Source organism: Ixodes scapularis, unplaced genomic scaffold (genome assembly GCF_016920785.2).
Source record: "Ixodes scapularis isolate PalLabHiFi unplaced genomic scaffold, ASM1692078v2 PGA_scaffold1__304_contigs__length_218370807, whole genome shotgun sequence".
Classification (NCBI taxonomy): Eukaryota; Metazoa; Arthropoda; class Arachnida; order Ixodida; family Ixodidae; genus Ixodes; species Ixodes scapularis.
Window position 1 is genome coordinate 130,071,046 of NW_024609846.1, and position 144,179 is coordinate 130,215,224.

The window sequence follows — 144,179 nt, forward strand, 5'->3', positions numbered from 1 at the left end:
TCAAGGTGACCACAGTACAGACAAATGATAAAGAGTGGCGCTGTTGTCGTATTTAGCTCGGTCTCGGTGGACCCCAGTGGCCCAAGTTTCGACGGCGAGTTTCCCAACTGAGTGTTCTAGTAACATTGCAGACCTGTAAGTGACAATGATCCCATTTGCTATGGTTTATCCTCTTCATCTTTCATACCATTATGTCTGCAAACACTGACGGTAGAGATACCTTGGGGTGCGAGTAAAATAGCGTTGTGAACACACTGGTCACGCGAAGAGTCAACAACACATAAAGAAGTGGTTGATTTAAAATCCTTACTCAAGAAAACCAACTCCCTCTACCGATACTGCGTTTGTCAGTGTGCATTTCGCCCAGGGAGTTAAACACGAAAGCCGTGTCATCCGACACTGCTTGTTTGTCTATTTCATAGTCTTGTTGCCAGCTTAGGTCCCTCTAGAGAAACAAATATGCATTCAGTGTGCTCTACGTCGTGTGCGCCAGATGGGTTGGTGAGCTCCGACAAACAGGTAATCTATCCAGTGTACTCTTTTGCTTGTTTTCGTTGGTTGCTGTTTGTTGCACTAGTGGAACGGCTGCTGTTTTGTTGCACTAGTGGAACAATTGTTTATTGCCCTAGTGAAATGAGGCTATACTACTTTTGGTGCAAAACCCCAGTGCAGATGATGATTAGATGCGCTCAGTAGCGGCTCCGGGAGTCAACGAGCTTGCGCTCTTTCCACTAGACAGCAAAAAGAGACTTTCTGTGCACGCTGCTCCAGAGTAAAAGAGTCATACTCTCGTTCACAGAGTCCTGAGATGGTGCGCAAAGAGTGAAAGGAGCGCGGCATTACGTTTTTCCGGATCGCTGACAAGTAGCACAAGAAAGACGGGACACAGAAGAAGCAGAACGCAAAACGAGCGCTAACTTCCAACTAAAAGGTTTACTGAAAAATTCTGCCGAGCAAACATATCTAGTGCACACACACGTGGCACAATGCCATAGCTATCTTGATGAATAACAACAACACAGCCCATTCGGAAAAAAAAAAAAGAAATAAACAACAACAAAGTTATCTTCGTGATTCAAGGTGGCAATAGAAACAATTGTCGTGATCCATGTATGTGCACTAAATACAGCGTCATGATGTAACAGGAAGGGCGCAAAATGAGCATTAAAAAGACCAGAACAAGGAAACTGCCTGTACTCGACGCAACCAAAACAGAAAAAAGCCTAATCCCTCTTGATAAAATCACACTCTTTCCATTAAATGAACAAATGCGGCGGCTACACAACACAATTTGCGGCTCGAAATTCGTTTTCTTTCCGCTCGAAAACTGGACGGTTTGAGTCGCACTCACCCTCTTCTCCATGGTCACGTGCCGATTTCTATGGTTGAGACACAATCACCAAAGATAATCAAAGTCGTGGGTAATCGAAGGCACACACCCGATGCTAATATAGACAAAAAATATGATGCCCATTTTTCGTGGCTTGTAAAAAGCTGCAACTATGTTGAATGGAAAAAAAAAAAGTTGCGAAACCATGTGGTTTTTGGTAACTTTCTCTATATTTCTTCTTCCCCAGTCCAGTTTCGGTTTCAAGCAGTTGCATTTTTTTACTTTATAAAAAATATATGTGACGCTGTCGCAAAATATTGATAGGGTAGTCTTCCGACACCATAATGTATTGCCTGGCAAAAAATAAAAGCAATTTTTGGGGGGTGTCACTGTCCCTTTCAGAACTTAAAAGCCATAATACTGTACTCAAGAAACATCACAAAAAAATTGAAGTCATGCCTTATGTACATAAAATATTGCACAGCTTGAAAAGAGTAGCAGCCAAATTCTGTGTGGTTGTCATCATTACGACCCTTTGCAAGTTCTCCAATATCTGCAATGCTCGGGACCAAAGGTTAAGTTGCTGGTTTGTGGTAAGAGGCATGGTAATCAGTGCGGCCTCACTTATCAGTGGTTATGGATCACACCTGCCAATGCACTGCAAAGCTTATGGATGTTCATCTGCATTGAACGGTGTGCAAGTGGCAAGGCGTAGGAAAGGAAGTGGAAAGGGAGATGCTAGAAGCGGCTCCGATACATGACTGACCAAGACTCGTGTATTCGCATCGCATCTGTTCTTTTGATAGAAAATAGTATTTTATTTTATTTTAAAATAGTATGATTTTATTGGTAGGAATTAGGCTTTCTTCTTTTTTTTTGGTTGCATAGAGTGCAAGGTTTCCTTATTGCGATTTGTTTTTAATGCACTTTTTGTGCCCTTCCTGTTGTCACGACGCTGTTTACTGTGTAGTGCACATACATGAATCACGACAACCTTGTTTCTATTGCCGTCTTCAATAATGAGATAACCATTATTTTTTCGTTATGCTTCATATTTTTTGTTGGGCATATTTGCGCGCCTTGTGTTGCACTGCCAGTGCTCGTGATGTAAACTTGCTTTCGTGCTTGCCTGCTCGCAAGTGCAATGTGCCTGAAATAAATGGATGGATTTCTAAAGTTGTGAGCAGGGAGTTTTGTTGTCGGGTCTGCTGCATATATAGTCGGCCATGCTGATCATCTGAGAATGTCTTGCCTCGTATATTTTCCCTACTGGTTTCAGAAAAATTAGGCATTCCATGATTTGACTGCACATGGCCCAGTGGAGGTCATGCAGCCAGAAGTGTCAGTATTCTGTAGTGGAAATTTGGGTTGATGGAACCTCGCAAGTGGTTAACATCACCAAGTTTGGAAAAGAGGACAAACTGAGATGAGAGTGCTTATTTTTGTAGCTGCTGGAAACAGAAACGTCAATGGCAATGTGCCCAACATGTAGTGCATCTTTTTGCAGCTGCATTTTGAAACCCTGTTGCTGAAGCAAAGTTCACGCTGGCTGACCTCGGTTTCCCTTTATGTCTAGACTACCTATTCACCAATGCCAGGTGCCAGTTTGGCCAGCTTTTTGTAGTCGCAAAGAAAGATGGAGGTCAGGCAGGCAAAGCCAGCCCTCGCACCGGGGGGCTATGTTGCACGTTTTGGACTCCCAGGAGACTAGGGAGAAGGAAGTGACGTCAACGATGCTCGCTGGATGTTGATTGGTGTAGTCGCTGATGACAGTATCTGCAGAAGTTGCCAAGACACGTTCATTCACACCTACGTCACTTCCTTCTCCCTAGTCTTCTGGGAGTCCAAAACGTGCAACATAGCCCCCCTGTGTCGAGCACAGGCTCCAAGTCACTCGGGCAAAACTATCCGAGGCTTGCGGCCATGTGTGAATACAATCCTTTGAAGATATTCTGAGGTAAGCATAGCTAGGACAAATCTGACACCTGCTGTCTGCAGCATGCGTACGCATAACAGTGGGCATGTGGGCATATCACATTGCAGAGGCTAATTGGTAAGCACAGCGAGGACGACCCTTGACATCAACCAATTCGTTCACACACGTGCCCAGTCGTCGCTGCAGGTGAGGACGATGACAGTAGATGGCCAGTCGGCTTGTGGAATATTTTCTCACTGCCCGCTTCCTTCGCTAAATTTGTAACAATCGCTACGTCACTTCGCGTCACTCCACTGTGGGTGTACGAGTGCGTGCACGCTGCCCGCGGACATGCTTCAGCCCCTCGAGTGATCGCGCAAAAAAAAAAAAAGCACTGGTCGAAGCAGCTGCGTTCACGCTTTAGTACCGTTTCCAGTGGAGCACAAAAAAGCTGACATCGGGTATAGATCAATTTCGCCGCAGGGTTACAGGCTTGACAATGCACTTCTCCATTTCGACTAGCTGCGGGGAGCGCGATTGATTCTTGCAGAGGCGTGACAGTGTATATGCAAAGCACAATTCAGACGTGCACTCGCGGTCCAGATCACCGCTTGTGCTCCGTTGGCGTCTCATACGTACCTGGCGCGATTCCTGTTGAGGCCAGCAACGGGCGAATGATGTTACACCCGTGAATAATGCTGCCAAGCGGCGAGTTGGGCATCGCTGTAGGGCAGACTACACAACACCGCAGCGGCGCGTCGTTCGAATGAAATAAAACATTAGCTACACTGGACGTTTTAGCGAAAGCCAAACGAGCTGGGTTTATTTCCAGGCCGTAAATGACTTCGGAAAGCTGGCAGCGGTCACGGGTCCTTAGGCCTAAACACACCCTTCCGCCCTGGAGTACGCGAACGTTACGGCAGAAAGCATAAAACGGCCGTAGCGTAGCTGCCCAGTCAGCATTGAGACCTGTGCGCGTATGTTATCCAGTTTCACACTAACGATACCTTCCAATATCTAGGACTGCACCAATGCACTTTTTCGACTGGGGCGTGGAGCACTCCAAAACAAAACGGCAGGGCGTCTGCTCGCGTCGGCGGTAGCGGGGGGGAGGGGGGCTGCACGCAGCTTAGAACAGCCCGTAGCGCGCGCGTACCACGTGACTGCGCCAGCCAATCGCGGTATTCTTCCCTCCTCCCTTTCCTCCTCTCTCTCCTTCTTTTCTCTCTCGCGGGGCTTTGCCGTGGGGGGTCTCACAATACGCCTCCGGCCAACCCGAAAGGCCCATCTCTGCTGCGAGCAAAAATCGTCTGCTTCAAACGCCATTGCCTTGGAAATTGCCTTCTCAAAATTTGCACATGTATCCGATATTATTAAAACTTTGATAAATGGTTTAGTGCTTTACTAACTTCACGACAGACTAGTTTTGAAAAGTGTGAACTCGCCGTTCATTTTTTAATCAGCCGTGTTGTGTCGATCTCCATGTATTCTCCCATAGGGCAGGCCGCCTCCTGGAACCCTGAGTACCACGTGACTCACGCCGAGCCGCTCTGTCGGCCATGTTGTCGGCAAAACACGGGGTTCAAAGGATTGCGCTACTCTGCTCCGTAGGAGCTATATAGTGCTCTAGTTACACTCACAGAGATCAGTGGTTACACTACCCCCTTTAAGCCACTGTACACGTACGAAGCGATTTTAACACCGTTTTTCATATGGAAAAAAGAAAAAAACATTTTTTGTCAGAAAAAACGAAATATCAACGTTAAGTCTGCTACCAATGTATCTTTGCCGAATCTTTAGAAACGTTCGGCAAAAGTTCGGCTTCGCCGAATCCAACGATTCGGCGCATGGTGGTAAAACTTTTGCTAAAAACCCCGAGACTGGGACGAGAAGGGACGGACAAACACAAAGTCTCAATCATGGAAGTGGTCAAAATATCAAAAGCGCCCTGCCAAACTGGGCCGACTGGGCCGCGAGATCTACAAAAATTTAGGGGTGTCGCGAACCGGCCGCGGTTCGAGTTCGACCAGGTTCGACTTTTTCGAACTTTTAGTGGAAAGTTCGTCGAACCTTGTATTGAGGTTCGACTCGTGTGCGCATGCGCGACAGGCTGGCCAGTTGGCTTCGGATTGAATGGTAATGGCTAAGAGATGAATTAAGTGCAGCGCTGATCCGTTATTTTAGTCAATACAGTACTAAAATCTAAGTTATTAACTTCTTCAGTGAATAGATTTAGTTTCTTTCAATTGCAGCTGTTCACAAAATAAAATAACCCTTTGCATAAAAAAAAAAATTCTCCAAACCTAGACATACTTGTATCAAGGTCTGGCCACACTGTCCGCGAAGTCGAACCGTGGAATATGGTGGCTAGAGAGTTGGGTGTGTCGAGCGCGCCGGTTCGCCCATGCATTGCCGCGGCCGCTTTAGAAAATCTGCCGCCAGGGGCGCTACCTCCACCCTGTATGCCAGGCGCGCGCGACAATTTGCAGGCGGGGAACTGGTTTTAAACCGAAACCAGATGTGCGCGTTGCTTTTATCCATCTTCTTTCGCTTCCGTCGGTTTTTTCCAATCACTTTTTGCGTTCCTTGTACTTAGTGCACACCAAAAGCCATGAACGTCCAACCTTTTACCTCTGTGGCAAAGAAGAAACAGCGAGCGAAGCATTGCTTCGTACCGGGGTGCTCGACCGGCTACAGATCTGCGGAAGGCAAGCACACGCTGTTCGCTGTTCCGAAGGATCCTGTCCTGTTTTCGCAGTGGGGTAAAAATATTCCAAGAGCCGACATATCTCTGCAGTCGCACTCCGCGGTATGCGAACTCCACTTTGATGAGCGGAACATCGAGAGATATTATCCCGAAGTCCGCGTCGAAGGGGATGTCGTCAGAATGAAACGCAGCGTTCCGCTCCTCGCACCAGATGCCGTTCCGACGGTGTTCCCAAACCTACCGAAGTACCTGACCAAAAAGACGCCCCAAAAACGCAAAGATCGCTCCGGAGGGGAAAGCCAACTTGCGAAATGCGCCCGCAGACGTAACCCCATCCACGCAAAGTCAGCTTCAGTGCCCGATTTTTCATCCGCACCAGCCGAACCAGTCTCCAACCTGCGCAAAGACTGCTGTGACGGAGTCGTCGTTCCGTCGTCCAAGTGGATCAAACATCCATTCCCGGAGTGCACAGTATTTGCCGATGTGCACCTGGGTCCTACCAAAAGTGCCCTGCTTGCCGACAAGTTGATGTTGGTCACAGAAGCATCACCAGCTACTGGGGAGGAAAAGCTCGTCTGCACGCTTCTCTTGAAAGGGAGCACGCACAAGGAGGTGCAGCTGACAACTGCAACTGAGCTCCAGCAGTTTCTCGACGACACAGACCGTTCAGAACTTTGCATTGGTGCTGGAGTTTCCGAGGAATTCCTTCCTCTGCAAGTAGGCGACACCGCAACGGTGAGAATACGAGAAGGTGCAGCCATCAGCCGAAAGTGTGCACGGACGGTGGACACACAGGGTAATTAATTTTACTTTACATCTGAATGCTAACATATTGAATTTATATTTAAAAAAAAGAAGAAACTAAGACGCACAATATATTTTCCGAATCTTGGAAGGAGAAAAATTGAGGAATTGTCAAGAAGACAAAGATTAACTTCTTCATTTGATTGTTTACTGAAATCGACAGAAATGTTTGGAGACAATTGCCCCCCCCCCCCCCCCCTTCTTTTTTGCGAATGCCACTGGACAAGCAGAGGGTCTAAACAAGGCGATCACAATAGTATTCATTCTGCTCGACTCTCTAGCCGAGAAGTTATGCAGGTGGCACATACCATTAGTTAATATTGTTAAGCTATAGGACAAGTAAATATCAAGTGCTAGCAACTGAGAGTATGAACATGTTTCTCCTTTTAGGCACTGCCTGCCTGCAATGCAAGTATGCGAGGAAGCTACTCATTTCAAGGCGATGGAGGGCAATGCACCCAAAAGCAACTGCCCGCCTTAACGTCAGGAACATAAGGAAGCAACTGAAGCGTGGAGAAAAAAAGTTACGATTCCTGGCGGACAGTGTGAAGGAACTCAAAAAACAAACCGCTACCATCGAACTCTCCGTGCTTGAAGAAAAGGTATTTTGTGGTATGATAAGCTATACATAGTAATAAGTTAGACTGATGTTTTGATATATTACAGATCAAGACACTGCCACCAAAACAGCAGTTGAGTGTGAAGCACTGCTTCGAGGCTGCGAAAAGAAAATCCTCAAAAGGGATGGGCTACAAACAGGAGTGGATGCTCGAGTGCATTCTCATGAGGTATTGTCATAGCAAAGCTAGCAAACTCAATTATCTCTAACCATGAAAATAGTGAGGTTAAGTTCAAAATGGCAAACTTCAGCCAAATTTGTTTAAAAAAAAAAAAAAAGACGTCTTATGTTTCCATGGAAATAAAAAAGGCCAGAGGTAAGGGGAACAATACGAGATTTAACAATAGAGCCAGATACATAGAAGTACTCAACACTAAGACAAGGGCTGTTTCAGTAACATGCATCTCAAACTTGATACTAAGAAATGTCGAGAGCTGGGCTGTCCAGTTTCGACTTGGGTTTTTGCCCTAACGAACACTCGCCCATCACTGATATAGCCACATTAAGATATGAACACAGTAGCATCATGTTAATGGAGTTTCTGACATTAAATATTGCCTCCTCATTTGCTTAGTTTGCATATTCTATAGTTTCACTTGCTGCTAAGCTTAACACATCTTTTTTCTATACTTTAGTTCTTGTATTTTTCTTGTTACAGAATGAAGAGCCCACGGCTATACAGCCACCTTCGACAGAACAACATCCTCGCTCTCCCTGGGCGGACCACACTAAAAACGTATCTGAGGCGGTACAAAAGTGGGTTTGGGTTTAATCCGACAACATTCACTGCACTGAAGGAAAAGACAGCCGACATGAGCGAACTTCAATGCCATGGGGGTCTGGTGCTGGACGAGATGAAGTTGTCCGAGAATGTCGTTGTCCAGGCATCCGGTAAAGCAGAAGGCTTTGTCGATTTGGGTCAGTTCACGTCTGAGGAGCACAAAGGAGTACTTGCAGACCATGGTATGGTTCTACTCTTCCAGCCTTTCTGTGGAAAATGGACACAAATATTAGGTAAACGACAAAAGGATATCGGCAGAAATCCATACATATTACTGATATTTCTGAAATCATAGTAATGTGAAAAAATATTCCCAGGCGTTTTTGCATCACGTGGAAATGTCAAGGCCGGTCTCCTCTCCAAGATCATTGTAGACACCGTGCTTCTGGCCGAACAGGCTGGACTGTTCATCGACTACATCTGCTGTGATGCAGCTTCATGGAACAGAAGCATGTGGAGGCAATTTGGTATCAAGGTATTTCTAAGTCTGCGCTGTGTCAAGCCTAGCCTGCATACGTTGAAATCACCTGTTTTGTAATGTACCTATAAAATTTCAGGCATCGCTCAAGAAAACGACGTGCAAGAGCCAACACCCATCTGGCCCAGGGAGGTATCTCCACTTCATCTCCAATTTCCCACACCTCATTAAGTGTCTACGCAACATGTTCTTGAAGACTGGATTTCGCACACCACAAGGCCACGTAAGAACTAGTCTTTCATTAGTGTAAAGTGTTTCAGAAAAGTGTAGAAGTTTCATTACTAAAGCTTTCACACTTTCAGAAATTAACAAATGTTTTGTTATAGTCGATCACTAGTCAGAGAGTTATATTTTAGAAAGGGGCCATACTTTGGCGCTGAATTTCATTCTTTCAACAGGCTGGAAGAGAGCACATCGTTGAAGCCTGGAAGTGCGACTCCAGCTCTCTGAAGCTCAGGGCAATGCCACGCATTACCCACACTCACCTGTTCCCAAACGCATTTGAGAAGATGAGGGTCAACCTGGCCTTCCACCTCTTCAGCGAGGAGGTTGAAAGGGGTCTTCACCTCTACCAGGAGCAGATCCAAAAGGCACGTGGGAACCACCAGGGGACGCTCCAGCTGCACAAGCACATATCAACCTTAATCAGAGTGATGACTTCCCGCTGCCCCTACGATGCCCTGAGGTAATAGCACTATGTTTTTTTACAGCTAGCCATAACCCACACCCCTTATACAGTCCACATGTTCCTATTTAGGCTGAAAAGATAATTTTCTTCAACGTTTCATCTAGTGTATACTTCATAGCGGAAAATTTAGATAGCAAACAACTGCCTTTCCTTAGACGGTCTGCACCTAATGCATAGCCCAGACATACAAAATGTGCGAACGGAAGCCAGGGGCTATTTGTTGCCTCTTCGTCAAGAGATCGCACAGCGTCTCCTCAAGATTAAGCGTGACCCATATTTGCTGGCAGGGGCAGCTAACTTGTGCATTACCCATGAGGGCATCCAGACCGAGTACACCACACTGAAAGAAAGATGTTGTGTTACTGGCTATACACCATTCCATGTAAACGCTTCAGGACACATTCATTGCTTGTATGTTCATTTCGCACAAGTCTGCGAAATGAACTGGACTGCGATTTTTTTAAACAGTAAAATCGTCTATAGTACCCAGCTGTAAACAGGGTGATCTAGAGAAGAGGTGCACAGTCTGCACCCCAAGATAGTTTACACAGCATAAAAAATAAACTTTTCAGCATATATAGTCTGCAAACTGCAGCCCGGAAATTACCATACTTCAGTTCCCCAGGGCACCCTTAGAGCTTCTGAACTTTCTCGGTAGTCCCTACCCTCAAAAAAGCATTTTTTTTTCTTAATTGGAACACTATTTAGCATATCTAAACTACCCATTGATGCATACCTGGGTGCAAAATGTTCCCCAGTGTCTGTATTATTGTCACAAGGTCTCTAAGACTCTGTGCTGCTTCAGTGCCAGAACGCAGAAAGCGAGAGGAGTCTCCTGGCTGTCAATCAGGAGGGAGTCGGGTGCCTCAATGTCCTTCTGTTTAGGGTGATTCCACCCTTTGTAGTACCCGATTCCGACAGCACATGCTCACGGGCAAAATTAAAAAAAATCGACAAAAACAAAATTCAGAATGTCGCCATAGCACACTCAGTGTCACAAATGCATGCACGGACACGCTCCTCTGAAAATAAATCAAAATGAAAGCGTGGCACAAAATGGCCAGATGTCTCCGCCCTAAGCAGAGCGCACATGAAGGCACCCTAGGAGAGAGGGGTGTTTCTTGGGATTTAAAGATTAAGAACCTGTACTAAAGCATTTTATTTTGCCTGTGACATGAGCCCAAGATGCTAATTTTTGTCCAGGCCCGGATCCGAACAGGCAAAGCATATTGACGACTTCCTTGCCTACCTGGACGAGTGGGAACGTGGAGCAAAAGACGGAGGCTTTGTGAGCCAAAGCACGGCTGAAGGCCTCCGGGTGACTCTCCAGAGCACCAAGAGCCTCCTTCGGTACCTGGTGACTCTTGGGTATCGCTACATGATGACAGCAAGACTCAGTCAAGACTGTATTGAAAGGCTCTTCGGAATAATCCGACAGAGCCTAGGGCCAAACGACCATCCTACCCCAGCGCAGTTCCTGATTTTAGTGAACTGCCTAAGTTTTTACAACCTGGCAAAGTCACCGTCTGGAGGGAGCGTCTCTAAGGGAGTGCTGAATTCCTTGCTATCTGCAGAGGATGCCGGAAAGACGGCAAGGGACCAACTCGACGCTTTGCTCGAAGCTGGCAAGCTGGACGACGTGGAAGAAGTCCTCATAGAAGATGACCATGCTAGCTGTTTTGAGGAGACCAGCGACTCTCGGCTGGTTTACTACATGGCTGGTTACGCAGCTCGCAAGTGCATCACCAAGAAAGGGGGATGTGGAGACTGCAAGGTCGCCTGTCTCAGAGAGTCCACACCGACAGCTGCAGACCACGCTGCCTCATACATGTGCTCGTTTGACAGGGGTGGACTCCTCTATGCAACAGACGGGCTCTTTGGGCTTATCAGCCACCTCGAAAATGTGTTCACAAGGTGCTTTAGCAAGCGCAAGCTACATGCAAATAGCATTGTTGACATTCTTAGCTGCGTTGGGGGCAACGTTCCTGGTGTTGGTTGTGATGAGCACAAAATGGAGTTGACGAACAGCATCACACGTTTCTACCTTATCACACGCCTGCACTTCTATGTGAAGCAAAAGAACAAGCTGCGAAATGAGCGAAAGCAAAAACAGCAGCTCTCAAAGAGGGGCAGGTTGCTCTGAAATGTTTGCATCAAGGTGCATCATTTTTCTGACTACAGTTCACCACAGCCCATTTCAACTATCTTTTTTGTCCCTGGAGCTGACCTTTGTTATGACCTTCGGGGTTACAGTCATTATTTTACAGGGTTTCAGCTCATTACCTTAATTTGCATGTGGTAAAAGCGCAAAAAGAACGGCAGAGACTGGAAAGGTAACAATGTTTGCAAGTGATTGAGAAATGCGATATGTAAGTGCAATGATTTTAGACTTCAAACTTTATGTGATATGTAAGTGCAATGATTTTGAGACTTCAAACTTTAAGTGAAAAAAATAAGCGTTACTTTTGACCAAACATTGGTATGCTATGTATTAGTTTTGACTTGTAAATATGTTCATTTTTTTTTCAATCAATTTCGTACTTCGTCACCAAGTTTGTACTTGGAATAAAAATGCGCAGTACCGCGAACCTGTTCTCCGCTCTAAGCCATGGCAAATTTTCGCGTTGTTTTCCGCCGTCCAAGTCTGCGCTTTCTTTAACCGCAGAAAGATCGCACCACGATTCACCAATTCCTTTCATATATATTATCATGTTGAAGTGCACATGCGGTTCAGCGTTGATCCATTTGAGAGACGATACTGATACGCTTTACTGGGGACAGCGGCTTGAAACGCGAAATTTCCTCACGGCCCCCTATAACCTCTAAAACGTTTAGCATGTCTAAAAAAATGTAACACACGACGGCAACTAAAATATACTCCAAGCTTTTTACAATACCTTGTCATCGTCATCTCGGGGACTTCTTCCTCGGGAAAAAACGTCACCGCCGTGGTGAGGCAAGAAAGGCTTCAAATCCGCATTTTCCCGCTGTGACGTTCCGAAATGAGGTCGACTGTGGGATCTAAGTACATCAAACTAATAATACGCCACAATTATTAGTTCCGTAACGACAGAGAACCGAAAACTTCGCGAAAAACAATCCCTACACGGCCTACGTCGACGCTCGTCGCAGCCATTTGTAGCAATCGGCTAGCATACAGGGCTACTGAAGCGCCTCCTGGCGACAGATTTCCATTTCGGTGCCGCGCGCCCGCCGCCGCTCGACACACCCAACTCTCTAGCCACCCTACCGTGGAATCTGGTGAAAAGGTCGAAGGTTCGTCGAACCGGTTCGACACAGTCGAACCCCCAAAGTTCGACCAAAAAATCTGGTTCGACAAAAGTTCACGACACCCCTACAAAAATTTCCTCACACCCACTACGCCAACTACATCCTACCACCGACTTCACCGGAAGCCGTTGTCTTTGGTAGTGTGCAGCTTTGGCGCAGCACGGCGCGCACTCAAGTGAACGTCACATACGTCATATCCGTTGAAAAGTTCGGCGGATTTTGAACGAAGGAACCACAGAAGCGCGGGCGCGCTTCAACCCTTCAACTTCTTTCACCGGGCTAGGAACATGCCTCTGCTGCTGAGAGTTTTACTTTGATTTCAATCGTTTTTAGTTTGATTTTATTCGTTCGACGACGTCTCCTTTCATCGTATCTGTGGTAGCGTCCAAGGGGCCACCTAAACGAGAATGGCACCTAGAAAGGTGGGTGTATTTCTTTCTGTTTCATTGTTCTTTGCTACGGGTTATTCGTTGTGTCGTGTTCTCCCGTTTCTTGAATGTCGGTTTTTGTGCTGCACATCATTCCAGATGGCCCTTAATCTCAAGACCGGCCGCGTCAGGGGAAGGTCCAGGCGGGTCTTGTCAGATGCCGACAAATTCGGTTCGTGCTCAATTCATTTCTCTTCAACATCTAAAAAGGCGTCGGTGGTATTGAACTTGGGGCATTCAACTGAAGCGCCTCCAATACCCAGGCCTAGCCTGCTACGTGCCTTCTGTAGTCTCGTTTTCTTTTTTTCTTTTTTTTTTTTTCTTTTTAGCTGTCGCACAAAGCTCCATATATAGACGCTTTGCAGCAGCTGTGCACGGGCACCGCCATAACTGACCTTCAGTTTTTGTTTCCCCTTATTACGTTTACTTCACTTCATTATTACCATAGCAGGCTAGGTTATTGCCATCTTAGATTTTATTCTCTCTTTCTCTCCAGCATTGGCTTTTGTGGAGGCTCGTCCACACGAGTAGTGCGGAATGGACACCCCCATTTCATTCCAATTCCATTCCGGGGAATTGGAGTTTGCGATAATTCAATTCCTTTCAACTCCTAGGAATGGGGACATTGGGCCCATTCCCACTCCTGGAATGGCTGAATCGTTCCACTCCGTTCCTCTAATTCCTAAACGTAAAAATTGGCTCTTGACAGCTACATTGTGTTGCCGGCATAAGCACCATAAAGCTGACATTATCAAACGCATAGACACTTGCAACAAAATACAAAATGCCTAAAAAAAGCACTGATTTTACTACACGGAGCGCTGGTGGCTCAAAGTGTTTGTTTACATAATACTGCAAACATCGAGAAAGCCCCTTGATATGTCGATGCTTGTTCAAAACATTGGTCTTTCAACGACGTGGCTCGCAACAATCACCAAAACGTAAATCCACTAATTTTTTGGGGCAAACTTTTTTTTGCATTTGTCTTCTAGGACATATGTATGCGGCCAGCGTATTTGTTTGATAAGATCATAAAAATATCCAGTTTGTGCATGGCACAGAAATAAGCTATATTAAGTTCTGTATTCTTTAAAAACCTGCACAGCAATACGGCTAGTACACTGCTGGAAGCGACTCTATGCACAGTGGCAGGAACATATCCTCTGACAAAGTGCAACCTCTACGGCACAGCAGGAGAGACCATGTCACGAAACAGTCTTTCTGCAGGTCTAGTCAGTTCGGTCACGCGACAAGAGCTGTGACGACTATCTACTTCACTTTACGATGAACCGCAACAGACAGCACGAGAGCCATCGAAACCAATTCAGTGCCTTCTGAGTGTTGCGTGACCCTGGGGCGCAGCAACGCACCGTGCGTGTAGTCCCCCTCAAAGTGCTGGATTGCCTGGGGTGACTCGTAGCGTCCGCAGCGGTCCATCACAAGGTGAAACAAAGTAGGCAGTCTAAAACGAAGGAAATGAGCGGGAATCCGCTAGCTTGGCTGTAACCCTAACCCACTTGAATGTAAAACATGTAACACAGAAAACAAGCATCGGAACTAAGACCAAGTAACAGGCGGAATTACACAAATGCAAAATAATAAAACAAGTGTTGGAGAAGAAAAAAAAAACGCAAGAGGAGAAGAGAGAAGTGAATCTTGCTTTGTTTTATTACCGAAGCAAACCCACAGTTTGCACTTCAAAGGAGTGCGCGCGAATGAACGTAGAAGGCAGCAGGTTTGGCCACCTGCTAAACAACGCTCCCCGAACTGTAAAGCCAGTCACCTGCGCGAAAGGCGCCACTGCCACCCCCACCCCCCTTTCCCTCCCCCCTCTGCCCTCTACTCTTTGCTTTGACATTCTTTTTTGTGTTGCATTTTTTGCGTACAACTCTGTTAGAGCTCCACGCGGGTACGCTGTTTCTTGCCCGCTCATTTTATTTCTGAGCAACTGGTTCGCTGACTGGCTCAAATTCGCTGACCATGAACACTAAAAAAAAAAAATAGAAGAACTGAGCCCCATTCTATTCCCATTCCATTCCGGGCAAAAGGCATCTAATTCCATTCCCATTCCATTCCCCTCAACGCTGCCATCATTCCATTCCGGGGTCGCGAAAATGCGGAATGATTCCGAAATCATTCCAACTCCGCAACACTGGTCCACACCAATTTCAGTGCCTTGGTATCTGAATAAAACAAGAGATCAGCAATGGTGGCTGTATTCTGGCGCGTGTGTAAAGCGTCTATAGACCTTTCCAAAAAGAGTGCTCTGGCCGCCGCCATTTTGCGAATCGAACGACCCCTATCACCCAGAAATTTCTGGCACCCGCCTGAGCTGTGGAAACCCGGTCAGCGTGACTCTCCACCTGAATTGTGCATTTGGAGTTCGCTGGCTTTTCTTGAAAGTTTTTACTTTATTTGCCTGTTTAGGATGCTTACCCTTTGTGTGTTATCTTCCACTGTGAGAACCAGGGAATACCAGGGCTCGTAGCCTACTCGGCCTTCGCAGGAAACGAAAAAGAGAACGAACGTCAAGCAGCCCGCAATGCAGGCAGTTCGACATTCTTGGGGGATTATTGGGGTATACATAGCCGGGAAGGCCAAAAAGCCTTCCCAGCTATGTTCCGGGTCTTCGCGAAAAATAGCTGATAGGGTCGGGTCCGGGTTGTGGCTACGGAATAGACACCTTCGTACAGTTGCTTTGAAGCTGTGCGAAAAAGCAGCTCTCTTCTAGATGTTCCCCAAAACACACCGGATTCCGTCCGAATGTCGTGAAGTGACTATCGCGATTGTCGGCACTGTATATTGGATGTGCTGTGTTATTTGAGACCTTTCTCAAGTCCTGTTTGGATAACGTGGCACCGTGGGGTACGTACAATATATCTATATGTTGTTCGATTGATGATACTCTTTGAATTTCATGTTGTGGGCGGGGAATATCCATGCAGTTCGGATATCCTGTGTGGTCGAATATTTTCGACGGCTAAGACCTTTCTAGGTTGACACAGATGAGTGTACGGTGCCGAAAAAAGATCAGCATAAAAGGAAACAAATTTTCCAGTTGCATTTGTTCTGTCGCGCACGGACTCGACAAAACAGCTTTCATTTCTTCGTTTTTGTTCCCAAAAAAGAGTACAATGCAGTGATGTGATTGCTGCGCCAAACTGCGCCTAGGGGCTAACCCTGCTACATCCTGCTACATTTTGCCGAAATATGGGTAATCTGCGCCAAGTCTGCGCCAAAAGACTAATTTTGGTCGTCTTTCAGAACCGAAACTAAACCGAGTACCGTAATTGAGCATGCGTGAGGTAGATGGCGCAAGGGGCCGCCCAACAAAAAATATACCCTGTATCAATCATCCATCTGGTTTTAGTTTTTCCCGCCACCTCTTGTTTCACGCTCTCGTCGTTCATGTGTCTCGTCTCGCGTCTTTAAAAAAAAAAAAATTTCAACGATAGACGCGGGGCGTGTGTTGACGCTTCAGTGCTTCAGTCATTTTACAAAGCGCTTCAAGTACTTTTTTGACCCTGACTCGCGATGTCTTGATTCGACCTGACTCGCTGAGGTTCTTTTTTTCTGTGTGTTTAGCTTGTACCTCGTCTGCCGGCCTGACAAGCAGGTGCCGCTGGACTGTTTTTTGTTTTTTTTTTGTCATATTTTGCATAAAATTTTGGGAACCAGTTGGCGACGAAGCGGAGTGGCATGGTGTCTGTTTCGATTGAACAGCCATCTCCACTCGCGCGACGAAGCACGTTCAAATGCAAGCCTGCCAAAGTTGCCCTCATGTGCATGCGGACATGACTGCACGACAGAGGCACCAGCCGGGACGCTTGCAACCCATTATTTTACGTTTGCTTACTTTTGACGAAAATCTGGCACGTCGGGAACCAGTAAAACGGTGGCAAGCGGTTTTTCGGAATTGCTCGCAGTGATGTGATTGCTGCGCCAATTATGCCAAACTGCGCCAAGGAGCTAACCCTGCTATATCCTGCTACATTTTGCCAAAATGTAGGTAATCGGCGCCAAGCCTGCGCCAAAGCAGCAATTTCGGTCGCCTTTCAAAACCGAAACTAAACTGAGAACCGTAAGTGCGCATGCATCAGCTAGGTGGCGCAAGCGGCCGCCCGACACTAGAGTTCCTGTATAGGCTCCCTACGGGAGCCAGAGTTGTGTGTTCATCCCCTGCATGGCATGTTGATCCAGCGTCTGACGTGACTCAATTCGGCAAGTAGCAGCGCCGCGCGTTCGAGGCGCGCGGCGCGCTCAAAAGCAGTGGAACGGTGGAACGTTCGGCGGGGCGCGTGCAACATCTACTTTCCTGCACGGCACTTGATCCGGCTCCTCACGTGATCGGATCTTGGCGAATAGCGGCGCAGCGGCACGTGGAAAACAGACGCGCAACTCTGGCTCCTGCGGAACTCTACCCAAAACAAAGTACCCTGCATCAATCGTCCATCCGGTATTGCATGTTTTTCCCTTCGTCCTAACCTCCTTGCCGCCGTCTCGCGTTTCGCGCCCTCATGCCCAACGTTGCCCGTGCTCTTGTAACTCGTCGTCTCGAAAATCTCGTTTTGCGTCTTTTTAATATTTTTTTCAACGATAGAAGCGGGCGTGTGCGGGCGCTCCGACGCTATTGTGCCGGGTGCCAGCCATGCCATCATGCTGTGAAACAAAACCACGTTTTTTGGGCGGCGAGAGTTACTTTGTGAACTGAAACATTGTTTCAGTTCACAAAGTAACAGTTTCAGTTGTGAACTGAAACGTTGTCGTTCCCACGTCACTGCAGATATGGCGCTTTCTAAACTTGTTCATCGACATTCCCGGCCTTTTTTAAATCATACTCTACTACAAAAAAACTCTCTCTAACTCAACGACTGCTTGTCGAAATATTAATTACCTCGATTTCTCTCGGTGGACTTTCTTTCGAGAGGGAGCCCGGTACGTGACAAATCTGCCGCGAAAGTAAGTTGGTGAAGAGAAGTGAGCTAAAGCAGAGAAGGCAATGGTGTGAACCCGCACATCGCGCTTGTTTGTCTCGAGTTTGGTCGTTGCACAAAGCGCTCCAAGAACGTTTTGACCCTGGCTTGCGATGTCATGCATCGATGCGCTCAGGTTCTTCTTTTCAGTGTGTTTAGCTTGTACATCGCTTGCCGGCCTACCAAGCACAAACCGCTCAACTGTTTTTTTTTTGTATGCTAGACAGTTACATTTTGCTTACTATTTTGGGAACCACTTGGTTTTGGGAACCAGTGCCCTTCGTTTGTCCATCAATTAAAACAAATATTTTTATTTTTCTAAGAATATCTGCTCCAAAAGCCAGTTTTCCTGCTCCGAAACACTGTTTGGGCTGCTCCAAAAGCCACTTTTGCTGCTCCAAAACACTGTTCCGGCTGCTCCAAAAGCCACTTTTGCTGCTCCAAAACACTGTTCCGGCTGCTCCAAAATGTGCTCCAAAATGGCTTAGGCCAATCACATCACTGTGCTCGGCAACGCCCACAGCACTGTTCATTTGTGGCATGTCTCTGTCTCTTTGGAGACATTGAAAGTGGGAAGTCATTACTAGCCAAAGGCAAAGCGAGGCTTGCAGCAGCCTTGTAGGAAGTTTTGAAAAGCAAAAAGAACCCGCTAGTCTTAATGCACCTTTGTCCTGTATACAATTTCGCATTGCACTGCAGTAGTTACGTGTTTTATCAGTCGGAGACAGCTTCCATTTATTATATTATATAACTATACAGGTCAATCTAATGCTGTGATATGTACTATAATAAACTGGTCATTTTCAAATAAATAGTTTGGTTCTTATTTATCTATAACTGTAGATATATATGTATAATTTAACTGAACCATTGCAAAATGTGTCATGTCATTGGCATTTCAGTTACATGTTGAAAGGCTCCCAGGTGGTGCGGCGAGCGAAGTGGCCTTCGTTCGTGCAGCAGTTAAAATGAATAGGTTTATTTTTCTAAGAATATCTGCTCCAAAAGCCGCTTTTGCTGCTCCAAAACACTGTTTCGGCTGCTCCAAAAGCAACTTTTGCTGCTCCAAAACACTGTTTTGCCTGCTCCAAATGCCACTTTTGCTGCTCCAAAACACCGTTTTGGCTGCTCCAAATGGTGCTCCAAAGCGGCTTAGGCCAGTCACATCACTGACAATGCATTCTTAAAAACCCAGAGAAATTCTATTTGCCATAGAACACAAAATAAAAAATAAAACTCTGCAATTTAGCCTCCACCAGCGCTTGGAAGTGCGCCTACGCAGGCTGCCACAGCCCACTGACTTACCCTTTCAAAACCAGGGACGCCCACTGTAAATCGCTTCGTTCGAGATTGCCGCTGGAAAGGTCTATATTAGGGGTGGCCAAACCGCGGCTCGCGAGCCGCATGCGGCTCTTTGCTGGCCACGGTGCGGCTCGCAGATCCTCGTAAGGGGACCCCCCCCCCCCCTTCCCCCCCACGTCCCTTTCCGTGTTTTTTTTATTCTGAAATAATAGAAATTATTTCAGAATAAAGAACAGCTTGCGGTTCGGAAGCGTTGTGCCCCCATACGTATATTCGAATCGCTTTTCACTCGTATGTTTCCACAGATCCTGTTTCTTTCATTGTCCAAGGGAGTTTTACCGCGAAGTCATGCGGTTTAGAGAAGCTCGTTTTAACGAGCGCCGTTTTACCGACTCCAGTTTATCGAATTGCTTTATAGAGAAACCCAGTTTAGAGAAAATGGCGATGAGCCTCCTTTTAGCCAATTCGGCCGCCGCGAAGCGGCGTGTGCGGATAAGTCAGGCGAGTTAACATTTTTGTAATGAGTTGCCGCAGACTGCCGCCGCCAAGCGGCGAGAGCGCAGCGGGGGCTTGGGTTAACAAGCGCACCAGTGATACACGCGTGAAGTAGAAAACCTTTTTTTTTAAATCGCGTCCCCTTTTCGATAAACGGCATTTCTCTAAACTGAGGCTCTGCTTTCTCTAAACTGTGCTTCGATAAAACGTGCCCATTCTCTAAAACGTGCTTCGACGAAATGGCATTCTATCAACCGTAGTAAACCCGTTTGCCGGACCTGAGGGGGAAAGGCATCAAGGACAGGGACTGTCAAATCATGCATGCGCTTTGGCTCGAGGTTGACGAAATGTTCGTTCTCGCGGCCTTTGTCAATCGCCGGTGATACTTGTCCCCTTTAGGTAACGGATGTTCCCTCCATATCGTTTCTTGTTGAAGGTCGGGGAAGCCCGGGCTGACCTCATTCATAGCTTCCACTAGTCACAAAAGTTATGCTCAAGTTCACAAAGGATCAGGTACATTCTCATTGTTGATTTTACCGGCTTTCAGTTGTGACCCACAGGCCGCTTTTTCATGTTTTTTTTTTGGGGGGGGGGATAACCAGGTGGCAGCAATGTTTGTTTCGCCTTCCCCCCCCCCCCCCCCCCCTTTTCGGCGGCTCTCAGAAGTTTCGTGGCCTATTTTGCGGCTCTTAGGCCCGATCAGCTTGGCCACCCCTGGTCTATACACACGGCATCAAGCACCTAGACTGGAAATGGCCATACGGACGATGCGAAATTAATAGCGCAGCTTACAGATTCCATTTTCGAACGCCGAGGTGCGGCTTCAGCGGCCCTCAGGAGCCACGGTATCAGGTCTGAGAAAGTCGCAGGATTAATTCATTATGCGGTCATCACTAACCGGATCGGTCGTTTTAAATACTGTCTTTCTGCATGCTGACGGGAAGGCGAGGCCATATCGCGTCGAGGATTTTTAAGACGTACTGCGTCGCCAGTTTCTGCTGGCCGATGTCATTACCCCAAGAGCAAATCAAATGAATCAGTTATGGGGGTGAACTTCAAGAATGCCGAGGCAAAGAAGAAAATACCCTTCGACGCCCGAGCTGACAGTCAAGGGCCGACGATGCATTGTTGTCGACCCGGGCAACCAGGATGTCGGGGTCAAGCTCCAGTGGCTGCTATTCAACGTCGTAGACGATGACGTCAAAGCGGCCCTGGTGCCATACTGGACTGTCACTGAAGTGGCTAGGGAAAAGTGGCGTGTCGACAGTCGCACCAGCATTGGCACCATGGCGCGAACAGCGGTCCTGGGGCGCCACCATAGACGGCATCTCGCACTAGTTGAGAATTGCAGGTGAGATGGCCCTCGTGGTGTCTGGCTCCCTGTTTATGCTGCAATTGGACAGGTCGCATTCGGAAGGTGCGTCGAGCGCCGAAAGCGTTACGATGTACAGTGCACCGCAATATGAAAGACCCGCTCGGAGCGTGTTGCCGAGCACTCCGAGTGGGTCTTTCATATTGCGGCACACTGTACGCACTGGCCGCGGCCCCTGTATGCAACAATGAGAAAGTAGAGCTCCTCATGGACGAGGCGGAAGCCGAGGAGGCCGCGGGGGGTTCGAACGTCAATGCCAGTCGTGCGGAGACCACCACCGGTGTGCCGGGAGGCGCTGCGGTGTCGAGCTCAGGTGTTGAGGCGCCAAAGGCAGATTAGGTGCAGATCGCAGATGTGCAGAATCTTCACCAGTAGAAAGTCCTGCGCCGAGCACCACGGAAACCAAGTTCCACGTTAACGTTCCCGAGGAGGACGAAGACGTGCTTATGGGTGGTTCTTGCGGATGGCCCTGCCTCAAAGAGGTGTAGAGATGACGCCAGTGCAGACTCTGCTGTGGAGGGCCGAGAGGAGCCGCCTTTTAAAGCGGTGCCTGGATGAAGGCGTGCTGGAAAAAAACATTTTGGGGGACGACAAGGAGGGCAACCCACCACCGTGAATGTAGGACAAATGCCTGACTGGGCCACCTGTGCCTGTGCGAAGAACGGTAGGGAGCCTTTCGACGCAAAACAGACGGTCATGTGACCCAAGATAAACACCGTGCAGCTTTCCTTTTCCAATATGGCTATAACACTAGAAGCAGCCTTACGTGTTGCCACGATTAATCTACTTGAGCTAACGGGGAGACACCGGCAATACCAACTTAGTCGGTCGTTCCCAGACAATGAGCTTGATAATATTGCCGTACAGGAAACCAAAGTTCAGTAAGAAGAGGCGGACCGCATGGTGTATTCTTTTCGAACTCTATTTACTATTTTTGTTTCTCACTCTGATGGGATGTCGGCGAGCTGTTGCTTGTTTAACTGCCAATCAGTGGTTATCGTCGAGAGCGCCGTCCGTTTTTGGGCCGCTGGTCGCTTTGTAATTTGAGATTTTTCATTTTCTAATGTTAACTTGTGTGCGACTTGTATATATGCGCCAAACTGCGAGAGAGAACGCAGAGAGTATTCTGAAAGTTTGAGTACCTCGTAACTGAAAGAGCAATTATTCTCCTTGGAGACTTTAATTGTGTTTGCTCTCCAGAGGATCGTTCAGGTCAAGCTTGTTTTCATAATCAAAGTTTCTTTTGTTTAAAAGATCTTGGAGCTCAGAACGCGCTAGAAGATGTGACTTGCACATGATAGGGTGTACATTTTACTTGACCTTGTCCCATTATGCTGTCACTATGCAGTGCAGCATGTGTATTTCAGTGACTATGCCTTAGTCTTGTTCACCCTTGACAAGGTCAAAACACAAAAGTGTAACTGGTCTTTATGGAAACTGAACAGTAGCATAGTTAAGGACGAAGTTTTAGAGCGCCGCTCTAAGGCACCCGTTTCCGGGTTGAGCGATGTCTCTGTCAGCGTAACCTTGCGTTGCATTATGGAACATTTTCCCGCTAAAGGTAGCGGGGAAATTGGTCACGTGACCTCAACACCAATTCAGTTCCCCCGCTAAATTTAGCGAGGAAAATGATGCCACGATTTCATGTTGCCCGTGAACAAATTCAGTAGCAGGAGGAAAGGAGGGGGAGGGGCATACCCTCCCCTCCTGCTCAAGAGCTGCGCTCTAGTTTCGCATTAGAGATTTGTAAAAGTCTAATTTTTTCAAGCGTTAGTTAGTGATTCTGTTAGAATATTTTATGAAAACTAACAAGAAATGTGGGGAGCAAGATGGGAACTTTTCAAAGAACAGCTGAAGATGAACTCGATAGAAAGAAGTAGCATTTATAAGCCATCAGAAACAGATGAAAGAGAAGTACTTACGGCACCAATTGAGCAGTATTTTAACTGAAGAAAGCCTAAGACCCGGCGAGTTCAAGGAGGAAATAAGAGACATTAAGGACCAATTAGAAATGCTGGATGCAGAAAGATACAGAGGGGCCATTATACGGTTGCGAGCGGAAAAACTTTGGATGAGCGAAATGCCAACGAAGCACGCGCTTGGCGATGAAAAGATATGCTCAACGAAATGAGATAAAGGAGATGTATTACAAAAGCATTGTGATGAGTGATAAGAGAACAATCGAGCATTCCTTTTTAGAGTATTTATTTATTTATTTAAATACCATAAGGACCCCCATAAGGGGTATTACATAAGGGGTGGCATACAACAAAACATCAACAAAAGAAGGTTACAATGTCCCAAAAGCAAATTTGCACGTAAAAATAAAACAAAAATCGTCAAAAAGATTAGTATGCAAACACAAAAAAAAAAAGCAACAAATATACCTAGAACGTGATTGCACGTATTATTTCTTTAAATTCTAATGAGTCATCAGTAGTTACAATGTTCTGAGAGAGCCTGTTCCAATCAAGGGCTGTACGCGAAAAAATGATTTTTGAACTGTGGGGGTTCTTGCCTTTGGACACTCTACATCGAGATTGTGACCCGTGCGACGGTTCCGGCTTACAGAAAGAACGATGTATGATAATCGGAGGCACGGGCTGTAAAAGAATTTGTGAAAAAGAGATAACCTAGCTAAATGGTGGCCTTCAGAGAGGAGGGGGAGGTTGGCACGGGTCTGAAGAGATGTGACGCTAGTGAAAGAAGAATAATCTGAGTAAATAAAACGTAATGATCGACGCTGAACTGATTCAATGTTATTGATGAGGTAGGCTTGGTGCGGATCCCAGATAGCAAATGCGTATTCCAGTTTAGGGCGGATAAGGGATGAGTAAGCAAGTTGTTTTATGTGGGGAGGGGCCAGTTTCAACTTGGGCCTCAAAAAACCTAAAGAGCGATTAGCAGAGGATACAGTGCGACTGATATGAGTGGCCCAGGAAAGATCACATGTAAGATGAACTCTGAGATACTTGTAGGAATTAGTTTTTTTTCCAAAAGAACGCTGTTAAGGGACTAGGAAAAGATAGAGGGTTTAGTGCGACGTGTAAACGACACAAGCTTGCACTTATGGACGTTGAGACACATCTGCCATGTATTGCACCGTGCTTGGATGTGGTTGAGGTCATCTTGGATGAGTAGGTGATCTGATGGGTTAGTCACTTGGCGATTGATGACACAGTCGTCAGCGAAAAGGCGAACATGCAATGTTATTGACATAGGCATGTCATTAATGTAAATTAAAAATAGAAGGGGTCCGAGGACCGATCCTTGAGGAACACCTGAAGTGACTGGAGCAAGAGAAGATCATGACTGGTTAGCGGTAACAAGTTGCTGTCTGTTAGTTAAAAAGGGAATGATCCAGTTCAGAATTGAGGAATCTAAGTTGAGTTCAGAAAGCTTGTAAATGAGTCGTCTACGAGGAACCTTATCAAATGCTTTGGCAAAGTCCAGGAAGATAGCGTCAGTTTGAATGTTTGAATCAAGGTTAACATGTATGTCATGAGTAAACGATGCAAGTTGAGTTTCACATGAAAAATCTTTTCGAAAGTCGTGCTGGGATGGGTTCATGAAACAGTTGTCTGACAGAAATTGAATGATGTTGGTGTAGATAATCTGCTTCATTAGTGTTCATGAGACGCTTGTTAGGGAAATGGGTCGATAGTTAAATGGGGAGTATTTGTCGCCATTTTTAAAAATCGGGACAATCTTTGCCACTTTCCAGTCATCAGGCAGAAGACTACTTGAAAGAGATTGTTAAAATATTTTAGATAATATCACGCTAACCAAGTCTTTCGTGTTTTTTAGAATTTTTGCATTTACATTATCTGTGCCTGCTGATGAAGACATTTTAAGGTTTTCAATGAGTTTAGCAATGCCTGCGGGTTCAAATACAAATCCAGACATGGGTGTAGGAATAGCGACAAGAGGGGAAAAAAAGGCCTTGCTATTCTCTTGTGTAAATATGGAACAAAAAGTATCATTCAGTAATTCGGCACATTCGTCATCCTGAACAAATGTTTCACCGTGATTTCTAAGTGTGATTGCTGTATCAGATTTAGGGGTCATAACTTTCCAGAACTTTTTAAAGTCATTCTTGAGCATACATGCAAGATCGATGTTATAAAATGATTGTTTTTGCTTCTTGATTTCAACTCTGTGCTGCCTATCGAAGGAATAAAATTTGTCCCAGCTTAAGCTGCACCCAGTGGTCGTAGCCTTCCAAAACAGTCTGTTCTGTTTTTTAAATTTAGGCGTTTTAAAGAGCAGTTAAACCAAGGAGCAGACGAGTTTTCACAAGAGGTGACAGTAGGAATGAACATGGCCCCAAGTTCTTGCACTTTCAGTTTGAAAAGTAACCAATTATCAGAAACAGAGCAAACATCAAAGTCAACCAGAAAGGAAAATAAACATTTTCCTAGTTCAGCATTCCATACCATACTTCTTCAATCCCCTTTATCGTATAGTGATACGGTTTTGATTTGCTTGGATTTAGACTGAAGATGCAAAGAAAAAGTACAGTCAATTACTTTATGGTCACTTATTGATCAATTTCAATGTCTCAGGCCTTGAACAAAGAATGAGGTCAAGAATATTAGAAGAATGGGAAGTTGATCGCGTGGGTCGAGTTATAACTTGCGAAAGATTGAAATTAAAGCAGAAATTAATGAATTCTGTTGCTTCACTCTTATCAAGGGCAGTTGAAACTGCTAGCGCCGACCAGTTTACTGAGGGGTAGTTAAAATCACCAAAAAGCAGAATGCTGGACAGGGGATGTCCGAGGCACAAAACACCGAGTGCATCATTGAGATGAATAAGAAAAGTTGGATCTTTGTGAGGTGGTCGGTAGGTAGCATACACCAATAAGAAGTGTAGCATGCGAAGATGAACAGGAGAGCCACAACATTTCGAGTGGCGAGGAAATATCCACAAGTTTGCACACGAGACTATTAATCTTTATTGCGATCAGGACCCCACCCCCTCGGCCACATGTCCTATCCCTGCAAAATATGTTAAAACGAGATACGTCGGGGAAAATTTCGATATCAATGATAGATTGATAGCCATGTTTCAGTAAGAACAATGACGTCAGAATAAGTGGATACTATGAGGCTGCATGGCTCATCTTTCTTTGACATAACACTTCTTATATTGGTACGGTGTAGACTGCATATAATGTATGTTGCGGGAGTCGCGAAAGTCTGCACTATAAGCGGTACCATGCTATAGCCAAAACATCAATTTTTCAGACCAAAATACATGCCATGAGACAACTTACTTTTGTAAAACAATTTATTTTATGTTAGATGAAAAATAAAGCTTAGTTTGAGGAAAGTCTTTATTTCACCAGACTAGTACACTTCTCTCTCAAGTGTGTCACACTTGAGAGAGGACTTTGAAAGGAATAAGCTACTTTTGCCTGGCGCAGCCTTTTAACGGCGTCGCGGGTTGCGGAGGGACGTTGCAAGCGTTCAGGATTGCTAACCCTAATCACTTTTCTCCGGCGATGAACACTCGTGAAAATTCGCATCCCTTCTACGGTACGCACCAGTAATACCTTCAACTTGAGCACAGGCATGAAATGCTCCAAATAAGAAATCCGGGCGATGTTCGAAAACGCAAATGCTTAGAAAGCACCACTGTAGTCGAAGTAAACAAACACGACGACACGGGCGTTTCTGCCGTCTTGAGAGTGCCGCCGACATCGCCGCACGAATAGTTGGATTTTTCCTCCTAGTACGTGCTGGGTTATCATAGCGAAATACAACGAAAATTCACAGTCAAAGTGGCGCTTTTACGGGGAACAATGAGCGTCCACCGCACCGTCTACATCGACGATCACAACCGACGCCATGTTTGCGGATAGAAGCAGCCGGCCCGCGACCGGCATGCAACGTGTGCGAACACTTCTCCTCGACCTGTGATTGGTCTGTCGTTGCGGTTGTTTCCAACGCACAGAGCGGAGGCACGCACAGCACGCACGTGAACGACACGTGCGTGCGTCCCTCCGTCGCTATGGCAACTGAAGCCTCTACTCGCTTCTCCCCGCTTCTTCGAGCAACCTCAGTGCCCCGCAAGTGCGGCTTGCGGTCAGCGCCGTTATGTAGTGTCGCACAGGGAAGCGTGCTCGCTGCGTCAGTTGGTCGCTGCGGTCGGCGGGCTGTTCCAGAAACTGCACTATAACCGGTATTTCCCTTCGCGCGCCTGCATTTTAAGCAGTATGTAATTACATGGAGTTCTATGGGAGGCGAACCGGTAGTTTAAAAAAGCCGCGTTATACCCGGTCCTGCACTACAAGCGGTTACGTTGTAAGTGGTCTATAATGTATAGAGAAAGGGCAGGGGTCTGTTGGGAAGCTTCACAGTAGAAAGGTTACGATGAGGATGTGCACTGGATTCAACTTGAACTGCACGTGGTGACCGGACAGCGGTGCTCCCGGGTTGCTCTCTCTTTATTTCAACAACACTGTCTGACACCTCATCAAAACTAAAGCACTTTTCATTAATGTACACTTTGTCTACGTGTAGTTTATAGCGAATGTTCTGTGTTCTAGCCAATTCCAACAGTTTACGACGGGCCAACAGCACAGGTGGAGGAAAATCCTCGCTGACTACGAATCCAGTATCTTTAAGTTTCGTACCTGCAGTTGATATTGCTTCTTTTTGCTTAAAGAAGCAAAATTTGGCAATGATTGGCCTGTTTTTTTTTTTTTTTCTTTCAGTTTTAGAAGGATGGTGTGCTCTTTCTATGTTATCAGGGTTGATGTCTATGTTTAGTTTGCTCATTCACAGGTTGACCACGAGTGATCAGTCTGTAGCGATCTGCTAGGGCAAAGCATTCCTTTGAGTATTGATTTTGAAAGAGTGTACCGTTGATGCCCACGCTAGAGGAGGATGTCCGAGAAGGGCTAGGAGCACCAATTACTCTCAACAAAATAAAAAGAACTATCGATAAATTGAGCCCAGGCAAGATGCCGGGACCAGATTTCTATAAAACGTTCAAAAGGGAGGCAGCCGACGCCCTAAACAAGGTGCTCGTCGAAATGTATAAGCATGGTAGGTTTCCATTGTCCTTCCTAAAGAACCATTGTTCTTATTCCGAAGCCTGTTGATCAAGCACATTTGAGTCCGTTACTAACTACAGACCCATATGTTGACTATAGACCAACACGCGGTCCTGACGTCATGCAGCTGCGGTGGCGCTGTCGGCGGCACAGCGCATGCGCAGACGCTTCACTCCTCCCAAATTCGGTTTCTGCGCACGCGCAGTGCCCACACCTGGTGTGGGCAAAGGCGGGCTTGTTTGTAAACAGCGTGTTGGTCTATAGACCGTTCCATTAGGGTCATAGCAGAAAGGGTAATGGAGAGAAAAAATGCCCTCTCCGCTCTCACCCCGCGTGTCGTCTGCTCTCCCGAGTGGGCAGTACCTGGCATCCGGTTGGCGTGCAAACTCCGTTTAAAATCGCGTCATTTTGGAAATTTCAAGCGCTGATGCGCATATTTTGGTATGCCAGTTATCGTGTAATACTATGCTAGATAAAACAAGACTAACAGGGTTCAATTGCGCTGTTACCTGCATGCAAATAAAAAAGAAATGGGGAAAACTGTGTCAGATTGGCTGGTCTCTCCGGCGAAAAGTAAATCCAGTTGCTGCACCTTTTTTACTATACAAAGTTCGTACTGGTGTAGGCCTTTAGCGACCATGAGTGGATGTCTGAAATAATAAATAAAAACGTGCTCTCCTGCCGGAATACACGCAGTAGTTGAGGGTAGTACTGCCGGCTGACTCAACGGCTATTTAAGTAACAGAAAAACGATATATCAGTTGATCATTTACCGAACTAGAACAACAGAGAGCTATAGGCTGATTCTGGAGTAGCCACAACTATTCTAAGAACGCGAACCACTTCACAACGGCAGCCATGAGCGAGAGTTCTATGTTCCGTACAGCCCGCCGCTACAGCCCAAAGATGGAGAATGGCAACCTCCCGGTTTGTCGTCTGCTAGCGGAGTCGGGCGCGTGCCCTCTCTCTCGTTTTACCCCGCCGAACCCGCTGAATTTCCCGGATGTATGGAGAAGGCGCTGCTGTCGAACAAAATGGTGCCGCCCAGAGAGCGCTAAATGGAATGGTCTATAGACCGACACGCGGAGCGGCTCTGTTTACCAACACGTCCGGGAGGCCGCGCATATGCGGTAGCTATGTGGGCAAAAGCGATCTGGCTTTCCGCGTTTTCGCCATTGTGTTGTGTGGCGTGCGCTCGTTGCTGACGTTGTAGGGACGCTTCTAGCTTTATTTGTGAGTCGTATTTCCTGGCAACATATGTCGTATGCTATGCCCGACTATTTGAGCTCGCTACCCGAGCCTGAACGGCAGCGGTATCGAAACAAACTGTGCGTGGACGGCGTTGCCTACGAGGATCCGTACGCCGTAAACAAGGCCTGCTGGACTTCCGACGTGAAGTTGCTGCCACCGAAGTCGACGGCTCACGTCGTCGTTTATTTAGTTTTTTCGCCAAGCCAGTTCATGGCCGACACGGAGCAGGCGTACAAATCTCTCAAGGCCTACGATTACTTCGAGTCGGTTTCCGCACTGCCGGCGCGGGATCAGCAGACTGTGGGTCTGCGGAAGTGCTTTTATTATTTCAATAAATACACACAGCGTCTTCAAGTCAAGGTATGCTATTTTTCCTACTCTCACGACCACAAGGCATGACAAGCAGTAACGCTTTGTCCGTTCTGCAGTCTGGGTGGTAACACGTTACAAGTAACGGCATTACCAGGAACGCGTTACTTTTTTCAGTATAACGTAGTAACCTACTCATTACTTTTTCGTCACAGTAACGAGTAGCATACTTACGTTACTATTTCAAGTAACATAGTTACGTTACTCGTAACTACAATTGCACTTAAATTTTTTCCTTACTTTTAGGCTTCAAGCCATGTTTTTCTTTGCGTTTTTTCTCGTGAGTATTTAGGTGAAACCGTAAAAAGAGATAAAGTAATTATGTTCAGTTTCTGCATGAACATAACGTTTCTTGATATATGGGCTTATGCATACCTGTATCGTCAAAACTGTAAAACCTGTTATATCATAATTTAAAAAGTAACGCAGAAGTAATGTGCGTTACTTTTTATCGGTAGCAGTAACGCGTTCCTTTTATTTTTAGGCAACGTAGCTCAGTAACGCGCGTACCTTTGATTTGCAAGTAACGAATGACGTATTTCGTTACTCTTTTTCGGTAACGCCAACAACACTGCCATTCTTTCGCCGACCCCCTTCTGCTGGGTAGCACGGGCGTAGCGAGCCTCGGATGGGCACTTGGCCGGTGCTTTGTGCGCGAACACCGTGGGAACAAAATCCGAGTGGTCTCGATCAGACGACGGTTTCCTTGCACATAAGCAAACCTCGGGACGGAGATTGAAATGGAAGCCGCACCTGCCTCCAAGAAAGTGCTTGCCGCACAAACAGTCGTTCGCGCGAGGCGACCATAATTTTCAATCCACGGATATTATCCACCTTCTATGCCTTTCAGAGTCTGCCGGGAACTTGTAGAAGCTCACTCTGCTACTTTTCTTGTACATTTCGGTGAGATTAACGGCCACACAGCTTTGCGGCATGCTGAAATGTTATGACGCCCATGCGAAACGTGCGGCCTTTTGCCCACACCCCCGGCTCCGGCGCAATCGCAGCGTTGCCGCAGCACCGTGACGTCAAGCCCACGTGTCGGTCTATAAAATTTTCATGAAGGTTTTGGCTAGGTGTTTGCAAAATGTCATTCAACCTCTAGTATGGCCGCATCAAACATGCGGTATAAAGGGGCATTCTATTTGTACCAATATACATGTCGCCAGAAGTATTCTTGATTGCTGTGACACCTTCACAGGTCGAGTTGCAGTGTTGCAGTTAGACCTCGCGAAGGTTTTTGACCGTGTGTCACATTAGGTTCTTTTCAGTATTTTGAATCGCACGAATGTTGGATTTGTCATTATTGATGGTTTGAGAATGGCCTATACCGAGTGTTCAAGTGTGGTTGCAAATAGGAGTCTCGGTGAAAGTGTTAAGTCCGCTCATCTGTGAGTCAAGGCTGTCCGCTGTCCCCCCTGCTTTTCGCCATTTACTTGTAGCCATTTTGCTTGAAACTGATTGATAATTAAGAAATTTGTGGCTTCAAACTGCCGTCGTCTGAAGTTAAGGTCCTATATTGTGCGGGCAATGTTGCTGTTTTTTGCGGGGATCAAGGAAGTGTGCGCGAAGTGGTAAATGTGGCCTCGTCCTTTTGCGAAAAGTCTGGAAGTCTGATTAAGTGGGACAACTCTGCAGGTTTCTGGCATGGGCACTGGGGTATACTACACAAAGTATTTATGAACATTCGGTGGCCAGCCTTGCCAGCAAAGTATCTTGGCATACCAGTTGAACACTCTCGTGACAGCAAGCAATACTGGAATGAAGGGACAGAGGGTGTGAACGAAATCTGAAGGTTGGAAAGAATGGGATTTCTCAATGTTTATGTGTGCTACCATGTGCAATTTGTTTTTAACAGTAAAAGTGTAGTATGTTTTCTAAGTTCTGGCTATGTCCTGTATCAAAGTGCAGAAACTGCAGAGCGTTTTCTTTACAGTATATGGAGTTTGACCTGGGAGCGCTCATAACGCACAAACTTGTTTTGCTCGGTTCATAGTGGTGGGTTGGGCTAGTCCCACCTTTTTATGCGCCAAATTGTGTCGAGGTTCAAATTTCTTTGTGATCAAAGAGATTTATTTTTTGCATACTCTAATTCAGGTCAGACTGCAGGATATGTTGCCCGAGTTTGAAGTCTCGTCAAGTGGTAGCATTTGTATGAGTGTTCAGGGCAGTCTTGTGCACTAGCTAGTTATTAGTAATGTGTTAGCAGTAACTAGTTACTTTTTTAGGCAAACTGGTATTCTAAAGTTAACTAATTAAAAGATTATGCAAATAAAAAAGAAAATGACAAACTTGGCTTTTTGAGATAACTCTGATTTTGAGGAGTTTTTCTGAATTTTTAAGGTGTTTTCAAATTGAATTTTTGAGCTGAAACTTTTCGCGTAAAGTGTTCCATGCTTCGTGTACTTTTAAAAGAAATATTTAGCATTCTACCGTGGCAAGTGTTATTTTAAATTGTGACTGGAATTCGACAAACGGGCCGTGTCCCTTTTAGGTTCAGTTGCATATAACAGGGGTGGAACGGCTGCGCCATTTTGCGCCAGAAGCGTTTGTCTGCGCCGTCCTGTGCCATATCGCGGAAACTGTGCCACAGTCAATTACTTGCGCCATTGTGCGCCAGACCTGCAAAACGTGCGCCAAAAAAGTCGTACTTTGTTTCGGTTTCGATTTAATATAAGTTAGTCGGTTGGCAACACTGAGCAGGTTTAGCTAGCTTGGCCGGCTTTGGCTTGGCTACCGTCGTTTGTCTGTTTCTCTTTTGTTCTCTTCTGTTGATTCTCCCTCCGCAATGCATCGCGAGACGGAAGGACGGAAGCAACCTCTGGACACAGAGCGAGTTGCGCGGCCGGAACACGGATGACGCCACCATAGAACTGTACAGCAGCGCTCGCGTGGTCGGAGGCGCTCATTACTAAAAACTAAACAAAACAATAATGAATTAAACTTCATTAAACTGTAGTTATGACTGCATATTATTTCACTAAATACAAATTACGTATTCCTAAAAATATAACATATTTTTTTAAAAGTTCATGTCAACATCACACTCTCGAAATTTTGCTTCTTTCTGTTTTTTGCATTTCTAAAACTAGACCGCTGCCTGTGCACATGCGAGCTTGCGCTCTGCGCGTTCTGAAACCGGTGGACCGTTGTGGAGGCGTCCGTGGGTCTGCCCGGTGCTTTCGCTTGCCTTCAGAGCGTCAAGTTTCGGCGCCTCGATCATCGCATTGCGCGAGCCTCGCACTTTCGGGCAAGTGGAAAGCTTTTCGTGTCTTTGAACTACCTCATTCGTGTGGTTATGCAAAGTCGTGCCCAAGCAGCGTCGGGGACAAGAAGCACCCATTTGTTCGGATCCCAACTGACGACGGTGAGTTTGAAAGTTTTCACCCCAATTGAAACTTTTCCTAAAATGATCCTCCATCCACAAATTGCACCATTTGAGGGTTTTGTACTCTTTTAGGTAATTGAATATATCGTTTCATTTTTGAAATTTACAAAATGACACCGTGATTTCATTGCCACGCACACATTCCGGCGAGCGTTTGCACATGTTTTTTGTGGATGAAGACCATCCTGCAAATATTTTATGATCTGTTTATGATCTAGACTTCAGTTGGTGAAATATCACCTCCTCTACCTCTCGTCAATTTCGTGCACAGCAGTGTAGAACCCCGTCGAGTAAATTGTAGTCTATATACAAATATTCTTCTCCCACTTTTATAATATTTCAGAGTTCATCTTATAATATCTGCCCATTTTTATTAATGTATTTCGTGTAGATTCTTTTACAGCCCTGCGACTAGTTTTGTCACATTTTATTTCCTTCAGAAATAAATAGAAAGCTGGATAGTAAAATAATTTAATTTTTAATGACACTTGTAAAATCTTGAAAGATCTATGCCTAGAAGGGCGGAATGCAGACAGCAGAGCTTGATCGTGAGATGTGCTATCCGTCCTTCCATGTGTAATTCTTTCTAAAGTTTTTACTCCTCCCAACGCACTCCACTCAAAACAATTACAACTCGCATTAGGCTTTTCTTTTTTTTTTTTTTTTTTTTTTCCCATAAAATAGCATCATTTGCATTATGTGTTCTTTTTTTGTGTATCCATACAGATTCTCAAGGCATGAAAATCACTCCAACAAGCCTCAGGGACAGGGAACCCCAATAGACAAAAGGTAATGTCCGTGGTAACTTTTTTGTGAAGTACACTTGATTGCTGGCCAACCTATCAAGCTGAATATGTAACCATCAGCATGCTAGGTTCCGCCGTAGTGACCTATGCAGTTTGATCTACTATCAACTGTAATGTAAAACGAGAGTGGCTGAGGCAAAGAGGATTATGACAAAAACAAAAGGATAGTAGGAGCAGCCCTATGCAATGTTTCATAGCCCTCTTTCTCTTCTGCAAGTGTATGTGTTGTGACAAAATAAACTAATATATTCTTACTTTGTCCTGTGCAGATCCTGAGAGGATTGAGAACAGACATACAACAAAAATGAGACGGAACAATGAAGTGGCTGGTCCATCCCATGGGCTTCATAGGATCTCGGTGGCCACACCAAGAAAACCTGGATCAGCTTGTGGTTCAACTGGATGGCGCAAGCGACAGGTATCGGAAGCTCATCAAGAGGCCAAGAGAAATGATCAATACCAAAGTGGTCTATAGTGAGCTAGGTCTACAGATTATTAAGTCTCTAAAGATTTTGGTTCAGGTCTGTAAGTAAGCAATGAATAAGTTTTCCCGAATTACGATTCATTGTGTTAACTGTTTATTTGCATGGACCAGTCAGAATTACACGAGCTTTCAACTAGGCATGAAATCTTTTGGCTGTGCTTCTTGAGACCCTCGAGAGACAATGTTGTCCACTGCGTCAGCAGGTTGCTCCTTGCACGATTTCATATCAGAAATCATGATTATTGTGTTTTCATGCCATGGAAGAATTATAATGTTGGTCATTCATAATCCTGAATCACTGCCAAGATCACAAAGATTAAACAATGAAGGTGTTATGTTGTTTATTTTTGTCATCTGCAACTGGGAAAGGGAAAGAACTGCAAGTGATTCAGGCTGGAAACCCCTGAAAATTGTAACCATTGAGTCACCATTGTCGTATCTGACAATGGTGCAGCTCTGGGTAAATTCTGTGACCGAAGAGCTTTACCTTTCTTTTTTGCCTCGATCACTAAATATTTCCCCCCCCCCCCGTTTTTTTTTTTTGCGTTTGTCTTTACAGAGACCACAATAAAAAGATAAAAACATGTATTTATCCATTTCGTTCCCAAGCTAGCTGTCTGTAGTACGTACTTCGGGTTTCTTTATTTAACGTGACGAGTTGGAATTGTATGGGGACACATAGAGCCACTAAATAAGCTGCGCTTAGAGTATCGGCACTCCGTTCCCCGACATTGTTGTGGGCGCCGCCATTTTGGCTTGTATGCAGAACAGATGCAACTGCCGATCGTCATGATTCAAATGTGCGACTTCCTCAGCATTAGATTCGGTGTTAAGAAGGTCATGTAATATTGCTTTGCTCTGTTGCGAACGGTTTAAACATTTGTGGAGGGCGAAAAAGCATTTCCTGTGATTTCAGATAAAGCTTCAGATAACTGGCAACCATGATTTTAAGACACAATATGGCCAAGTGTCGTTACTCTGAAGCGTAGCTTATTTAGTGGCACTAGGGACACATATCGGTCCCCGAAAATATGACCTATATACCGGCGCGACCGCAACGATCGACGGCGAGGTCAAGGAGCAAGACACCGGGACACCCCACCCCCCTCCCTCGCAACCCTCTCCTCATGCATTCTATTAAAAAAAACAAAAAAAAAACTTGCTGTTGGCTTTTTGTGGCAATGCAGTCAATGCTAGGGGAGAGGGCGCACGGACCGCTGTACACGCGCTTTTCTTCTCTCTTGGAGTTGCCACTGCACGTCGTGTTTGCAGCCTTGGAATGCAGGCGAAACGCACGCATTTCAGCGCGCACGCTGGAAATGGCATCGGCCATGAGCTCGGCTTGCGCCCGAGTTAAAAAAGCACCCAGTACGAGCTCGTAATTTGACTGCTGTAACGGCGGGCGTGCTCTCGCAATTCTCGATGTTCCTGCAGGCATGTGTTCGCGCTACCTTCGCCGCGTCTTGAAATGAAGTGAAACGGACTCTAGAAGTACATTCTTTCATGCGGTCGCGTCTTCTGCGAGAGAGATTCGAGCTGAATAAAAAAAATTGAGGCAAAAAAGATGGACAAAGTTTTAAAGTTCTGTCAAAGATATCGGCTCACCAACGTCGCGCGTTTACGTAAAAAAAAAAAAAAAAAAAAGTTAGTATCAGCGCACTTAAAATATAAATACAATTACTTGCATTACGCGGACGATCTGAAATCAATGAACCAGCGCTCCCAGCCTTCCGGAAACATTGGCTGCCACGGCTCAAACAGCTAGGCGTGCCCAGGCCGCCGATCTGTACGTTCAGTATAAACGGACTCCCGAGAGCCGTTCGATTAAACCTGTACAGTTTGACGGTCACCGGTCACCCGCATGTGCAACATGTTCACCGGTTTGAGCAAACGTGCGACAACTTTTCCCAAACGAGTCGCCCATTTGCCCCAACGAGTGACCCCTTTTGCCAAAGAAGTGACCTGTTTGCCCAAATAGGTGACTGTTATGGCTCATACGGGGGACCCCTTTGAGTCATACCGGCGGCCCCTTTGGCAAACTGGTGACCGGTAAGGCTAAACTGTTACCGGTATGGACCCGTTTATTTTCATACAGGCGCCAAATGGTTTTTTTCAGTAGGGATGTCATGTTCGCGCTAACAGTGTCACACATTGTATCTTGACTGTAGCACCTCTTGCGAACGTAGATACTGCCGCACATTATTAATTTTCTTCTGCATAGCAACGTTTGTTTAAAGTGACAGTGTAAATTGTTTTTCCCTGTCATGCAAATGACTGAATAAATGCGTCAACGAGTGCAAAAAAATACTGCATCTGTTCTGATTCCCTGGAAGACGCCGACGACAAGTAACGGACTGTCAACTGCTGGACACCAGGTAGACGAGCAGAACTTACAATTTTTTGCCATAACAAGTGGCATGGCACGCGTGAACCGTAAATTTCTAAAAAAAACCTACCGCGGTACCGGCGTGACCGCAGTAGGGAGCAGCGGCAGGGTACGGCGGAAGGGCTGCGCCATGTTGGATTTTGAGCGGCTTCGTCTTCGCAAACGGCTAGGAAGCCGCTCAAGCTAGCTCAACGGCGTCAAAAGTAATTATTAAAGGGGCCCTGCAATCATATTGAAGCGTCTACCTTTTTTTGCGGTTTCTACGTCTGTTGGGGTTCGGGCAAGCCAGCGGGCACGGAGAGAGTAACTAAATATCAGTGCGTCATATTTTAACCGGACGACGCGGAAACCTCCTCCACCAACGAGGGCGACCCGCGGTACCGAAAGCGCGCAAAATATGACGTCTTTGGTCCTGGGCTTACTAGTGGTCAGAGCCGCTAAAGGCTTCTTTTTGGTCGAAATACAAAATACAAGTGGCGCGAACTTTTAAAAAAAATTGGGTTGTGTGTGTGTTTATACAGCCTAGAACTTGGTCTGCCTCACAGGGGCGACAAGTCTCCCAGCTGTAGATGAGAAATTTAGCCAGTGTGGTACAACCGCTAGCCTGGGGTTTTTTAACGTGCACCACGCAGTAGTGATACACGACCGCACGCCGGTACGATGCTCATCCAGATCAAAACGGGCAGGTGTGGGGCTCGAACCCAGGATCGCTGGGTTCTGCAGCGCAAGCTTTCGCTCCACGTGCTCCGAGCTGGTGTGCGCTAGACCACTCGGCCACTTATTTAGAAAAATAGTTTTGGTTCAGTATTTTAGATAAAAAAAGAAACGAATGCAGTTCATAAAGTACGGAAACAAAAAATGACTCAATGACATACCTGCCACCAAGCGGTGGAAAAGGCGGCGCATACTAGAAAGGAATAGTTGGACCAGGCGCGGACACGGAAAAGTCCCGGATGTACGCGGCGGCGCTGCGGTTGTATGGGCAGGAGGATCCAACCGGCTCCGAGCATTCTGAAGGCCTTCGGCGAGAAGCTTTGTCTTGCGGTTTGGCCGTTTCGCGGTATGGCAGCGCAAAGTAGCTCTTATTCTGAACTGATCTTTACCCCGTGTTTGCTGTCGTTTGTGGCCGATGAAGTGTCATGTTGAATTAGTATTCAATCGCGCAGCAAATGCAGTGAGAACCGCTCTGGCTGCCCGCTGCATACAGCCTATCCAGAACACGCTTTAATGGCGCCCTCTCGTGCCGTCGACACGGAGTGCGGCAGCCGTGAGCGCTCGATGAGCTCACTACATCTCTAGTTCACGCCTCCCAATGACGCCAGAGTGCGTCATTGGGAGAATGTTACGTCTTTGTTGGCGATTTGAGTCACGAAAATGGGGGTGAAATATTTCATGCTTCAAGGGGTCCTTGCTTGAGTCCTGAAGTTACCAAATGCAGGCAGACAAAAGCTACCGAAGCGTCAAAGGGTCAATACTGTCTTACCACTTCTTTCTGTTCGAAGTAGGAGAGGTGATTTGATTTGGCGATTTCAGATATTCTGCAGAGATGCATTTAAAATGTTTACATATTTTAAAGGGCCCATGAAACGGATTTTGGGTTGCGATAAATCATTTTCGATTGGGATTTTACTAATAGCACATCGTTCAGTGCGCCAAAAGAAAAAAGGTAGAAAGACAAAAGCCTGACTTTCAGTGCGAAAATTTGAAAACACAGCAGACTATTTCGTACCTCCTCCCCTTCATAAGCTCTCTGCCTTTTCACGGTGATACATCCGCGGTCCCAAAAGCGTGTCATCGGGTCCAAACTGACGTCACACAAAACCGGACCTCACTTAGTCCCTTCACCCCTAAGCCGACATTGTGGTGGAAGCTACGTGCTTGCCGAACCAATCAGCCGCCTCCCTTTCATCACCTGACCTCAATCTCTGCGCGTGGTATGCGCGGAGGAGCGTGATCATGTGGCAAGTGTGGCTGGCCCAACGAGCACGTAGCTTCCACAGCACTGTCAGCTTTGGGGTGAACAGGGTGGGGAAAGCAACTTTTGTATGAATTTCGAGCGACGGGATAATCTTCTAGGGGGACAACGGCTCTGTCCGGGTACACAAACCAGATTCCGAGCAAGAGGGGCCTCCCCTCTTTTTGTCTTCTTGAACTGTTTGGTGGAATGCGCGATTTATGAGTTGGGGAGGAAAGCTAAACGGAAAAAAGTTGAAAAAGCGTTTCATGGCCCCTTTAAATGCAGAAGAAACATGCGTCAGTTCATCGACTTTGTTTTAATTCCGACATTCGCTTTGCATATCAAGTTGTGGAGGCTGATTTATACCATAATAAAGCAAACATTGCAAAAATTTCTTCAGTGAAGCTAAAAACAGAACCAACTTTTTGTTAGTAGCGCGTCACACGTTTCCATTTGGAAGTTGTGAAAGTCTCGCAATGAAGATTCTTTGTTTGACGCAAACCAACACATTCTTGATTCAGTATTTTATGAAATAGAAGCGAATGTATTAGTCAAAAACCCGCACGCCTTTTACTATGGTGTTCGTCGATTGCACGTCTTGGCTGCGATGAGCCCTTGGTCGGCTCTTACTGTTGTGCGGCGAAGAAAATCTCACTAAAGAAAAGCTTGCTGGTGAAATGCTCACCGCAAAGCCGACAAATGCAAAGAAAAGCTGAGTTATGAAATTATTTATTCAACATTTAAATTTTAATATTCTCGGCATCGTTCGCACTGCGGTGTTCATATTTAAAACTCGCGTCCGTACTTTGCTCACCACTCATGCTGCGCTTTTTGCGTGTTCGTATAGTTGTAAAACCAAGTGTTCTTGTTCAGTCCCAGAAGAATAGCTTATTTTTTAAGAAAAATGGGGAAGGGGCAGACGAATCCTCAGTTTTGTCGAATGCGAACAATAAAGAAAGTGGGGAACTAGTTTTTTTTTTGTCATTTAAAAGAGACAGTACATTGTCTCAAAGTTGAGTATTACGAACAGCAACAATGTGACCTCCGTCTCAGCACCCGACGACTCCAGACCTCCCAGAGAGTATCAAGTCCGTCTTAGGCCACATCACCGAAGTGGTCAATGTTTACTACGAAGCAAAAGAAAGACGGAACATAATATTACCGCGTGCGCAGTTGGCCAGGTAGGCAGCGCGCCCGTGGCCTAACGGTTACCGTGCTCGCCTTCCACGCAAATGGGCAATGTTCAATGCCTGGCGACAGATACACTTTGTTATTGTGTCTGTAAGGTTGCGTTCTGGTAAGTTCTAGAACCTTGTTGCTTATTCGAGATTAGCTGGTTCTACTGCCGAACCTTCTACACCGATTTTTCAGAAGCCCATGCATGTACATAAGGGGCTCCGGGGGCTCCGCGTGTCGAGCCGCAATCAGTCTCGATCCTGCTGTTTTGCCGACATTGACGCCTGCGACGCTAACCTTCTATTTTGCTCACCCGATTAAACTTTTAGTTTCTAAAGTTATTCACCGCCTCATCAGTTGTCATTCGTGGCAATATATTTATCCTTTGGATGCAAAGAAAAGCACTATTTACAAAAACGAGAAACGATCTGGCCAGAAACCATGATGTTTGATAAAACGGCGTGCTATTTAACGGCTTTGATGGAATTGGGTTCAAATAAATGGCGTTGAAATAAATATCTTCAAAAGAACAGAGTTCGATAAAATATCGAGAGCTGCGAAGAAATAATGTTAGATTGGTTTGTAAAGGTGAGCTTTTCTTTGCATGTACCGAAAGTTTAGTGAGCTCTTCACCGCGTTCGCCGGATTTCTGTGAGCTTTTCTCCACCGGAGAACAGCGCAACACCGAGAAGCTCACGGGAGAAAAGCTCACCGCAAAACTGACAAGTGCTGAGATATATCCATGCAAGAATTATATGGTCAAGCTTTTAAATTTAGTATTTGCGGCTCTACTCTGGGGGCCCTGCGGGGAACACAAACGGAGATATATACAAAATTCGTATATCACAGACACCAATAGAAACAAAGAAGCAGAAGTCCACAGTTATGCAGGATGGGAAAAATTAACAAAGTGATAGACACATATTTTTTCTATGAAGACATTGCCTCAACGTTGAGTTCCATAACGAAGTGACCTCGTCATTGCATCTGACGACCACAGAGAGCCCCCAAATTGTGTCAGGACCCATCCGCACCAGAAACCATAAGTTACTACAAAAAAAGCATACGGAAAAGATTGTTGCTATTATCTATATACCAAAAAAAAAATGAAAGCCGTTTACAACTCCCTGTAACACCGAATTGGAGCGCAGCTCTTGAGGAGGAGGAGGGAAGGGTACTGAGGGTTACCTGTTCGCAAGGGGGGGGGGGGGGTCTGTGACCTTGGGGGAATCTAGCGGAATAATTTTTCCGCTACATTTAGCAGGAAAATTTTTCCGCTACATTTAGCGGGGAATTTTTCCCGCTAGATTTAGCGGGGAAATTTTTCGCTACATTTAGCGGGGAATTTTTTCCGCTACATTTAGCGGGGAATTTTTTCCGCTAAATCTAGCGGGGAAATTTTTCCGCTAGATTTAGCAGGGAAATTTACCCATAATGCACCGCGCGGTTACGGCGACGGCGACGCCGACGTCGCTCAAGCCGGACACGGGCCCCTAAGAGCTGCGCTCTAAAATTCCATTTCCGAAAACGAAAATCGTAGGTGAGTTTCCACCGCATTCATCAAGAGGCCGGTGGGATTTTCTCCGCGTCAGTCGGTTTTGCGGTGGGATTTTCTTCTATTAGCTTTTTTTTCGAGATTCGTGACTTTGGCATCGACCTGCACCTTTTGTTTTATATCAGAACCGCAAAAAGATGGCACGGTGCCGGTTTTCAGTCATCATATTTTCGCAGAGCGAGGCATCTGAGGTTCTGTTGCGCACTAGAAGATCAACCGCACCTGGGACTGGACATTTCACCGAACGCCGTTTCATTGAATGTATCAGAAGTTTCTGCCAGTAATATTTGAAAATTTATACTTTCTTTGAAATCATTGAATCTTGCAAACTATGAAGTAATTTCTCATTGTCCTCTCGTACGACTGACGCTTAGATGGCACGACGGAGGACACGCCTGGAGTTGTGACCAAGCAGATGGATTCGGGGTCTCCAACACCTCCCCCCTCCACCAGCCCCAAATATTTTTTTTTTCTTTTTGATTAGCAACATTTTTTTTTTTTTTTGCTATTAGGATTTTTTGTTTAAAAATACCGGCCAATTATTGCAATTGCAAGTTTCGGTATGGGATGACCACTTTTTCGATGAAACGGCGTTCAATTAAATGTATTGAACCCCACGCGTTTTCCGTTTTTCTATTTTTTTTTTTTTTTTTACTTTGGGGTTTTTTTTTTGGTTATTGCTTTGCTCGGCGACAACTCAGGCGCAAATTTGGAGCTCCCCCCCCCCCCCTTTTTATTTTCTCCCTAAGGACTAATTGGCAAAACATAAAAGAGTTCCAGACTCCTCGGAATGCAATACAACGACGCCAACCCCAGCCGCAAGCCAGTGGACCCCTCTAATTAACTTTGAGAGTAGCGTTATCCGTAAGGACAGAACGAGCGGGTTGGTATAGGATGCAAGAAAACGTGAAACGACGGAAGAACCTTCCTTTCTCATTTTCTTCCTCAAGTTTAATTAGCGTTATCCCCAGTGCAAAGAGGGAGCCGGCCTGAAACCTGTGCCCGAAACAAGCCAGAAACCGAAACTCATCTAATTTTTTTCTGAAATTCGGGCTATATCTGTCAATGCATTGTTCTCATGTTTTTAAACTGAAATTGGTCATATTATGCGAGAAAAACACTGCGGAGGTGACCGCGGTACATGGCCTCATAGCTTTACTGATACTGAAACATTTCACATTTATCTCAGTTTCGCTTAACATAAAATTGGCTCACTTCAAAAAAAAAAAAAAAAAAGTTCTTATGATCTTGTAAAAAAGACAATCACATGACCCGAAAAGCGCCCAGCGCCCCTTGACGCTGTTACTTGGTGCCACAGCGTTTACTTATTTGAGTGATTTGCGGAGGCCGTGTCTCGTCGGGGCGAACAAAACAACAACAAATGCGGTGCTCGGTAAAAGATGCTGGGGCCCTTGTGGCAATTCAGTTTTATGAAGTGATGAATCGGAACACATAATTTAAAAAGTTTATTAGAACCTTTTTTTTTAACATCTTTCTGACAGTAGAACTACGCTTTGATCAGTACGTATATAAGACGCAACACTATCTAAACCTGTGGTAATTGATTTTTTGGCATTTCGGCAGTACAGCATATAGATCTGCTTCCGTGCAATTTAGAAATCGCACACATATTCAGAAATCAGGGTGACCGTTGAAATAAAACGACATCCGGTGCTCTGGAAAAAAAAAAAGAAACAAAGCTGGGACTCTACTGGCTGTTGATTGCATCACGAATTGGTTAATTTCGTTTTTTTTTTTTTTTTTTCTCACAAGGAGATCAGACACTCTTTAGAGTAAGTAGCTTTATTTTTCAAAACACTGCTTCGCTGGAATGAAAAGTAGGCTCTGAGGGGCCGCTATTTAGGACGCAACGCCATTCCGACTTGTGGGAGATTATTTTGGAACATTTTAGTTTATGACACAACACCACGATAGAAATCTATGGCATATTTTGCTTTTGTACTGACGATATCAACAATTTACACGCTATTTGAAAACCGTATCGTGCGAAAAATCTCGGAACACGAAATACCCGGAAAAAACGGAGGAAGATATTTTTCCGAAGTAAAACCGGGCAGCGAAATGAGGCGTTCTCTAACCGGTGGCAATCGGTTCGTCGAACGACATTTCATGGACAAATCGTTTCGTTGACACTGCGATGTTTCATCGACCGATTGTTTCATGGAAACTATACTTCGTTTCAGCTTCGGTCCGAGCGTGGCCGATGTTATGAGCCGAAGGACCAATCAAACAGCGAAAGAGGCACAGCGCCATGGCGTGCTCTCTGCAGTTTATTGGACCAGCCAGTAGTCGCCGTCTCTCTGTGCGTGCTCCTCCGCCAGCTAGTCAAGCGCAGAGAGCACGTCATGACGTTGCGCTTTTTACGTTATTTGATTGGCCCTTTGGCTCGTAACATCGGCCGCGCTCGGACCGAAGCTGAAATAAAGTATAGCACCCGCTCGTTTCATCGACAGATGTTGCGACGTTTCGTCGACAGCACGCTCTGCCAGCTCCTGGTTCCGCCAGCTGCACCTCCTCGCGACCTCTGCGCCTGCTCGGCGCGCGGCCCTGTGTTGGATGAATGGATGGATTAAAGATGGCCGACTGGGCCAAGTATGGCGAACCAGTGTGCAGCCATCTTGCCTCACCGACTTAAACTATTGCAATTTTTTTTATTTTTTTTTCTGTTTTTTTCTTGGGGGGACGACGGGGGGAGGGGTTGGCACCGATCACACTGATTTCGGGACTTACGATTTGTATGGTTTCGCTCGTGACTTTGCCCGAGCCTTTGAGGAAGCGTTGTCAAAGCCGGGAAGTTTTGTTCTCGACCACTATCCTTTCTCAAATTAGATCCTTAAAGGGGTACAGAAACAAAAATTGAAATACTCAAATTTCGTTCGGAAATGAGTCAAGCATGACGGATGATAACCGTAAATGATAATCACACGTTTGTATTTTGAACGATTGGCTATATTTTTCGTTCCAAACGGTGCACTCGAGCAAGCGCTCAAAGAGAAGCGAACGGAGAGCGCGATGCGTCATGGGATATCCGGCACAAACAAAAACAGAAAGAAAAAATTCCCCGCGTTCGTGACGTAGCAAGGCTGGCGTGATTATGAGCTTTGCCCTTGGTGGCGTTGTCAGCGTTGTGGTGGTGTCAATAGCGTAAGCGTGTTACAACCGAGCCGTTCGAAGTACCCTTGGGGTGACAAGCGTGTGTCTGGCCCAAGGAGCACGCAGCTTCCACAACACTGTCAGCTTAGGGCTGAACGAGGTGGGGAAAGGTACTTTTGTTCGAAATTTGAGCGACGGTCCGACGGTCCGAGAAAGCGGTCCGAGAGCGACGGTCCGAGAAAGAGGGGAGTCCTTCCTTTCCGTCTTCTTGGACTGTTTGGTAGGTTTGGTACAATGCGCGATTAGTGAGTTGAGAAGGAAAACATTGAAATGCCGAAGAGCGGTGCTGCTCCAAAGGAATCTGCTACGTCACGACTACGTAGCAGATTCCACAGCGTTGCTGGACTACCTCCCAAACAGGCTTCGCATGCATCCACCAGGTGCACATTGAAATCGTTTATTTAGCTTTAAAATTAGTTTTCTTGTGCTTTTCAACGGAAGACTGGTGTTTTCGAGGTTAGGGTGCAACATGCAACACATTAAAGCTAGAAAATGAGCGCTGAAATTTCGTTTCCCTACCCCTTTAAAACATTCAACAATATGCGTTGCTCTTGAGGGCTATGCTTTCGGCAGCATACGTGATCGAGGTGTCTGTACGTCATCGAATGCAACCTTTCGCAGGCTGGCCGCTGGCACTCCAACTGTTTTGAAAAATTGGCAGGATCGTTTCCAGAGCAAATGTATCTTTCTGCGCGTCGCATCTTTTGGTAGAATCCTCGAGAGCCACCTGAACATAGCATAGATAGTCCACACGTAAAAACACTAAAGCTCTTAAAAAAATTTGAAAGAAAAAATGAGGCCTGTTTGCGATGCACACAGCCTTTCTACCGTTGAAAATGGCATAAAATCGGTTGTTAAGTTTATTGGCATCTGGTCTTAGCCGCAAGCAATAAGCTTTGAAGGAGACTGAGCATTTGGCTACGCATAGTTTACTTTTACGGTGATAAAAATGGTTGTTTTCTTCTCCAAACACCGGGTATTGAACGTACTTTACTTACCAGACCGCCTATGATTTTTAGGCTTTAGCATATTTAGCTTTTGGATATTAAATAACACTATAATTCTGCTTATGTTATGTCTGTACCGAAATTTTGCATGCACATAAACGAATATGTGACCAAAGAACATTAGATTTGGAAGCCGCTCCTTTATGGAAAGAGCTGGGTCGTGAACTTGCCCCAGGTATCTGTCTGCTGGCATCGATAAAAAAAACAACTAAATGTCGCGTGTGAGGACCAGTCGGCTGCAGCCAACAGATCTCGTCTGGTACTACCGCCTCCGAGGCCTTGCATGTGGCGGCTGCTCGAGAGAAGCTATGTAATGCATTATATTGCACATTTGATATCAACTATGGTTTACTTTCTGTAATAAGACTAAACGTGGTGTAATGTTTTATTTATGTTTCCAATTCTTGTGTTTTTTTTTTTTTATTGCTTTTTTTACATTGCAATGTAGCTTTTTTTTTAAGTTTACTCGCGGGCAGCGTGCTCGCGGTAGTGCGAGTGTTATTGATTTTAGTGCTTTTGTTATTTAGTTTTATTTGACATTGTTTACAGCCCCCTTATTATGTAATGTCCTTTTTAAACGGCCCTTAAAGGGGCCCTGCAATGACTTTTTGACTGGTTTTACTTTGCACCGAACCTGAGCGCACTGAACGTAGTAACTTAATCAAACTTTTCTTTTCTCGAATTTCGCTTTATTTTAAAAGTTATAGGCGAATTAGAATTACAAAAACAAGCAAAAAATAACCTCCTTCATGACGTAGTAGGTCCTGGCTTGAGTGGCCATGAACTAGAGGAGGGGTAGTGAGCTGATCGAGCGTTCACGGTTGCCGCACTCCGGGTCAACGGCTCGAGAGGGTGCCACTAAAGCATATGTTGGATAGGCTCTATGAAGCGGGCGGCCGGGGCGGCTCGCATTGCATTTGCTGCGCGATTAAAGACTATTTCGGAAAAACACTTCATTGGCCACAAACGACAGCAAACACGGGGTAAAGATCAGTTCAGAACGGGAGCCACTTCGCGCTGCCATGCCGCCAAATGGCCAAATCGCTAGCAGGGCTCGCGCCGAAGGCCTTCGGAACGCTCGGAATCGGTCGGATCGTTGAGCCGGTATACGACCGCAGCGCCGCCGCGTACATCCGGGGCTTTTCTACGCTGGCCGTTCGTCGTAGCCTCATCCCACTAGTTCTTTCTAGTATGCGCCGTTTTTTCCGCCGCTTGGTGGCGGGTATGTCGACGGGTCTTTTCTTGTTTCCGTACTTTATAAACTGCATTTGTTTCTTTTCTGATCTAAAATACTGAACAAAAACTTCTTTTATAAATAATTGAAACGGTTCGCGCCACTTATATTTTGTATTTCGACTACGAAAAAGCTTTTAGCGGCTCTGACCAGTAGTAAGCCTAGGACCAAACACGTCGCATTTTGCGCGCGTTCGGTACCGCGGGTCGCCCTCGTCGGTGGAGGTGGTTTCCGCGTCGTCTGGTTAAAATATGACGCACTGATATTTAGTTACTCTCTCCGTGCCCGCTGGCTTGCCCGGACCCCAAGAGACGTGGAAACCGCAAAAAAGGTAGACGCTTAAATAATGATTGCAGGGCCCCTTTAAGGATAAATGACGATGAAACGAGTGCGACTAAACAGTTTTTTCGTGTACAAGTCGCAGTAGCCAGTAAAACAATGCATCACTTTTCTTTTTGAATAATTGAGAGTAATGAACATGCTTAATTTCAATTGAAAAATTAGGGCTGTAATGTTGCAATAAAAGGCTGCAAGCTGTATTTTTGTTTAAAAATAACCACTGGGGTCGGTGTCCACGCCCTTTTCTCAACCCACCATTGGATCGAAATTTTGTTCTGCGCTTACGCATATTTTTCTCCAATGCTTTTCTTCTTCCAGTAACCTCCGGTTCCATAAACGGGCATCGGAACTTGCAAATATCCGAATAGGCCGCACGCGAAGTCCTGCGCGCTCTTGCTTATTCTATGTGACACGGATGAGAGCGAGACGGTAGCGCAGTTGCTTCCCTTGGAGAGCAACTGCACTAGGCATCGTCTTTGTCATCTGTTACAAGCGCTTGTACCTCAAGTTTCCGGCATTCCATTCGGAACAGCAAAAAAAAAAAAAAAAAAAGTTTGTCGACGAAACGTTTTACGGTGGTGCTGTCGACGAGAGTGTGTCCACAAAAACTTGTCAACGAAACGAGTTTCGACGAAATGATTGGGACCCCCATAACCCTCAACCCTCACTGCTATCCTCTTTCTAAACTGCAGGAAAAAAAAACAAAAAAAATAAACGCCTTTTCGCAGCTTGCAGGGCGGCGTGACGGATGGGTGGGTTAAGTGGAGCGCTTTCAGGGTCAAGCTGTCCGCTGATAACCGGAACAAAAAGACAAGCTTTTTCTTTATTTTTGTTTGGAAATAGCCGGTGGCTAGACTGACGGAAGCGCGCCGCGCGAAAAAAACTCGAGTGTTAAGTCAGTCGGGTCCATCTACTACCTGGGTTTATTCTTCAACTATCGGTGGTTAAATAAGTCGGCCGAGGTTAAGTCGTCAAGAAACAGATTGACTGAGGCTCTGCAGCCCGGGATCCGGACCTGAGCCAGTTGAAAACATGAGCAAAAGTCGTTTTTTCACTACTTCATTGTAGAAGTTGAGATCGCATTCCCGCTAGGTGAATCGTGATTTGATGGGAAGGAAACGCGGCGACGGCAGAGTGTTGGCCAGTGTTATCGGTATTATCGGCACACTAAAACTCCCTATGTATGAAGTCTTTATCGTCCGATCCGAAACCTTTCCGGTCAGCAGCTCTCACGCGAGCGGTAGACCTGCTCGGCGCACGTTAGCTTGGGTCCCTATCATTTCGTGGAATTACGTTTCGTGGAATTACGTTTCGTGGAATTACGTTTCGTGGAATTACGTTTTGTGGAATTACGTTTCGTGGAATTACTTTTCGTGGAATTACTTTTCGTGCACAACTTTTCGTGGACAAACTTTTTTTTTTTTTCTATTTTGAAAGGAATGCCGGAAACTTGAGGTACAAGTGCTTGTGAGAGATGACAAAGACGATGTCTAGCGCAGTTGCTCTCCAAGGTGAGCAACTGCGCTATCCTCTCGCTTTCATCCGTGTCACATGAAATAAGCAAGAGCGCGCAGGACTTCGCGCGCGGCCTATTCGGATATTTGCAAGTTCCGATGCCCGTTTATGGAACCAAAAGTTACTGGAAGAAGAAAAGTGGTGGAGAAAAATATGCGTAGGCGCAAAACGAAACTTCGATCCAATGGTGGGTTGCAGAAAAGGGCGTAAACACTGATTTTATTTCTATTATATTGGTTATTTTTAAACATAAATACAGCTTGCAGCCTTTATTGCAACATTACAACCCTAATATTTCACTTGAAATTAAGCATGTTCATTACCCTCAATTATTCAAAAGGAAAAGCGATGCGGTGTGGACTATCTTTGCTATGTTCAGGTGGCTCTTGAGGATTCTACCAAAAGACGCGACGCGCAGAAAGATACACTTGCTCTGGAAACGATCCTGCCAATTTTTCAAAACAGTCGGAGTGCCAGCGGCCAGCCTGCGAAGGGTTGCATTCGATGGCGTACAGACACCTCGATCACGTATGCTACCGAAAGCGTAGCCCTCAAAAGCAGCACATATTCTTGAATTTTTTAAGAACCTAATTTGAGAAAAGGACAGTGGTCGAGAACAAAACTTCCCGGCTTTGACAACGCTTCCCCAAAGGTTCGGGCAAAGACACGAGCGAAACCATACGAATCGTAAGTTCTGACATCAATGCGATCGGTGCCCCCCCCCCCCCCCCAAAAAAAAAATAAATAAATAAATAATTAAAATAAATAATAATAAGCAGAAAAAAAAATTGCGATAGTTTAAGTATGGCGAACCAGCGCACAGCCATCTTGCCTCAAGGCAAGATGGCTGCGCACTGGTTTGCTATACTTGGCCCAGTCGACCATCTTTCATCCATCCATCCAACCAACACAAGGCCGCGCACCGCGCAGGAGCAGGGGTCGCGAGGAGGTGCAGCTGGTGGAGCCAAGAGCTGGCAGAGCGAGCTGTCGACGAAACGTCGCAACATCTGTCGATGAAACAAGCGTTTTCTCGTTTCCACGATACGATCTGTCGAAACATCGCAGTGTCGACAAAACGATTTGTCCATGAAACGTCGTTCGACGAACTGATTGCCACCGCTTTAGCTTTGCTCACTTACACTCCTGTCTTTTGCTGCGAATACGATGGCTCTGCTAATGTCAGTGTGCTACTTAGAGATGATCTGAGTTGCACAATAGGACGAGCTCAAATTTGTGATACTTTCCCTGTTCCTCCACTCAACTGCACGTCCACGTCCGCCGCTGGTGCACAACACGTGGTTCGCGGAGGGTTTGCTACGGTTGATCGAATGCCATTTCATCGAAGCACGTTTTAGAGAATGGGCACGTTTTATCGAAGCACGGTTTAGAGAGAGCAGAGCCTCAGTTTAGAGAAACGCCGTTTATCGAAAAGAGGACGCTTTTTTAAAAAAAAAAAGGCTTTCCAACTTCTCGCGTGAGGGAGGCACTCACTTGATCGAATGACGTTTTAGCGAACGCTCACGTTTCATTGAATGACACTTTAGCGAACAGTCGGACGCCGCAAAGCGGCACTTTCGGGTGGGCCAAGTGGGTTCACACTTTTGTAATGAGCCGCCGCAGACTGTCGCCGCGAAGCGGCGAAAGCGCAGCGCGGCGGATGGGTTAACGCGCGCCCCCGTTATTCGCTAAAACGTAGATTCGCTCAAATGTCGCTATTCGCTAAAACGTCATTCGGTCATGTGATATGGACCCTTTTGGTGAAAGAGGGGGTTGTAATTCTTTACGGTTCTGGTTTCACACGCTTCCATTTGTCATACAAATTTTATTCAAGACTGATTAATGGAGTGGGTGTCCTGTTGTTCATTTGTGGTCTTTCTTGATGTTAGCACATTGATAAATAGCAGTTTATTTTATTTTTTGTTTCAGAGTGGCACACCAAGTTCAATGATAGTGTTCTACACGAGAAGGACGAAAATGGGGACCTAATCGCTAAGTGGTGTAAGAAGAGTGCCAAAGAGTCTGATGGCTTCTGCATTATTAGTAGTACTCCTGTGCTCTCAGTATGGTATCTCTGCAATCAAGTGCCATGCATCATCAAAGAAGCACATAAGCAATGCCTCGAAGCTTCGAGACCCTGAAGGGAGACTTCGCATGTCAGGTCTTGTTCAGAGTAGCCTCGACTTCAGTCGATACGAAGCAACAGTTTCTTTGAAAAGCAGCATTGTAAAGGCAGGAACTGTTTTCGCGTTGTCCGTGGTTGCAAGCTCTCTACCTACACGTGGGGGGATACCGCAACAGCCATGTACCCACGCATGTTCCCAGACTCCGAGATTGCAAGAAATTTCAAGTGTGGACGTAAGAAATTGTCGTACGTCCACACCTCTTCAAGTCAAAGGTGATCGACGAGCTTGTGCGGCCTAACGTGTTTTACGCGGTCATGATTGATGAAACGCCCAATCCTGAAGAGAAAGTTCAGCAGCTGGATGTGCTCGTGCGCTTTTACTCTGACACTGCAGGACGCGTCGTCGTGGAACATCTTCAGTCGTTTAATCTCTTGGCCACGCTACCACACTGCTTTTATGTGCCAAAGAAGCACTTGTGGAGCTGCGCAATAGGAACTTGCTGTGCCTCTTCACCGATGGACCCAACGCCATGAAGAGCTTGAAACGAAAAGTCAAAGAAGATCTGAGCCCTCATGCTTGAGATGAGCGAATGCACCCTTCACAAGATGCACAATGCGTTTGCGGCAGGCCTCCATTCCTTCTCCAGTGACCTGGAGTTCATCGTAGCCGATGTTCACCACTATTTTAAATTAGCAGCGAGAAACACTGACATGAAGCAAGTGCAAACGAAGCTAGAGCTTCCTGTGCTCGAGTTTCTAAGACACGTGAACAGCCGTTGGTTGACACTACTGCCTGGACTTGAGCGACTCCTCAACCAGTTTGAAGCGCTGCAGGAGTTCTTCTCGAGAAATATACCTGTCAGAGCGGCGGCGCTAACAAGGCATGAGCGGCTTGCAGCGGCATTTTCTGACAAGGCCCTTCGAGCAAAGCTTTTGTTTGTGAAAAAATGCAGCAGAGCTTTTCCAGAAGTTCGAGACACTTTTTTGAAGTCAAGAACCACTTCTGCCCATTCTGTACGAAGAAATGGTTCATCTTGTAAAACAAGTACTCGGACGATTTATGAGGCAGGGGTCCTTCTCTACACTGACTGGTACTCAGCTTAAAACTCTGGATGTTCACTCGTCGGCGCTGTGGAAGGAAAGACCAGAGGTTGGGCTGGACACAGAGAAAGCATTAAACTCGTGGACGGCCTCTGAAGTGAAAAGTCTTTACATCGGTGCCGGTGCGTTCTACATTGCATGTGCCGATTACCTGCTTTCGAGGCTGCCTTTGGACAACAAGATGCTTCTCTATCTGAAGTTCTTGAAAGCAAACCATGACTCGTCCACCGTGTCTGTTCGACACATTGCTTGTCAGCTCCCACAGGTCATCCCAGCTGGTGAGGTGTCTGCCTTGACAGACGAGTGGAATGCCTTAGCATGTGAAACCTGTGACGGGAACTTGACAGAAGACCTAAACACCTACTGGAACAAGGTGTTTTCTTTGAAGAAAGCTAGCTCGAACGAGTGCAAGTATGAAAAGCTTGTGAAGCTGGTTAAAGCTGTCCTGTCCCTTCCCCATGGGAACACTGACTGCGAGCGTGGTTTCAACGAAAACAAGTATGCCCTGCAACACCGCAGTTCCATGAGCATAACGAGCGTTTCTAGCCTGCGGCAGACGACACCTACCTGAGACAGTATGAGGGGGATGCTACGAAAGTAGAGCTAACCAGACCTCCCTTGAAGTGTGTACGAGATGCTGGAAAATGCTGCATGGGATGTGTAGAGAAGGGACAGGAATCCTTGAAGAGGAGACGGGAATATGAACCGCATGAGAAGAACGAGCGGATGAAACTCCAAGAGAAGTCTCATCTGCTGAGCAGGATGTCCTCAATGAAGTCTCTCCCAAGTAGTGCCCAAGAACTGATTAATCTTGGAGTCAAAAACAAGGACCTGGGGAAAGTTGAAAGTGGCACTGTCCTTCTTGATGAGGCAAACGTAGGCTTGCCTAAGGTGCTCAAGCGAATTAAGCAAATTGATGCTGTCTTAATGAAACCAAAGTAAACAATGTAACTAACATTCAGCGGAATGCTAACCTAGTGCAATATTGCATAACATTTTATTGTTTGCTAAAGCTAAGTGTGTTCATTTCTTGCTTCAATAAAATAAGTTAAAATGTTTCTTTACCCCTGCCATGATTCTTGTAAAACATTTTTGACGCAAGAAAGTTGCTGCGACTATGACATCTTGGCCAGGTGCTATGCAAAGCATCCTTTTTATTATAAACCATTAATTGTACTCGGACCTTTGTGAATAATGTTAAGTAAACCATGCAGAAAATAACGACACTATCTGCATAAACATGTTAGTTAATGATGACAAAGGGAGGTTGCAATGCTTTTTAGTTCTTGTTAAGGGCTCACCAAGTTTCAAGTTTAGGCATCCGTTGCAATGTTCTTCAACCTAGTTGAACTGATCTCCCATCTCCTGAGGCAAACACTCTTGTTGCTCAGTGCTGCTAAGCACAATCGAAATTACTCCTGACCTTATCTAAGATTCAGGCTGAAGTGCCCCTTACCTGAAATGAAATCTGATCTGAGCTGCTCCTAACCTGCTCCAAAATGTAGTTTGGGCTGCTCCCAACCTGCTCCAAAACTCTGAGCTGCTCCCAAATACATTTCATCAGTTCCACCCCTGATATAAAAGCAGCCGGAACAATCTCTGTTCAGAAAACCTGTTGGCGTCGGGCCGGATTCAGGTTCACATTTAAGAAACCTGAGTTAATGCCATGCTCAAGCCTCGTCTCTATTCGACCGGGTCTAGACATCCCATTCCATGCAGTGCTCGCTTCATTCATATGCTTGGATGCCTTGCCTGTATCCCTGCAGTGAGGGCCAAGAAGCAGCTGCGCCATGTCCTTCAACAGAACAAGGACCTGGCGTGTGCCCTGGAGGCTGCCAGGGCTCGTATTCTGCAGCTGGAGAGTGGGAAAGAGCGTCATGACAAGGTGTATGGACTCTGCCTCCCCCAGGTGAACAGTCTTTCATGGTTGTCACTGCCCGTTCAGCGGTATTCATGTGAGGGAGAAATCTTGGCGTTCCTTTTACTGGACTGCCCGTCTTGCGGCAAAAACGTCGGGCTTCTGCAATGCAGCGCTACGACATCAGCTCTGCGGCAGAGAGAGAGGGATGTTCAGGCGGCACAAAAGATTGCAGTTGGGCAGCGCATCGGGTTGTTTTTCATGATAGTATGGCAATACATGATTTTGTGTCAAGCGTAGAGTCAACTAAATTCGTCTGCGGCGGTGTAAAGAGGGGAAGCTGCTAAATTAGATTGCAAACGCCGACATCCCTCCCCCCGATCCTCCTTTCAGGACTTTTTCCTCGTGCGAATGCCACTTTGGGAGATTGCAGAGCAGGCAATGCACAAGGGGAAGTTGGAACAAAGCATGTCTCGGATAGCCTTTGCAGTACAGATTTACAGAGGAACTCTTGTCCTGCGTTCTTGCTCTTGTCCAATTTTGAGCCACAAAGGCTATAGATCGGGCAATACTGCTTGTTTTACAATACTGCCAGGAAAAATAAGCGCTTTCAGTGTGCAAGGCATGGGGTTGCTGAAGAGTGCTCAATAATGTATTCACAATAATTTCAGAGTTGTCTTCAGAATTCTTGTCATATCCCGATTGTCGTATCCCCTCTGACTGGAGTGGAACCTTGGACAGCCGCCTCGGTGGCTCCGAGGCAAAGCTCCAGCCTGCAGATCCCCAGGTGGCGGGTTCGAATCTCGGCCGAGGTGCCCACAGTCTGACAGAGGCTTATTGCGGAGAAGGCGCCATGTAACCAAGCTTTCAGTTGCACGTCAAAAGATCCCCAGGTGGTCCAAATAAATCCTCAGTCCTCCTCTGTGGCCCACCAGATGTCCGTCGTTGGTGGGGCACATAAAACCTCCGAATTTGACTTTTTGGAGCCTCAAGCAGACTCCTCTCTTGGAAACTTTTCTAATCGGCTTCTATCTTGCCTCCTCCAATGCTGTCCTTTGTAATCTATAATTGATTGAATTTTGTTCTATGAGGAAGCGGCCACACGTTTAAACTCTGAGTTTGCACCTTACAAACACCAAGTCCGTGACCTTTACAGCATACATTTAATTGATCTGTTTATTTGTGACCATACATTCAATATACGGCGTGCTCGACGACGTTCAGGACCCTGACTTTAGTGCGTCACCAAAGATTTTAATGGCGAGTGCCGAGCAGTTTTCCCGTCTTTTCCCCAAATTTTAATATTGCGATGAACACATATCAAGCTAAAAGGATTTTGCGCGAGGTAAATTACTTATTGCCGTCTGTTCCTTTAGGGCTGTTAAAGTGCTTAGTTGACGGGGGGAAAAAAAGTTTGATCAGGCTCGGTTCTGGAGGAGAATTCATTCACAGACTCGATTTAGTCACCGACAGTTTGAGAAGGGCAGGAAGGCCCGTCGGTTTCTTTCTCCTTTCTACTTTCGAAAATGCTTCGGCGACTCGTGCTCTTTGAGCGTGCACGTGCAGCCAAAGCATGGTGTAAGGCAACGAGCACGTGCTGGAGGCCTGGCATTCATTTAATCATTTATTTTCATTTGCCCTAAGGGCCCTTTAGGCATTACATGGGTGGGAATCCATACAGAGAGACAACACAGTAACAGCAGCGATGAGCCATACACACAAAAAAGAAGCCTTGACACACAGGAAAGTAGGAAATATAGTTGTAGAATTCAATTGCTGTACTGCAATGGTAATATTATACAGATTCAATAAAAAAGAAGAAACGTTCAACAACATACTACACAACTATGGCTTATCTACGACGAACAGAAATGACTAGCGTAGGAAATCATACATCCGCCCATTCCTCACTAACCGCTCATTTATACTGGAAGCAGATCCGCGTTCGCAAAGCGGTTGCGAACGCAGTTATATAAAGATCCAGTACAATTGCACACGCACTCGATGACATCAAGTGCACGTACAATTGTACTGGATCTTTATACAACCACGTTTGCAACCGCTTTGCGAACGCAGGTCCGCTTCCAGTGTGAGTGAACGGTAAGCGCCCATCGTCATCTGTTGTCGTCGCCCCCCTTCGGCTGTGCGGCGAGCGGGGTGCAAGCTTTAGAGTGTCTGGTTTCAGATCAAGGCCTGGACGGAGGACAACGTGAAGCAGGTCCACACCATCCTGGAGAACAGCCTTCGGAGCATCCGCCTGGTGGCCGACATCCTCACCCCCAGCCAAGACCTCACCCTGGCCGAAGACGGCGACGACACCGGCCAGGAGCTGCTGTGAGTGGGCTCTCCTAAACTACACATCTAACGTGGTTTCAGAAAAAAAAAAAAAAAAAAATTGAGGAATGCTTTTGGACGAAGCCTCCCAATTCCAAAATACACTTTCCAAAAGTCCGCGCCATTGCCTGTCCGCCATTGCTTGGGCACATACCTCGAGCATGTATTGGACATGAGCGCTGCGTCAGCGTTCGACGAGGGTTCGCAACCAATTGCACGCTTCGTGCCCGAGAAATTGTGACCTTCAATGTTGCTCGACGGATGTTTGAAAGGGTTCATGTCCGTGGGTCCAAGCATTTCCTTGCCAAACTTAACGGGCAAATTGATGTGCGGAGTGTGGGGTAATGCCGCGACTTGATGCCGTAACATAAATTTCACTACTAAATTCGGCAGGAAAATTGATGTCGGTGACCTGATGTGTGACCTTGAGACGTGAGACGTGGTTTTACGCAACACCATGACCTGACACCGGGACATAGACTTCTCTAAGCCGTAAATATAGCTCTAAAATGTTTTTTTTTTCTTTCTTTGTGAAATTGTTTTATGACATCCTTTTTTTCCATCTAAGCTGTTTAAAAAACATGTTTTTTTTTTCCTTTGCATGTGTCCTTTAAGGGAACACATCCCTAGGAGGGTCAACTTTTGAACCCTTGGCTTAAAATGATTGAAATTCACAGGGTAGGCTGGTGGTCATGCAAGAGGGTGCATAACAAAATTTCAGGTCTGTCGGTTAAGTGGGATGGAAATTGGGCAGCTTTTATCAGCAATATGCCTGCATTGTTTAGTTAATCTATCGTTGGAAAACTATCACAATGTTCAAGAATTTTATTCGCTAGTTATGTAGCAGAATGCCTAAGAGATGCGGCTATGGAAGGCTTTTTGTAAAAAGTAATTTATTTCTATCCGTTTTCTCTTCTGCAAAATTGATCAACTTTTTGGTCTTCTGTGTCTTCGACAAAATGCCCACATTTTTTATAAAAGACATCCGTAAAATGACAAAAACGTTCCATAGCCGCATTCCTTATTAAATTTCAGTCAGGAAAAGGGAAGAATGAGCCTTCCCTGTTTTGCTATTATCAAACGATAGATTGACTAAAATGGAATTTATACCAAAAAGTTGAACGGAGAAAAATGCATTCAAAGTGCTCCAAACCCTACCTTTTCTTTAGCTTCGGTAGACAGAAAATAATTTATAAAAAATTAACTATGCAATGTATATTAATTAAAGTTAATGGATGTAAATATGTCATTTTACAAAATCAACTTTTTTTGCAGAATCTTTTTTTTTCTGGGCAGTGAAAAAACTGTTAGGAACAAAACCATTTGGTGCAAAACAGATGTCGCGCAACATTGGGGGATGTGGAGAAGACCCGTGGGAGTCCTCCTCAGAGTTTGGGGGGGGTCTGTGCTGCAGTCAGAGGTCCCTTCACCCACCCGGGAGCCGGCTGGTGGGGTGCCCGGACTTGATGGATGTGGAGGAGGAAGAGGAGGAGGGAGAGACTGACGTAGCTGAAGACGGGGCGGCCCAAGAAACGCAGATACCGCTGTCCTCCAAAGGTGGGTGCAGTTTGACATCCTCACTTTGTTCGGTCTGTCTGTCCATTTGGGTGCCCAAGTCCCCTTTTTGGAGGTCTTACAAAAGATTTGGCAAATGTACACTTTTTCAAAGGCACTTGAAATGATTCTTCTTGGACAACATTATTGACCTTGGCAGACATCGGTAAAAAGCTGAAGCGATAATTAGCAGACTATTTACCTAAAATACGCTAATTAGCTTTTGAAAGAACCTTCTTTTCACGAGGAACTACTCATTTTCGATACTCGACAAGTATGGCAAAAAATTAATTGCGCGAATAACTTTGTGGCAACGGAACACACGCATATCACCCCGAATCGTGAAATCTCGTGCCCCACGAAGTTTCCAGAGCCCACACTTCGCAATATTTGTGTAACAAAAATAAAGTTCCGGTTAAACCTCAACAATTAGAACATGCTCAATTATAACTTTTGGTTTGTTCAAACTAAAATTTTTATCCCGTCAAAATTTAATTTAAATGTGCGAAAACTCCCGGTAATTTGAACGCGCAAGCGTTTGCGACTGTCAATTCGAACTAATTGCACCGCCGACCATGCTCTCAGCAGTGCGCCAACTCCAGGGCTGTGAAAGTTCAAACGGCGCGGGTAGACACAACTCGAGTTAGGGCCTACACTTGAGTTTCCAACTGCCCTATCGTGGTCACGTGGTTTATGGGCTGCATTTGCATTATGGGCTGCATTTGCATTATGGGCTGCAAGGACGTGACAAATGTGTCGGTCGTCCGCGCGCGTCTCCACCTTCCCGCCTGCTCTCCTCCTTGCCACGCAAAAAGGCACTTGCGACCAATCTCTGCCATTAAAATGCAAATGCTCCCCAGTGCTTTAGATGGACTCTCTGCAATCTAGGTGCTCTACGTGCAACCGCGTGCGGACTGCTTCTCTCGTCTCCTGTTGCGTGTGTTAGCTTGTTGCACATGTGCCGCCTAACCTGCCCTCGCCCGAGAGGTTGCCTATCCCGTTTTTCTGGCTAAATGTCCATGGGCTTAAAATTCTGAAACATTGCCCACCCCTGTCAGACATCATGCTACCATATTTACTCGATTCTAGGCCGGCATTAATTCTAAGCCAATCCCCCAAAACAAGAAGGCCGAAAAAAAAAAAAAATTCTTGATTTTAGGTTGATCAGAAAGGCAAAGGTAAAACACCATAAATTAAACACAGAACGTCATTTATATCCGACGTACAATACTAGGTCGGCCATGAAGCCGACGGGGGTGTTAGCTGTTTGTATCCGCGTTTTCAAATAAAGATAGAAGCAGCGCCGCGAGTCGCCAAAACAAACAACAACTTTTTTTGTGTGCGGGCACGCATTTGCGAGGGAGAGAAGGGAGGGGGAAAGGAGCAAGGTGCTTGGCTGGCATGGCACATCGCATCCTTCTCCCTCCCTTTCCCCTTTTGCGCAGCGAGGGGCATGCGGGAGCGGCGCCGGCAGCGGAGGCGCGAAACCAGACACCTGAGGTATGCGCACGAGTGGCAGCCACGGGGGACGGCCCTCGGTTGTTTTCGTGCACCAGTAGCTTTCTGAAACAAGAGGTGGGGCTACTCTACGGTGACCGCTCAGTGACTCGATAGCTCCATCATGCCCTCAGTAGGGTCGCGAAATTTGGTCACAAATGTAGGTCGAAATTCTTCAATCACGATTGTAGGTCGACCCTTAATTTTTGAATGCCATACACATTATTAAATGTGTCGAAGTTGAAAACATAAAAATCGACTGTAGCAGAACTTGGTGCATCAAATGGAAATAAGAAACAGTAAATCTTTTTTTTTTCGGGGGGGGGGGGGGGGGTTATTGTTTCCTCTCAATGCTTACTTTTATCAACATAGTCCTGCACAAAATTTTAGCATTATGTTCCTTTTTCGACCGTTGCAAATGTAACTGTCTTCACTAAAAAAAAAATTCACAGCAACCTTTTTGCATTGACTCAGCAATTTGAAAATAATTACAATATTTTATATTTCAACTTTTGGCAAGCCATTTTTCTTACAATATTTTGCGCACGTGCACATTGGCACACGCACAACTGCGGTGCACATCTGTTCTCCTGTAAGAACGACTGTCGCTTCCCGCGATGCTTGGATAGAAAATGGCGTACCATTTCGGTTCGCACGATTGCCAGCGACCTCCACGCTTCCCCGTGCCCCGTTGTTAGGCAGCACCATGAGTTGCGGAGAGAATTTTACAACAATGTGAAATGACTGGACATTTTGAAAACATTTTAGAATTTCTCGTGGGACACGAGCCCCCGATGCGGGGCAGTCCCGCAAGTCGCGGGACGGATGGTCATTCTAGGATAATGGCTGACGCCGTGGTGCCATCCCATTTACACGGTGCTTAGCGGTCATTTCTGAACTCTATTGTTGTTCTATTCCCAGAAATCGCTCACCAGATACTTTTCTCTTTTTATTTCTTTGAAATGGGTGGGCATTCACACTGGATGTTACAGGTATCTATGGGAAACGGTCGCTTTAAGTTTGTCAAAATTAAGGGGAACTTGCAGTGAGAGAGTGACTCATGAATGGTTGGCAGGTCGGAAGTGTTCCAGGGCTACCCGACAGGTGGCGCCAGCGAGTCTGTTCTTTCGCGAGCGGGTACAATACGCTCGGTCTTGCCGAAGTGCAATTCTGCGAACCGGCCTTCACAAGTGTGCCTGCGTCTCATGTGCAGTGACGGTGCGTTCCCGTCGGCGGCGTTACTCCTCCCCACCGCCCGAAACGTCTGACGAAGAAGCGGCGGTGTCTCCTCCCCGACTCCGCATGAGCTCATACGCTTCTTCGGTTGGAGCAGTCCAGACTCCCCCAGTCTTTCAGCACTCAGGTGGGCTGAAACTTTCTATGCTGTTGGGGCATAAAGTAGCTGCAATGAATGTTAACGTACTTGGCATAAAATGACGAGCGTGCACTTGGGTCGCAGAAAGCGCCCACCTCCTATTTTCGAAACGTCCAAAGTATAGGCAAAGGACGCGTCGGGCGCCAGCAAACTTGAAGGTCTACAGAGTTAGTTGACAGTGGTGCTTCTCTGCGTGGGCTGCTTCTTTGTCAAGTTGGTGCAAAGAGATGGAGCTTCATGTCCGTGTTCGAAAAGCCGGCCCAAAACAAGAATGAAGAGAGCCTCCAATCATAAAAGCGGCATAGCCGCTTTTAAGATTGGAGGTTCCGCCAGACCCCTATGCTGCTCCTATATCTTTCCGTCGGATCTAACGAAGGCCTACCTTCCCGCGTGGCTTTTCTGATTTTCTGCTCTCGAACCTAACAAGTGCTCGTCCTCATTTTTTTTCTTCACGGTTATCTACAACTTTTGCATGGATACTTGCTCAATATATTATGGTACTCGAATAAGATTCTGTCCCTTCTTTGCGCATGCGCATGGCCGATTGTTGTGGTCTAGGAAAGAAACCTGAGGAATCTGAACGATCCCTGCTGGGGGTGCCTACACCAATGCTTAGTGAATGGCATCATTGCATACCCCAGCTACGTGGGCTGCCACACCCACACGCAGGGGGCACCTACTTTAGTAGGTGCTTGGTGAGTGGCGTCACTATGAATTCCATGCCATGCGGGCTCACCCAGCCACGCCTGGCTGCGCGTGACTTAAACCGTGTCCGGGAAAAAGGGAATCCCGGTGGTTGAGCTGAGCCTGGGGTATGTTTTGACCCTTCGGGGCCCCCGGCCAAGGCAATATAGACGCTCTACACATGCGCCAGATTCTTCTCTCGTCTTACCCAAATGCCGAACCAGCAAAGCGGGCATTGACAAGCTTCCAGAAAGGCCAATGCTGGGGAGAAGGACACAGTAGAATCTAGAAATGGCAATAATTCGCCCTGCTGTGGTCATGATGAAGTGAAGCAATCGTAATAGTAGGAAATTAAAATTGAAGGTCTGCTATGGCGCCGCCCATGCACAGTTGCTGCAAAGTGTCCATGCCGCTTCGGCCCCTGCTTCTCGTAGACGGGTGTCCTGGCTTGACCCGACCAGGATGATTCAGTCAGTCGCCCTTTCTACCCTCTTCTTCCTTCTTTCACTTTTCCTTCCGTTTCTTTATCTTTCCTTCTACACTCTCATGTTTCCTTTTTCACCTTCTTCGATGGCAAGCGGCAACCTTGGGTGGAGACAAGTCTTGTCCCTGCAACCACACCAGTGCTGCTCGGGCACTACCAGTGCCCTGGCAACACTGGTAGTGTGATTGTGTCAGCCAAGCCCATCCTACCCCCTTTGTTGGGCTCCGTGGTGGGCAGTGCACCAGGGCACTAATGTCCTTCCCCTAGCAAAAACAACCCTTACCGAGATTTTACTGTTTATGGAAGGTTTATTATCACTACCTATACCATGTGTCCATTTCTGTCACAAAACAATGAGATGTTGACACATTCTGATTCAATAGTAGTAGCTATATGGCGGCATCAATCTACGGTGTCGATGTAAAATGCAGTGAAAAATTTGGCGCCTGCACATAGAAAGCTCACATTTTTAGGGAAGGTGTATTTTAATCGTGGACACATTCCACGAGTACAGTAAAATCTTGGTTATTCGAACCGCAAGAGGAAGCCGCCTCAGTTCGAACAAACGAAAGTGAAGGACAGTGTACTTACTGTGATTTGGAAGCAGTTGGGCATGTCGGCAATTTAATGCTTCAAAACTTCCGTGCTCGTAGTCTGCCTTTTTTTCTTGAAGGCCACAGCTAGCACTTTTTGCCCTAACGAGCGAATGTAACGCGGGGCCTCCTCTTCCCCCTCTTCAAAACTGAAGAAGAGACGGGCGGCATTCAATCCAGCCATGACCTCCGCAGCGGAGGGCCGCACTGGTGCTTCGTCTTCCTCCTCCTCCTCGTCACTGGCAGCGACAGGTTCAGCGCTTCTGACCTGAGAAATGATTTCTTCATCCGTCAGCGCACCACACACCATTGCACTCGAGTCCACATCGACATAGCAGTCCGCAAAGGAGATGTCGTCCAAAACGTCCGCGATGGGAGCGGTGACGCAATCTTCGAGCTCAAGTGGCTGGTTTCCTTGTTGCAGAGCTTGAGCTTGCGCGCTGAAGCTGCAGTGGCGATAACAATTTGCTATCGTAACTGCAGTTACTTGCTCCCAAGCACGCAAAGGCATGTGTAGCGCACTTAGGAGCGTCACCTGATAGTTATTACACAAAATAATTCACTCCAACAAATGGCACCGGTAAAATGATTTAAAATTTTTGATGATACCCTGGTCCATGGGCTGCAATGCCACTGTTGTGTTAGGTGGAAGAAAAACTAGCTCAATGGCCTTTGTCCCAACTTCGACCTTATGAGCCGAACAGTTGTCAACAAGAAGCAGAACTTTCCGGCCACAACGCTCTAACCTTTTGTCCATCTTTGCTAGCCACTGTCCGAACAGTTCCCCCGTCATCCATGCTTTTTTGTTGGCCGCATAGTTCACTGGGAGCGACCGGACGTTCTTGAAGCAACGAAGACTTTTTGATTTACCGATGACCAAAAGTGGCAGCTTTTCAGTTCCTGTCATGTTCGCTGCAACCAATACAGTTATCCTCTCTCTGCTTCTTTTCCCTCCAGTGCACTTGTCGCCTTTATATGCGATTGTTTTGGCGGGCAGCAGTTTGAAAAATAAAGCAGTTTCGTCCGCATTAAATATGTCCTGCGGAGAGTACTTCTCCATGTGGCCTTGCAGCACCTCGGAGTGCCAAGCTTCACACGTTTCAACATTTGCGGCCTTTGCTTCTCCCGACACAGCACGGAAAACGAGGTCGTAACGCTCACGGAAACAGTGCAGCCACCCATCTAAAGCAGCAAAGTCGTCGTAACGTAGCTGCTGGGCGAAGTCTTCACCAGTATGACAGGGCCGCTCAGTGGAATATCCTGTGCACGGATGTCCTTAATCCAAAGCAGAAGCACTTTCTCGAGGTCGGGATACTTTGCGGGCCACATCCTCTTCCTTTCGTTGGCAACTTTTGCCGCCAAGGCGTCTTCAATAGCCCTCTTATTCTTTATGTAAGCAGATAGTGTGCTTTTCGGTATTGCATGCTTCTTCGCAATTTCTTGCTTTGACAAGAGTCCGGCGTCCACTTCCCGCAGGATGTCACTCTTCTCTTGCAGTGTTTGGGCGCGGTATTTGCCGCGGGCACACTCCACCTTCAAGTCGCAGCTCTTGGTCTGACTGAGCCACACAACCAATGTCCACCAAAACGAAAGTTAGCTGAGGCTTAACACCACCGCAAAGAATCACGACAGCCGGTTACTCTAAAGCTGGAATACCACGTGCACAACCGACAGAGACTGCCGAGACAAAGATGCGCGAGCGTAAGCGTTGTAAAAGTAGAAGAGGGGAAGAGCACCGAACATACATTGGCGAAGGTGGTGATGGCCCCGATCGTCGGTTCTTGATTGCAAGCGCAGCTGCGACGCACTTGATTCGCTGTGTTTTGGTGCTTGCCGCGCCATCTGCCGCTCAACAACAGCAGCTACACGACAAGATTTGCAAAGCCTCCAAGATCGCTCGCTCGGAGGTCACGTGTACGTAGAACGAAAAGGAGGCAGCCGCCGCTGCCTTCTGGCCGCCTCCGCGCCGGTTAGGTTTTTCCCAATTTCGCCTTCTCTCACCGTTTTCTCCGTTTCGGAGGCGACGCAGCCTCGTGTGTAGGCAGCGGGGCGCGTTTCTCTGGCCGTGTGCCAGGCGCGAAGCCGCCGGCGCGGTGGCACATAGTTCGAATTATCCTTGGCGGAACCTACTCGCGTTCGGATTGACGGACTTCTTCATACATAGACTTCTATGGAGCTTGGCCAGACCAAACCGTACAGTTTGAATTATACATAATTTTGAATTATTGAAGTTCGAATTGACGAGCTTTCACTGTACACCACCGGTGGACGCGCTTGTTGTTCTGTAGTAAACCTTCACTGCCGATTCCCTTTTTTTATTTCGGCACGTTTCAAAACAGTCTGGGTTTATAATGGGGTGCCCGCCTGAACATAGCATGCTGGCTCACCAAGAACGAAACGGTGGTTCGAAAAGCAGACGCAGAAATACAGGCTAGAATGCCGCGATTCTTTGACGTCTCCGACGACCTCCGTGATAGCGGCGCTTTAACACAAACTGCAGTGCGATCTCTCCCTTGACAGCCTGTGTCGCCGCTAAGGCCTCCTTTTTCCTTGGAAGTTTGGATACTGCATCCTCTTAACATGCTACATCTGTACAGTCCCTCGTTCAAGAAGGTCTTTCTTCTCGCGTGAACCATCTCCCCGCCGTCGCCTGCGGCAATTAAACGTCGACGTGATGTGCCTCAGTGCCAAGTGCCCACCGCGCACCGTGGGTGCTCAAAGTGCTTGCCGCGCAAAACAAAGCTACACAGACCGGCGGACCGCGAGAGATGAACACGAGGGTCCGCGCACAGGTCTGTTCCAACTATAAACTTCTCCTGGCTTGCCAGGGGGTTAAAACAGCGTGCCGACACTGGGCCTGACCAATCGAAGCATTATACAATATTATTGGTCCCAGTGCCAGTGAACATCACACCAATCTCGGAGAGATTGTGGAGGCTCATCTTATCCCTTTCCGCCGGATGTAAACAATGCCCCGTGGCCATTCCCTAATATCCCAATTCAGTAACCTTGACCGCAAGGGCGCTTCTCTCCCACGCCAAGACTCTTGACTCTGCGGTTAGCACGGGGTTCGCGACACAAAGCACAAAGACCGATGCCGCCTTTCGAAAAGTCGTCAAAGCGGGATCAGACATTGGGGCGCCCCTCATTTGGGCCGAAAAGCTATTACTGCTCAAAGGGGGTCTTTCCCACCATCCCTAAACAGGGGAAGAAAGGAGATCCACATGACAGTGCTCCGAAGGTGCCGGCTTTTACTTTTTCTCCCCATTTTCTCGAAGTTGCCGCGTCGTCTGCGGTTTCCTGACACTTTGCTTTACTTCGTAATTTTTTTCTGGAATTTCGTGGACAAGGGTTGTGCTGTGATTCGGTGGGTAGCCAGTCGTAACAAAAACGGAGCCACGTGCTTGCCCTTAGTCAAGTACAGTAAAACCTCGTTATAACAAAATGGGATATAACAAACTAATGGATATAACAAAGCAATCATAATTCCCCTTGCTTGCTAATAGTATGGAGAAATGGACATTGGCTATAACAAACTAATGGTTTTAACGAAATAACTACGACCGCTCCTTCAACTTTGTTATAACGAGGTTTTACTGTACGTGGCTTGGCAGAGCTGAGCTACAACGGGAACACGGGGGAGGGGGGGTGTGCAGGCATTGTTCAGTACGCACGCACAGGGGCTCAGCATATTGCTCAGCACCCCCTGGAAAATGTCAGCGGGTGCTCAAGCCTCCATTCCCCTCCGGTTACGGGGTCCCTGCTACCTAACGGTTTGGAGCAAGATAGTTTAAAATTTTAAAAATGTAAAGCAAAGGCTCGTTGGACAAGGAAGCAAGCAAAGAAAAGCTTGTGGATGAAATGTGTTTCCAAGGTGAACAGTTCTGTCATTTCGAAAGAGGTGTTGGACCGAGCGAGGAAAACTCGGGGCAACCACCCCTCTTTTAAGACACCTCTTTTAGCCTTGCCGTCGCCAACCTTGAAGGACCAGGCAAATTTTCTTGCAGAACATTTTTGGGAAGTTTCTAGTTCATATAACAATTGCTATGTCAGGATTAGGCACTCTTGTATACAACCAGCCTTTCACATGTGCTAACTCGAGGTGGTCCTTAAGTCAAAAAAGCAGTCAGCACCTGGACCTAACAAAGTCGACTATGAAATGTTGCTGCACTTGTCTGTTTAATATCTACGCCATTTGTTAACCTTTTTTAATCATTTGAGGGAAGCTTCTGCCTTTCCTCAGTGCTAAAAACTGGCCCATGTAATTCCCCTGCTAAAACCCAGTAAAGACTCTGCTCTGCCAGCAAGTTATTGTCTCATTGCGATGACCAGTTGCTTTGGGAAAACTTGTGAGAAACTAATAAATAGACGATTAGTATTTTTCTGAGACTGAGGGAATTTTAGGTCCCAATCAGTGTGGTTTTAAAATGGGGCAATCAACATTAGATCATCTTGTTCACCTGGAAACTTGTTCATGAACAGCACTGTGTTTCCATATTTTTTGACCTAGAGAAAGCTTATGATACTGTGTAGCGATACAGGATGCTTAAGTGGGGGGACACTACCCAAAAAAGTTAATATTTAAACCACTTGTCTGATTTAAATTACATTTACGGTGCTTGTTGTTTCTGTTGATGTTGAGAACATTTGTGCCAAATTTTGTTAACCTGAGTGAAGTACAAAAAAAAATTGCAAATGTTCAAAGATGAAAGTGGACGTGTCTGCATAGAAAAACTATTGTTTTGAAATCACTTATAAATTTGTCATTTTCATGTGTTGCATTGCTTTAGGACAGTTCAGAGCGGATAGCTATGGAGTTATAATTCTATATTATACCATCTTTCATGACAAAAAGTCACTTTAAAGCCACGGCAACAGCACTAAGGGCTAAACTTCGACAAGAGAAAAATACAAGATATAACAGATACGCACACACATACACACTAGAGATAATGGATGCACACATAAAATTGTAAAGGAATTCTAGCACACATTGATGTTGTTTATGTTAACATTGTCGTAAAAACAAAGATTAAAAAGTAATGTAAGACATCAAACAAAAAATAAATAACTAAAAATAAGGAAAGCACTTTCGGTAAAAATCATAAAAGTGAAGAAGCTAGATTACACATTCATAAATTCCTGGCACATATAAAAATGGCAATCTGGCATTGTCCACATAATAAAATCTAAAAATAAACGTGATTACAAGGTATACAAGATTTGTGATAAAAGTGGATGAATATTTAAAAATGTATTTCAACATGTCTGTAGAATTATCATCTCAATGGCAATCAAAAAGAAGCGTAGATCTTTTTTAAATGTAGTTTGGTTTGCAGTAATTATGAAATTGCCGACTGCATTCAGGAGCTGGGGAACCTGAAAATTGATCATTTCTTTTCCTTAGTTAGTCCTAATAAGTGGTAGTCTGTATGTCCTTATTGTCCTTAAATTATATTAATTTCATTTCACATTTCTGCTAGGAGGTAAACCTCTTGTACCTTTCATTAAGGTTTTGGAATTTCTTAGAACATGCTATCTACACCTGTTGTAACTCCTTTTTTACCAGGATTTTTTTTTTCCCCATTGCAGATAATTGTTTTTTTGATTATAACTTCTATTCTTACCTGAAATTCATGTTCATATCTTATACATGATTTATGTTCACTCTTTTATTGCATCACCAGCTACTGTAGCTCTGTCTTCTCCTTAACCCTTTTCATGCAATAGTTTATGCAGCTGGCGCATTTTGGCCTAGTTGCTCTCGCGCCATAAAACTAATCAATCAATCTGAATGATAGGGCTTTGATAAAATTTCCGTGCAATAAAGCTACTTGTTCTGTTGTGGCACCGAGTGCGACGTAAGGCACTGCCAAGATTCAGCACGGATAGCAAAACTGGAAACAATTATGTCCCTGGTGCTGTCCCATTTGCCACTAAAATCCCTTCGGTAGATCTAAGTAATTGGCTATGTGCACGCTTTGCAAGAAGTCTGGTGCATGGGCTCGTATAATTGGTGTGCCAATTATACAAGTGAATGGGGCCAGCATTAAAGGGGCTTATGGGGAAGGTCAATTAGATTAGCGCAGTGCGACCACAAATCTGCCACAGTGTGCTCATTCGAGCTGGCTAGGCTCGCAGTCAACCTTGCAATTTTTACAAGTTGTGGTAGCTGTTCAATGGAGGTACATTTAGTCTCACACTCCCTGGTGACTATGTCATACATATTCTTGGATCTGTGGTGAAGGGCACACCAAGGTGCTCGGAGATTGTGCTCTATCCCTCCAGATTTGTTGTTTGATTCCTCTGTTTTTTCTTTCTCCCTGTCAAAGCGGCAAGTTGCTTTGAAGTTTTAGGTTTGTCTCGAACACTCATTTATTGACCGTCATTTCCCTATAAGTATAAGCGAAGCTGAAGCTACAAACTGCAACGTGTTGCCTTTAATGACCCTTTCACTGCAAGAGCGCATGTCCATGGTAAACATAGTCAAAGTGTCGCTCGCTCTTGTAGCTTCTACTTTGCTCTCATTTATGTTGAAACGAAGCATAATCTTGGGCTTGAAGCTGGTTTTTGTGTTCCAGTGTCTTTCATTTTCCTGGGCATGGTTGGCAGGCATCCCAAGTCTTTGGTGTCTCCAAAGGCTGAGGCTGCCTTTGGAGACTTTAAAAACTTCACCTCTATTATCATAAATTGCTCTAAAAGTTTATGCAATGTAATTCAGCTATGATGACCCAGAGCAGGGTGTGTGAGGCAATAAATTGGCATTTTTTTCAGTACATCAGGCGAGCTCTGTGCTCTGTCCTTGACCCGCCAGATTTACCCCAGGAAAGTTGCGTGGTAATTGAGAGAAACCTGTACAAACTTTGTGAAATCGGAAGCGCAGTTGGAATGAACAGCCTGTCGGTGCTAACAGCAGGCAGATGCTGCAAGCATCTGAAAGAGCATCATCCGAATTAGTGTCTGTAAACCTGCAAATTTTCTACTTGAAGCCCTTTTTTGTTAACTTTTTTTTCCTGTTTTCAGGTTCAGTCTGTCTTCCTGATGAAGAGGCGGACGAAAGGGTTTCTGTTGCGGGCCGGGCAACGACTGCCTCTCCACTGAGAGAGCTCGAGTAAGAAATGTCGCCTTTGGTTTTTTTAAGCGTTTTGTTTGTCAGGTGCTAAGGCCAAAGGTTCAGCTGTGTGCAAAGAAGGCTTAGGGTTGAAACAAAATGACTGTTGCCATTGGGAGATGCACACTGCCTCAAGCCTTGGAGGTCATAATGGGCTGCCATGTGTGAAATCTGTGAGCTAATATACTGATGCGCCCCATATTTTTGGGGGGGCATTGACTGAACTGATGACTCTGAACGAAGCTCTGTATTATGAGTGCAAAGGTTTCACAAAACATGAATTCAATAGTAGTCACGCATATTACAGGAAAACCATAGAACATGTTTTTCTTGCTGTCATCATTACTATAGTCCAGGGGTGGCCAAACTGTGGTTCGCAAGCCGCATGCGGCTCTTCGCAGGTCCAAGTGTGGCTCGTGGCTCCCTGGTGAGCGTGCCTCTCTCCTTCTCCTGTGTTCCCAAAACAAAATAGATCTAGAATTTTTAAAAAAAAAAAGTACACATTCTTGGCACTTTTGTACTACACTGCGTACATACAGCTGGACTTCTTTTTGACACAAATGTCTCGTGACCCGGTTTTCCTCATTGTTCCAGAAAGAATTTCGAACCGTACACACACAACTGTGCAGGGGCAGTGGCTGGCTAGCGAACCATGCATTCATTTTTGCTTAGCTGTTAAAGAAACGTTCTGCTGCCTAGTGTTATTTGTTGTAGTCGATAAGTATACTTATCTCTTTTGGGGAGGATGATTCCATTGATATTGTTTCTTGTTAAAAGTAGCCCCCTTCCCCCCCCCCCCCCCCCCCCCCCCCCCCCCTTCTTTCTTTTTCCTGCGGCTCTCTGAACCTTTGTAGTTTTGTCTTCGGCTCTAAACCCTTGTCACTCTGGCCACCCCTGTTAAAGTCGCTGCGAGACTAAGTAGGGGCACTCCACCTTGAACACATTCCCTTTGCCTTTCGTCGGGCCTTCGCTGCATGTGTGAAGTCTTATCGAGGATAAAAATTACCGCATCTCCACGTGGTGAATGATGTTGATTGGGGCGAAGCTCGGGTGGTGCTGATGATACTGATTTTGGTCATAGGTAGTGCTGATGGTGCCGTTTTCATTCATGTCAGTAGACGAATGTGGGGTTTTCTTCTTTTTCCTTTTTAAGAAGACCGATGAAATGGCATCTCAGAGCCCCCTATTTTTGTTTTCTTCTTTTTTCTTTTTTTTTCTCTTTTTTTTTTCTTGCTTTCACTGCTGAACTCACGAGCAGGAGCTCGTGAGCTCCTGCTTGTGAGCTCACGAGCAGGGGCACATCGGACGGCGGACGGACATACGGACATGGCTAGCCCGTAAGGAGCTTCACCCCTAAAAGCTGGAGCTGGAGCCGGATCATCTACTGAATTCATGACCGGTCTACATGGGCACCGCCGTAATTCATGTCCAGAAACACAAAGTCCCAGATGGAATCTAAGGGTCGTGTCTGAAAGCAAGGTTACTTTCTGACATTTGTAGGAAAATTGTGTGCCCCCGCCAGCAAGCCGACCTCAGTGGTCAGCCGACCAGCCCAGAAACAAACCCAGACGTTGGTTCGTTTAAGGGAGCGAACCTCCGCTCCTGTTTATGATGCGCCACAAACATTATATATAAATAACAAACACTACAAATAAACACTTACTATATAGGACTTTTTACAAAGTAGGCCTAAATCCCGTGGCCGCCAGAGATCCCGTTCCCCCACAAGCCCTTGCCAGTTAATTCTGTGGCAGATATCCGCTCAGAAAGAGGTCTTCCCCCCCCTCCCTTCTTGCCCATCTCTTTTATGACCAACGGGCAAGGAGATTTCTCAGAGCCTCGCCAGCCACCATCGAAGCGCCACCTTTTGGCCAGGAAGAGAAATGGGGATCGAGAGTCTACGATCCGCCCCGTGGGGAAGCAATCGCGTGCTTCTGGGGTGGGGCAGCTAACCAACCGCCCCAACGTCACTAAGCCGGGGAGACGGGTGTCCCCGCGAAATCGGAAAATGCCATACATTTCGGATACTTTTTTTTTTTTTTTTTTTATAAGTAGGATCTTTATCTTGAGCAGACTAATTTGTATTCTGGAAACTCTGTAGGCTCCAGGAGGCTGTATTCCTGTCCTTAGCTGCTTCGTTGATTTCTCCATTCTTTTTGCACCACAGATACCTTTAGGCTGCCATGATGCTAAAAAGAAGGCAGGTGTCTCTGAGGCCTCATTCACACAGCCGGCGTTTCATTCTGTCCCGGCGAAAGCGCCGTGGGCGCCGTGCCGAAAATGGGACGGTGCGGGGACGGAGGAATGTTCGAACCAGCGGCGATGGAGTTGCCGGCACTGGCTATACCAATAGATGGATGCTGGCGGCTGTGTCCCCTTATATTGGGCAGTAGCTTGCGCCACCTAGCTTAGAAATCTTTCTGCACCTTTCAAATTTCGCATCGAACGTTTGCATTCCGTAAAACTGCATAGCCAGTATAACCTATTATTTTGTGCGCAATTTCACACTTCCCTCGGTCTCTACTACCAATCCTGTAATCCTGTATTTGTGGCAGCGTCGACCACCAAATGTAGCAGACTATCGGCGTCGATGGGCGCAGCCACAACTGTCTTGTTCCTTGGAGCTTGCGTTTGGGTCGCTGATAACGATCTTCCATGTTTCAAAACATTTTATTTGTCTCCACGTTTTGAAACAGAAGCAACAAGACCAACCGCGAGCACGTTTCACATCGATCCCTCCTTACGCCGCATTTCGTCCCCAATGATCGACGACCGTATTTTCTTTCTTCGGTTGTTCTTCCTTAAAATTGCATTTACGCCTATCGCAAAGGAACCGAAGTGGTCTCACCATTTTGAGCACCAGGTCAGCGGTAAATCCAAATCTCTGTATGCCTGTTGTTCAAAAGCCGTAAACATCACACAATGCGCCCGTCGTCTTTCTTGCTGACGAGCTTTTTTCACCGAATTAGATGTTGCAGGCACCTGCAATTTCATTTTTAGTCTTGACAATGTTAAACTTAAGTGACGTCGGCTTGTAGAAAAATTTAGTTTTTGTCGATTGTCTTTTGATCGAGGTAATGCCACGTTTTCGAGGTTTTGCATCCGATCCTTACCGTTAATGTCGCATTCTCACGGAGTTTAAGCTTTCTGCGATGCATAGTTTATTCATGCGGGTCGAGAAACGCTATTCTCTTTTTCTGGGAAATATCTGTACTGCACCCTAACTTAGATCATGACATACATTAGTGATGATGGTGATGTTTGCTGGCTTTATGGTGCAGGGCTCAGTGTATAACTGCAGTTCTTGAGACACCTACAGTACGCTAGTAAGGTCCATAGGGACCTCACTAGTGTACTATCTGACAAGTGCCCTCTGTGCAGCGTCAACGAGTATACAATGATCTTCGGTTCAAGACCCAAGATAGCCCGCACTCCAGAGCGCGGCGGCAGCCCCAGTCGTCGTCCAGAGCCCCTGCCGCCTCCAAGGATCCGGATGTTTGACTGTCAATCGAGCTCCAAGCAGACAACCAGCAAGGGTGGCACTGCGGCTGCACGCAAGCAGAAGACCCGAAAACTTTGTATGGAGACTTTACTGTCCTCACTCTAGACGTTTGCAAGTATGCCCTCTGGGTTCCACCATCTTGCTGGTGTGGGTAGATCTTCTGATAGTCAAGCATTGCTGAGGCCATGGTCCAGAGTAGCTAAAACTATCCGCAATGGATCGGAATTTCTCTGAAAATTGAAAAAGGCAAAATTGGGCAAACTTTAAGCTGCAATTAAAAAAAATTATTAATATTTAAAAAGAGCAACGAGACATGTCCAAGGAAGATAAACAGACACAGCACTCAGTATGCATAATTTTGGGTTTTTCGATTTTCACACAAATTCGGGCAGTCATGGTTGGCTTCAAGAATTCTCAATTCTGTACTACGGGCTCAGCAATGCTTGACTATCAGACGATCTGCCCACGCCAGCAGCAAGATGGCGGCACTCCAGAGGCAGTACTTGCATACGTCTATACATTTGTGATGTAGAGCAGGAATTCAAGCTAACAAACAACGCTTAGTTGGGGACAGGGACGGTCGGGCGAGTTTTGGTGCTTGGGGAAACCCTTAAAATACCCTGGGAAATTCCTGGGAACCCATTTTAAGAAACTGCGGCTTAGACTTCAGTTTATTTCTGACGGCAGGCAGCAGCACGTCGTTACTCTGGGGCTGACAGTGCGCACCAGCAGATGCTGCTTCTGTGGTTTTCCGTAGAAACATTGCTCTGTTAATTAGAGTTACACTTCAAAAATTGCTCAAGCGCCACATAAGAGCACAATTGCGTGTGTAAATCTGTAACTTGGAATGCTCTTTGGCAGTGGCATGTCAAAGAGGCCAGAATAGCTCTTTATATTGTTCCTTTCGTTCCATAACTTGACCCGTAGTGTAGTCGCACGAAAAAATGCCATTTTTCTAGATGGCGGTGTGTTCTTGCATTCCATGCAGATAGGGAATAACATTGTTGCCGGTTTCATTGATTTGGTATCTGTATAGCTCATGGGCATATCCATTCTGGCAGCTCTAATTACCTAACTTGCCAACGCTAACATCATCTGAGAAGGTTTTCTTTATGCAATCCATTCTACTGGTTTGGATCGAAAAAATGAAACCCGGCTTTTCAGCCTGCATGAATAACTATGCATTGCAGGAAGCTGAAACTCTGAGAATGGGATGCTTGCAGTAGTTGCACATGATGTTACCTTGATCAAGAAATATAAAAATTCTCTATGGGCAGACATTCATCTAAGCCTTGTCTTCATCAAACCAAAATTTGAGATTGTGGGCACGCGTAGCTTTTCTTTCAGTCAAAATACTTGTCGGCAAAAAAGAAAGCAATATTGTCATTCTTACTCACGTGAACCCATGATGTGAACATGGTGTTCACATGGTGATGTCATACCGAACCTACAGTGATATCGCATGAACACTGTGACAAAATCGTCATGGCTGCAGGCAACGGATACGAAAGCTCTAGGAGCTGGCCCTATAAAGGCTGTGGCTTAAAAAGAAAAAGTTATAAGTTTAGTGATTAGGGCTAGGCATCTTTTAGTACTGTACAGAGTTGCTGCAGAGCTCGTTTACAAAATTTTACTGGGCATTTCGAGCAGTTTACTGATCTCAAGCCGACCCCTTGCGCAGCACTGCCGAAGGTTCGTCGCTCCCGGACAACACGGCCAGCTTCCCCACCTGCCGCGGGGGCTGATGGTTGCCCGGCCAATGGGAAAGGCAGCCTCCTCAAAGGTCGGCACCCAGCGACGAATGAAAACGAGGAGGCCACCCCTTCGGAGACCTCTGTGCCCAACCTTCTCAGGCCGCCTGGTGAGGGACATGTGATTGGCTACTATAATCACTGGCAGGTTAAGAGTGCAGGGCAAGTTCCTCCCATAAAGCACTTTACTCTTTCCACTTTAGCAGAGCGAATGCTGGAGAGAAGGCAAAGAGGGAATCCTACCTCTCCTGTGTTTGCTCTGTCAATTCTCTGTCAATTTGCTCTGTCAATGTCACGCGTGTAAGATGCAACTCGTTAAAAAAATTTAAAAATTTGAAAACATGCTTAAAATGAAAAAAAAAATTTAAACGAAGGGTTGTGGCACGGCCACCTCAATACTTTTATTACTCGATATGCAAGCACTCTAGGATTGTTGGACAGCAACTATAAATTAAACGTCAAATGTTCGAAGTCGGTATTCAAGTGCGTTTTCACAATTCCAGCGTCTCCACCCCTGCCTAAAGATGCTCCAGAGCCCGTTCAACCCGCGACGCCGTCCCTGGCGTGTCGCAGGAGCTCAAGGGTGCAAAAACTGCCAGGAGGGACCGGGGAGTCAGGATGGGCGGATGACGTCGACGCCGTGGATGTCGTGCCCCCGACCAGGCGGTCTCGCCTCAAAGGATCCACCGCACACAGGGCCGTAAGTGCCGTCGGCCTTCATCCAGCAGGCCTCTGCAGGTGGCCTGCGAGTGGTACACCTTCTAAATTGAATGGAAGGGGCCATTGGTGAATGCAGCTTGCTTCAGAATGTGCTGTGGCTGCATGCATGCTCGTTCGGCCTACATCAGGGGCTCCCAAACTTTTAAATCTCGGAACACCAATCTCTTTCGATTGATGACCGAGGGACCCCTCCGGGTTTCGACACTGTTGGCAATAAAGCCGTGCGGAAGACTACAGAGCTTGTGAAATACAGGGGCGGAAGCGCTGCGCCACTGTTGCCAATCCATTTTCGCTGCACCATTCTTCTCCCCGGGTGGAAATGTTGCGTCAAAAATATGCATTATCTATTCTTTTTTTTTAAAGGGGGAAGCCTTCATTGTCTCATTTTGTGAAAAAGTGACGTTGTTGTGCCTGAAAGATGGCCATAAAAATGTCATCAAGCACGCGCTGCTCAATCATATACTCAAGGATGACGTCCTTTAGGCGGCATCCTAGACGGCGTCCTTTAGGAGGCATTCTTGGTCGTTCTCAGCGCCGTCCTTTAGGCATCGTCCTCTAGGCGTCGTCGTCTAGGCGTCGTCCTCTAGGCGTCATCCTAAACGCCGTCCTAAACACCATACTTGGCGACAATCTCTAGGACGTCGTCCTAAACTTTGATATGTGTAGAAACATTTTACCCTCAGGAATACAGTAAACTCTCACTTAAGCGAACTTCAAGGAACCCTAGGAAATAGTTCACTTAACTGAAAGTTCACTAAACAGAATACTGTAAACGACTTATTTTTCACGGGCTCAATATTTCGCGATTTAGGTCAAAGCTGAAGTTTCGGAAAAATTCGCGGGTTCTAATTCTCACGACGCAGTGGGATCTCAATATAGATTTCCATGTGTTTACATTTTACCAGAATTGTTTGTGGGACCCATTTTTCACGAATTGTAGGTGCTTCGCAATATTCAATAAATTAGATCTTCGCAAAAAAATTAGGTCGTTTATAGTATGTTCACTAGAATATGGAACAGCATAGGGCACAGCATACATCAAGTTAAAGTGTGAAATGCAATTTATGGAGTCCTGTACATCGATACATACAAAGTTCATAACAGTTACGCTGCTGCCTGTCTCATTTGAAAAAGAAATCTAACTTTCATTTGCACCGGCGCTCTTGGAGCGCATGAAGTAACAAAGCTGTCCAGAGAGACTGTGTCTAATGCGAAACCACTAACTGTCCCATGGAGCGAACCGACGTCATCAGCTTTGATACAATGCCAAACGTTGGCCAAACAGCACCTGGAAGTGAAGCCGATTTCTGATGGATTATGTCCCCATTGGCTGGCGCGCATCATCGAGGAATGAGGCTCCCATTGGCTCTCGTGCGGCGTAATTCCGGAAAAAGCCACCAGAGAAGCGCTTTTCATGGTGGCGCAGCCCACGCGGCGACGCAGCCCACGCAGTGGCGCTGCCGCCGGTAAGAGGAGGGAACGGTGGCGGCAGAGCCAGAGCCCGTCTGGACAGACTCCAGAGAGACCGCATGGCCGAGCTTGCTCAGCGCAGTGCAACCACTTCACGAAAGCGCGCACTCAGCCATCCTCCGGCGAAACATGGCTGTCCACGCCACTACGCCGCAAGCAAAATAAGGGAGCGGAGGGACAACATTCATGCTTTTGCATTCACAGCTCGTAAGAAGTGCTTAGATGTCCTCAGACTTTTTTTGCACTTCCCTGGCACAGCTTGTTGCTGTGACAAAGCCATACCGCAATGGCAACGTCCACTGGGTTGAAATATCCCGTGCAGAGTTGTTTCGTGTTGAGATTGAACATAGTTTCTTCTTCGACTTTGGCTTCACTGTCGTTGACAACGTCAACTGTGGAATCCCATAGTCCTTTGCAACGTCCACTTGCCTTTGACCGTCGGACGCTGAAGGATTTTGTGCTTGTCTGATTGAGACAATCGTTTCCATTTCATCGTACTCGGTACGAAAGTGGGCTCACAAGCTGCCGTCCTGCCGTTGTTACCCAAAACTAAGATGGCCAAACGGAACTGATGACAAAGAAAAAACAGATACAGCATTTTTTTTTTTTTTTCGTCTACCGCATTGTTGCTTTGCTTCGGCGGTGCTGTAAATGGCAGCAATGATACGCCACCGCCGCAGGGGTGGGGGCGGCGGTCATCGGCTGCGCCAGCACTGCAGAGCACAAAACTTCGCTGACCTGATTGCAAAAATAATGCGGGGTCCATCGATCAAGTTCATTGAACTGAAATATTCAGCTAAATATAATACCATTGTATAATTTTAAAAAAAAAAAAAAAAAGGGTGCTAGCAGGAATAATTGTTTTGAATCACTAAAATTAGCTTTTTTGTTATTGCAGTTTCTCAAAACAAGGGTGGAGTTTGCACACTGCAACTCTAATTTCTGATTGTCCAACTGCAACCTGTACTTTTTTTCCATTGCCAATGTCGCAGAGCAGCCATGTTCACGTTTCTTTTAGTTCCCAAGCCGCTCTGCTACCCCTTGGTAAATCTGTCTCCATCCATCTCGGAGTTGCAGCACGCAGTTTGGGAATCACCGGCCTACGTGCTGAGTCGTGCTAGTACTGCCAAGTGTAGCAGTTTGAGCTGGTACAACAGTATCCATGGTGGAGAGCAGTAAAAATGCCACGCTGGAAACTCCGAGCACAGTATACTGGTAAATGGGAGGTTTGAATAGACTGCCACCTTCCCTATCATCACATTCTGACAGTAGGTTCGATGGCCTAGCATTCTGGAGGCACGCTATGCGGCATTTCACCCCTTCGGTTGGCACTCGGTCGTCTCTGCTTATATTGCTGCCAACTGTACATTCTTACATTACACGAAAGCTATAGACCAGTGTCCGCGCCAATTTCAGGGCGCTGCCATGTTTATCTACGCTTGCGCCACCACGCAGAAAGAATTGGCAGGCCGGAGGGGGAAGCGCTGCGTTGGCGGCGTTCTTTGGGCAGCTGGATGCGGCAGGCTGTCCGAATGCACCGACACATCGTGAAAGATGTCTTTACCAGAAGCCTCCATGGCCCATTCTTCAACAGATAAGATGTTGTAAACATTCGAGAACCCTTCTTGATCAAGAAAACAAGAGAAAGCCTTTCTTGTCTTAAATCTTTTCGGTGTCTGCTGACCCTTGACATCCGCGTTTCAGTCCGGGCTCATTGCGTAGTAAATATTTCGCTACCGCTTCTTTTTAGCTTTCAAATACTTGATTGTTGGCTTCTTGTATACGACATTACATTCGTGGCACGTTTGAGACCGATTTTCGTGATCTGCTTGCCTTTCTGCGGCAGCGCGGCTCTCCCGAGCCGAAATAAGTGGGAGGCGTTTAGTTGATCGAACGCCGTTTTAGCGAATGAAAACGAGACCACGACGTTTCATCGAATGACTAGCGAATGGGTCTAGTTACATAGACAGCTCGGATTAGCTTTCTTTTGTAATGTGCCGCCTTGTCTGGCGGCACATTACAAAAGAAAGCTAATTTGAACTTTGAAGGGCAGGGGAATCTTCTCTCGAGGACGTTCAAGACACTCAACACCGGAGCCACCAAAGCAATTGCACAAACCGTCGCCATGTTTGCTTCTTCGTTACTCGCGGCGCGGTCAACTCGTCGCGAGATGTTTTCTGGCTCGGCTAGACGGAAATCAACAGCAGCAAAATGGCATATGGACACACGGCTCTCACATTACGGGCACTATACTCGCATACCACGGTAAACAGGAGCGATGAAGGCGAAACAGTAGTCGGCACACCAGCGAAGAAGCCCTCAACGGGAAGCGGCGGCGCAGGCCGACGCAGCCCCCTCTCCCCGTGAGCGTCTGGGTTCGAGATTATTGTTAGCTTTTGCTCCTTGCGGTCAAGGCCAAAAAGAGCACTTCCGGACACTGGTCTATAAGCTTAAAGGTTCATTTCGTAGGCTGGAGAACACAGGTGACGCGAGTTAACTATAGATGTTTCAAATTGTACTCGTGCCCCTCGAGAATTCTGTCAAGTTTGAGAGGCACTGCTCTAAAGTTAACTGTAGAAGAAACTTGGAAAGGGCCAGCCATTGGGACATGCAACTATTGAGTACAGTGTAAACTATTAAAAATACGGTAAACGGGGAAATACCGTATTTACTCGCATAATAAGCACACTTTTTGTTCCGAAAAATTTACATAGATTTTGGGGGGGTGTTTCACTATGCTGGGTAGAATTTCTGCATTTACACACTTTGTGCGAATGTCATATTAGGTGCAAGTATGACGTGGCAGGGTACTGTGGCACGTCTCCACTGACAGAGGCACTCCCATGGCTGGTCGTGGGCACGCAACAGTAACCATGCGCTATAAATTGCAAGCGTTTTTTAGGGCGCTTTTGATGTGCCTTTTGCCGAAGAGAAAGCGCCCTACGAAGCTCACGGAGAGCGACGAGACCGTTCTTAGGCCTAACCACTTTCACAGTATCATTGCCTGAAAGTGGATCACAGACGACGGTGTGTTTGTTGACATCAATGTCCGATGATTGATGTCAACATGATGATGAATCCGATGGACGAAGCACGTCCAGGGCTAGGCAATTCCTCGACCAAGCTTTGCTAGGCATGCGCACCGCTCGGTTTTACAGTTGATCAGTTACGCAGCCACGCAATTGCAGCCATTACTAGAGCGGCTTGGCTTGACTGGACTAGGCCTGGCCACTTGGCGGCTAAAAGAAAATTAGCTTCAAGACTTGGGGAGCCAAAAATTTAAAGTGTGTTCATTAAGCGAGAAAGTAAAAATATTGATGCCAGTTGTCGGGGGTGCGTTTATTATGAGAGTGTTTATTATGCGAGTAAATACGGTAGTGCCACGTTAAATTGAGAGAAGGCGTAATAAGCAGACGTCCGCTTTTGTTGGCAATTTTTAACGCTCCATTTTTTAGTGCTCCTAGACATGCCTCTTGCACCTTGAGCCACTTCTTTTGATGATGATAATGGTTTATGTTAATGTTTCAACAACATACATTCTGCTCCACCTTTCAAAGGCACTTTGGTGCATTCGATGTCGTCTACACTGACTGGAAAGTGCAAACACACTTTAGCCAAGCACCCATCTAGCATTGCACAAGCTTTTAGTGCCGAGGTTCACTTTCTGGTTCAGCAGCGTGTCTATTTTCCCCGCAGTCTCTGCCCAGCAAGAACCGGCTGACCTTCGTCGTGCCGAACCAAGTCCCGGCGGGCTCGCGGCGTTCCTCTTCTGGACGTCCCACTGTCCCGCCTGTGGAAACGCCCCCGGCGGACTCTCCCCCGGCGGCGACCGGTCGTGGGGCATCTCGGCGATCCTCGGGTGCCGGGATCTCCCGGAAGGCGCAGCAGGAAGAGCAGCAACGCGGGAAAAGAGACCGTGAGGGACAAGTTTCTCCTGTGGCCGTCGAGACGGGGAGGGGGGAGCCAATGTTGTGTGTAGTATACAACCTCGCAGCCTGATTTTGCGTGGCTTTTAAAGCTTTAGTTCTGTGATAAAAATTGTGGGGTAGCTCCAATGTCTATTTCAAGGTCTTCAGCAAGATGTTTTTGGGAAGGCCTCAGCGAATTCTGCTACCGTAAACTGCTGGAAAAGTGCCCACCCCACTTTCACTGAAAGCTGGGTTAACCTAGACATGGGCACTCGTCCTGTCAAATCGGGAGCTTAAAGTATCTTTTTGCAACATTCCCAAGTTTGGGAAATGTTAATAGTGGGCATTTGAATGAAGTGGGTGCTTCTGCGATATTTTACGGTAATGAGTCGCAAGGAGCACAGCCGTTGAAGTAACAAAAAATTGCCAAAGGCTGCTCTTGCTTTTCAAATCCTCTTTTGGATGCTTTTACGAAGAAGACAATGTCACTGAGACATGTTGCGTGCCGTCCCTTTTATAGTCATTTTTGGTTTCAAATATGGGTGACAATATTAAGGGGGGACATGGCCTGGGAGGGTCAACTTTTGAACCATTGTCTCAAAGTGATTCAAACTTTCAGGGTGAATTGAACCCCATTAGGATGGATGACATCTAAAGTTTCAGCCTTATAGGCCAATTCTACCACATACTATGCTTAGCAAGCTCCAGAAAAAAGTTACTTTATTAGGAAATGTATTTAAGAAAAATAATATTTGAAATCCACAAAATGTTTAGTTTAATGTGAAGTAGAATACCCATAGTGCAAGTTAAGGTAGAAATTAACTGTAGAAAATGTTATTCTAGAGAAAAACAATAACACCCAAAAAGAGCGATCGATTTTAACAAATTTGTGAGTTTTAAAATATTCAGTTTTTGTCATGAAGAATTTAGCATTTTCAGATTATGAGTACCTTAACTTGTTCCTCAGGAAATTTGAGTCAAGGACAACACTGAATGAAATCTTTACACTTTCAAAATGTCCAATGATACATTTCCTCATACCACATTTCCTGCCGAAAAGTGAAACTGAGAAAAATGCATTTGAAGTTTCAACTTTAGGTTTCTTTATATTTTATGAGTCCGAGGTGGGCAAAATTCACCTGGAGCATTGTTAGCACCTTCGTCTTTGAGCATCTGTTGTTCCCCTGGCAATAGCTACCAGTTTGTGTTGTTTGTATGCATGCTAACTCTTGTAGCAGGCATTCCCTGACAGATAAGCTGACAGGAACTATGAGGCAAATCACACTGAGAAAGAGCAGCAAAGCAGGAATAGGATCTGAAGTGGAAGATACTGTAAAGGGGCGTTAATGAAGACGACAAAATATCACGTCACCGGGAGGGTTCAACTGTAAACCCTGTTTCAGGTGTAAACCAATAAAATTGCTCATACCAAATTTTCAGAATTTTTTCTTTTTGGATGTATTGAGTCCTCCTGGCCATTGATACTTGTAAACTTCGAAAGCTTCTACGGGCTAAATCTAGAGTAAATGGCACTTCCAATGAGGGTGAGATGTTCTGGCTAGGTTAAACGAGTATGAAGCAGTGCTAAATAAAAAACACAAAAAACTTGATTCCTGCTGACTTGGAGGGCTGCCGACATGTCGAAAATAATTTATTCTGAGATAAATCCTGCATGTTTATAAATGGAAGTTTCTGAAACCATTTTTTGGAAGTTAATAAGCATAAACATATCATTTTTGAAAAAAACGTTTTTTTCGAAAAATTTTGAATTCCGAGGCCATGTCCCCCCTTAAAATCGCCGAAGTGCCGGTTTCAGGGATGGAACTGCTGTGCCAATAGCGCCATTGTGCGCTTAATGACTTCATGATCCGCACTGATAAAGAGGTATACCTAAATAAGAACGAAATTGGGCCAAGGTGCGAAACGAGCCTCGTCGAAATTGGCCATCTCTCAGTTTCTGTTGCTAACATTGACGTCGGAACTTCTGTCCCGAAGGGAACGTCGATAGATCCGAATTCGAGGCTCTGTATCCGAAGGTGGCTTCCATGGTTATACTTGGTTTCAGCTTAAAACAGCTGTTACGCCGTCCCTCATTGCGATGCTTCTGCTACCAGACCTCTTCGAAGCTATTCGCTGTCACTCTGCTTTGTCTACGTCCACATGCAGATGATGCTACAAGCGCAACCTCTGGACTGTCAGCGTCCCTGCCAAGAACGCGTGCTTGTGCAGTGCAAGCACTGTTCAGGGCCACATGTTGGCGTTTCTAGCATTGGCTGCATCTGGAAATAAGCTGAAGTGAAGTACAGTTGAACCTCAATCTAACGAAATTCGTGATTTAACAATATTTTTTTTACCTCCCTATCTTGCTTCCATTGAAGACTATGCATTTTATCTCAATTTAGCGAAGTACTTTTGCACCGCAGTTTCAGTTTAGTGAAGTCTTTGGAAATTGCACATACAGATATCGACGGCCTCCGCGAGAAAAAAATATATTTAACAAAGCAAACCTTATCGTCGAAAACTAAGCATAGAAATGTGCGGTCATTATCTTTTTCACAAAGCACGTCGTCGGTGTAGTCCAACAAAATCTTGCACTTTCCAAGACAGCATCGACCACATCTTCCGCGACTGCTTGGTGATCGCACTGCACATCACGGGTACCGATTGCGCTCTTTTGCGGCGTAAGTTGCAAGCCTGACCTCCAACTCCAGAAGGCATCCCCACCTATCCAGACATTGGCCGAGGGGAGCCTCTTTGTTTTGCTGTCTCAGTTAAGATCCCGAGCAATTGCGGGCTCCACTGCAGCACAACCTGCTCCTATCTGTCGAACTTGCATCCAGCAGCGCAGTTGTTGGTTGCTTCTGGATGAAGAATGGTCATAAACCAACACCAAAAACCTAAACTGCCTGGATGATGCATGTCAATGCAAAAAAAAAACATAGTTGGCGCTCCGGCATGATCTCAGCGCTCGATCAAACGACTTGCGACTGCGGTTCCAGCGACCTCTGGAGTGGCTCTTACAAGAAGTGCCGCCACCCCCGAGAGTTGGGCGCACCAGGCACTGTTCACCGCCGTACATTCAAACTAATTTGCGAATCTCTATCGATAATGCTCGTTCGCTCATATAAAACAAAAAAAACTTGTAAAATGAGCGCACAGAACAGTGCAATGCTACATGTACAGCGGCTGAACTCGGAACAGGCCGTTATGTTCTTGATATTGCAATTGTTTTGTTTTTGTTGGCAATGGAATGCTTTGGTTCAATTGTAAGTCGTCTAAATACGGCATGAAATTTCGCAAAGTTTGCTTTCGACAATTTTTGAAGTTGAAAGACAGCATTATGGCGACCGTAAACGCTAGTGGTTGCTTTCCCGACCGCTCGCTCTCCTGCGGTGCTAGGGACTGCTCCCACGAACCATGCAAAATGAGGGTCGATGAACAGCATTCTTTTATTTTTGCCACATCCTGTCGTGGAATCTTATTTGTAAATGCTCACTGGCAAGATGCGAGGCAATTGGAGGGATTTGGGAGCCTGAAAGACCAATTACAATGCTAAAAAACAAAAACCTTGGTCCAACGTTAAATCGAGGTTCAACTGTATAGCTGCTGTTGCTGTGTGCTTTTCTGGAGTCCTGGAGTCGCTTCATCTGAATAGTGGAGCAAACAGCACCGCTGTATTGCGATAAACTCAAATGTATTTATTTAAGTTGGCATGCTTCTCTCTTGGCTATACTTGTGCGACAATAGGCGTTTCTACTGTTTACGAAAATCGCAGTCCACACGTGCAAACTCAGTCCAGCCAGCGCTCGCTCGCAATTGTAGACGGCAAGGACGTTCCACGGAAGAAGCGAGAAGCAAGGAGGCGAGAAACTAATCGCAACGCAGAGAGGCGCAATGCAGCGTGGTGCAACACACACACTCATGCACGCACGCGCTCAACTCCAAAAGCCCCAATGAGCCACCCAAGCCGAATCCCGATTCCCAACCTTAACTCCGAAATCCCCAACGAGCCGTCGAGGCCTTTTGCCCTTTCGATATAGCTTCCTCGCTCGAGTCACTGAAAACCAACCTACTTTCTCACACCGTGCGCAAAATTAAGGCTGGACAGCTGGATAGTTTCTAGTTTCGTTTCTTGCAGCTTGCTTGCTTGCTCTCACGTCTGATGTTTAGACCATGTCAAGCATGTAGTTCAAAAATGTCTGTCCGTTGCGTACCTGTCCCTGCCTCTCAAGCCCAAGATGGTAAAGAAACGACGAGCCCTCTCTCGAAACTGAACAGCATCGTCAAAGATGTCGGAAGTGGCATGAAAAAAAGCTACCATGGCGGCCAAGTACAATGTCGCTGACACAACGGTTTCTACTGTCTGGAAGAACCGGGAGCAGGTATGGAAGCAGCTACAGCAAGAGTTGTGTCGCTCTCAAGAAAGAGGATTTGTGCGCCAGAGTATGAAGATGTCGATGAAGCCTTTTTTAGGTGGTTTCGCAAAGTGCGAGCCAAGAACGTCCCAGTGAGTGGCCCAATGTTACAGGCAGGTCCTTTGAATATTTCTTCGAACCTGAAGGCTTCAACCCCTTCAACGGATGGATCCAGCAGTTGTTGCCACGGGATTAGCTGCAAAGTTATCTTGGGCATAAGTGGGGATGTCGACGATTCCAGCATTTGGGCATGGTTTCACAATCATCTCGAGACAATGCTTTCTGCGTACACTGACAAAAACCTCTATGATGCCGATTAAGCTGGTCTGTGCTACAACATGCTTCCCGATTGCACTTTTGCAATGAGAGGTGAACCCTGTTCCGGCCGCAAAGTCTGAAAGGAATGTGTCACGGTTTTGTTTTGTGCAAACATGGATGGCTCCAACAAGCGGTGCTTGTTTATCATTGGGAAATCGAAACGACCCTGTTGCTTCAAGAAGTGAGAATGTCTGTGTGTGGTGTACACGGCAAATGGAAAGGCTTGGATGACCCAAGAGTTCTTTGCTAGTTGGCTGAAGTTTGGATGAGGCCATGGTCACGGAAAAACGGCGCGACGTTCTTATCCTGGGCAACAGCAGCGCTCACAATATGCAGCTGCAATTAAAGGAACAATGAAGGCAATTTCAGCCATCTTTTTGGCGATTGAACTGGGTTCCAGGCACGTCTCGGGCTACGTTGCCTAAATTTCAGCCGAAACCGGCACTTGTGTGCCGCGCAAATCAGTGAGACAATCTCAGTAATAATCATACCGGGATCAACTGGGGCGACGCCCCGAGAGTTGCGGGAGAAGCCAGGAGGAGCGGAGCTCACGTGACCGATGTGGGGCCAAGAAACGCGACGTCACAAGAGACTCGTCAGCGATTGGTCGAAACAAGACGTGCCCTCGATCACGTTTTGGTTCACGATTTTTAAAAATACTGTTCTAATTTCCACTTGAATAACCGTGAAAAGTACAAATCGGACCGGAAATGATTACTAAACCGTAAATAAAGCAGCACAGTTGTTTTTTTCTTTGCTACGCTGGACGCGAAATGGCCAACGAGCAACTATGGGCATTTCGGCATGCGGGCAGTTCGTTACCGGCTGGGCGGTCTCCGTCGGGTGGATGGCGGAGGCCACCACACACATACTCCCGTTTCGTTTGTGTTGGGTCACTGAATGGAAGCTCCAACTTGCTCGCGAGAGCGGCATTGCCGTCCATGTTGACAGATTCAACAAAACAACCGTGTCACCGCGCTGCTATAACCCACCGCGGTAACCAGTGTTTCAATCTCCTAAATACTACCGATACCGACTATTCACACTTGACGTCACTCCCTACGTCACCTCAGTTTTCGGAGGCCCAGAAACGAGAATGGAGATTGTTCAGTTTCGGTTTCTTTACTTCTTTCGTAGGCACAAAAATACGCGTCGCAAATGTCTTAAAAAAATTGGGCAGCATGCTATGTTCCCAAGAAGCATAAAAACACCATTTAAAAAAATTAAATAAAATCGTCTTCATTGTCCCTTTACTGGCTAGAGGTCAAACTTTTGAATGGTGGTTTAAAAGTGCAAAGGACTAAGAAGAGAAGAAGGGGACAGGACAGAGCGCTTTTAAACCACCGTCTAGATGTTCAACCAACTAGCCCCCCAACTAATTCTGAGTCAAACTTTTGAACTAAAGTGATCAAAATGAAATTTTCAGGGGAGATTTAGCTTCAGATGTAGGTGTACTGTGCAAACTTTCAGCTCCCTAGGACAAATTTACAAACCTGCATAAGATGATGTGTCACATTTCATTAAGAAATCTATGATATGCAAATGAAGCTAATAAGCATCACTTTGACTGTTTGAATATAAAGTGGGAGATATGGGACCTCGTGCTATCTAGTTTTAATAACTTCAATGCAAATATTTCAGGAAGAGTTATTACCTCAAAATATGAGATGCATATCTGTCCTATGTCAATTTTTGAAAACTTTGTTTTTTTATCACTGAGGACTTCAACTTTAAACAAAATAAAGTAGATAGCCCGATTCCTCAGTAAATTTCAGTTCAGAAACATCTTGATTGTGGTATCCAAATACTTTTACCTTCGAACAAAAGATTCCTTCGTATGAATTTTGCAGCAAAAAATGGAACTGAGAAAAATGCATTCGAACATTGAACTCCTTTACTTTGTTACTGCCTCATAATATGTTGAAAATATTTTATATCAATGGTACAATTTGGCGTATGGTTATCAAATTTGGTGTAAGGGTGTTTAATAGGTTTATAAAACTGAAAACCTTAAAATTTAAAAATAAGCGCAGTCCGTTTGAAGTTCTTGCCGGCAAACGCCTCTGCTAAAAGCCAGCCTCTCGATCAGGGCGTCACCGCTACAGTTGAGGCACCCTACAAAAAGCGCATATACGAAAGAGTCGTTCTGAAATTGCGACGAGAGGAACCCATCAAGGTGGACTTGAGGGGCGCCATCAACGTGATCACTGCGTCGCGGTTTCAAGCAAAAGCCACAACCATCCGGAAGTGTTTTCGCAACTCGGGGTTTGTGTGCGATGCAGAGAATTCGGAGGACGCCGATCGGCGCATTGATGTGATTGACGAGGCGATCGGCGTGGAGGACGTGTGAAACCTTGTGGAAAACCACTTTGTTTCTACAAACTACAAGTTTCAAAACTATGTAGATCAAGATGACAATGATGTATCTCTTGCGCAGCTGCGCTTGTTATGTACAAAATTGTTTTTTTAGCTTTTATTTAAACATTTTGTGCTTACCCACAGAGACATGGCCCACCCCACTTTTTTTAGGAATCTCTGGTGGTAGGGGGGGTGGGCGACGACTTGGGATATTACGGTAGTCTAGTGAAATGAGTTTTCCTCAGACTGAGCTTTATTTTTCATCTGGCATGAAAGAAATTGTTTTACGAAGGTCTCATGGCGTGTACTTTGACTTCAAAAATTGATGTTTTGGGTATAGCGCGTTACCACTTAGTGCGGATTTTCGAGACTCCCGTGACATCAGTTCTATGCAGTCTACACTGTATTGTTATTTTTTACAACAACCGAGCTGTACTTTGCCGTTTCTTTTTCCCGACTCCATGGATGCTAAGTAATTCTCTATAATTCAAAGCAGCTGTCCTTCCCTTTCTTCCTCACATTTGTGATTTATTTACAGCGAATAAAATTGGTTTATAAACATTCTAAAATTGGCTTTAAGATGTATACAGTGGGCCCTCAAGCAACCTCCACTTAACATTAAAGAAACATCTTTAAGTCGCACTAGCAGCCCATAAAAATGACCTAATTGAGATGGGAAAGAATAGTTAATATATTACAAATATTTTTCTAAAGTAGATGATGGACAAGAATAGTAGATATATTACAAACGTTTCTCTAATATAGATAAAATGGCCTAATAGTGTGTGGTGTTGCTATCTTCAATTTTATATTTGTCTGTTTGGTGGCCATGAAACGCGACATTTTTTAAGTGTACTTAAAGTTAAACAAATCGTGAATGAGGGCCATGGTATCCAACTTGAAACTCGTGTTACTCTTGCGAGAGGCATAAATGGTGGAAGCTCGAGAAATGATGCATGTCTCGAGTGAATATCTAAGCGTTTGCACGGTCCGTCCCAGTGGAGGACCCGGAGCTGCTTCAGCCTGCGACACCATCTCCGGTGCGCTCCAGCAGTCAAGGGGCAAGACTGGAAGGTGCTGGGGAGGTGGAGTGGGTGGATGAGGCTCCAGAAGATGGGCCTCCGACCAGGTCTCTCGAGGGTTCCGCTGCGGGCAAGGCGGTAAGTCTTTCCCAGCAGGTTTTAACACGGGATGCATTTTATGCGACATTTCTTACACCCTTTGGATGCGCGTTCCGGCCGCCATTGTTTTAGCCAAGGGCCCACCCACACTTTTGCCGAGTTTTTGGCACTGATCTTCACATTTAAGTTGGGCGGCATGCTTTTGCTGTTGCAGCCCAAAAGCTGCCGGTCCACATTCTTCCTGCCAAAGCCGGCCGGCTTGGGGTCTTTGGAAGGACCAAAGGCGACGCCGGTGGAAGCGCCCGATAGGGACCTTATGTCGGTGTTGACCGTTCAAGGGACGCCCGGGCATTCCTCGGGGCACTTCCGGAAGTCCCGGGAGAGACTGCAGAAGCGCAAATCGGCCAAGTCTAGCATTGGCATCAGAGAAGCTGCATTTTTGGCCGAAGAGGCGGAGACTACAGGGAGCCAGTACTGTGAGTGGCAGACTTTGTGGACTGTTTTTACGTGGCTCCCAACGTTCTAGTTGCAATGTGATGCGTTGGGGGCAGTTCTGCCGTCCGTTTGAACGCTTTAAACAAAATGTGGCGTGTTCCGGAAGACTTGGACGAATTGGGTTCGTAACGGCGTTGTGGAGGGGGGGGGGGGGGAAGGGAAGGGGGGGCGGTGTGCAGCTGGCGCAGGTGAATCGAATGAGCCTACTGTTATTTTCTTTGTCTAAACTCGATAGATAAGAAATGTAATTAACTGTAGCTTGGGGCGAGTAACATCACTTGGTTTTAACATTAGTGATTTATTTAGAATGAACTAGCTCAAAAGCATTCTAACATTTAAGCTTTAGGGTGTAGTATGCGGTAGATTCTGGAGAACTATACCATATGTATAGTCGAATCAAAACTTGTCTTGATCAGTATGACCCTAATTAGAATACAATATTTGCCTATTTATTCTACTTGAAAGGAGACCTTCTGAATCTAGGCCCAGATACAGCTTTGGGCTGGTTTTAGTGGGATGGACAAATAAAGAAAGTTGAAGACCCCCATCATCCTTCCAGCATGAATTGACATTTTAGGCTGGGTGAAATTAAAGCAAAACCACTATCCTGAAATACAACATGACTCTATCTTGAATGCTCGTGGTGTGACATCGAGACCGATTTATGAACACCACATGTATTCAGATAGCTGTGGCAGCATGCAGACTGTGTCTTCTCCTTTTACCTGCGTTGGTGGAGTACAGTCGCAGTAGCTGCAATTCTGCTTGTTCAGAGGTGCAAAGCCGGTCTGTGATTTGCCCTTATGTTACAGTTTCTGGCACGGCCTCCGCATCCGAGGCGGAATGCTAGGAACCAGTTTTGTTTATGAACATATCCGAAAAGAACCACATTTGTTGGTTCTACCTTATCTTTAATCAGTGCACATCTACTCCCAGCACTGGCGGGGCCAAATGATTTGTTCTCCATTGCGTTCCGGCTTGAGGTTGTAGGTGTGGATAGACTAGCTAGCTTTGCTCGTGAGCTGATGTTGATGTCTTAGAAGCCCAAACTCATTTTGGAAAAATACCATGTCCCTGCACTTCCTTTCTTCGTTTTTTATGAGAGCGGGGATGTTTACACTCTCTTCCCCTTCCTTTCCATTGTGCACATCATGTGCGGTAGCTAGAAACAAAGAGAACTGTCACGTTAGTGCTACGGATACAACGCTGCTTGGATGGCAGTCCTTGTTGACAGTTCCAGAAAACTCTGCCTTTGTTTTTTGCCACCAGTTTCTGTGAATTTTTTTATCAAAGAGCGGCTGCAGGTGCGCTCACATTCTCCTTCTAAGATTCGAAATTGCAACAATGCTGGCCATCTACTACTTGCAGCTTCTGACTCTAAAACAATTCCCATCCAGTGGACCCTTGCCAGCCGTTCACTTCATGCCTTGGCTGCTTTTTTCCCAAAACATCTAAATTGTTTATTTATAGTCGGTGATGGGTTGAGAATTCAGTAGATGCTCCGCCCCCAGCGTGAGCTCCGTGCCTTCAACCCGGCCTTGGCTCTACATGCACCGAAGTGCTATCGAAGGCAGAAAGCTAGCGCTGGAGGCATGTACTGAATTTTTAAGCTTTCACCAACCACATGTAGAGGCACTGGGTCGTGTCATTAACTACAGTCACCGACTGACTTTTATTCTTCAGGGACCGAAAAAACGTCCAAATAATTAGAGCAGTCTGAAAAATCAGCAAATTAAACTTTCCTTTATTATGTCTAAGCAGACTTGCGGAAGCTGTCAATAGTGCCTTGCTTTATGTTACGCCCGCACTTTGCTTCAGGTTACGTCTCTGCTTGCGTTCGGCCACTTTCTAGTAGCTTGAAAATCGTTGCCTTCTTTTCTAGCATTGTGGTCGAGTACTTTCCACGCTTAGCGACACTTTGCAGTGGGGGAAAAAGAGACGGGGGGCCATGACGTCAAACCAAGCCAATCCATGTGCAGCCAACATGGAATCTAAAATGGCAGCTTCTTAGCGGCATTTCCCGCTGATAACTCGCGACGATTTTGCTGCTGTTGTCTTTCAAGCTTTCGGACTTCAGGCTGTTTGAATCATCAGACATAAATACAGTGAACTGCACTTATAACAATACCTCATAACGATATACCGCTTATAACGATCAGTTTATAGAGTTTATAGACTAGTTTGATCATTTTCTAGTTTAGATACAACGATAATCAGTTATAACGATTGCATTCAAGTTTTCTCATAATCGTTATAAGTGGTGTGCACTGTATGCACTATTTCTATCGGGTGGTCACGGTTCCTCTTTTAGATACGAAATATTGAACAGATCAGTATTGCCGGCGCCCGGAAAATCGGTTGGCGACTGTAGACGATCACTGACATGATGGAGTTTTATCATGATTCATAGTTTTCGAACCAGGTAACTCAACTTGAAGGTGCTTGTCCTTGCTTATGGGAGTTGGCTCTGCATCATTATCCGAGACGCTTAGCACCTCTTTGGCTATGTCGGAAGCCCGCAAAGTCAAACTTTGCATTCAGATGAGCCCTCCATTTACATAGCTGCTTTTTCTTTTGTGCATGCAGGTACCAGTGTACCTCCCAGTGCCACAGCTGGTGAGTGGTGGTGGGTTTGGGATAATCTCCGGGCAAGCGTTGTTTCTGCTTGTCGGGTGCATGTTTCTCTGTAGACAGGGTATGGTACTCTCTCGAACGACTTTCTGCGTGCTACGTTTTGACAGAGGCAAACGTTTGTGGAAGGTGGCTCTCGTTGGCGAGTGGAAAGGGTGGCAGGTCATTCCAAAGACTTGCCCGTGGCTCAAGCTTACTGCTTTCTGTAGTGTTGTGGCAGTTCTTAAATGTTTGAAGCTTCAGTGACTGGAAACTAAATACTTGTTCTTGTAGAGTTTTAGAGCTTTGACTATTAGTTTTTGATGCAGTAATATTTATATTTTTGGATAGTAGTTTCAAGTATAATACACTATTAGATATCCGCTTCGAGATGAAGTGTGATATTAATATTTTTCCAAGTGTTAATTAGCCCCGTTAAGTGCACCTCTTACCGAGAACCGGTGCACTGTGTAGAAGCAACACCTGCAGAAGCATGCTTTGCGGGTGTTGCTTCTCTGCAGTGCACGAGTGCTCAGTAAGAAGTGCACTGTGCGGGGCTATCTTGCTGCAATCAATATTTAGAAAAGTACAAATGTCGGAGTCACATGCGAAGCGAAAAAGCCCATTTTCAAAGCGGGATGGTGGATGTGCATGCCTGGTGTATTTAAAGACATGGAAATTTTGTAAGTGTTGATTTCTACATTGCAGTAAAATTTTCAGAATTAAGCTGCGGCTGCTATGCAAGAGTACATGTTAGGCAGAGATGCCCCGACAACCTGCGTTCAAAATTCAAAATTGTTTTTTTCTAAAAAGATTATGCATATAGCAGCCACCTCGGTGGCTCCGAGGCGAGAGCGCTGGCCTACGGATCCCCATGTGGCGGGCTCGAATCCCGGCTGAGGTGCCCGCAATCTGACGGACGCTCATTGCGGAGGAGGCGCCGTGTAACCGAGCTTTTGGTTGCACGTCAAAAGATCCCCAGGTGGTCCAAATTAATCCTCAGTCCTCCGCTGGGGCGTGCCAGATGCCCGTCGTTCGTTTGGCACGTAAAATCCCCCAAATTTGAATGATGCATATAGCAAGTTTTATCAATTTTCTTACTGAGTTATAGCTGGGCATTTCTGTAGGTTCAACTTTATGTCCAATCCGAAACTCACTTGCCATCCCGATGTAGGCATCATACTTTCTGAGGCCAGTCTAGTAATATAGTAAGATTAAAATTAACTTGGCTCGTAAAAAAGCAAAGGGAAGCTTGGGAGTTCACGAGGTTAGCTGGGTTTTCGTTTAAAGGGACACTGACATGGTATATATGCTCGCCAAGGTTTTTATTTGTACATGGCATATGAGTGCCCAACTACCCAGAACTCAATTTGCGACTCGAAATTCGTTTTCTTTTCGCCCGAAAATTGCCGATCGAGAGCTGGCGAGCGGTTTGAGTAGTGCTCGCTCTTTTCTCTGTGGTCACGTGCAGTTTCCTATGGTCTAGACACAACCACCAAAGATAGTCGGTCATGGGTCATCGAAGGCACACACTCAATATTAAAAATTGGGGTTGTGCAAACAGTGGAATTTGAGTTTGAATCGAATTCGAAGTAAATGCTGATTTTGGCTTAATATGTTCTAATTAAATACTTGCCGTTCAAAAATCTTGGCTGTTTTTAGAGGGAAGTTTAGAGAAATACTTCCAGAGTGTATTTTTCATATTATCGTTAGAGTCCATCTTGCCAATCAACCTAGCTTCCGAAATTTTGACAATGTCGATGTCATTCACTCACCTTGTTGCTGTAATAATGTAATATTCTTTCGAAATATTATAGTCTAAATGTTTTGAAACGGTGCTTGTGAGTTTTTTGCAAATAAGTTTCTGAGCAATTATGCAGGTTATAAGAAATTTCTGAAGGTATTTATTTTTATCCTAAACTTGTTTTTCGAACTTTATATCTGGACACGGCGGTGATGACAAAAAAGTGCTGGCAACCAGGGCACCAAGATTGGCAAAGATGGCGCCGGCGTCTCTGGAGCTCGTTGCTCGTTTCCTTTTGCCCGTTATAAAAAAAAATTGATCAAACTTATGATGAATATATTTGAAAGTTCCCACCATAATATTTATACCGTTTTGGCAAATGTGCTAGTATATTCTTGATTTTAGAAATTGTTCCTTACTGATTTTTAGACAGTAAACAAACTTGTGACCGTGAATTTGCCAACACTTCAAAAATCATGAATATTACAACAGCTCTCAAAGCGAATATCGAATAGGATAACATTCGAAATTACTGTTCGCAAATTTGAGTATTCGCACAACACTAAAAAATAGAAAAGAAAAATAATACCTATTTTTGTGCCTTCTAAAAGCCACAAATGCGTTGATGGAAGCAAAAAAGTTCCGCAGTCATGTGACTTCCGTCAACTTTCTCCTCCTCTATTTCTCCTTCTTCCCCAATCCACTTTCGGTTTCGAGCAGTTACGTTTTTTGTTTACTTTATTAAAAATATCTGTGCCGCTGTAGCAAAATATTGACTGGGTAGTCTTCTCACAGCATAATGAATTGCCTAGCAAAAAATAAAACAAATTTTAGGGGGTGGTAGAACAGTAGCAAAATGCTTAGAAAAACAATTTGATACTCTATTACAAAATATTTGGATAAAACCACCATACGCCTCAAACTCAATCCACCATTTTTATATGCTTCCAACAAAAAAATCCCGGTTTAAAGCAACCACACTGCAGAAGTGTCTGCATCATGCAATTTTCAGAGGACCGGGGTAACAAAATGCAGTTTTTTTCGGGCGGACTTTTATAGCTGTAGAGAACTGCCGTATTTATTTGAAAATAGGTTGACATCTTTATGAACAATGTCTGTGCGTGTATTTCACTGCAACGCTCTGGAACAGTCGATCATCGCGATTCACGGAGGAGGCCCAACGAATTACGAATGCAGAAATGAGTTGTGGTGTGGATCATTTTTTTGTATTCCAAACGTCATCTCTGTTTTTTCATTTGTCGGGTCGTTTCAAAAGTCTTTATGATTGGTGTCCGTGGGTCCTGTGGAAAAGTAGACACGCGGGTCTGCTCATAAAAAGCTTGACTTATTTTCAAATCAATACAGTGCCAAATATATATAAATATACCATGGTATCCTGAGAGGTGGCCCACCTAAAATCAAGAGCAGGTCAAGTGAAAACGAGGAGTGGACTAACTTCTAGTACTGATAGCGTGAAATCGAGAAAAGTTTAAAAAAAATGCTATTTCTAGGTCATGTGTCCCTGGCAAATTACGCCGATGTCATCGTCGATCCGAACACCAAGATTACTAAAAGTGGGCCGTCTTTTGGCGGTTAAAAAAAATGATAGCAAATCAAACAAAAAATGGAGGGTGGGTCATCTCTCTGAATATTACGGTATGTTAACATGTTTTTTGTTACATTTCCTCAAAAATTAACGCTGCCTTAGAATCAAAATGGAAGAATGTCGACCTATATGAGAGCAGAATTTCATAGTCCATTGAGCTAACCCACGTGCTTCCTGCGTTGGCATACCGTGCGAAGCGGCAAAGCTCGACACGGACGCGAACACAAAGCGGTTAAGCTTGACGTTTGGGCACCAGTGCAAGGCTTGACAGGAGCAATGCAGCGCAAGTGCCACGGGGTGGATTCGCATAATGGACACAATTAATTGGGCGATCTTATCATAACGAGGATGCTCTGGTTCTGTTTTATCACGGCACCTTCCATTCAGCCGTTTTGCAAAGTGTCACCGACTTTTAAGCTCGCCGATCGTGGCCGCAACGCCGTAGGCTTTTATTAAAAGTGTGTGCCATCTTATAGCTGCCGTACCGATTACTAGTCCGCCATCATTGGGGCTCGTACTCCGAGCACGTATTGCACACAAGTGGTACGTCCACGTTTGGTAAAGACTCCGACGGAATCGCGGGCTTCTTGTCCAAGATACAACAACCGCCAACGTTGCCTAAAACCTTTTTTTTTTTTTTTTTTTTGAAAGAGGATTAATTTTTGTTCAGCAAAGCAGCCCAGGCCTTTCGCGTTTTTGTTGGTAGGTACCAGACTTGTACACGTTACTGAAAAAAAGTAACTGATTACAATTACAATTACTACAGTCAAATAAGTAACCGATTACCGTTACTGATTACTGCCTCCCAGAAGTAATTGAACAATTACTGCAAAGTAATTGATTACTTTTCAAGTTACTTTCACGTTACTTCTTATTGCGATGACAGAAATACACAAATACACAGTAAAATATTGCGTACACAATTTTGTTTGGTTATTTTTCCCTTTTTTGTTTTCAGACCCGGACCTTGTCGTGTAGCTGACGCGTCGACCTAAGGAACAAAGCCCACTAAAAAGTCAATAGCGAGTTCCCGCTTCCCGTCGACTTTATCAGCAATCTGCAACGAGATCCGGAACTCCCCAGCCAAGGCTGGTGGTGCGCTTGTAGAAGAGCGTGGCGCAAAAGAAAAAAGGATTTGCCGACTAATCCTAGTTTTATTTTTTTTAGATGTTAAAAAAATGTCAATCATTTTTGCTCCATGGCTAAGTGACTATGTTGATTTTTGTGAGAAAAAAAATTGTGGAATGAAAAATGTAATTGGTGATTGTGTAATTTATTTTGTAATTGATTACAGAAAAAAAGTAATTGAATTACTCCGAGCGTTACAGCTTGACAAATGTAATTGAAGCGTTACAAAATTACACTTAACTGTAATTGATTACAAGTAATCAATTACTTGTAACGCGTTACGTACAAGTCTGGTAGGTACCCAAACGCGCGCATTATTGCCGCCGTCGTTTATGGAGCCATGCGAGAGGCACCTCCGTATCATTCATTTTTGTGATTCTCGCTTTTGATCGTTAGGTGATTCCGATCGCCCTCCTGCTTTCCCAGTAACAGGAATAAACTCAATCTTCTGCTTTGCAGCCACTGATGAAGACGACGGCGCTGCCAGAAGTGGCCACACCCGACGAAGGCGCAAAGTGACCTCTTACAAGGAGCCACGTGTGAACCGGTCAGTCCTTTCTATTCCCACTGAAAAGGCGTGGATGGCAGAGGTCGGCATTTTAGGTCGCCCTCCCTCACCCTCACAGCCACACTCACCCTCACAGCTACACTCACCCTCAGCCCCTCACTCACCCTCACAGTCACACTCACCTTCAGCCCTTCACTCACCCTCACCGCCCTCTCGCCCCTCACCGCCCTCTCGCCCCTCACCGCCCTCTCGCCCCTCACCGCCCTCTCGCCCCTCACTCACTCACGGCCCTCACTCACTCACGGCCCTCACTCACTCACGGCCCTCACTCACTCACGGCCCTCACTCACTCACGGCCCTCACTCACTCACGGCCCTCACTCACTCACGGCCCTCACTCACTCACGGCCCTCACTCACTCACGGCCCTCACTCACTCACGGCCCTCACTCACTCACGGCCCTCACTCACTCACGGCCCTCACGCCACTCACCGCCCTCACGCCACTCACCGCCCTCACGCCACTCACCGCCCTCACGCCACTCACCGCCCTCACGCCACTCACCGCCCTCACGCCACTCACCGCCCTCACGCCACTCACCGCCCTCACGCCACTCACCGCCCTCACGCCACTCACCGCCCTCACGGCCCTCACCTCCCTCACGGCCCTCACCTTCCTCACGGCCCTCACCTCCCTCACGGCCCTCACGGCCCTCACCTCCCTCACGGCCCTCACGGCTCTCACGGCTCTCACGGCCCTCACGGCCCTCACGGCCCTCACGGCCCTCACCGCCCTCACCGCCCTCACGCCACTCACCGCCCTCACGCCACTCACCGCCCTCACGCCACTCACCGCCCTCACGCCACTCACCGCCCTCACGCCACTCACCGCCCTCACGCCACTCACCGCCCTCACGCCACTCACGCCACTCACCGCCACTCACCGCCCTCACGCCACTCACCGCCCTCACGCCCCTCACCGCCCTCACGCACTGATGGCCCTCACGCCACTCAGGCCATCTTCAGATGGGGCAATTTCGCCCAGAAACTTTACGCCGCAACACGGGCCGCCCGCGATCACACGCAGCAACCAATTGCTGCAATTTGCCATTGTCATCATATAATTTTATTTTTCTTGCACTATTTAGACACAATTACGCGTTATAAACGTGTTTTTATGCATTTAAATCTCGTTAAGAATACTAATGCACGTTTCTGAAACAGTTTATTTCCAAAAAACGATCGATTTCAAACCAGAACCAAGTCTTTCAGTGTCATCATCACCGGCACAAGGTATCACGTGAAAATTTTGCGTCCCTGATTGGATGCAGCCGCTTCAAACATATTCGAATAGCTCAGAGTTGCTTGCTTATTTCGAGCCGGACCCGATCTCAGCAATTCGTGTCGATCTAGGGAAAGCTAGAGAACAACCCGCCATTAACACCAAAATTGCTGAGAAAGATGCTCGATCTGAAGGGGGCCTCACGCACTCACCGCCCTCACGCACTCATGGCCCTCACACACCTGATGCACTCACCGCCCTCACGGCACTCACACCTCTCATGCCACTCACTGCCCTCACGCCACTCACCGCCCTCACGCCCCTCACGCACTCATGGCCCTCATACCCCTCACCGCCCTCACGGCCCTCGCTCACCCTCACACTCATGAATTTTCCTGGTTCAGAAACTCCCTCACCTCACTTGTGAACATGAGGGTGAGTGAGGGTGAGTGAGGGCCCTCATGAGTGAGGTTTGCCGAGGTATGGTGGATGGACACGTATGAGGCGAGGAACTATGCGAAATGAATGCAGACTAACAAATGACTGGTTTTATTTTTCAGGCAACCAAGAAACCGGCCTGCGTAAGTCAGGCTTCCTCGACGTTATTAGACTGCAAGGTTGAATTCTTAGAGCGGGGAGCGATGCATTGCCTGCCAATAACTGAAAGCACAGAGTTGTTTGTTGTGCAGATGAAAGCCCATTTTGAGTAGAGGGTCGTGTATCTTTTTTCTTGGCTTCTCGAAAAACAAAAACCAGTTGATTGCCGATCAGCACTCGTTCTGTTCGGTTGCTCGCTTCGTCCGTGTCCAGTCAGGCCGTTTCGATATTAATATGCATCAACTCTCCCATTTTTATCCCTTCTGAAGCCTCTTTATTTCATTCGGCATGTCGGCACAAGCTGTAAGAACGTTCTGCAGTGTATACCCCTGTAAAATGGTTACCCTGTATTTGGTTTTGTTTAAAGGACACGTGCAAAGGAAAAAAACAATTTTTTTTAATCAGCCTAAATGGAAAAACAATGTCATAAAACAAATTTACAAGAAGGAAAAGAAATCTTTTAGAGCTATATTTAGGGCGCAAGACGAATTTGTAGTTGGCGCCCGAGGGAGCCGCTGCTGGTCACGTGGTAGACCTGTGCGCTGGCGCCGCAAAGTCACGCCGCCGCCGTCAATTTCTGACCTGTGCACAGGTCCATCACGTGGTGCTTGCGCTCTTTCAGGAGTCTCCCTTGGGCTCTAAAAGTTATCTAGTTGTTAATTTTCGTTTTTTGTTGCACTTCAAACGAAGATGAATAAGTAACTTTTAGAGACCTTAGAAGAAGCTTCCGAAAGAGCACAAGCACCATGTGATAAATAGCAGCCAGTCACATGATAAATAGCGGCCACTTTTCCGCAGGCACCAAACACAAATTGGTTTTGCGCTTTAAATATAACTCTAAAAATTTTCTTGTTCGTTCAAATTCGTTTTTTGACTTCCTTTAAAGCTTTTTCTTTTGCATGTGTCCTTTGAGAGAGGGCACTACCCAGGAGGGTGAGCTTTTGAGCCCTTAGCTGACTGCTGGCCATAAGGATTCAGCTCTATACATTAACTGCAAAGGAAATTATGGCAATCTGGGCACATCCTCCAGAAGAGAGGATGGGAGAGGGGGTCTCTCATAAGGGGAAGGGAGAGGGGTCTCTCAAAAGGGGAAGAAAGCCTGGCACTACCGGAGCCTGACGAAAGTAAACAGACGAGTATCTCGTCCGACCGTCGTCGTTGAGCGTTGGCTTCTTTGCCAGCGCAATACAGCGTGTGTCCTTTAGTTTCCGCTTGGGTCAGATTAAACTGCGGAGTCCTCGTGCGTTTGAATTATTGAATTTCTTCCTCCATAGAAATGTATTGGTGCATGCCATACTATCGGTCATGATCGAATTAAACAGAAAATAGAATTAACAGAGGTTAAATTAATGCAAGTCTACTGTATTTGCTTCCTACTTACTGGCAAAATAGTCTCGTGTTTTTGGGGTTTTTTTTAAAGGGGGGGGGGGGTTCTTTTCAGGGTTCTTCTTTTTGATGGGCTTTTAATGGTTTTCATTGTTTCCCCTCTGAAATTTCGGCCCTGTAAGAAGGCATTGGATGCGTTAATTGGTCCGGTTGGTTACTCTTACAGCAGTAGACGCTGTGTTACTGCACGATTACTCAGTGTCCCAAATCTCCCCCAAGTGAGCCAGAGTTACTCGCTCCAATGGATCATATGGCGTAACAGTAACAGTATTGCCGGGTCAGTTTTGAGGGTTAGAGTGAGCGCTCGTTCGTCGTAAGTGTTCTCCGCTTTTTATCAGTTTTTTTATGCACTCTGCTTTTCTAATGAATTGATACCAACCGGCCCAATTTTCTACACTTCTGACGCGGGTAGATTTTCGCAATTTCAAATGGCAAAGTACAGTGTAGAGTGATCGAGCCAAGTTAGCAATACTGCCCTGGTTGTTTCGTTTGTGCACGTGTGTTAAGACAACTTTACAGCCATCTGAGTGGCTGGAAGCACCGTGTGCCAGGAGACTGGGCAGCTCCCAAAATGTTTGCCTCCATGTCCCTCAATATTATTAATTGAGGAACTTCACCTTCTCGAAGTTGGCATTTTTGTTTGTTTCATCCGCTGCGGCCTAAAAGGGCATTTGCACTATCCCACAGTGCAACGCATTAGAGATCGGCACGGGTGTGTAAATTCTTATCGTCCCAAAATTTGGATCAACCTTGATTGTATCATGGAGATTCTACCATACATTCTTTACAGTAGAAGTTTACTAGACCCTCTCAATACTTGTTTTGTCCTGGTGTGTTAATTTTGCTCATTGCACTTTAATGGCACTTTTTTCATAGTTTGTGCTTACATTAGACCTTTCCAGAAAATCCCATGAGATTTTGCAGCATGGGGAATTGTGGGGCTGTTCAGATGAACGTTCGTGCCGACTCTAATGCTTTCTATATCCCGGATCTGGCACGAATTGTTTTCTTTTGTCATAAAAAGCTCTGTACGTACAAAAAAACTAAGCAAACACCAAAGGAGACCATTTTCCTTGTCTTCTCTACGTTCTGAAATTTAAAAAAAATGTTAAATTAACGTCAGTTACAATGCCGTACATCGGAATGTCGTTATGCAACAAGTTGACTGTAGGGGCGCCACATTTCCGGAGAAGTCTAACGTTGGCAACAGAAGGCTGTTGCTTCATTAGCTAGTATGTGCACAACATCATGCTCTTTTTACATCTCTTTACAGGAAAATGAGGCGCTCCTGAACCATCCCTCTCATTCGCGTAAGTGTTCCCATAAAGTTGTGTGTATGCCCGATTAAAGGTGGTTACTCTCAACATATTGGAGGGAGGCACAGTATGCAAGTACGGTACAGTTGTATGTGTGCATTTAGCAACTCTGCTAGCGCAAGCAAGTGATCGCCGGTTTTTTCACTTTTTCTCTCGGAATCAAAAGGTAAATAATTTTACCTTTTGATTTGATAAAAAATTTTATTATCGCAGGCTACCGTGTGGTGTAGCATTACAACCGCAAGCTCGCGCTGCGCCTTTGAAGCACAATGTTCAGTGCGCGCTAGGAGCGTTGCCGTGCTCATCACTCTAAAAAAAATGTTGTTGTCACAAATGGCTGGCTAACACAGACCCGCTTAAAATGCTTCGAGCATTTCTTTATTTGCTTTGTAATCACCTGAAAGCAAGTACGGGTATTCTGTCTTTTTGAAGTGCTTGGAATAAATGTTCAAGTTCCTTGTAACGGCCTTAAAACGCGAACCCATTCCCGATTTGTATTGCTCGATATACCGTTGCGCGACGAGTTTTCTCCTACTTATGGCAAATAAGACTTTCCGTAGACCGTACTATAAAGTTCATTATTAGCGGGAGCTTTTTCCGTCACGTTGAGTACAAATTGAGCTGGCGGCCATGCACAAGACCAGAAATTCGCAGCGTATGCGATGCAGGAAAAGTCCCTAATGATATTAGACATCCCGGTCCTTCGTGCAAGGCTGTTGCAAGGCGGGGCACAAGAATTCCTTTTTTAACGCGCTTGCTAAAACGGCTTCACGCATCTAGGCCGACAGTCCCTGCCACCGTTTCCGCGCCGCCGCCGTCCCCGCTCCTCTGGTTCTCCGTTCGTCCGCGGGAGGGCGAGCGGCGCGCTGGAGTTGCGAATAGGTTTATGCCAATGGCAAAACCAGGAATTTCTTTTTGGGGGGGGGGGGAGGGGGGGTTCAAAATTAATTTTTTTATTAGTATATATCGGCAGAAACAGAAAGGAGGAGGAGGAGAGCTGAGAGCAGGAGGGGGCATAAGAACGCCGAGTTCTGGTTGGAATGATTAATGGGTAGATGTAAAGCTAGCTCCCCTTTGTCACCACTGCACTCGCTGCCTGCGGAACGCCGGCGTCCGGGGTTTGACTTTTGCATTCGAATGCGTTGGAGTGCAGCGGAGACGAGGGCAGCCAGCTTTACGTCTACGCACTAATAATTCCAATCGGAGCTCTGCATTGCGACGTCCCCATCTGCTCGACTCCTCTCCCTCGGTCTCCGCTCACGTAGGGTTGGCTGAATTTCGAACACCATAGGCCCCCCACCCTCCCCCGGCTATGCCGCTGGGCGGTGCCGTATTAGTTAATGTACCATCGGAAGCAGTGCAAGAGGCAACGCCGGAGTGCGTGCTGCTCCTATCTATGGCATCAATCTGGCAACGCCCTGTCAAGGCACCATGCTTGTGCAGGAGACTCCCGCCAACGCTCCTCCGTCATCGCTGTGCAACCGTGGTTTAGCTAATCATCTTCGCACTACGTGGAGCACGGTCATGACTCAGTGGAATGTAATGTTTGTGGCAAAGCGAAGGCAGAGTGCCTATCTCAAGAGCGGACCCTTTTGCAATATTGCTTCGTTTGTTCGCTAGGTTTTGAGGGTGGGGTTTCTTTGTGTTGCTGGTTTGTTGACTCCGCTATGGAATCTAAACAAAAGCATATTCACCAGGAGTTTATCTGGTTGGGGGAGATTTACACTAATATAAAAGAAATTTCCAACCAATCCCAACATGTAAAGGATTTTTTTTTTTTTTTTTTTTTTTTTTTTTCAAGCCACTTTTTTTTAGGTATGACTGACTATGACTGTCAAGCAGCAGTAGTTTCTTATAAAGGAGGGGGAGGGGGGGAAAAGAAAACTTCTTTCTTTTTTTTTTCTTTTTTTTTTTTTATATCATTACACGGTGCAGTCTGCTGATGTAGCAAGTAACAATGTTGCATACCTCAAAAACAGACTTATAGGGAGTATTCACTGGCGGCCATAGCTGTGTGCGTGGCTGCTGAGCGCGTGCTGACGGCGAGCTTCCGCAGTCATTTGGGAGCGTGCTTTTAGCACCATCAAGGTTGCCAGTCTTAACAGGCTATTAATGTGAGCTCGTTCTGGCATGGCGCTCTAAACATCACCCTCAAATATGGCGTCGAGTGGATACCTCCTATACTGTTTACAAATATAACGTCCGATTTGCTTTTTTATTATGAAATATGAAGTGGCAAGGCACTTGTTGCTCCCTGTTGCAATGCGAGTGTGTCGCAATTTTGTAAAGTCCCTGCCGAGAGCAAGTCTCAAAAGAGAGGACAGTTATGTTTTCAGTCAATATAATGGTCGTAGACTAAGCCTTTAGGGGACCACATGCAAGTCCATGCAGACTTGTGTAAAATTTGTTCCTGGGCAATCAAGAAGAAAGTCGGTTTTAAAGGGCTGGGTGTCCTTGTATTTAGAGATGGGTTGGAGGTCTTTTCTACCGCATTACGATTAAAAACAAAATCTCTTGCATAGCTTCTGATTGAAGTCCTTGAGACGAGGCGAAGCTCTAACATTTGATAGTTTTAGATTGCGCAACCTTCGCTAGATGCATGATGCAGTCAAATGAACACAAACTCTGCAAGCATCAAATACCAAAACCTTAACCCGGCACCTTGCCATTTTTTTTTTTTGTTCGGAAAGTAAAGAGCAGTAGGTAATTTATATGTTGCTTATGTTGAAAGAATGGTTGTTCTTGTGTATTGGCTTTTGTATACATTGAGAGTTTTCCATGGAAATATTGGGAAACACAAAAAAAAAAAAAAAAATATATAAGCCAACAAACTTCCCACAATAAGCAGTTCACACTGTCTTACCAGGATCTTTTGCATTACCTGGTTTAGTTAAGAATGTGTACTTGCTGCTATTACTTTTGAACTAAAGGGGCAGCGCAACTATTTTCGGATTTTGGCCAATTAAAGGGACACTGACAGGGTATTTATGCTGGCCGAGGTTTTTAGTTGTACATGACATATGAGAGCCCAACTACCCAGAACACAATTTGCGACTCAAAATTCGGTTTCTTTCCGCCCGAAAACCGCCGTTCAAGGACTGGCCGGTTCGAGTCTCGCTCACTCTCTTTTCCGTGGTCACGGGCCGTTTTCTAAGGTATCGAAGCGACCACCAAATTTAATCAAAGTCCTTGGTCACTGAAGGCACACACTCAGTATTAAAAATAGAAAAAACATGAAACCCATTTTTTGTGACTTATAAAAAGCTGCAAATACGCTGATTGGGAAAAAAAAGTTGCACAGAACCAGAAGCATTCTGTGCGTGCGTCATTTCGCGTATCGTGGGACTTGCGGGGACGGCGATGGCAGCGGACGACGGGCGTGGGACCTCTACTTCAGAACTGTCGTTCGCGGTACCGGCGAATTCTGTCTTCCTTCGAAAGGGAAATTTTGGACTGATCAAAAGAATTGGCAGTCATCCCGTACGACATGCCCAACCACCAAGCCGATTTGCACGAAGACGTCGCCGAGCCGTCGCTCTCGTTGCCTGGCTGAAGACATCACTCGCGCAAACGTCAAGCACCATGCGAAGTGTTTACTTCGAGTTGAATATGCACGCATACAATTTCCTTATTAGGTGCGAATGTCGGCTATGCGTCGTGTTTCCTGACTTCGCCCCAGAGTGCTTTCGCTGGAGAAAAATTGGCAGCAAACTTTGAAACTTGCAGTTTATCGGCTGAATTATTACTAAGAAAGAGACCCCCCAACAAAGAGATGCCCCAGTAGCTCAGTGGGAAAGACGTCCGCTTCACACGCGGTAGGTGCGAGTTCAATCCCCACTGAAGTTTTTTTGTTTGTTTTTTACATTTTTTGATGTCTATGTTTCTTTTTTTACAATTATCACTGAAGAAACAAAGAAAAAATAACAAACAAATGTTGTGGACGACAGGTCGCTGAATTAAATGGTATGGGATTTCCTTTTTGACACCTGCAAACTCAATGCACTCACTTTCCACAAAATGCAAGGAACATATAAATCAGATAGCGTCTGCTTTTCGAGGTGCCTGTAAATGTTCTACAGGAATCGCAGCCAGCCATTGGTCCCGATCCCGTCGATCTTTCGTAAACTCTGTCGCACAATGCCACTTTTTCCGGACGCAGGACATGTGAGCCAGCTCTTCACGCAACATCTTGGGTGTGTTCAGGGGCGGATGCAGGAATTTCCTGAGGGGGGTCAGGTGTTGGTCAGCGTACCATTTGTTTAGGAACACCCTCTCCCTCGTTTCATGCCCTAAATTTTACACATGCAGAAATCAAGAGAGGGATCAGGACATCCGGACCCCCCCCTCTAAATCCGCCCCTGGGTGTATTCTTTTCCGAGTTGATCACGGAAATTCACCATGGACACTCGCTACTCACCTTCAACTCCTCAATGTACAAAACAACTCATCTTGAAGTACAGAACAGCGAGCGGAACAAACATAACTGCAAAAGAATCTCACGACAAACAACAGTTCCCACTACGCCACATGTCGTCTGCTACGGAAAGGAGAAGAAAAAAAAACGCACGGTTGGGTGTAGCCACGTGACTTCCGCCACTCACTCTCTTCTCTCCACTTCTCGCTGTGCGTGGGTTTCGGTTTCGAGCAGTTGAGTCTTTTGGCTTTATTAAAATATACGCTACTTTGTTGCAAAATATTAATTGGGTAGTTCGACACTATAATAAAGCGCCTGGCAAAAAATGAAAAATTTTTTTTTTGAGGGGTGTTAGTGTTTCTTTAACTGCGGGGATTAATCTGTCGCATATAGAACTAAAAAATAGGAAACTGTTTTTCTGTACCGTTTTTTAGGGAGCACACTGGTATTTCGTACACTTTTACGAAAGAGTTTCCCACATAAAGGATGGAACACAGACAGTACACCTTCAGCTTCACAAAGCTATACGTGTTGAAAGTCGGAAAATGGGCTGTCTGTGTTCTGTCCTTTGTGTGTAACTTTTTGGTAAAATAGGCTTTCCTGTACGCTCTAGTTTTTATTTAGAAACTCAAAACAAATCGAAGGTCAAGGTGCCCGTCAACTTTCACGCCTCTTTCAAGTGTCTCTGGGGGACCACCTGGTTTCCCGTTGGGTTCTCTCTTCAGACCCCAGCTGCTCGCTCCGCATTTGTAGACTTTTCAAGGATTAGCATCGCCGAAGGTTGCAGTGAGCGATCGACACTAGTCCGTTCTCCATGGGGCTGGTGGCGAGTGTAGCAGTGGAGAAGGACAGGTTTTTTTTTTTTACTTTGACGTATACCCTAGTGGCGTTCCGCCATAGTTTTCGTAACCGCCACATATGGCTGCTGACCGGCAAGTACATAGTTTCATTTTTTCATTTGCAATTGAGCAGCGCAATTGCGGCATTTTTAGGCAAGGTGGAGAGTTTTTTTTTGTCTTGCGCCTAGATAAACAATAGAAAAAATGCAATGCTGATTCTTTCAACAATAAAATCGCTGCCTTTAAGAAGCTTGAAAAGGCAGTTTTCCCAAATCATCTTGGTAGACCTGTTACTGGTTCGGATATGTGCTTCACAGTGGTAGCTTGGGCTCAAAATTATTCTCTGTAAACTCTTCCTGCTAAAACTCGTCTATTAGTAATGCTGTTGTTTACTATTATTTTGCATTGCTTATACACAGAATAACCACCAGTGTAGACCGTTTGGGGAAAAGAAGTGAAGCAAGTAACATTAAGTGAGCGCTAGTCTCTCGGCACCTGTGAGTCGTCGGAGGTGTCGATAACAGAGCACAATGTGTACGGGCAACATGTGCCCAGCGTTTTCTCCCCCTATTGTTGCCAATATGATATTACATATGCTCATTTTGCTTCTCTTTTCAGGTAAATGGCAATCATCATCAACCTTCTAATGTATGCAAACAGACTATTTTATTTTAACCTTTTATTGAATTTTAGTATTTTGCAGACAATAAACATATTCTGAAACCCAATGTCGGCCTTGCATGTCTTCCGTCTGCCTGTGGCCAGAGCAACAGGGTCTTTTCTCCCAAGTGCTTGAATCCAAAGCTGGGGCTGATAATAAAGCTCTGTTCTGGCTCTGCCTTCGTACAACCAAAGTGGTCTATGGAGGCGAGCATGTAACTAACAAACTGCCTGTACAGGGACATTTTAAAAAAAGACAAGAATGCACTTATGCATTTGCCTTACAACTGTTTCATATGTATACAGCTATGTGCAGGCATAGTTCATTGTCGTTTACAGGGAGAGTGACATCAAGGGCCTGTGTGGCCTACAAAGAAACTGCCATGTGAAATGGCTTTTCAAGCCTCTTCATACATCTTTTCACAAATGGCGGTCACTGTACCAGCACAAGACAGTCGTGTGTCTGCATCGCTTTTCCAGAACACACTCTGCGCATTTCCCATTTTCTTACACTGATTATTGTTGCTGGATACGAGTTCTAGATTGTGCTGTTCATGGCTAGATAGCTTGCATCAAAAGTAATTAGCCTACTCCGTGCCTGTGCCAGGCCCCGATAGAATACCAACTTGATCGGGCTCGCTGCAAGTTGGTCAGGCCCGCTGCAACTGGGGAAGGTGGTTTCGGCACGGCAAGAGGCCGAGGCATGCTTCATTTCCTAAATTTGTAGTGGTTATAAGAAAGTGTCGGTGCATTCGATCTGCTCAAGAAAAACTGCTGCTGCTTTGTTCCCGAACCGGGCCCCAAGAACAATTCTTGCTACCTGACTGGGACCGTGGGCTGGGCACAGGTTTTTGGATCTCAAAGTGCTCAAAAGCAGGGGGGTATCCAAACATCGGCCCGTGAGCCAAATCCAGCCTACGGAAGTCGTCAAACTGGCCTGCTGCAAGTTGCGGTCCTTCCGACGAAGCAAGGTCCTCCAACTGCTTCCAGCAGGCCTGCTACTATCGGCGCAAAAATAAGTGTGTAAAGGAACGGTGCTGCAATGCGCACCAACCACATAACCAGAAAAAAGCAGTGAGAAAATGGCCTATCGTAGGCGCATCCATTTGTCGCATTATTCGAGAGACATGTCCTCGCCATCATCAGCATGCTTGGTCCCATTTCATACCTTTATAACTTCGTACCAAGAAAATTGCTGCACGTTCCCATCTGTATTGGGCTTACTATCCCATGTTGTATCTTGCATATTGTCAGCATCAGTTCTATCATTCCAATTATTATTGTACCCTGTTGGAACATACCGAAGTATCTACAGTCTAAGCTCGTAATAACGCTGTAAAAGGAGTATGTTGTATGCAGATATGAAGTTGAGTCAATGGTATGTAGATGAAAACCAACTGAACTTCACAAATCCATATGTTATATCCAAATGTCTGTTGTAACCAGGTCCGTTATAATGAGCTAGGACTGTATGGGGTGCCGATTTATGCCTGGCAAGTCTTGTGGGATCTGCATATTGAGTAGTGTCGCAGTTTTCAGCTAAATACTGTATTTAAAAATAATGTATTCATCCACCAATATTCTTTTTTACTATAACTTTCAGTTCTTAATTTATTGCTTCTTTACGATTTTTTTTATATTTTGTTTCTTTGGCCCTTGAGAGACAGATCCCTGATCCATCCCCTTAGCAAAAAGAAAAAAAAAATGGGACCCCTGCTCTAGAGTACACTGCAAGTATGGTTGCATGCACTCCAGATGCTGATCTCTTACAGCCGTAACTTTCGTCAAGCAAAGTAAAACAAATTGCATTTTGCATGTGCATTTGTAAATGTCTTACTTTAGTCATAGTTTGAAGGGAGAGTTGAGCATATGTCGCAGACTAGCAGGCATGCTGACGTTCCCCGCTTTCTCCTTGGTGTTGGGGCAATTGGGCAAAGTTTGGTGATGGCTGGAGCAATACGATTTCCTTGGGAGCACTGGCACTTTGCTGTGGCAAATGCACCACTGCTGACCAGACTTAGCCATTCTTGCCTTGGAGCTTGGAAGCCGGTTTGGCTGAAGTTGGTACTTGCCGAACCTTTGTTCTATTAAAGATTTCCCACAACCTTTTATACTTTGAAAATCAAGCTATCCAATGAAACATCACTATAGGAAAAAATAAAAAAATAAAATAATACATGTGTACTGTAGAGCTATGCCATTTCGCAAGCACCTGCCAAATCGTTTTTACTCCGTTTCATGATAACTTAGCGAACTGTGGAGGCTGCGGCCCCCATGGCCCAATTTGAGCGTTGGAGCAAAGCATGCGACACTGCTTCATGTTGAGGCCACGGAGGCCTCGTTACCAGTGCCGTCCCGAGCAAAATGTAGTTTTAGGCTTTTTCTTTTAGTAGTGTTGAGCCAGACTCATTTGACTGCAACACTACACGGCTCAAAAGAAGGACAGACATGTTACTTTACAACGATACTTCGTATGGATCAACACTTGTCGGAGATCAACATGGCTTTTGAATGATTGCAGTCGTGTAATCGACCACTTCCGCACAAAACATTGCCCTGGCATTAGTAACTGCCACAGATTCGCAAGTAAATAGGCCACTTTTAAAAATCCCTCTATGCAACACTTCGCGCATTGTACGCTGGGAACCAGTTGGCCACTGAGCGGAGTGGCATGGTTTGGTACTCCTGTAGCCAGGCATTTGAACTTCTAAGCCCGCATAACTTTTCTGCATGCGAACATGCTTGCACGGCAGGGGCACCAGCTGGGACGCTGCAATCCATTGCTCTACATTTGCTTACCTTTGCCCAAATTCCGGCACATCGGGAAGCACAAAAACAGTGCCAAGTGTTTCTTACGGTGGAGCTGTTAAGGGCTAGTTTCCCCAGTATCGTGTCCCGGGGCAAACAAATGTCGACACAAAACTCCGGACAGCTACCGCCTCCTACGAGTGATGGCAACAACCTTTCCACTCCGATTTTCACCAGAGTGGAAAGGCTGAATTTCTCTAGGCGTCGTCCTCGAGGTTGTACTAGACATCGTAAAGATAACAGCTTTGCTGGTCCTCCATCTTCACGTTAAGTGGAAGGGCTCTACATTTTTTTCGGTATCTCTCGGCAAAGCCAACAGCACTGTACACTTGCAGAAAATCGCAGCAATGAAAATGTGTGTGTTCCGTCACGACACAATCGTGACAAAATCTGAAACTGAAACCAAAACCAAGTGGCCAACTGGTTCTCAGAATTCATTTCGTGCCACAGGGGCGTTTTGATTCGGGAAAAGGTCGATTGAGCATATGGTCGTCTCACGAACTGTTTCCGAAAAGCACTCTCCTCTAGCGGTCGGCAAAGTTGCAGGGGTGGACGTTCACCCCAGGTTGGTTGGTTTCGCAGCAGACGATACTTGGCCAGCAGACAAGAGCTGGTTCCTCCAGGCCTCGCATTTGCTGCAGCGACACGAATGCTCCTGACATGGTGTCATATGCCTCGCTCTTATTGGCCATAGGCTCCAGAGTTTACGAAGTTATTGTGAAACTGAGTATAGAGGTACAAAGACGAAACTTCCCCAAAGTCGTCTCAAAATGGATACCACTACTGTTTATAGCCTCACTGTCATTGGACAGTGCATTGCATATTGGTGGCTGCATGTAGCCATGTAGCAAACATGCTAAAGATCGATTCAAGTTGGCACATTTCTATTGCACTTGTTTGAAAAGGCATCTCACTGGCCGCAAGAAAGACTGGCACAACACGCCGGCAGTTGGAACAGTGTTAGTGCAGTAGTAGTTTTCTTGGTGAACCTGTACAAGCTTGCAGAACAGGATCTAATGCGGCTGACAATACCATCACACATTGCTTGCTTTACCAAGAACTCAAAGGTATTGCCTTTGCGGTTAAAGAGAGCCTACATCGGCCTGATTCCGCCTTTCGTCGTTTCCATGGAAGCATACACTTCGGCGATTTTTTCTTTAGCCTGCCTTTTCGCCTCGGCGCTCTCGGCCCTGTTCAGAACGTCGAGCATCACGGCACAGTCATATTTCTTGAGGAACTTCAAGCACGACCTAATTGTTCCGGCCAGTTTGAGAACCCTCAGCGTCGCTGCGTCCTCCTTGATCTTCGTGACGAACGGTAACGCCGACAGTGTCAGCGTGTGAGCACCCCGGCGGGTTCGCAGCAGAAACACGCGCGTGTAGGGGTTGAAAAACTTGATCGTCAGGTGGAACCTGGTGACGCCGACGCCGAATTCGCCGTGGAGGTACTGGATGGCGTTCCTCACTGAGCCGTAAATGTCTTCCTCGGCGACTGGGAGTTGGTGAATAGACGGATTCTGCCAGTCTTTCCACAGGATCTCAACCAAAATGTAACGATGCTTCAAACGCACCATTTTGTATTTCTCGATGTCGATGGTAGAGGGAATTACGCTGTGAGGACGAGGCCAAGCGAAAGTGAAAAAGCGAAACTGTGCGAGACGGCTGACCATGGACGAAACCGCAATTTAAAATTATAGAATAATTTATTTTGGGTTTCTCGTAAAAAAAATATTGCAAAGGCTATTAAAATGTCGAACCCTTTAGAAATAAAAAGTGAAAAACGTTTTGTTTCGTTTCGTTTCTGCAACGAGGTTGCTATTTGGCAGTGACGACGGTCGTCGACGGCCATCTTTCTCGCAGACGATTTGCGGTTTTGCTAGCGTTACAGACGCTCGCGGCAGCATGCTGAAGACACGCTTTCTCCTCATTCGTCGTCATTCGTCGAAGAAGATTTTTAAGACGCTGAGTAAATGCAGGCTGAGGCTTGCCGTTGAGAACACGTGAACATTTTTACTAAGGCTCAGTGCAGGAGAAAAAAGCCACAATTCGTCGAAAGCAAGTTTCGCCGGTCACGTGGCATGGTCAAAGCTTCCTTGGCACGCCGAAATACTGCGTCTCTGTCAGGGCGTAAGATAGACAGGTGGGGAAACGAGAGCCAAATGAGCGACCGGATTGTGTCCCCCTCGGGTTTCTCTTTTTCTGTGGCGCCATCTATGTGGAGCACCGCGAACTCTCACTCCGAGTGGGCGACCGGTGGCGACCGGCTAAACTGACGGAGATGATCTCTAGTGGATTTCTATTGGAGGACTGTCGTGCTCTAGGTTTATTTTGCGCACTCTCCGATAAAGTTCCATGCAAATGCGATTTCAGTTTTTTTCCTCTCGCCGCAGCACCATCTGTCGCCAATCTGGGGTACCGGCAAGCAGACGAGTACACAATCCGGTCACGGCGCTGTGAAAAGACGACGAAGTGATCTGAGCCGGAACGCAAAAGCTTCTATCTCTGGAATTTTCTATTCTACGCGACTTCGTCGGTCCCTTGGACTTTGGGGTCTACTCGGACGGCAGGAGCTAGGGCAGCTCCCTGCACAGCAAGAGAAGGGATGCATGCTGGTATGTCTCTTTCTGAAAACGACATATCCATCACGGCAGCACAACACCAGGCCAGCAGCGCACTCGATGAGTCCCAGGACTGCAGTAGATCTGTCTGCTCAGAGACCGCCAACATGGAGAGCGAAGATTCCGGAGGCGAATGGCGCAGATCCGGCAGAAAGCGCTGTCGTCCAAAGAACAGCGACTCGTCTCCAGACGTTCCGCAACTACCAAAGAAGCATGATAACACCAGCCTCACCGTCATCTTCGTTCCTGTGAAAGAGGAGACCAGACTTACAGCGCTCAACAGCCTGAAAATTTCCGAAGCTTTTGAGAAGCTCTGCCAAGAGTGCATCATCCAAGTGCGCCCCAACGATCGGCTGAACCTGATCGCTGTTGATGTTCGCAACGGGCAGGCAGCGAAAACTCTACTGAACACTGCAATGCTCTGCGGTGTTCCAGTAAGAGCCTACTCCCCACTGTCAGGGCCCATTTCGTATGGTGTCATCCAAGGCGTCGACGCTGAAATCACAGAAGACGAGATTGCGCGCAATCTTCGCGCTGAAGACACATGCTGCAAGATTGCCAACGTTCGAAGACTTGGACGCTCCCGCGTCGTGAAGGTCGCCTTCACCAGCACTAAGCTGCCAAGCTACGTGCTTCTAGGGCACGTTCGTTATCCAGTCTCACCGTTCACAGACAGACCGTTACAATGCCACAATTGTAACTGATTTGGCCATAAGAAAATCGCCTGCCAACGCCCGAAGGCCTGCTGCCGTTGTGGGCAACACCATGACGGGACGGGTGCTGAATGTCAGTCCACGACAGTGAAATGCGCCAAATGCAGTGGAAAGCACCAAGCCACATCGCATGACTGTCCAAAATGGATTAAAGAGCGTGACATTATAGTGTACTCCAAGAATTCAGTGGGATTCCGCGAAGCGAAGTCAGCCTTAGATCCCCAAAAGAGACAAAAAACTGGCACCGCTGAGATCATAATGCAAGACGAATCAGAGCAAACGATCTCTAATGCAGGCGCCAAAAGCTACGCTTCTGTCGTCGCTGAGGACTGTCAGAAAAAAATCGTTATCAACCAAGTACCACCGAATGATGTCCCAAGTGATGAAAGGCCAACGTCGTCCACGCAGCAACCTTCCTCGCAGGCGCTTCCAAGGCATCAGGCAACAAAACGAAGCACTGAAAGGAAAGAAAGCGACGAGACTTCAGGCTTACCCATCACAACAACACCCGCCCGGGTCTCCATTATCAAGACAGTTGCAAACATATTCCTGGCCATATTGTCTAAATTTGAAGCCTCGTGGGCTCGGGCAATTGCTACAATTTTGCAGGCAATGCTTCCCCTTCTGGGGGCATGCTAGGGGGACCAAGTAACGCAAATGCGCGACACCGTGGGCAGAAGACCCTGAACAGACAAAGAGCTCCAATATCTCGCCAAAAGAATAGCACTCGTCAACAAAGGCGCAGTCCAGTGTTTCCTTCCATTCTTCAATGGAACGTAAATGGGCTGCGCACGCGCCTTCCAGGGATGCGCGAATCTTTGAAAACTGAGCGTGCTGATATCCTGGCTCTTCAAGAAACGAATATCGTACCTGGAGAAGAGCGCCTTTCTCCATATGTGTTCTACCACAGTGCCCCCATAAATCCTAATGATAGGTCACGAGTGGCGATACTTGTACGTGACGATGTATATCATAACCCCATAGACCTTTCAGACTTGAATTCGGCCATGGAGGAGTACTCCGGAGTAATTGTTAGAATAAAAGGATGCGATTTCAGCTTACATCACGCCACACGGAGTCTGGAACACAAAAGTGCTGGAAGAGATTAAAAAGAGAATACGCGGTCAGCTTATCATCTGCGGAGATTTTAATGCTCACAACGAGGCTTGGGGTGGTAGACGAACGGACGCCAGAGGACGACAGCTAGAGGCTACCATGGCAGAGATTCAACTTCGAGCTCTAAACGATGGGTCCTCCACATTTCGTAGGAAGGGGCTCAGCCCCACTACTATCGACCTGACTTTGGTGTCCTCCGAAATATTTGGGTTATGGACGGCTCGACCCGACACAGAGGGAAGTGACCACGTGCCTATCAGAGTGACACATCCAACTACAAGCCCCAAAAACGTGAAAACCTGTAAGGTGACGAACTGGGATTTATTTCGTCAGTATGTTGCTACCGCCATTGAGAACGTGGCAACTATGAAGATCTAACATCTTGTATTGCGGAGTGCCTGCGACTTGCCACGGGCTCCGTCACGGTGCCCGTTGCATGCCCTGCACCTGACTTGGAATGGCTAAATCTCCGCGCAGCCCGAAGACAGGCACAGCGAAGGGCACTTAGCACGGACGCCTTATGGGACTGGACGCGCTACAACCGGATTGACGCTAAATTTAGACGACATACGAAAAAACTTCAAAGATGGCAATGGAGACACGGATGCGCATCGCTCGGCGGTGCTGGTGGTGGTAGATGTGCTTGGAGACTCGCTCGAGCCCTCGCCGGCGCGAAAATTCCGCGTCATCCTATTGCAGCTCTTGCAATGGAGTCCGGTTGGCCCATGACAGTGGTGGCGGAGGTATTAGCGGACGAAATTTCGCGGCAGTCATCCACTCCGTTACAGTACCGGGAACAGTTAGGACGACTACCTCCAGTTCCACTCACCGAAGATTAAAATAACGAGGCAATGTTGGCGAGCCAATCCGATTTTACTCTGGCGGAGCTCACTGAAGCCCTTCACAAGTGTAACAAAAAGAGTGCTCCAGGACCGGATGGTATAACCTACCAAGCGCTCCGAAACGTCGATCCTGCCTACCACCTTGATGTTCTTGAAAAACTGAACCTCGTATGGACAACCGGCATCATTCCTGACGCATGGAAGGAGTCAACTATCGTCCCAATACTCAAACAAGGAAAACCTGCCGCGCTGCCGTCGTCTTACAGACCAGTGTCACTTACAAGTTGTGTAGGCAAACTACTTGAACGGATGGTCCTTCGCCGTCTCACCTGGTTATTGGATAGGATGAAAGCGTTTCCACCAGAACTAGCAGGCTTTCGAGCAAAAAGGTGTCTCCGGCGATGCCATTGGAGCTATTGCGTCAACCCTCGAGGAGGCAAAAGCAACAGGGAAGATGGTACACTGTGTGTTTTTAGACATCAGTCGTGCATTTGACACTCTCCCTCACTTCACCATCATCCACCGGCTGAAGCAACTCGGAATTGGTGGACGGATTCTTTCCTTTATCAAGGCGTTCCTTTCTGGACGAACCATCCGCGTCAAAGTGCCTGAAGCTGTCAGCTCTCCACGTCCAACAGACCGAGGAGTTCCTCAAGGCAGCGTGTTGAGCCCCATGCTTTTCAACATAGCGATGGCCACCCTCCCTGGTTGCTTACCAACAGGACACTCCAATCTTCGTACAAGAATGGCCATATACGCGGATGATGTTGCAATTTGGTGCGTCGGACCCTCGAAAAACGCGATCGCAATTCGCAATCGCCTTCAAGTGGCCGTTGATGCCACGGCGCTAATGATATCGAGATTGGGCCTTACCCACTCAGCTGAAAAAACAGCTTCACTTCTATACCGGCCTGCAGGTCGAGCACCACAAAACGCACTGCAGCTGAAACTTGCTGAGATGCCACTCAGAAGGGTTAGACAGCACACCTATCTCGGAGTTGTCTTGGATGACCGTGTGACTTGGAGGCCAGAATTTCGTAGGACACTGGGTCGATGCCGACGGCTCTTGCGAGTCATACGACAACTTGGAGGATGCTCTTGGGGCGCTCCACAACGCGCTCTTCTCCAACTTTATAAGGGTCTCATAATGTCCAGGCTCCTGTACTCGCTCCCTCTTTTAGCCATCGGAAGAGCTAAATTAGAGAACTCGACACATTCCACCGAATTGCTCTTCGCAGCTGCTTGGGGCTCCCCCCTTCGGCGGAAAATATTGCGACACTTGTGTCTTCCGAGGAATGGCCGCTTTCCCTACGACTGGAGGAGAGAGCCATGCGCAACATTAGTCGCATGAGTGCTGTACCATATGAGTCTAGCATCCGATCTCACCTTCGGGCTAGACGAAACTCTCAGCTGGGGCATTTGATAGTGCAATTCGATCGACAGATTGGAGGACCTGGAGAGTTCCTTCTTTGCCTCCGCATTCGACACGTCCACCACTGGTGATATGCGAAAGTCTACCTCTTCCGCAGCGAAAAGCAAATGTACTGACAACTGTTGCAAAGTCAGCTGCTCTAGAACGCCTAGATGACGACTACAAGGACTGGCTTCAGCTATATACAGACGCATCCATCAACAAGGCCAAGAAGACAGCAACAGTTGCAATCACAATTCCAGAAATGGACTTTGATGTTGCTGGACGACTCAACTTTGTGACGTCATCAACAACGGCAGAGCTGGTGGCAATTTGGGGAGCACTGGAGTCTATCAAGAACATTACGTTGCCCACTAAGGCTGTAATTTTAACCGACTCTAAATGTGCACTCCAACAGCTCCAACGAACAGATAAACGCACGCCACTACTGGCAAGAGTTGCATTAGAGGCTCGAACAGTGGAGGATCTAGGGTGGACCCTCGCCATGCAGTGGATCCCCTCTCAGGTTGGAATTTCCGGCAATGAGCGAGCAGACACACTGGCTGCAAGGGCCTATGACGATCAGGCGCCGACGTTTCTCTTGGACCGATTCAACGAGGCGCATCGATTAATTCATGATGAGCTTCAGCAATTTCATCCACATCCTGGAGTGGCGATTGGCAAGCCGCCTCCAACGATTCCTCGGAACCTTCTACGTGCCGACGCCTCACTGCTACACAGACTCCGGGCTGGGTGTCCATACACGGGAAAGCGGCTTCACATGATGGGCCGCAAAAAAGACCCCAACTGCCCAGACTGTGGGGATCCAGAAGATTCGGAACACGCGCTCCTGTTGTGCCCTGCTCATGAAGAACCCAGAAGAACGCTTCTTCAGAGTTACGCCCAAGCAGGACTTGTACATGCCACTGTCAGCGACATATTGAATCCTGAGGGTCACCGGGGGGCGACAGAAAGAGCGTTCCGTGCACTTCTAAGATTCCTTCGAGAAACAGGTCTTGAAGACAGACTTTGACTTTACTAGGGAGTCGGCCAGATGCCGGTAATTGATCACGTTTCCAGCGAATCAGTGACTAGAGAGTTTTAACATAGCGGTGCCGCGTTGCCGTTTCTGTTGCTGCGTTGCCGGGGCAGGGCTGGGGCCGCACCGGGGAAGGAGGAGGGGCGACGTTTTGGCCGGCCGTCATGTGGGTACTGAGCTGGAACAAAAACTCCCGGGCAGTAGGGCACGGAGGAAGGATGGAGCGTTTCCTTGCGGTCGGTTCAAGGTCTGCTCCCGGCGTGGCGGGGACGGTGACAATATTGCGGTGGCGCTTTGCTGAACATTTTATGCCCCTTAAGCCTCTGCATAGCACCCACAGTATGCAAAGATTGCCCTTTTTCTCTATCTTTTACTCTCTCCTATTCCCCTTTTCATCCCCTTCCCTAATCCACCAGGTAGTGACTCGCCCCATCAACGGAGGCCCACAATCTCCTGGTGTCCACCCTTTCCCGTCACCCCAGAAATAAACAAACAAACAAAACAATCACGGCGCTGCGGTAGGCTTCTATGGGCCGTTTCCCCACCTGTCTATCTTACACCCTGGTCTCTGTGTATTTTGTACTACTGATTTGATTGTCATAAGCAAGGAGGATAGAAGGGTAGGAGGGGCATGACGTCAGCCACGTAGCCTCCACAAGCCATGCTCCCCTTGACGCCTTGCCTCTTTTTCAGTTTCCTCCTTGCCCTCCTCAGTTATCAGGCCAACGTGACCACATCACGTGACCGTAGCTATCCTTCGTCTAGCCTTCGATCTGATAAAATCTACCGGACGGAGCGCGCGCACGCCTGCAAGGCATCCTTCTACAATCAACCATCCATCTCACACGTGACATGTCACGTGCACCAATTGCCAGAGAGATCTACGGTCACGTTGACCGCGACATCTTTTAAACTTTTTATAACTAGGCTTCACAAATATTGCAACGTGCCCCCTCCTATACTCCGTTTCACCTTATGTTGTACCGCAGCAAAAACTAGACCCCCCAAATTTTTTTTTTTTTTTTTTTTGCCAGGCGCTTTATTATGGTGTCAGAGGTCTACCCAATTAATATTTTGCAACAGAGTAGCGTATTTTTTCAATAAAGCCAAAAGACGCAACTGCTCGAAACCGAAACCGAAACCCGACGGAGGTCGGAGAAGTGGAGAGAAGAGAGTGAGTGGCGGAAGTCACGTGGCTACACGCGACCGTGTTTTTTTTTTTTTTTTTTTTCTTTTTCCCGTAGCAGACGACATGCGGCGTACGGGAACTGTTCACCGTGCGATTCTTTTGCAGTTATGTATGTTCCGCTCGTTGTTCTGTACTCCAAGATGAGTTGTTTTGTACATTGAGGAGTTGGAGATGAGTAGTGAGTTCCCGTGGTGAATTTTGATCGGCTCCGAGAAGAATACACCCAGGATGTTGCGTGAAGAGCTGGCTCACATGTCCTGCGTCCGAAACAGAAGTGGCATTGTGCGACAGTTTCCGAAAGATCAAAGGGATCAAGACCAATGGCTGGCTGCAATTCCTGTAGACCATTCACGGGCACCTCGGAAAGCGGACGCTACCTGATTTATATGCTGCTTGCATTTTGTGGAAAGTGATTACATTTGAGTTTGCAGGTGTCAAAAAGGAAATCCCATACCATTTAATTTAGCGACGAGTCGTCCACAACATTTGTTTCTTTTTTTCTTTTTTTGTTTCTTCAGTGATAATTGTAAAAAAAAGATGTAAACATATGGGTGGGTTTCTCGGGGGATCGAACCCGATCCTACCGCGTGTGAAGCGGACGTCTTTGTCACTGAGCTACTGGGCCTTTTTCTTTTTTTTTCTTAAACGAAACAAGTTTATTTACAAGTTATTTACAGACATCCTTGCAGTAGGTTCCGCAAACATTATACAAGGCCAAATTGAAAAGTAATCCAGAAAACGACAGGTGGATAGCTCGTATTCGCGTCTCCAACTAACTATAGGTGGCGCCACTCATTTTCCAAGATGGCGGGTTTAGTGAGGGTCAGACACAGATCAGTGGGGTCAGAGATGCGTGCCGCTGTTGAGCCTGTCTAAGTGTGCTGGCTTCACTGACCGACATAAATTATTTCTGGTAATACGAGGAAGCTAATGTTTTATGAGCGCAGGTCACCTCTTTAAGCTTAAAACAGGAACAGTGTTTAGCGTATTAATTACGGAAGAATGCGCGTTTTACTTCTGGAGCGAAACCGAAACTTACCTTTATTTTGGATTTAATTTGGCCGGCGTTGGGTCGACCCGGTCGACGCAACGCTAAACGTTGCGTCGACCCAAAACGTCATATCCGGTTGTTTACAACGCATGGGTCGCAAAACTTTTAAGTACCATATTGCTAATAAACTATTTTAATGCCAATATATTATTAACTCATTAAAAACCCATCAGTTCTTAAACTAAATAATACTGCAAGTGTGATGTCATATCCGGTTTAAGAATAAATTAAAATGCAAATGGGTCGTTTGTGCTATATACTTGTATGTAATTTAAATTTGTTTTAATTACTATTTATTGGAGTAATAAGGCAGACCCATGTTATCCATGACATAAACCACCTCGCGCTCTGGTTCAAGAGTACGCACAGATGTTTACGCGTTTACGTATGGCGGCAGTGTGGTAAGTCAGCTGATGGGACTCTTCTGTAATTCAGAGGATTTCATATAGTTCTTTAAAAATTAGTGTATCAGGGAGCCCATGAATAGATATTGATAACATAGCCAAGCCTAGATAATCTTCGCGATGCGTTCTAATGCGCCACAAGCATGCAGGATCACGCTCGATACTCACGATGCCAGTAAATCACTGAAGGTGATTACTGGCATCGTGATTTCGGCGCGAGCCTTGCCGGCCTCGCGCCGAAAGCAATGTGTTCACCTGCGTGCGAGCGAGCTCCTAAACACAAATACGAGCATACTGTCTTGAGCAGCAGGCAACCTCAGAATGTAGAGATTTTCGTTGCTTTGGCCTCTCCTTTCGTTGTCATTATTATGTGCATACCTCACGACGAGAACAATGCCGAAACGTACCAGCGGTACGATCTCAGGAAGAACAGCTCGCTCAGTTGTCACACATGTATCCCACCACTTTCTTGGAGGGAGAGACAGGGGCCATTCCCCTGCCTCCTGCTCCTCCCAGGAACATCCCAGAAATATATATGTACTACACGCTGTGTTGAATTAACCTCAGACTGGGGTAGAAAATAAACATCAAAACGTAGAAGAGACATAAAATAGCCAGGGTGACGTCTCGAACTCCCAGTATCTTTAATCTTTTATTTAGTCCACCTTTTTATATAGTCTCAATCTCACCACCACCAACACAAAAGGACAAAGTCCATGCAGTTCAAGCGCCAGTCTCCATCACACAATGCAAGAGGGTTGACGGCAACCTTACAGGTCGACGCGATAAGGCAACATCCATCCTCCAAACTTGAACAAAAAGATCTCTCTCCCCTTCTATTGCGAACACAGTTCCTGTCTATTTTCTGTCTCTACTACGTTTTGATGTTTCTTGTTTGTTTAACTCTGGAGAGTTGGGTCACTGTGAATCAGGCGTTACACCCATACCGAAAGGTTTACAGTGCCTCTTAAGCAGAGAGGGGAAGGAAATTAAATATACGAAACAAAGGGGGTGGGGGGGGTCATCGGCTACATAAATGTTATACGAGTCCTGCACTCAATTGTTTCGCAGGTAGCTTGCGACGTTTCTGGTGAACATGCGGATGGAGGTCTGGTCATTTGGTGCTGGGTTGGTGATCCGACATGGGAAGGGACCTTGTCTTCTCTACTTCTCTACTCCAGTCTCAGGTTAATTCAACATGGTTAATATTCGCCAGCTTGCCTGCACCCTTACCATATTTTCACTACATGCTGCTTTAACCCATTTGCTACTGCACGTGTCGCACGCTGCCAGGCCGTCCGTATCGCATGCTCGCCCCTAAAAGAGGGCCACGTTACGTATCGCTGTTTTGCTTGTATATTAAGCTTTTACAGTAAAACTCGGTGCGGAAAGCAAGAAAATATGTTTGTTTACATGCTTAAGTGGTTCATTCAAGTCTTTAAATCAATAGGCCCTGACAGATTCTTCCTTGTATGAAAGATCTCGACGCACTCCATCCTCGGTCGCTTAGGTGTCGCACAACCAGTGCCTTCTTGTCGTGATTCAAACTCAGAACTGCTGTTGGAATCGCCCCTGTTGTCAACAGAAGGGTCCGAAAACTCGTTATCCTCACAACACGTCCCGTCGTCAACGCTGTTGAAGAGGATATCTTTGATTTCATAGTCAGAAAGGCCGTACCGTACACTGGACGCTGCCATCTTCTCCAAGCAGGCAGCGATCGAGCAGGAAAGGCGACACGCAAGAGAACAAGCTCAAACAAACACAGCGAACAGAATGACCCTCGCCATCTGTTGGTAATGTATCTAACTACACTACCCCAAGTCTACATATCTACATAGTGCACCATCTATGAATGGCTCTTTAAAGGGGTACTCCACCGATTTTTTGAGCTACCTCAATTAACTATATTTTCCGACTTCCCGGCCTTTACCCTTTCTGGTATGCTATTTAGAATCCCGAAATTCATAATAGTTATTGCGAAATCGGCAAATGAAAATGATGCAAAAACCAACATTCAAATATACGCGCGCTTTTCAGGGCCGTGACGTCAGTGGCAGGCAGGCTTGCCAGTCGAGCAAGCAGCCAAAAAATAGAATATGCCAATCATTTGTTCCGTGCTGGAGCGCGGGTACTGCAGCGAGCTTCCCAGGCATTCATTTGACACCATGAAACTGATTCGAATCAGTTTAAAACAAAATCTATCAGCCCAAAGAGTGAACCCCTGCCTTCCACTGACGTCACTTTTTCATTGTTGCCAGTAGAGACTTCGAGCTTGAAAAGCACGGTGAGGACAAAAACTGTAAATTCAATAACTTTGCGAAAAAACAATATTTTGACCTAATATTCAGGATACTACTTTCGCAATGTTTGTTGGTTAGTTTAGAAAAATTTCAAGCAAATCGGAGACAATGAAAAAATCGGTGGAGTAGCCCTTTAAAACAAATTCATGCAGACCGGCGAATCGCCGGCTTTGGTAGCAAATGGGTTAATAAAGCCCGAGTTGTAAGCTACTTTTTTAATGTTCCCCTTTTCCTCCATCTTTTCTTTTTTTTAAAGGGAGAATGTGCAAGTGTAAGATTCTTGGCATTGATTTTTTGAAGCAACTGTAGATGTGATGGTTGCCTCAGGAAGAACCAAGGATTAATTCAAACCACTTCACTTCCATTTTCTTTTCACACGCCTTAAAGACCTCTATTACACCGCAACTACAACTACTGATAGACTAAAGCTGCACATGTTGTCTTTTTAGTTTCCTACCTGATGACACTGGCCTTGAAAGTGCACTTGTGTAAGCATTGACTATGTTTCCACCTGTGTTGTACCTTAAACTAAAAATGCAAAAAAAAATTTAAAAATTGGGAGGGTAGTTATTGTACAGTCTTCAACAACTGTAATCAGCCTTACTGTGAGCAACACGGTTCTTGTTTATTTCTTTATTCTGTATTACCCTGTCAAAGTATTACAGTAGAAAAAGTACCAGTTTGTGTACACAAAAAAAAAATTTTTACCTGCACCAGAAGACTTGAAATGCTAAGTTGCAGGAATAAGGCACTCAATGACTCAATTGAACCAGTGCAAATATATTGATAGCATAAAGATTATACTGACAAGGCATGATGAGGTCTTCCCTCATTCAGGAGCTCATGCAACCATATTGGGTAGAAATGTTTCTTACTTTACAGAAGCTTACTGACACCAGTGGAACCCAAGAATACTCGCATGCAACGCCACTGACAAGAAGCTCCTTTGTCGCTGCATAATTTTAAGGATAGAAGTGGATGTTTTCTTTCAGTCTTTTCTTCGAAAAGCTTGATGATGAAGTTGTGGGGATTGCATTGTTGGCGTTTTCATCAATGCAATTTCTGGGAGTTCATCATCAAGCTTTGCTATCCCCAAAGTAATATTTAAATGTGACTCACACAGTGGACAGGAGCCCTGCGATAACATTTTATTTGGGTTTGGGACAATCAATGCCTCAATATCCATTTGGATAGTGGCTCGTGTACAATTGCTGCAATGACGGAAATAGCCGAACGTGTGGAACTCGCCACACAACTTGTGCTCTGCCAATCCCAATGCGTGGCTATGATGAACATAGTTGACATATACGATGGGCAGACATATTGATTTACAAATAATTTTTTCACTACAAATGCCAGTCACTTAGAGGTCGGCACTTATGTCCACCTTCTCGACAGACTCCCCCAGGACACGAATGTCCTCGCACCACCTGTGTCGCAGCCTCTTTATGCCCTGCTGGAACCACTTTCTGGGAGTACCTCACACCCACGCCTGGACAGCTACTTCCATCCTATCAATGAGAGCGAAATGGTATCCTTGCAGGGTTTTTTCTCGTGCCACCGAACAGAGGATAACTATTGGGGGACTGGTCAAGCCGTACCGTACACAACCAAATGTCCAACTGGTCCGACGGCATGTCAGAAAGACGGCCAGGCCCCATCAAACGCCACTCAATCACTGTGTCGTGCATTTACGTGAGGCCATGATTGCCGGTGTCTGTTCGGGTTCAGCCGTCTTTTTGGCACGTCATACAGTCAGTTGGATGTTGGGCCGTGTATGAGTATGCCCTGGCCGGGCCCCCAGTGGTTATCACATGATGGGTGGCGTTATAAGAGAAACCTTCATGGACGCCATTTCGCAGTCATTAATATGCTGGAAGCAGCTGTCCAGGTGTGGATGTGAGGCACTTTCAAAAAGTTGTTTCAGGAGGGCATGAAGAGGCTGCCACACAGGTGGTGCAAGGGCAGTTGTCTCCTGGGGGAGTCTGTCAAGGTGGACGTGTGTGCCTGCCTTTAAGTGACTGGCATCTGCAGCAAAAAAATTCATTCTAAATCAAAACAGTACACTCCTTGTAAGTGACTCTAGATTATGCAGCCACTTGTTCTGGCTGCTAGTTGAGGGGGTGAAAGCTGCTCGTTTTTGACAAATTTTTTTCTGCCACTGCCATTGCATGAAGAGAAAAAAAAACAATGGCTGGGCACCAATTAAAAATTTTGACCTGATTAATTGCCACCCTTTAATTGATCAATCACTAGATATTTTTCATTTGCATGCCTAACTTTTTTAGAAGTCAAAATTACATATCTTTTTGTTTGCCTTTGCTGAATATGTGATAAACGGCGCAATATACAATTTTGATTATAACTTAATTTCGAAACATAGTTCAGAACAGTTCAAAGACACTCACATTCGCAGATTATTACTTCAGCTGTGTGAGGCAAACTGGTTCGTTGACATTCTCCGGCAAGAGCGGCCTCCTTTGATTGTTCACTGGTTTCTGCTGTGCTAAACGGACACTCTCTTGGCATTAAGTGGCCAGGACCTTCTGCCCTTGTCTTGATTTACAAATCTTGCCCTTAAAGTATACTTTAGATTAAAATTTTAGCTCAAATTTGCCCTTCATATAGGTGTACTTATCCGTGTCTGCAAGGTAAAAGCATTTAATTTTAAGTTTCTTAAAGCTTGTCAAAATTTTATCGATTAACCAGTTAAAAAATATTAATCACAATTAAAGCATCATTTGATCGATCGGTAAATTGATCGATCAATTGTCCAGCCCAAAAAAGAACTAATGCATGCTTCATGTACAGTAAAATACCAGAAAAGCACCCACACCACTTCAACTGAAATCTGGGTTAGTGTAGACATGAGTGCTTGTCCGGTCAAATCTGGCACTGAATGCTTAATTTTCACAGTTCCCAAGTTTAGGAAAATGTCAGTAGTGGTTGCTTTAACAAAGTGGGCACTTCTGTGGTATTTTACGGTAGGTTTGAGCATTCCAGAATAATTCAAAGCTGTATTTATTTACTAAAAGTACAAGAACTGTTGCATTGCCCTTTTAAAATGTAAACTAGAAAGAACATGTTTGCATATGAATCATGCTAACTTTTCATAGCCATTCCTGCAATAATCTGTTTCATAACAACAAATAAGCACTCGGATGTTACCGTGCATGTCAGTGAAGTTATTTTATTAGATAGAATGGGGACAAATCAAGCCGTCATTTATGCCAGCCTGTCACTAAATGTATCTGAATTCCTCAAAATTGTGTAGATTGAAGATTAAAACAATATCAATAAGGAGAGGGACAGTTTTCAAACCAACTAATTTGATTTATTGTGCAGATTAAAAATGAGCCAGTTAGAAACATACAGAGGAGGAAAAAGAGTGGAGGTATGTCACTGGAGACAGTGCCTCTTCTGACCCACACAAAAGTGCCCATGCAAGGCTCTATTTCACAACAATTCCTTCACAACAGTGTTTCAGCTTACTCTCACATAGCAATCTAACCAATGAAATAAGGGAAATCTGACAATAGTTGGCACTTGGGTTGCAGCTCTTTACACTAAAGGTACCTGACCAGGTTTCATCCGTAAACCAGTGTGCTATCCAATGTCACCAAGGCAATAAGTAAACACGAACTAAAGACAGACTAAGATATGCAAAAAGGGGTAGTCAGTACACTAATTTTACAATGAGGCAGAACATACACTAACCTCTGCAATGGAAATTAAAATATTGCACCCCAATATCATGACAATTGTGCTAACCTAATGTAACTGTTTATCCTGTCTTCTATGTCCACAGCCAATTCTTTCCACCAGAGGGTCTCGACAAATGAGGTCTACCGACAAAAATTGTCTTCATGCTGTGAATCAATCAATCCTGTTTTATTGCACGTTCCCAAACAGCCGTTAGGCCTAAATAGGGGTACACTCACTCAAGCTAATAAAAAGAAAACCAACATTGTCACATCCCAGTTAGCATACATGAGTACCGCAATATCCTGACAGATAGCCCACCTAAAATCAAAATCAAATCGGGTGAAAATTAGGAGTGGGCTAACTTTTAATGTGCAATCAGGAAAAGTTAAAAAAATGCTACTTTTAGATTACAGTATGTGTCTCTGTCAAACTTGTTATCGCGGCGACGGGCAATGAAGCAAAGATGACTACTTCTCAGTCAGCAATGTTTGCTTACATCCCGTTATAGCTAACTATCCGCGTTTATGGCGAGGCCATCATTGATTCGAACACTACAATTACTAGAAGTGGGCTATCTTTTGGTGTTTAAGAAAAAAATGACAAATCATGCCGAAAATAGGGATGGGTTATCTTTCGGGGGTGAGGCATCTTTCAAAATATTCCGACAAGACTTTTTTTTTACATTGAAAAATGTGCAGATGATTTGAGGTATCTCTTGTCAGACTTATTATGTGTGTGCTAAATCCTAGACAAAGTAATGTCACAATGCACATTACAAGGATAAAAAGGTGCCATGAGCCTGGTTTGACATTGAGGAACATTGAATAAAATCTTGCAAGTAGAAAAGGAGAGTCAATTGCAGCATTCATCAATTTGTGAAAAAACACCATGTCACAATCTAGTTGCCTTACAGAAAGAAGCAAGAGTCTAAAAGATACCAAAAGATGTGAATAACCATAACAAAACAGTCTTCTGGTACGGTGATCATACACGAGCCTGACAAATCGTCACTGGACATATTCCAACTTAAGCATTTGCAGTGGTGGAACTGCTGCACCATTTGCGCCAAACTGCGCCAGAAGGAAAACCCTGCTACGTGCTGCTCCAAAAGTTGTACTTGTGCACAATTTGCGCTATGTCTGCGCCAACAGGGAGCTCTTCTCAAAAAGGAAACTGAAAGTGCCACTGAAAATTAAGTACAGTTGTTTTTTCAGATGCCTAAGTACTATGTGCAAAGAGTAGGGCTGCGCGAATGTTCGAATTATAGGCTCTAATCAGTTTTGATAATTTAAGGAAAGCTGTGATTACTTCAGAACTGTTCCACCGAGAGTAATTTTTACGTAACTCGCATGCCTCGACCATGCGACTTATCTGTCCTCGAAATCGAGCTTTTGTGCGTATCCGCGTTTAAGAAACAGCTCCAGTCGTCTGCTCGGTTAACAACACAGGCTGCAGGAAAATTACGAAAATTTAGCAAGCGCTTCTTGAGCCAAGGAGCATGTTAACCCGCTGGCGCCCCACTAAGCAGCTGATACTCGTATTTCAATTCAGGTTTTAGTAACGATCGAGAAGTCATTTTGACGTACTATGTCCCACTAAAGCGATATTAGTATATTCTTTGGGTTGAAATATGAGCTCAGTTGACTAGCTATTAGGTGAACTGCTGAATAAAAGTATATTTGACAGACAGAGAGATACTACTTAAACTCAGCCAAATGGTTCTAGCCGGTAGCACAGAGACGAATGCGGACAAACCGAAGAGGGTCTTTATTGAAGATTCACGCAGAACCTCTGTGGGCATTGAACGTGACTTCGAAACCTGAACAGAGAAAATTAGTATTTTTTTGTGGCCGGTCATCCTGAGCAATGTAGACGTATACTGCTGCTAGCTTCGACAAGGGTATAATACAAATATTAGAGGCGCGATAGATCATAATGCCGTGACAGCTTCTAACTTTGCGAGACGCGTCTCCTACCTTTTGAAAGCAGATAATTTCCCTCATTAATCATATGCAACGAACAGGTTTTCCTGAATCGAGTAATTGCGCAATCTGCCCAACTCCTTCAGTGTGGTCGAGAGGCTCTTTCGGCAAAAAGCAGCCAAGATGAATAGCCAACGCACCGACCGGCGTGGGTGGCTCAAACTTGAAGCTAATCGAACACAACCAAACTCAAGAAAAGCAGCTATCGAACCTTCCCATTCACTTGACTGCAACATTGGTGTTCCCTCCAGTGAAACACCTCCGTCTGTCGTCCTCAGTCCACTGTTCTACGTCCTTATAACGAAACCACTAATCAGTTACCAAGTAGTTGTCACTTTGAATGTGATTCGAGACAGACAAGAAATCAAAACGTTTTTCCGTTATTCCTTTCCATCCAAGAAATCGAAAGCACGCGACCGTGTGTTGTGGAGTAAATGGGCTTTCAAACACGTGACCGAAGGAAACAATCTACTGAGGTTTCACCACACCAATGAACACTCAAGCAAACTTAAAAAAAGTTCGGATCTTTGTCAAATTACATTGTTCGCCACCGCGCCGACAACACATGTCCGCGGAAGCCGCTAGAGACGCAGAGGGGCGCGGAGCGACCTGGACCCCCCCAGACTGGTTTCCGGTTTTCCCGCTTGGTGGCGTCCGTTTTGCTGGAGTCGCGAATATCAAATTTATCGTAGCGTTTCCTGGCTGTTCGTTATAAATGGGTTTGACTGTATAGGTCTATTCATGCCGTCACAATTGTAAGATCTAAAGTCTGTCCTTTATGGTGATTGGAATCATATTTATAAGTTTGTGCTGAAAGTTTCTTCTGTTTTGTATATAGTTTCTCTTTACGTTTAATTTGTTATTGGGGACTTGGAAGCAGCCTCAAATGGTGACGGGACTTTTTTCTGTGTTGCAGATGCTCACTCCATGTCTGAAGTCTCACCGTTCCCACAACTGTTCGATGGTGGCCATGTGTCGAAATTGCGATCTGGGTAGACGTGTTCTCTGGAAAGTATTGGGGCCTCTTGTCAACTGTCGTTCATGGGAATGTGGGCTGTGTCAATGGTTCCACGAGTTCCTTGAATTCGGTTAGAACAAGCTCAGAAGGGATACGAGAATGGTTTCAATCAACTGGGCGATATAGCCTTTTCCACTTCCAAGTTAACAATTTTAAATATTTTCCGCTGACTAATTTTCGAGGAGAGACTCACAAGTGTAGAGAAAGCCATTGAGTGCTGCTCTACAAGGGCCAACCCTTCGAATCTCGAAACGTGGCACCTGTCCACTGTTTCAGTGATGGCAATTACCTACCTCCACTTGCAGTAGGCATTGTGCCATGTTGGCTGTGTTGTTGCCGGTGCACAGGCAACAGCGGCGTGTTGTCTTCCGGACATTGGGGTGTGGTGTGTGTAGCACTACACTTAAAGCATTGAATTACTTATTTGTACCTTTTCTTAATGTGTCCATATCACTAGCATTTGCTACATGGCATGTGATGGCTGACATACATGTCAACTGTGTGAATAAGGGGCCAAGCCTTAATCTCGATTGATTGGGTGCGAAAGGCGAGCAAAAGTGGCAATCATTGACTCGGTCGGGGTCATCCTGCTATTCATGTCCCTCACAGCTCCCTTCACTGTAGATGAGTGTAAAAGAAGGAATGCCACGACAGGCTGTGAAGCAAAGGATGAGCATGCAAGTAGATCCTGCATGGAAGCAGGATCTTCGGATCTCCACGACATTGCAGTTTTGCCGAAGCTGCTTACCCTGTTATCGAACGGTAGTGCAGAGCGGCACAGCTCAGATCAGTCTGAATACGCATGAATTTCTTCACTGGATGAGCGTAGCATGAGTGGGTACAAGTGCCACTGGTATTGAGAGCAATCTATTGCACGTGAACTGAAAGAGGTCGATTTCCTGAAACTAAATCTCGCAATCGCACCGCCCCCAAGGATTCATCCCCATAGTGGGGCCTTCCAAGCTCCAGGCTCTCTTCTGAAGTGGTAGTACAAGAAATTCTCTTCTTAAATAAAATTTAAAAAACAAATGTGATTTTTCGTTTAACTTGCAGGAATTCAATATTGTGGATTGTTCTGACATGGTGTCACTGTACGGTCGCGCAGTGGCCCGTGCGTGTGACGTAATGTTTCCGAATAAAATGCTAGTAATGCGCCCCGCACGAGTTGTTGCCACTTTGGATTTTGCCCTGATCAGTCGTCTCATTACTTCATCCTGGCTCTGCCTTCTACGGCCTTTGCTGGTCCCTGTCCGACCCAACCCCATGGCTGGGTGAGCCCTACTTTACCGTGCCATGGCACGTCTCGCCCCTGGGCACTTAGCCATGGGTGCTGTTACTGCTTTCTTAAGGGGGGACACTACCCAGAAAAAAATATTTCTGCAAAAAATGTTGATTTTGAAAAATGACATATTTACATCCACCAACATCTAGAGAGTATTCCCAGAAATTTTCACTTGTTTACACTGCACAGTTAATTTTTTATAAATTATTTTCTGTCCACCGAAGCTAAAGAAAGGGTAAGGTTTGGAGCACTTTGAATGCATTCTTCTCTGTTTAACCTTTTGGTACAAATTCCATTTTAGTCAATCTATCGTTTGATAATGGCAATACAGGGAAGGCTCGTTCTTCACTTTTCCTGACTGAAATTTAATAAGGAATGCGGCTATGGAATTTTTTTGTCCCTTTAAGGATGCCTTTTATAAAAAAAAGTTGACTTTTTGTTGAAGACACAGAAGACCAAAAAGTTGACCAATTTTGCAGAAGAGAAAATTGATAGAAATAAATTACTTTTACAAAAAAACTTTCCATAGCTTTTCAAGATTTTTATTTGCTAGATATCTAGCAGAATGCCTAGGAGGTGCTCCTAGGCATTCAGCTAGATATCTAAGAAATAAAAATCTTGAATATTGTTATAGTTTTCCGACGATAGATTAACTAAACAATGTAGGCGTGTGGCTGATAGAAGCTGCTCTAATTTCCTTCTCATTACACCGACAGACTTGAAAGTTTGTTACGCACGCTCAAGCATGACCATTAACCTACCCTGTAAATTTAATTAATTTTAAGCCAAGGGTTTAAAAGTTGACCCTCGCAGGGGGTGTCTCCCCTTAAGGCCTGTCCATACGGGACACTTCAGAAATCATGAGGCGACACAACTGTGACACAACAGGAGCCTTGAGCATGCTCATCATGTGGGTCCGGACAGGCACTCACAGGCTCTGTTGGATGTCGGTAAAACGCTCATGGCCTCCCCGCTGCTCTTCAAAGAACCAAAATTGGGAAAGGGAAGGGCTGTGTTTAAAATCTTACCCAATTAAATCCAAGAGTTACTTAGTGGGTCGTGGAGCGATGGTTTTTAATGACGAAAGGGGGACCCGGTGAGAATTCAGAACTTTAAAATAGACTACGTAGGTAAGTATGAATGTCTGGGGGTCTGGATGAAACAGGGAAAGAGATACTTGGAGGAACATGAGGAACATATAAAGAAAAAAAAGGAAAAAGAAATTAGGCTGTTATCAAATGTATGGCACTATGGAATTATAATAGATGTGAAGTAGTTCGGGGCATTTGGAAAGGAGTCATGGTGCCAGGTTTGTCATTTGGTAATGCGGTGTTGTGCATGCGATCAGAGGTTCAGACAAGCTTGGAGGTCAGAAGGAGAAGTGTAGGCAGGTTGGCACTGGGTGCGCGCCAAGTGAAGGGTTGCAAGGGGACATGGACTGGTCGTCTTTTGAAAGTAGAGAGGCTTTCACAAATTGAAATTCGATCAAAGGCTAATAGAAATGGAGGATACACAATGGGCGAGGAAGGTGTACAAGTATTTATATATGAAGAGTTTGAATACTAAATGGACGAACGGAACGAGAAAGCTAAAATTTACATATGTGCCGATTAGGGAGGAGACTGAGCGGAACGCAACAGTAGAAAAGGACATAAAAGAAGTCAAAGGGAAAATGTGGAGGGAAAGGTCAAGGAAAATCAGCTTTAACAATTTATAGGTCACATAAGCAGTGAATAGGAAAAGAACATGTTTTTGATAATTCCCGAGGTAGTTCCCTACTATTTGAGGCTAGGACGGGGGTTTTAAGAAACAAAACGGACACATTATGTTCCATATGCCAATATGAATGGAGCATCTGGTTTTAGAGTGAACAGAGCTTCGTCCTACTCTCCCGGAGGCGTATTTCTGATCGCCTAAACGCCCAACGAGGCGAGAAAAAAAAAAAAAGAGGGAGAGGAGGCCACCCGAGCAAAGATAGACACCCTAGCAACGGCGCTCAAGCAGGATTGGCTGCTCGCCAACGCGCGTGAACTTGCATTTCGAATTTGGATGGTGCGTGTATCACTGGGGAGCTCGTAAACCCCCCCCCCCCCCCCCCCCCCGCCTGCGTTCACGCCACTTCGCAGCGACAGTATGCAGCTGCTAATTACACAACTATTAACCAACTTGGCCCCCCACCCTATACGCCGCTTCACAGCATCCAGCCGACAACCCATGCCCCGCTGTCCCTCATGCACCTTTAGAAAGGGAGTCCTATACCATTTAGATGAGCAAAGTTTCGTTGACAACATTGCTTTTTTCAGTGTTAGTCATAAAAAATAAATGTTGTAAATATAGCTAAATGCCTCAACAAAACAAATTGTTGGAAAAAGAATAAAAAAAAGTAAGTCCACACCCAGGATTGAAGCAGGGTCCACTGCATATGAGGCAGACACCTTACCACTAAGCTACGCTGCCGCATTGGAAACTTGTTTTAACCACTGCCTATGTTGACGGCGGCAGCGTCTATCTCCATAAGCTACCCAATCCGGCGTGAGTAGGGGCATCTATCACTGCATAACGTCCTCCTTTCCCTCGTCTTTTTCTCTCTCCCCAAATTGGGGTTTAGGGCGCATCCCGGAGATGTCAGCGGATTTGACGGGGGCGCTCCGATTTGTGGATAAGGATGGAAGAATGGAGGAAAGAAGTGTTGCAATCGCAAAGGGGAGATTGGAAAACTGGTGGATACAATCTAGGGAAAATGAAACAAGGACGAAAAATTAGCCCAGCTGCGGGACAGGAGGAACAGGGGAATATTGGCTCTGGCCCAAAGTCCCAACGCTGTCCCCCGGTGGGTCTGGTTCAAAAAGGGACACTGACGAGGTAGACCAGAGGAAAATTGTTGACTCCCTTGCCCGGGGGAGGAAGCAAAAAGCGGTGTTAATTTTTTTTTTGTTAAATTTTTTGGAAAGTATTCTATTTGTTTGGTTAAAGTTGCAGGGAGGTAAAGTGAGACGAATTTTAAGTTTGGGAGAGAAAGAAAAGGAAACAAATTTTCGTAATTCATGTCTAGGTGGCGCAAGCTACCGCCCGGGGCAACAGCCAATATCAGATCAAATCAAATTTATTTGGCACCACATCGTACAAGGATTTATTTATCCGGAGTGCGACCGTGCGAACCGATCTCATACCGTGCGAACCGAGTGGAATAGCGCGGCGTCATTCGTAACCTTCACAGTTCAAGGGAAATCCACGAAATATTGGTTCTGTTTGCTGTGTTGCAGCTAGGAATTACGCGGCGCTTTTCGATGCCAACTTTATAAGTACCCGTACCTACACCGTGCCCGTACCTCACGACGAAATCTTCAAACGAGTTGGTTGTTGCTTGCCGTCATGATACCGGTGATGACACCGACCTGCGTGTCTGCTCCATCTGTCAAACTGTAGGTGATGACGTCCCGCTCTTGCTGACCCCACCAAGGCTCTGCTAGAGCCACACTTTGAGCTTTGAACGCTTCGAGACGTCGCACCAGCTCCACCAGCTGCCTGCGGCCATCTTGAAATGAAATCGCTTCCTTCAAGCAACATAGCTGCTTCAGACCACCGCTAGAGCTCAAGTGGGCGCTGGAAACGCCAGCGTGCCTTTGCAGCTCCTGGGCACAGGGGCACACCGTGCCCAGACCGTGCCCAGGAGCAAGGGAAAAGAAGAGGACGGACAAACACAACTCCTAACACAGCCCACAGCTGTCAAAGCTACTTGCGCGATCGTGTGGCTGTACAGCGTCTCCTTTGCGCGAGAGCGCGTGCCAATGAGGCGCAAGAGTCAAGACAAAGCCACGTAACCACGTGTTCTAGCAGCAGTGCTAGCAGTGGGGGACTGCAGCACTGGAAACTACGACAGCGTAGAACAAAACAGTTGATGACGAAAGTGCATAGAGCTAGTTCAGCCTGTTCAACTCTATAGTTCTCAGCCGAATGTTTTTGTTTACACGAGAAATAGCGCACAAAAGGGCCTTTTTAAAGCCACGCTCGCACCCGTGCCAATTTGTCAGCGCTGCAGATGTTATTTACAAAACCACAGCCTAGTACACGCGTGTATTCCTCAGAAAGCGATCGCATATATGCATGCACACGAACAGTGAGAATGCCCCCCCCCCTTTCATTGTTTACACAACCTCAGCCTATCACGTGCATGTTCGCCATGTTGGAAAGTATACAAAGCAAGTGCGGCACGTGCCATAGGCGGAAATGCTAAACTGACACCGGCCAGAAGCCCGTTTCTGATTGTGATATGCAGATGGCGCGTGCATTTTCGCATTCAGGGGCAACGCACACGCACGTACTGTAGCTGTAAAGCTGCATGTTCGGTGGTACAGTGTGAAGGACAGTTTTCAGTGTTCGTGCGTAGTGCTCTCTTTCCGAAGCGACGAACATGCGCGTATAATATACCAACGTTGTACTATGCTCCATCTAGGCGCCACACGTGCGTGATCCAAGCTCAGCAGAGTTCTTCTGCGTGTGATATATCGTGCCTCAAGGACACTGCAAAGCCACGCGCTTGTACCCATGCCTTTGTCAGCGCTGCAGCTAGATCTTTGTGAGATTGAGTATAGGTTGTGTAATCTGTAAACACATCTGACCGCCGCCGCCATGTATACCTATATAGAAATTCCACTGTCATGTAGCCGCCCCCGCATGTGCGTGCCAAATTACCCAAGTACCAAAGACTTGGAGCACGAAGGTGGATCGGTGGCCAAATGACTAGCGCACACCAGCTCGGAGCATGTGGAGCGAAAGTTAAATCCTAGGCTAGCGGTTGCACTTCACTGGCTAAATTTCTCATCTACAGCTGAGGCACCAGATGCCCATCGAGGCTGACTACAGGCATAACTGGGAACGTGGGAACGTAGATACAGGCCTTGAACGCACTCGCCTTATCAGTACAAAAGATTCCAGGTAAATAATCAAAATAACATATGTCGATGATGTCATGTGCAAAGTGCCATATATTAGGTTTCTGCTTTCAAGACCGACGACCAGTTCAACTTTCCCCTATTCCCCCGCTTCCTCCTCTCACCCCTCTACCCTGTCCACTGTTCCCTGTTTCCTTCCCCATGGTGAGGGGGATCTTCTGCCTTGCAGAATCTCGGGTCTGGTCGTCGGCCTTTAACACACGTGTGTGTGTGTGTGTGTGTGTGTGTGTGCGTGATACGTGACTACCTAAGGCATCTTCACTCATGATGCGCATACCAGCGCACTGGTAGACAGTCACTCAATAAATTCAAGCACACGAAAAATACACTCACACACAGACAATAAAACCAAGCCTGTGCTCTTTATTGAACAACTAATTAGACGATTCTGCTGTGTTGGAAAATCACAGTCTAGCAAGCGAAGTTGAAATTTATGTTACAGAAGAAAGCTTATGTTATACTGCAGGATCGATTATATTCAACACAGGGCGTAGTTATTAGGTAAATAGCCCATGACACCGCGTATAAGTCGCGAAAAAAATTGCTGGCACTCCGTTGTGATCTTGTGTGAAATGGTGCTGCATTTTCGAGTAAACTTTGTGCCAACTTCTGCAGCTAACAGAAGCAAATATAAATATTTCTTAAATGACTGAGGTACACATGTCGCCTTCACCAGTCAGTCTTTCTTTTTCTTTTTACATTGACCTATAATTGTGTACCAGACTGAACCTTCCATGCTTTTAGAAAGCATGGAAGGTTTGTCAATGCAGTTTAGACGCGTTGATTTTCGGCGGTTGAACACATGGGATCTGGAAAACTCAGAAATTTTCAGTCAATCCAGTTCTGCAGCGCCAGCGTCTTTTTCAAAGTTCCTTTAATACAAATAATACCTTACCCCGCACACAATCACACACAAAAAAAAAAAAAAAAACGTAAGCAGTACGTGAATTCAGGCGTATATACATACGGACGGGAAATCAGGCATATTCACTGTGGACATATTGTAAGGCGCTCTCTGTCTGATCGTCCCCCCGTTTCGGTGCATCTAAGACGAGCTATGAATCGACTAACCCATTTAAAAATTTGTCGTAGATCGAACATGCCGAACTCTGAAACGTGGAAGCTTAATTCTGTCAGGAACAGTTTACATTTAGCGGTCCTTAGCTGCGGGGACTGATTCAAACAAAAGTAGACCTCTAACTGGTTAATGTAAAACATTCACACTATATGAAAGCATTTATTTCAACTAAAAAAAAAAAAAAAAAAACGAGCCTTTTTTTTTTTAACATCTGAGGCTCTGCATAATTATCGCGTTATTGGATATATGATGAACTGAACTTGCTTTAAATAAGGCGACAAAGGGCGGAGGGCGCGAGAATAAAATGCGACATTAGCCTTTCTGTTTCTTGTACTCTTCTTTCAGTGTCTGGCTTTTGCAAGCGTGATAAAGTTTAAAAAAGAAAGAAAGAAAGGGCGTCTACTGCAATATAAACACCAGCGATTACGTCGGTTCCCTTAGGCGTATTTTCCCCCAGTGCGCACGCGCGCCGGAGAGAAGCCATTTACGCGGTGCGGCGGTCGGTGAATAGCCGCTGTATGTGGACTTTTTCATTTTCTTCGTTCTAAACTCACCAACTTCGTCATTAAGAAAACACAAAAAAATCACATTTTTTTTATTTATTTGATGGGAACGAGAACGATTGGGACAAGAACGAAGGCGCCCCCCTTCCTGCTACTTTCCCACAGTGCTTACCTACTAAAGGAGAAGCTCCCTTGTTATTACACAGGCCCGTGGGGTGTGCGGCTTTATTCACCTCTACGACGTAAGTCCAGGTTAATTCTATTGGGGGCGACTCCAGTGTGATGAGATAGTTGCCTAATTAAGTACCAAGGTACGAAATGGAGCAAAGCTGCAATGCAAAATTTAGGAAATGTTTTGACTGCTTCAGCCTATCTTCGCACATTATTGAAAAGATACCATTATGATAGCTTTTTTACCTAGTTCTTACCAAGAAAAAAAGAGAAAAATAATGGCTGAATTAAGGACGATGGTGGAAAGCCACACTTAAAAACGAGGAAGTGGGATATTTGTGTCAAATTTTTGCAGCTCAATATCAGCTTTTACATATCATTTGGTAATAGACTATATTTATTTCATTATATCATTAGAAAACCACTAGTCATTAAACAAAGCAATGTTGTTTTTAATTTGCATTGGTTTGCACTTTGCATTCTGTGTATTTGTTTTGCATTTACATGAATCATCAAGCAAGGATCATTTATATCAGACTGAACACTGGCAAAGACAGTGCCTTTCTGAGCAAAGCCGAGTGTTATCAGAGCTTTCTTTCTCCCTTACACCTCATTCGTTAGTTATGTAGCATATACTGTTGCAAGCAAATCAGAATGCATATCAACATGCCATGTTTGAAAAATACATCTATTGATAAGGAGTTGCTATTGTATAGCTAGTGATTTAAATCAAATTATTCCCATTGAAAGCAAATAAATCTAATATATTGTTTTTTTTTCACCTCACTTAAAAGCATCTGCAGTATGGTGTTTTTACTTAACGTGTGAGGATTTAGTTGACTTACTGGAGTAATGGTGCGAGATCAATTTTAACCTTTTACAAAACTACCAGAAAATACAATTTATATTGTTGCAAGCTGTTTGCAAAATGCTGCAACTATCTCAAGGCTCCGTGTGTATGAAAAAACAATTTTAAATGGGGTAAATATATATATATATATTTTAGATCTAAAACGACACAATTAGGAAGAACACTCTTGTTGTTCTAAAGTGCTGTCATGGGATATGTAACACTATGTACATCTGGTGTTCTGAAGGAGGGAATATGCCATGCATACCTACTGCCCGTTAGGCATCAAGGAAAACACCTCATACAGAATGCCTAGAAAAAATTACTCTAGTTGGTGACAGGTGAAGAATTCAGGGGAAACTCCTCCCACGTCCCACCCCTTTCCACTTTAAGAGTGAATGCTAGAGAGGAGTAACTGTGCTAAAATGGAAAGGGGTAGGAGTTTTTCCTGAACCTGTCATTGACTATTGGCAATGTGCACTATTTTGCTGCGATCGGTCTTCCACGATTGACCAAATGCTTACTATGACTTCAGCAAAGGCTTTCTCATCGACAGAAATAAGAGTAATATAATAACTTCAATTCTGACAGCGTTAACAGTGTTCCTTGGAGAGCGCAATGATTTCAAGCTTCCACTATCCAGTATGCTAATTACAAACACCACCAAACTTATTTTTGACGAGGGATAGGAGGGCGCCACCAAAACATCTTGTCACTTATAGTAGACTACTGCTGCTCATCATGCTCATTGTGTGCTTTTCCAGATGAACAGAACTACCTTATTTTTGTCTCCCTTTCTACATTAACTACACATTTCCGGTTAAGTTCAAAGTGTTTTATTGAACTACAATTACTTACCGATATATGCCATTAGTATATGGATCTCAATGAAGGTCTCAGCCTCTTCCAGCTGATAGTAACACATAAAGTAGGAAACGGCAAACGAGTACATTACATTTCGCAAATATTTTGCTTGTTTGACTGGCCTCTTCACCTATCGTCAAAATGGAAGCATTACCTGAATGTGTTTATTTGGTTTCACCGTTTTCTGAGGTACTTATCAAGATATCAGAAACAAAGTAATAAATATTGAGTTAATGACGGTGTTCACAATTGACACGAGTGGTTTTAAAATTGGGAGAGGAAGCCTTGTCTAGAAACAAGCACAATGAATACAAATGTTACAACTGTATTTGAACAATTCGCATAAAATTTTTCCTCCTCAATCTTGGGTTTACATGAAAAATTTTGCCAGCTTGCTAGTTCTATCTAAATTTATTTCCCAAAGTGGTACAAAAAAAAGTACCATCTCTTCACTCTTTTTTTTTTCTAAATACCCAGATTCATAGCTATGTGCCATGGTAGTAGTTACATAATATGACCTGTTTAATGACACACATCTACTAAGCCTCCCCATTGTGAACATAACAAAAGATTAGTTTTCCCAGTTTCAGGAAGTGCCAGCTTACAGATTATGTTGCCTACTTTTTTTTCCCCCTTTCATTTTGGGGTACTTTATTTTTTTCTACAGATTCGGTGTTTCCTGCGTAAACAGGTTGAGTTATAATTTACAGAAAAAAACACAATCAGTGAAACCCCCCCCCCCCCTTTAAAAAAAAATAAGCGATTGCACAAAATTGTTGTCACATCCATGCCAACATATGGTTTCTTTGTAAACAGCTTATGGCATAAAGGGCACAGTCTCCCAAAAGTAAACATGAAAGACAAGGGGTCCTTAGTGCCTACAAAAACAAATGCTGTCACAACTTCAAAGCCATTTATTCACATGAATACACTTACTGCACCATTCAAGATTTTATACACAGAAACCTTGTGCTTGCTCCCAGCATCACTGAGACAGCCTATTGGTAAAAGTGGCACCCAGGAAGCCAATGGCGGCGTTGAAGCTGGAATGCAAAAAAAGGAAAAAAAAAAAAAGTTGTCGCAGTACAAGCCTTAACAACATTGATTTGAGATTATGTGGAAAGGTCATTCATCACTTCAGGGTATGAAGTATGTTACTGCTTTTTAAGGGCCATAATTCTTGAGTGATGGTCTTCTAAACTAAATGAATAGACCCATTTTGAAATTTAGTCTGGCAACCACCATCTGTGTATGACATATGTGCTAAGCTAATGCCGACCTTCTCGGCGCTGATGAGGGAAGATGTTGAAGATGCCACCAAGTGCAGAATATGAGACATGTACGTTCAAGACATCAGCACAACACAACGCACAAATTAGATACAACTGCTGTACAAGCGTTTATTTCGAAGAGTTGTCCAACCAATCTCTTGTCACAAGCTTGGCTCTAAAGCCTTTTGATGGTGGCAATTTAATCAAGGGGCTTATGGGGTGCTCCTTCGTACTGGTCAGCTCTTACCACCCCACCATAAAAAAAAAATAAAAAAAAAATAAATGGAAGTGTATGAGGTGATTAAAGATCACGACAGCAACTAGTTCGTCAAAAGTGAAAATGCTTTTTTTTTAGTTTCCAGATACGACACTGAATTTTGAAAGGGGTTTTTTGACGGCAAAGAGTACTGACAATCAAGTCCAACATTTTATTAAATAAACTTCTTTTTTTAGAATAAAAAATAGTTTTTGAATATAAACAACCAATTTTAAAGGGACCCTGCAAGGACTATTCTATTGGTTTTTAATTTGCACCGAACGTGAGCGCACTGAACGTAGTAACTTAATAAAACTTTTCTTTTCTCTACTTTTGCTTTATTTTAAAAGTTAAAGGCAAATTAAAATGACAAAAAAAAGCAAAAAATAATCTCCTTCATGACGTCCGTGGTCGTGGCTTGAGTAGCCGTGAACTAGACGAGGGTCAGTGAGCTCAGCGAGCGCACACAGCTGTTGCACTCCGTGCCGGCGGCTTGAGAGGGCGCCACTAAAGCATGTTCTGAATAGGCTGTATGAAGCGGGCGGTCAATGCAGCTGGCATTGCATTTGCTGAGTGATTAAACACTAATTCGGCATGACACTTCATTGGCCACAAACAACAGCAAACATGAGGTAAAGATCAGTTCAGAATGGGAGTGAAGTGTCTTTCAGTTTAAACACCATTTAAGCAGCTGTGAGCTGTCCACTGATGTATAACTATGAACCATAAGCTTCAGTACGTGTGTTATTGTTTACAAGCTCTACAGGCTTTTGCACTGCTTTATTGAATCAGTGCGGAGGCCAACAGGGTTCCCCGGCTTTTCATTAATATAGCTGTTTCTTGAGATTGAAATGATTTAGAAGCCCTGACCTAGCCAATGGTTGGCGAGGTAGCCACCTGACGACAGGTAGAACTCTAGAGCAGCATGTTTATGAAGAATGAAGAAACAAACTGATAAAAGCAAAAACATCGCTATTTACAATGCTCCCTTCTGGAAGCGCACTGTCTGGTTCAAGGCTTTCTCATTTACGTTTGTGCTTTTCCAAAAGAACAAGGAAGACATCTAGCTTACTGTGAGGAAGTGAGGTTTCTGATATTATTGAATTCATTAATTTGTGCCCTTTTTTTGACAAGATTTCATTATACCTTCTCCAATTGTGATTACACTAAAACTGCATAGTAGACGATATAGTACAATCAATATGGCAAATAAACAATGAGGTATCCTTGCATAATCATTGGCACAAACATTTGAGAAAAAAAAAAAGAAAAAAAAAAGAAAAAAAACACTTCCTATAAGTTTGTTTCTTTTTTTTTTTTTCGGGGGAGGGGGGGGGGGGGGAGGAGGTGAATAGAGGTGGCTCTCCTGTAATAAAACAAAATTGTATTTATTTTTTAAAATAATTTAATATTCAGCAAGTTGTTCGGCCTAAGCCGAAGTAACTTATTAAAAGCAATTTTAAAATGCAAAAAGCTATATATATTTTAAAAAAAAAGGCTTATGGGTGTCTGAGCTAGTTAGAAAGGAAACATTTGTCCAAGACCTGTAGCTAAAATCTGCTTCATAATCACATATAAAAAGTTTATCACAAAAATACAAAGCACAGAGAAAGCAGCATAGTTCGTATGCAAATGACACTTCCTTGAAATCCTTTTGATAATAATCAAAGCTAGACCATCAATGAAAATGCTTTTAGTTAGATACATAATTAAATACCAGTTCATTTCCTACAATTATTTTTTATATTACCTTTCTAACTAATACATGGGTTGCACTGACGTCGCATCGCATACTTTTGACTACCATGTAGGGGGAGGAGAGGGAAGCTGCTTTTGAAAGAATTTTGAGTGATGCATTAATCCTGTATAATCTTCTGCGAGGAAAAAAGCAACTTCTGTGCAAATCCAGGAGGCAGAAAAGAGGACCCTGGTAAGAGTAAAGCTCCTTCTTCCCCTCTTCTCTAGTGGTCATCGGAGTGCTCTTTGAACGACGTCACGCGCAAGCCATGTATACATTTTGCTGCGGATTTGCAGAAAGCATTTGCCAATACACACAATCGGTGTATGTAAAAAATACAAACAAAACGTTAAGGTGGTCTTAGCTAGTGGCAGGAAGGACTTGGAAAAGGGTTCTCCAGGAAGCCTCAGAGTGGCAGCCGACGTTCATTCCGCCAAGGAACTTGTCCTCTTCAGGTTGCCATCTCATCATTGGTCTCGCTAATTTGTAGGGTACGGGAGGGGACTGGGTGAAGAGGTGAAGGGCAGCCGTCTAGCAGCTGGGCTGGGTGAGAGGGGCAAGAGAAAAGCGAGTGGGGAACAGATACAACAAGAATATATACTCCATATAATGCTGGGGATGTCTCTTGAAACGAGAATAAAAATTTAATTTTATGTTCACAAGACACTTGACCTTAAAGTGGTACTCTGGCATTTTCTTCATGGTTGCTGATTTGCCTGAAAATGTGCTAAACACACCAACAAACATCACTGAAATAGAATCCCAAATATTAGTCTAAAATAATATTTTTTTTTTGCAAAGTCATTGAATATACAATTTTTTGCCCTCATCATGTTGTTTATACTGAAGGTATCCACTGGAAACAAAGGCAGGGGTTCACTCTGACTGTAGAATTTGTTCACAACTGATTATAAGCAGTTTCATAATGTCAACTGAATGCTTTGGTAGCTCGCACCAGTACTCAAGCACCAGCACAAAACAAATGCTGGGCACAGTTCATTTTTTGACTGCCTGCTCGATTGGCAAGCCTGTTGTCCACTGATGCCAAAGCACTGAAAGGTTCGGGTATATTTGAATGTTGGTTTTGGCATCATTTTCATTTGCCGATTTGACATTAACTATTCAGAATTTCGTAATACGTAAATAATATACCGGATAGCTGGGGTTCTAAAAAATATAATGAATGGGCATAGCTAAAAAAAAGAAAAGCTAGAGTAAGTTAAAAAGCTGTGAAAATAAAAGACGGGAAAAAAAGTAAATTGAAAGAGGAATA

At 45.6% G+C, this 144,179-nt stretch overlaps 3 protein-coding genes across 3 annotated transcripts; 2 read left to right on the forward strand and 1 right to left on the reverse strand.

Moving 5' to 3' along the window:
• Positions 1 to 7,277: 7,277 nt before the first annotated feature.
• On the forward strand, positions 7,278 to 11,743 carry LOC8036969. Its single transcript, XM_040212174.2, has 7 exons — positions 7,278 to 7,358; positions 7,423 to 7,544; positions 8,034 to 8,389; positions 8,474 to 8,631; positions 8,714 to 8,857; positions 9,033 to 9,319; positions 10,526 to 11,743. Exons 2-7 carry the CDS (start codon positions 7,501 to 7,503, stop codon positions 11,463 to 11,465), a joined length of 1,929 nt encoding a protein of 642 aa, XP_040068108.2. The 5' UTR covers positions 7,278 to 7,358; positions 7,423 to 7,500; the 3' UTR covers positions 11,466 to 11,743.
• Positions 11,744 to 12,829: 1,086 nt separating this feature from the next.
• On the forward strand, positions 12,830 to 101,943 carry LOC8050718 (nascent polypeptide-associated complex subunit alpha, muscle-specific form). The gene is made up of 16 exons (XM_042290950.1): positions 12,830 to 13,035; positions 13,141 to 13,213; positions 53,877 to 54,019; positions 56,154 to 56,302; positions 57,717 to 57,859; positions 60,567 to 60,716; positions 69,513 to 69,600; positions 72,982 to 73,178; positions 74,784 to 74,963; positions 75,357 to 75,553; positions 80,740 to 80,959; positions 89,042 to 89,202; positions 89,378 to 89,639; positions 92,245 to 92,274; positions 97,206 to 97,293; positions 101,791 to 101,943. Exons 1-16 carry the CDS (start codon positions 13,021 to 13,023, stop codon positions 101,807 to 101,809), a joined length of 2,115 nt encoding a protein of 704 aa, XP_042146884.1. The 5' UTR covers positions 12,830 to 13,020; the 3' UTR covers positions 101,810 to 101,943.
• A 7,592-nt stretch (positions 101,944 to 109,535) lies between these two features.
• Positions 109,536 to 112,208, reverse strand: LOC8050721 (ribonuclease P/MRP protein subunit POP5). Its single transcript, XM_040500320.1, has one exon. It carries the CDS (start codon positions 112,125 to 112,127, stop codon positions 111,648 to 111,650), a length of 480 nt encoding a protein of 159 aa, XP_040356254.1. The 5' UTR covers positions 112,128 to 112,208; the 3' UTR covers positions 109,536 to 111,647.
• Between the last annotated feature and the right edge of the window lie 31,971 nt (positions 112,209 to 144,179).

Bases quoted from the DNA above. Each gene is read 5' to 3' on its own strand.
- LOC8036969 (XM_040212174.2), top strand. From the start codon at position 7,501: ATGGGCTACAAACAGGAGTGGATGCTCGAGTGCATTCTCATGAG. The intron at 8,390-8,473 runs GTAAACGACAAA...AAATATTCCCAG, and splicing joins AAAATGGACACAAATATTAG to GCGTTTTTGCATCACGTGGA. The intron at 9,320-10,525 runs GTAATAGCACTA...ATTTTTGTCCAG, and splicing joins TGCCCCTACGATGCCCTGAG to GCCCGGATCCGAACAGGCAA.
- LOC8050718 (XM_042290950.1), top strand. The intron at 73,179-74,783 runs GTATGGAGACTT...CCCCTTGCGCAG, and splicing joins GCAGAAGACCCGAAAACTTT to CACTGCCGAAGGTTCGTCGC. The intron at 89,640-92,244 runs GTGAGTGGCAGA...TTGTGCATGCAG, and splicing joins GACTACAGGGAGCCAGTACT to GTACCAGTGTACCTCCCAGT.
- LOC8050721 (XM_040500320.1), bottom strand. From the start codon at position 112,127: ATGGTGCGTTTGAAGCATCGTTACATTTTGGTTGAGATCCTGTGGAAA.